General features: G+C 37.1%; 1 protein-coding gene across 4 annotated transcripts; it reads right to left on the reverse strand.

The window, feature by feature from the left end:
* Nucleotides 1–16,200: 16,200 nt before the first annotated feature.
* RDX (radixin) lies at nt 16,201–105,588 on the reverse strand. Of its 4 annotated transcripts, XM_081061911.1 has the most exons (16): nt 104,452–104,622; nt 87,192–87,264; nt 79,723–79,806; nt 75,593–75,688; nt 74,790–75,064; nt 70,010–70,093; nt 69,661–69,807; nt 67,115–67,211; nt 65,835–65,998; nt 58,475–58,605; nt 48,487–48,647; nt 47,498–47,590; nt 43,590–43,832; nt 40,335–40,495; nt 19,319–19,415; nt 16,201–16,818 (listed from the first exon to the last, which is right to left on the reverse strand). In XM_081061911.1, exons 2-15 carry the CDS (start codon nt 87,201–87,203, stop codon nt 19,349–19,351), a joined length of 1,815 nt encoding a protein of 604 aa, XP_080918037.1. In that variant the 5' UTR covers nt 87,204–87,264; nt 104,452–104,622; the 3' UTR covers nt 16,201–16,818; nt 19,319–19,348. The 4 variants fall into 4 exon arrangements, with proteins under 4 accessions (XP_080918037.1, XP_080918039.1, XP_080918038.1 ...); XM_081061913.1 differs by lacking the exon at nt 43,590–43,832; XM_081061912.1 differs by lacking the exon at nt 19,319–19,415.
* Between the last annotated feature and the right edge of the window lie 38,591 nt (nt 105,589–144,179).

Raw genomic sequence — 144,179 nt, forward strand, 5'->3', positions numbered from 1 at the left:
TGTCTGAAAACTTCTCTACCTGGTGAAAGTGACAGCCAAGTCCAGGAAGCACAGGAGTCCCCAGAAATATGAACCCAAAGAGGCAAACACCAAGACAAGATAAGACGGTTAAAAGACAGAAGTAGTAAGAGCATGTGTAAATACAGTGATGAATTAAGAGATGCACACATACACACAAAAAAATATAAAACACAATGTCAAAAACAAGTGGGGGTGAGCAGAAAATGTAATGCTTTAAAAATGGGATCAAACTTAAGTGATGCTTTTAAAATGGGATCAAACTTAAGTGACCATTAACTTAAAACAGACTACTATAAACATAGCTTGTTTTATATGAATCTCATAGTAACCACAAACTAAAAACCTATAATAGATGCACAAAAAATAAAGAAAAGGGAACCTAAACAAATCACTAAAGAAAGTCATCAATGTACAAGAGTAACAGAACAAAGGAACAGAAGACTACAAAAACAACCAGAAAACAATAAAATGGCAATAACTACATTACTATCCATAATTACTGTAAATGTAAACGGACTAAATGCTGCAATCAAAAGACTGAATGGATTAAAAAAACAAGATTCGTTCTAATGCTGCCTATAGGAGATTCACTTCAGATGTAGAAACACTGAAAGTGAAGAGCTGAGAAAAGATATTTTTCATGCAAATGGAAAACAAAATTTGGGTAGCAATACTTATATCAGACAAAATGAACTTTAAAACAAAGACTAACAAAACAAAGAAGGACATTACATAATGTTAAAGGGATCAATCCAACAAGAGCATATAACACTTGTAAATATCTATGCACTGTAAATATCTATGCACCCAACATATTGGCACCTAAATACATAAAGCAAATATTTACAGACATAAAAAGAAAGATGGATAGTAATACAGTAATAGTAGGGATCTTTAACACCCCACTTATATCAATAGATAGTTCATCCAGACAGAATATCAGCAAGGAAACAGTGACCTTAACACATATCAGATGAACATCATAGATATTTACAGAACATTCCACCCAAAAGCAACAGAATACATATTCTTTGCAAGTGCACATAGAACATTTTCTAGGATAAACTTCACATTAGGCTTTAAAACAAGTCCCAGTAAATTTAAGAAGACTGAAATAATATCAAGCATCTTCTCTGTTCACAATGGTATAAAACTAGATATCAATTACAAGGAGAAAAATGGAAAAAACAAACATGGAGTCCAAAAAACATGCTACTAAGCAATCAATGGGTTAACAAAGAAGTCAAGGAGAGAAAAAAAATCTTGAGATAAATGAAAACAGAGAGAATTATTCCAAATCATTGAGACACACCAAAAACAATTCTAAGAAGGAAATTCATAGCAATATAGGCCTACTTCAAGAAACAAGAAAAATCTCAAACAACTTTACATCTAATGGAATTAAAAAAAAAAAAAAAAGGAGAGAACAAACAAAGCCCAAAGCAAGAAGAAGGAAGGAAATCATAACGATCAGAGCAGAAATAAATGAAACAGAGACTAAGAAACCAACAGAAAAGATCAACAAAAACTAAGAGGTGGTTCTTTGATGAGAAAAACAAAATAGAGAAAACTATAGCAAGACTCATCAAGAAAAAAAGAGATGGCTCAAATACAATCAGAAATGAAAAAGGCGAAGTAACATTTGGCACCGAAGAAATACAAAGGATTATAAGAGAATACTATGAACAATTATATGCCAACAAATTGGACAACCTATGAAGAAATGAATAAATTTCTAGAAACATACTCTTCCAAGAATCAGGAAGAAACAGAAAATCTGAACAGACCAATTACTAGAAACAAAATTGAATCAGTATCCAAACAAATCCCAGTAAACTTGAGTTTAAGACCAGACAGCTTCACAGGTGAAGCCTACCAGAAATTTAAAGAATTAATAGCTATCCTTCTAAACTATTAAAAAAACTGAAAATGAGGGAAAGCTTCCAAACTCATTCTACAAAGCCAGCATTACCCTGATATGAAAACCAGAGAAATACACTAAAAAAAAAAAAAGAAAGAAAATTACAGTCCAATATCCCTGATGATCATAGATGCAGAAAACCTCAGCAAAATATTAGCAATACACTCAGCAATACATTAAAAAGATAATACATTGTGATCAAATATCCCAGGGATACAAGGATGACTCAATATTTGCAAATCAATCAACATGATACACATCACAACCGAAATGAAGGATAAAAATAATATGATCATCTCAATAGATGCAGAAAAACCATTTGAAATAAAAACATCCATTTATGATAAAAATAATCAACATCCATTTATTTAAAAAGAAAAAAAAGCTCTCAACAAAGTGGGTAAAGAAGGACCATACCTCAACACAGTAAAGGCTGTATATGACAAACCCACAGCTAGCATCACACTCAAAGGTGAAAAGCAGAAAGCTTTTTCTCTAAGATCAGGAACAGGACAGGGACGCCCACTCTCACCACTCTTATTCAACATAGTATTGGAAGTCCTTGCCAGAGCAAATCTGACAAGAAAAAGAAATAAAAGGCATCCAAATTGGAAAAGAAGAAGTAAAACTGTCACTATTGCAGATGACAAACTATATATAGAAAACAGTAAAATTGTCACCATTGCAGAGGACATGATACTATGTATAGAAAAACCTAAAGATTCCACCAAAAAACTTTCAAACTAATGAATGAATTCAGTAAAGTTTCAAGATAAAAAATTAACATTCAGAAAACTGTTTTATTTTTATATATTAATAAATTATCATAAAGAGAAATTAAGAAAATTCCATTTACAATTAAATAAAAAAGGATAAAATACCTAGGAATAAAGTTAACCAAAAAGGTAAAAGACCTGTACTCTGAAACTGAAAATATTAAAGAAATAAATTGAATAACACACAAATAAATGGAAAGCTATACCATACTCATGGACTGGAAGTTTTAATATTATTAAAATGTACATAATACCCAAAGCAATCTAGGGATTCAATGCAATCTCTGTCAAAATACCAATGGCATTTTTCACAGAACTAGAACAAATAATCCTAAAATTTATATGGAACCACAAAAGACCCCAAGTAGCCAAAGCAATCTTGAGAAAGAACAAAGTTGGAGGTATCATGCTCCCTGATTTCAAATTATGCTCCAAAGCTATAGTAATCAAAACAGTATGGTACTGGCACAAAAACAGACATGTAGATCAATGGAGCAGAATAGGGAGCCTAGATATAAACTCACATATATAATCAATTAATCTACGACAAAGGAGGCAAGAGCGTACAGTGGGGGAAAGACAGTCTCTTTAATAAATGATGGTGGGAAAACTGTACAGAAACATTTAAAAAATGACCACTCTATTACACCATATGTAAAAATAAACAAAATGGATTAAAGACGTAAATGTAAGACCTGAAACCATAAAGAAGAAAACACAGTAGAAAAAAAAAACAGTTTTTTTCTAAAAACAGTAGAAAAAACACAGTAGAAGAAAACATAGTAAACTCTTTGACATTGGTCTTGGCAATATTTTTTGGATATTTTCTCATGCAAAAGCAACACAAGCAAAAAGGCAACATAAGCAAAAGTAAACAAGTGGGACTACAACAAATTAAAAAGCTTTTGCACAGTAAAGGAAACCATCAACAAGACAAAAAGGCAACCTACGGAATGGGAAATAATATTTGCCAAACATATCCAGTAAGAGGTCAATATCCTAAATATATACAGAACTCATACAACTCATACAAAAAAAAATAATCTGATTGAAACATGGGTAGAAGACCTGAATAGACATTTCTCTAAAGAGGACATACAGATGGCCAATAGACATATGAAAAGATGCTCAGTCAGTATCACTAATCATCAGAGAAATGCAAATAAAAACCTCAATGAGATACTCACCTCACTCCTATTAGAATGGCTATCATCAATAAATTAACAAGTGCTTGTGAGGATGTGGAGAAAAGGGAACCATCATGAACTATTGGTGGGATTGCAAATTGGTGCAGCCACTAGGGAAAACAGTATAGAGTTTCCTCAAAAAATTAAAAATAGAACTACCATATGACACAGCAATCCCACTTCTGGGTATTTACATGGAGAAAACGAAACAATAATTCAAAAAGATATATGCACTCCTATGTTCACTGCAGCATTTTTTACAATAGCCAAGATATGGACGCATCCTAGGCGTCTACTGATTGATGATTGCATAAAGAAAATGTGATACATATTATTCACCATAAAAAAGAATGAAAGCTTGCCATTTGCAACAACATGGATGGACCTAGAAGGTATTAACGCTAAGTGAAATAAGTTGGACAGAGAAAGACAAATATAATTTCACTCATATGTGAAATCTAAAAAACAAAACAAATGAACAAAACCAACACAGAAACTAGCTCATGGATACAGAGAATTGATGATTGCCCAAGGGGAATGGGGTAGAGGATGGGCAGAAAAGGGGAAAGGGATTAAGTTCAAACTTCCAGTTATAAAATAGGTTATGGGGATATAAAGTATAGCAATATATACTTTATGTAGTCAATAATGTCATAATAACAATGTAGTGACAGATGGGTACGAGACTTGCTGCACTGATCATTTTATAAGGCATATAAAATTGCTGAATCACTATGTTGAACACCCAAAACACACAATATTGTACCTCAACTATAATTAAAAATAATTTTTTGAAAAAGTTCTTGGTACCCCATTTCCTTGCTACTCCCGTTGTCAGGCCCTTCCTGGCTTAAAAGTTTTCTACATATCATAATAGGGAAATAAATGGAAAAACAAAAACGCTGATAATAAAACCAAAGGTAATCCTTCCAGAATGTCACAGTTCAGTAGTTCATGGACTACATTACTGACCCCATCTGAGCTCTACTTTCATTCCCGAAGATGACACTCAGCAAACCTGTCTGTACCCCTTCCCTGACCTGAGGGAAAGGGAATGACGTCCCGCAGTATAGGAACCTGGGGGCCAATCTGGACAGAGCAGTAGGTGCTCTGGGGCCTCAGGTGACAGTGCACCTTTTTGGGGAGATGTCAGATGAAATTAGGTAACTGGTTTTCTCTTTGAGCATTTCCTCCTAGTTTATCACTGCTGCTCTCAAAGTTGGAGAGACTGGGCTGATGGGGAGACCACTCATGTTTGAGGGTCCAGTACTGTACATAAGTTAAACTAAAATCCTCTGAAATGGGCATTATCCCTATTGTAGAGGCAAATCCCACTCTACATGCTTCCAAAATTCTGTTTTTCCTTTTCACTATGCTGCAAGTACTAGGAATGGGCCCACAATCATCCTTGTGTGGGTTATTCTATAAAAATTTAGGTCTGAAGAATGAGTGTTAGTGATACTGTACCTGGACGTATTTACATGTGCTATGACTGCCCTGGGACAGGGAAAAATATGAATAAGAACTTTGTTTCTGTGCTTCAGTAGACACACACACCTTTACTCTGCTTTCTTTTATAGTCATGACATAGATGTCACTTGTCTTGGAGGGAAAGATTACCCCGTGATTGTCCTGTCCTGAGGCTTATGATGGTGGCCCAGGACCCACAGCTGACCAGGGCTCAGAGCTCGAGGTCTCAGGAAACCCACTGCCTGCAGCCTCTCTGATAAGCAAGACCAGTTGGTAGGTTCTATGCCAAAAGGAAATTAGAGTCTGGACTCATGTCTACAGTCCCTAGTGTCCTTTGTAGTCCTAGAGAGAAAGGCAGCACACTTTCTCAGGTTTCCAGCCATGCACAGAGCCCTTCTCTGGTGTCTTTCAAGAAGCCCCACGTGCAGACTATTGACAATACCCACTGCAAACACAACACATCTCAGATGAAGCAGCTGCCATTTGCGTTTCCCATGCTTTCTATTTGCACAAACGCAGCATGAGGTTAGAAATAGAAAGGTTTAATTAGGTGTGGAACAGATTCTCTTCCCAGTTCCCCCGGAAAGCTCAGCAAGAGACAGAATACCGAAAGAATAGGAAATACAGTGTTGAAATGCACTGCCCATTGGCCAAGTCTCCGGCCTGCCCTGCTCTTGCCCAGAGGCTGTGCTGGTGAGCTCAGTGCTCACCTGCTGATGAGGTCACCCTTAAGCCCCGCAGCTAGACAGCTCTTCTCTCACCCTCTGCTTTCCAAAGATGTAATTATCATTCAAATGACTAATTGTTTCAAATATGCATATGAAAAAAAATAAAGGTGATGGCAAATGCAATTTTGTAACTACATGAAAAGCTCAGGAGGAGATTTAGGGGTTTGCTATGTACATTTCCAAATTATCAAGACCAGGACAAAACACACTGTTAAACACTGCTAATTATAAAGTGAGCAGTGAGTAAAATGCCTGTCGTGTGGGAGACCCTGCTCGCTGCACCATTTGTCATGCAAGGTGGCCTGCGGGGTCTCTGCTCCCGCTCCCCACATAAGAACGCTCCCCACATAAGAACGCAGGATATGGCTAGGCCAAAAAGGAACACCCACGGAGCCATAGGTAGGGCAGTCATACCACTATAGTCTCACTGGAGGCTGGAGCCACACGACCTGCAACCTGCTGTCCGTTTTTCTGCCTGCCAAACGACTGACCAACCAATGCAGCCATGGCAGTTATATCAGTGGCTAATTGGCTAACTAGTAACAGCTGGCGGTCAATTAGCCACAGCTGACGGCCATCTGCTACCTGAGCCCTTCCACGTGAAGCCGAGAGACTGGAAACTGCTTTCTGGGACTCTGTCCCCACTCTCCACCCCTACAGGGTCTTGCCTCACAATCTACGTGGCAAGCGTCTTCCACGAGGGTCCCTGTGCCATAATAGTCTATAGGCACCTACGGACGGAAAGAAACAGTAGACTTAGGAACCAACAAGGGCAAATCCCTTCCATCAGGGAGGATACATGCCAGCTTTTTGTCCTGGGAAAAGAGGGACGCTGCCACTGGCACCTTTCCCAGTTTGTGGTACCAGACTTTTATGGCAGTGCTTGGGGTCCCTTGCGTAGTTTCAACATGTAACAGAACAGGGGACACCATTGTCGTGCAGGGTCTCAGCTCCCGCTCCCTGCCCAAGAACGCAGGACACGGTAAGGCCAAAAAGGAACACCCACGGAGCCATAGATAGGGGTGTCAAACCAATATATTCTCGCTGGCGGCTGGGCTGGAGACACAGGAAGTAGGATCTACATAATCTGCCTAACAGCAGTCCGCGTTTGCCAGCCACCATCTTCTTGCTAGCCCCCATTCCATTCCTTGCTAGCATAGCCACAGCCGTTATATTAGTGGCCAATGGCCTACGGGTTACAGCTGACGGCCAACTAGCCACAGCTGCTGGCCATCTGATCACAGTTGATGGCCATTTACTACCCGAGCCAGCACCTTTCTATGTGAGGCCGAGAGCCTGGAAACTGCTTTTTTGGGGTTTTGTCCCCACACTCCACCCCTACAGGGTCTCGCCTCACAATCTACGCGACAAGCGTCTTCTGCGAGGGTCCCTGTGCGAGGAGCCTGGAGGTGAATGCAATATCCTAGACACAGCCAGGCTCTCTGAGCACAGCCAGGGTTTCTCAGGGCACCACCACAGTACTTCTGGGCACAGCCAGACTTCCTGGGCTTCTTAAGGTACCACCAGTCTCCCCGGGCACAGCCAGGTTTTCTCAGGGCACCACCACAGTACTTCTGGACACAACCAGACTTCCTGGGCTTCTTAGGGTACCACCTGTTTCCCCGGGCACAGCCAGAGTTTCTCAGGGCACCACCACAGTACTTCTGGACACAGCCAGACTTCCTGGACACAGCCAGGGCCTCAGGGCACTGCCACTCTCTCTGGACACAGCCAGACTTTCTGGACACAGCCAGGGCTCTCAGGGCACTGCCACTCTCTCTGGACACAGCCAGACTTCCTGGACACAGCCAGGGCCTCAGGGCACTGCCACTCTCTCTCTGGGCCTCTCGGGGTACCGTGCTGGAACAACAGCGGCTCACATCAAGGTGCTTACATATTATCAATGGCGGCCAGTCAAGACACAAAAGCAAACATTCTCGCCAGTCCCACTACATGGTGGTATGTTCCCAAACAGTCAAGCGTCCATTAAATCAGGGATAGAAGGCAATTCCCCATAGTCCATAGTCATTCACCAGGGCTGTCCTGGGGGTGAGGGATGACCTTGACCTCACCCTCATCTCCCAAGGAGGACTCAGCAAGCGTTTCCTCCTGGGCCTAAAAGTCCTGCATCCGGGCTGCCTCAGCAAGCAGTTCCCAGCCCACAGGGCGGCAACAACCTTCGCTTTCTCCGCTTTCTCCGGCCTCTGCTGGTTGGGGAACCATCCACATCTTCCCACTGCTCCACGGAAATCAAGCTCTCCGGCAGCTGCTCCTCCTGGTCTTCCTCAGACTGAGATTTCATACGCACAAACTGCTCCACTGCCCTTCGGAAAGCTTTGGCCAGCACCGTATCCTGCCGACTACGCCATGTGTGGCGCGGGGTACCCTGCTCGCTGCGCCATTTGTCGTGCAGGGTCTCAGCTCCCACTCCCCGCATAAGAACGCAGGACACGGTAAGGCCAAAAAGGAACACCCACGGAGCCATAGATAGGGGTGTCAAACCAATATATTCTCGCTGGCGGCTGGGCTGGAGACACAGGAAGTAGGATCTACATAATCTGCCTAACAGCAGTCCGCGTTTGCCAGCCACCATCTTCTTGCTAGCCCCCATTCCATTCCTTGCTAGCATAGCCACAGCCGTTATATTAGTGGCCAATGGCCTACGGGTTACAGCTGACGGCCAACTAGCCACAGCTGCTGGCCATCTGATCACAGTTGATGGCCATTTACTACCCGAGCCAGCACCTTTCTATGTGAGGCCGAGAGCCTGGAAACTGCTTTTTTGGGGTTTTGTCCCCACACCATAATAGGCCATAGTGAGAGCACATAGGTTTTCCACATATTAGGGTTGAAAATAGCATGTCTCATACCCGTTTCACGGATGATTTGCGTAAGTTCCGTATATGACTGCCATTGACTCACAGTGTCTGGCAGCTCGCCAGCCTATCCCCGTACTGTGCGTACCGCAGCAGTGAGCCACTCCGTTAGAGAATGGTTGGCCTGGTCGTGGGCCAACCTATGGCAGTTCTGTAACCTTTGTCGCAGGGATGGATACACTGTCATGAAGGCTAGCATTTCCATCTCACCTGGGGAGCAGAGAATGTTGTCTGCCCCCTCATCCCATAAACGTAGTAGCCAAGCCAAGACTGGCTCTCCAGGGCGCTGTGGGTACCGCCTCCCCAGCTCCTGCAACTCAGTGGGAGTGTGAGGGGTGTAGGTTGTGAACTCAGTCACAGCTGGGTTGCCTGCAGCAACGCCCCCGGGGCCCAAAGGTTGCTCACGTTTTACCTTTTGCTTCAAGATTGGCCGGAGTTTGGGGGTTGGGAGCTAAACTGTCTCCACTCGCTTCCTCCGCCTCTACCTCAGAGTCTCCACTGTGGGGCCCCTCCTCCAACAGGTGGACCCGAGCTTCCAACGCTTCCAACCAGGACACCTGGTCCGGCACCTGGGCCATTTCATTAAGCACACTTTCCCTGTTGAGACTCAAGGCCGTGAGGAGCATCCAGCCCACGCGGCCGGCTGTAGCCTTCTCCTCCTCTGGCAACCGCTCAGCCAGAGCCTGCCGGGCCCTCTCCACGCTGGCTGGAGAGCCGTCCATGTCCTGCCAGCCCTCCTTGGGGGTCCAACTCCTGAGAACAGTGGCCACCGGGCATCACACACTGTGTGGGGGCCACCTGTCTTCCTGCCCGGAGTCAGACACCATTCCTACCTGGCTGGAATCTTGCTCGCCACACCAGGCGTCCGAGTGGGTGGAGGTCTCAGTGTAAGATGTCCACAACCTTTGGAGCCTACAGCAGCAGCCCACCAAAAAGCCGGTAATGCCTGCTATAGCCAACAGGGCAGCATGCCATCGGGAGGCTCAAGAGGACCACCACTTCACCGAGGCGTCACGTCTCTCCCAGGCAGACTGAGCTCTCCATCTCTGGCACTACTCCTCATGGGCTTCCCTAGACTGAGTTTTCACACGCACAAACTACTCTACCAATCTTCAGAGAGTTTTGGTCGGCGCCATACCCTACTCGCTGAGCCATTTGTTGGGCGAGAGACCCTGCTTGCTCCACCATTTGTTGTGAGGGGCGGCCTGCGGGGTCTCTGGTCTCGCTCCCCACATAAGAACGCAGGACATGGCTAGGCCAGAAAGGAACACCCACGGAGCCATAGATAGTCTTGCTTGCAGCTGGAGCCACATGACATGCAACCTGCTGTCCGCTTTTCTGCCAACTGACTGACCAACCAATACAGCCTTGGCAGTTATATCAGTGGGGCTCACTGGTTACAGCTGGTGGTCAATTAGCCACAGCTGACGGCCATCTACTACCTGAGCCAGCACCTTTCCACGTGAGGCTGAGAGCCTAGAAACTGTTCTCTGGGGCTCTGTCCCCACAATTCCTGTTCTAGTTCAAGCTCACCGTCATGGACTATGTGGAACTCAGCAGTTGGGAGCAGTGGGAGGGACATGAGTGGCTGCAGGAGGCCACTGGCCAGGGGAGCCTGTCCCCCAGTCCAAGGTTCTTAGAAACCTCAGAGTGGAGCTTCCATCAGGCAGTAGCACCCCAGCTCACACCCCATCTCTTCCTGATCATTAGTTACCAAATTGTCCGTCCCGCACTCCCTCTGTGATGTGCCCCATTTTGTATCTCCTCCACAGCCCTTCTCACCATCCGACACACCACATAATTAGTTTATTGCTCACCTCTGTCAGCTGGAAATGTAAACTCCATGAAGGCAGGGACTTGACTTATTTGGTTGCACAGCCCATATACGATGAATGAATAGACAAAGCTCCTTTGTTGCCACATTCCAGGTAGCACCTTGGAGTGTCTAGCTGTGCCTGAGTGAGCACAGCTTAGGTGGCAGCGGGGCCCCAGCTTACTACTTAACCTGTGGCTCAGGACTGTGGGTTCTAGCCCCCTCTCAGGTCGGGGCCCCTTGGGATTGGCCCCTTCCCAGTGTCTCTCACTGCAGGTCTGGGAGGGCAGGAGTCAGGGCTACAGGTGGTGGAGCCTCAGGGCTTGGCTGGGATGCGGGCAGTGGCCCCTGTGCCCTAGTGTTATGTTGTGTGGATTTGAAGGGTATTCCCAGAGAGAACAAGGGGCTGTGCAGTCCAGAGCAGAGCTACTATTTCCTAACAGAGCAAGGAAAGGGGTCATCCAAGGCCAGTTACCACATACACCAGGGAGAGATTTACTAGGCATAGCCATTTTTAATCAGCTCCACTGTTCCCAGCAGCATCTTTTACTCCCAGACACTGTTAGTCACCTCAGAACCAAGGCCCAGGACACACCCACGAGTCAACTCTTGATGAGCTGGGAATAAGTACTCTGTCATGTGGCCATCCATATACCCTAGAGCCCTCCTTATCCCTCTCAAAGCTTGCGTTGACCTCTCCGGCTGGCCTCAAGACAAGACCTGAGCAGAGAGAAGGTCTACACACAGCAGATAGCTTGCTGTATGAGTAGCTTTCTCAGAGGAAAAAGTTGCAACTTCCAATGTTACCATGAATTATCAGCCTTGCACTCTCCCTTGAATCATCAGCAAGTGAGGACTAATGAACACTGCCAACGCCTTGCCCGGGACCAGCGGAAGCAGGAGATGTGGACGTTCAAGGGGGTAAGAGGCCCTTGCAACCTCTCATTCTGAGAACAGTGCCCAGGACACAGTCGATGGTCCTAAATAGCTTTTGAATGAATGAATGAATGAGTGGTATTCTCTAGAGTAACCCTACTTCTTTAAACTTGTACCAAGGCTCTACATTTCTACCTTTAGAACACCTCCCGGCATGTGACCCCCAGGGCTAAATGAACAGGCTGCCCCAGGATAACAGGACACCTGACTAGCATTGCTGCGTTAAATTAAGATAAAAGGAACTAAAAGTGGGTTCTAAGCACCTATAGACTTTATCTATTTGAGGAGAAAAAAATATATGTTACAGAAATCAATTCATTATTTTATGAGTAGAAATTAAAGTTCAGAGAGGTTAAACAACTGGCCAAAAGTCACACAGCATAAAATGATAGAGTTGGAGTTAGAATGAGTCTCGTTTTCAAACCACAGAGGCTTGTTCACCGTGAGGACAGGGAAGAGCAATGATGTCTCACTCGCTCTAACTTGGGTCGCCTTCACCTTGGGTCAACCACCAAACCAGAAAAAAAAGCAGTGCCAAAAGTATATATGAGGTTCAGGGTGTAAGAGGTCTGTGTGCACCCACTCCCAAGGCCTCCGGTGCCTCTCAGAGGGGGTCCGAGGTGCTGGCCTGTGTGCAGTGAGGGGCCGCCAGGTGAGAAGCTTTGCTCTGCCCCAGAGCTTGCTATCTGCTCTATTTCTGAGGATGGCGAGGAAGCTGGGTATATCGCTCAGGTCCCCTTCTTTCTCAAAGGGTAAAGGGGGACATATTCTGACCTTAAGGCACAGTGGGCGCAGCAGAGACAGTGGTGCTCACCAAGTATCCCCCTACCTCTCCCAGGCCCTGTGTGGGTAACAGTGGCCCCTGACTACTGATCAGTGAAATATGAGCAGAAGAAACCAGTGTAGCTCCTGGGCCGAGCTGGTGGAAAGCCTTGTAGGGTTCTCCAGTCTCTGTGCCCCTGCTGTGGTGCCTGAGAGCCCACATGTTCCACATGGTGCAGGGAAAACCAGGTCCCCAGAACTGTGAGGAGCAAAACATGCCCAATGCACATGAGCAAGGGATGAGCGTGAGGTGTGTGCATTCTCAGGGACCAAGCTAGAGCCTGACCTGTTCTGACTAAAGGAAATCTGATGGGGTGGGAAGGAAGCATTCGAGGTGGGAGGGAGGTCCAGCTGTTGACAGTTAAGGGGGACCTGGCTCTAGGGAACAGCCACACTGTGGAGGGCAGTGGAAAGGCCGGTGCAGCAGGCAGGCACGGCATGCCTCATAACAGAGGCCTGAGAGGTGGGAAGAAGTGGGAAACAAGGCAGACTGGGTGAGAGGGATTTTGAAGAATTCAGGAGTTCGTTGAGTAAAAGAAAACAGACACTAGCGAGGACATGCTGAATGATTGCATTTATATAACGTACCTAAGAGTAAAACATATCTCCCATTAGAATTCAAGTCGTACTTACGGTGGGAGGGAGGATCAGTAACTGAGGAAAGACAGGAAGACTCTTGGGAGGTATATGTTCTCTTCCTGGTCTGGTGCTGATTCCACTGGTGCTTTTAGTTTGTGAAGATTCTTCACTTTGTCCACTAATCTGCAAATGTTTGTGTTGAATATTTCAATTAAAAGCTTTTAAAATGCACTAGCTTTATCATTACTGAAAGGTCCCGGTTAAATGTTTATTTGTGCACAGTGTTCTACATGGTTTTACCAAAAGAGAACTGCACACATCTCTTGGATTCGGTGTTTAAATTGGCATTTCAGGGCAGATTTATGGCTGGCATTGATTCTGCTGCTGTTCTACTTAGAACAGAAACGAGTATAATCCATAACCATTTGTTTCTCCCCAAGGCCGTGGGCTAGGAGAGGATATTGATTTGTAAGAGTTACTTACTCATAACTGGCCAAAGAATGTCTGTCTGCCGCCCTGGTTTCTCAAGGATGCCCAGCTGACTCAGACAGCCTTGAGAACACTGAGTGCCAGAGTCTGAGGGACCAATAAACAGAACTCCTTACCTCAGCCAAGCATTCCCTGGGTCTGTAAGTGTGGCCCCCAGAGCAGCAGCGCAGCCCACAGCCTCAGCTGAGAACTTGACAGAGATGCAAATTCTTGGGCCCACCCGGACTTGTGAATCAGATATCGGTGTTTCAACAAGCCTTCCAGGTGATTCTGACGCACCTTAAAGAGAACCACTGTGCTAAATCAACCGGGAATGAAAGCAAAAGAAGGAGCAGGTGAAGGTCGGAGGGCACCTTGATCACTGATGAAGCCAGTACTGGAGAATGCGGCTTAGACCGTGGCAACTGGCTTCCTAATGTTGAAGCCCAAATTAGGCAGACTCACCCTTCTGTGTGGGAGCCCGGGCCTGCCTCTGTAGAACTAGGCTGTAGAGGAGCAGACTGTAATCTGCTCCTGTAGACAGCCAGCTCCCAGCAGGAAAAGAGGAGGAATAACCGTACAAAGCTCCTCTCCAAACTCACCAGTCAAGCAATTCATCCCACCTGCCTGGCAAGGGATGAGGGCGGGCCAGGAGGGCAGGACTGTCTGCCAAAGTGTTGTGTCTCTGCTGAAGGTGGAAAACGTTCCTCACCGACGCGTTCCTTAAGTGTATGTGTGGATTATTAGTGACTGGAAGTGATCAGCTTTACTCCCTTTCGGGTGGCTGCACCCGTCAGCGTTGCAGGTCTGACCCGGACTGAAGCCCACCAGTTTACAAGGCGCCGCCCCGTGGGTGGGGTGGGCGGTTCAGGAAGAAAAGTGGCTTCTTATTCTGAGGCTTCAGTGTCCCACCCTCCTGTCCCAGCAAGTGTAGACGGCAGTCTTTCTGCCCTCTGCAAAACAGACCCCAAGAAGAAATCCAGCCGATAGGATGTGAAAAGGGAGAGCTGAGTATATTGTTTCCGCAGAAGTGTTTGACCAGGTGGTGCTTTGACTTGTTATCTTCATGCAGTTCTCAGTGTCTGAAAAGAAGTGATCTTCCTAACTCTCTTTTGCCTCTCAATTGCCCATTTTTGCCATCCCATGACCTTGCTTTTTAGCATTAAAAGTATGCTATACTCCCTTCCCTTTCCCAAAGGAAGAGACTCAAAAAACAGAAAGAATCTTAGAAATCACTTAGTCCAAATATCTCTTTTCCCAGCAGATAGATCATAGGCCCAGAGAGTTGAAGTGATGTGTTGTCCCGGGTCTAACCGCTGGCAGAGTCACCACCCACATCCAGGTTTAACATGCACAGGCTGAAAATGCTCAGTAAACAGCTCCACAGCTCCATAAACAAGCTTATAAACTGTTGCTTATATAGCATCTCTAATTGGGCTTATCTTGTATCACACTATAATCAGAAGCAACTGATAATTTATCACGCATCTTTTTAAATAATTTCTCCCTGTATCACCAGTCCTGGCCAGACAAATCTATGTGGAGAAAAGGCGTGTCAAATGGTATCACAGGAACTTGCCGTGGAAGGCTGCAGCCTATACCATGCCTTCTTTATCTTTTGACCCTGAGCCTCAGGTTCTCTGGTGGATCTATTAAAAGGTGAAAGTAAGAACAGACCTGGCACGATTGTTCAGATAGTTATCTGATCAGCGGTTCAAAGGGCTCAACCTGATGACTTCCGCAAACGCTTCCAGTCACCTTGTTTTAATATATAAAAAGTAGGCTTTCAAGTGCTGCCTGTGAACCTCTGCCCTGGGACAGCCAACCTCCCGCTCCTTTGCCTTCCCAGATCTTAAGACCAAGTAGTTTTCCACCAACTTCCGCTTATACAGGAGAAGCCTGAGAGACAGCAATTTGATAAGAAACCACAATAAAGTATGTGGTTATTTTTTAGGGATTAAAAAAAGGCTTGATAACCAAAGATTTCAAATAAATTATGAGACCACTTTGGGAATAAATATTCCTTTGACAGTAGACAAATAGCATGATTTCTGCCAAACAAAAGGTTATTTGCTGATGTGTCCGCTTAAGGAGGACACTGTTTCTAAAACAACTAGACTTAGTCCCCCTGAAAAAAACATCAGGGACAGGTGGAAAATTCAGTGTCATGTTGGCATATTTTGTGTGGTTATCTGAAAAAGGGAAACTTTGTGCCTGGCAGGTAAGTAGCTGCCATATAATCGCAGCACAATACATTCTTAAAGGATGTAAGAGTGATTACTAAAATAGCTGACTCATGTTGCAAACTGTCACCCAATCCTCCAAGCTTCAGTCCCTGGATATTCAAGCCACCTTAGAGTGCCAGGAATAGTGCCACCTAGTGAATTAATAATGCTGCTTCACTCCCAGCTCTGCCACCGTACTCCTCAACCTCCTTTCTCCAAACACTGGCCAACTCTAAACTAACACTTTGTGAAATCAGAGAAGATGAGAACTTGAGATGGGGCAGGCAAGCCCCACCGGTCAGTAGGGCAGTTCCTCGAGAATGTGATAGTCACTGTCTGCCATCACCATGCAGAATCAAGTGGAAAGTAATGCCCCAGGCCGATGTTAGAATATATTTATTGCTACATTTATATACAATTATACAAACAGCCAGGATGGGAAGGAGAATGTTGCATCAATTTCTCCAGATTTCACAGATGCGCACGAGTAAACACAGCTGTACACCGTGAGTCTGCTCTGAGTTCAAAGCCAAAAATAAGTCACACACATTTTTTGAAAAAGTGGAAAATTCTTGGAAATTCTCTCCATATGTCCCTCCTTACAAGCTAGTCATGCAGACAAAAGTGGGCTCTCAGGAGCTGAGGCCTGCAGGCATCTGTTTGGGGGACAGTGCTTTGAAGACGGGACTCAGTGGGTGCTGGCTTGGGACAGTAGGGTGCCTTGCAGGATCCCCAAGTCCTGGCCCGTCTTTCTGAGGTCTGTCCCGGGGAAAGGCAAGCGAGGGGTTTGGAGAGAGACAGGAGAGCAAGAAAGGGAAAACCAACAGTCCACTGAGATGTGGAGAAAACCATCAGCGAGAGCCCTGGATGCGGGAACACGTATCCATCTGGTTCCAGCTGAGATTCTGGACTTTTGGGAATGTACACACTCAGAACATCAGGCATATCTTTGTAGGACCTTATCCTAAAGCTCGCCATGTGGCATATGCCAGGGACCTGCATGAAGACATAGAAAGTGAACAGGAAATTTAGGTAAGAAAGAAGAAAATGAAACTTAAGTATTACCATAATAGGATTGAAATGGACACGACCTTAATTGAAATGCACACATTTCATAAATAACATTTAGCCATGGTTGAGTTTACTGTTGAATTATGAAGGGAGATGGATGCTGAAGAAATGCCATGACATAGAGATTGCACCAACACAAAAGCAGTTCGACCAACTCTACACTCTGAGCTCTGCCCAGCTAGAATTACGTTTGGTCCCCAAGGGAATCTAACAAACTAGTAGATCTTGCAATTCTCAGATCCAGAATTATAATATGGATATGAGATCATGGTACAAACACACTCCCCTTCATATAAACTTTTGTGACGTGAATCACAAGAGAAGTCTTTGAGCAGCTTGTGGGGCATGTATGCCCAAAGGGTGAGCTCACCGTATCTATACCAGCTCCATTTTACCCACCTCAGGCCATTTCCTGACCCAGGGGTCCAGGAGAGAGAGTCTTCATATCAGGTCTAACGTGGCCTCCTAAGCAAAAATCAGCCTAGCCCCTCAGAGAAAGGACAAGGCCTGTAGGCTGAGCGAAAGAAGTTTCTGGGTCTGAATACACCAGACTGCCAGAGGCATTTGGGGCTGATTAGTAATTTGGATATAGCCTGGTACCTGAGATTGTAGGGCGTTCTATCCCTGAAAAACAAAACAACCCCCCCACACCCCAGAACACCCAGCTGTAGCTTGTCCTTGACTATCGATGTTACCTCTAATTCCTCACCACCATAATCCCATAGGCCAAAGGAAGACAAGACGAGCAGAAACCCTAAAGGCAGTGGGAGAAGGATCAGAAAAACCACTCAGAAGTCCCTGTGCTTTTTCTTGGGTTAATAACATTATAATCAACTATGGAAAGGCCCAGCAGATCTTCTGAGGCTGCCAACTATGTGACATTTCAAACTGAAGGATGTGGCGATTGCCAACTCCCTTGATCCTTTAATAAATTAATCTCTGGATGATTAAAAATCTCTGTCATTTGATCTTGACTTTTCTGGTGAGTCATGCAGAAAATTTCTTTTCCTGCTCCTGACAACAATAGCACAGAGTCAAACTCACTCAAAGATTCTGTTCTCAAAAGCATTAACAGGTAAAAGTCAGTGATGGAAAACTGCAAAACACCAGGCAAATTTTAATTTGGGGGATCTTACCAATCAGCAAACAAAATGTTACATTAATTCCTGCATTAGAAGAAATGGATTAAAGATGAAGAGCTAAGAAGAATATTGTTCATGACAATCTATGGAATACTAAGAACATGTTTTAACCAAGGATTTTAGCTCAAATATCAGGAATCAGACTAACTGGATTACATGAATTCACAATCAGCTCTACCTTTTCCACAGTGAGTGAGAGTGAATGGGGATGGATATGCCACAAGCCCTTCACGGGGGTTTGAAACAATGAAGTATTTTGGTGATGTCATGGAATGTCAGAGATTCTTGCATGACCTTCAACCCATTTCGGAGTGATCCAAAATCAAGGCCAAAGAAGCAAATCATTTCTAAAAATTCCCCACCTGAAGTGAACATGCATGACCATGTTTTTTATGTCACATGAAAAACATTTAAAAAATGTTAAAATGGACATTTATTCCACATCTTAAAATATAATCTCAAATATTTTCACATATAGCTAGAGTTAGGTTCCTAGAACTTTGACCGGCTTAATGAGCAGGTTGAGGGAACGCAAGTGAACCCTTCAAGATCTGTAGGATAAACTGCATCGCCGTGGTTTTCTTTAGAAATGGGATGGGTCAAAACGGTCTCTGCCAAATAAATTAAGGAATTTTAAAACAACCTGTCATCATGGGAATTAAGTTGATCAATGATTTTCAAATATTTCAAAACTGAGATCAAGAAATGCATAAAATGAACGAGTTCTATTCAACATACATATTGAATAAAAGAATTCCAATGCAATGGAATATTTTTATTCAATATATATGTATGGCACTTCACTCCTAAGTATATCCGAATGTTTTTTTAATTAAGAAAAGAACCTCACGGCAGCACACAAGTGTCATATGTGTGAGCTTGCCCCGTATTACTCTATACCCAGAGGGTTCTTTCACAAAGATAAGAGAACAGTCTAGAGTAGCATGTCCAAACATTCACCAGGACTACAGGTAAAAGCTCAGTTTAATAAATTCGGACCTCAAAATTATTAAATTGAAAGAAGATGATTTTGACTGGCAAAGAGCCAAAGAGATGTAACTAAATGAGAAGGAACCTGGAGGGGTGGAATTAGCTGCTGTAATGGTAAGGGTTACTCTGGGTCAGCTCCTTTGACTGAGAATCCTCTAGAGTAGATAACGCTCTGGGCCGTGGGTAAAACACTTCAGGTTTTACGGGGTCCTGCCAGCATCTGGGCAGTGAGAGGCATGGCAGGTCTCATGGGAAGGTGGGCTGGCCTGGCCACCGCTGCCAGGTGTACTTACCTCATGTGGTAGGAGCCTCCTTCCTAACTGTTACATTTGCTTTATGCTGTTTTGGCAAGAACGCATCTGGAACAATGCATACAGTTTGGGTCCCCACCTTTCAAAAGAGACATCAAGAGGTTAGAAAGCAGTTAGCAAAAGAACAGACGGAAGCCAAATAGTCCGGAATGCCAGGAGCACAGCCACCTGGGCTGTGTGGGATCTGAGTGACCACAGTGCCCAAATCATCTCCTTAATCGTTCACTTTTCCTCAGTCCCCTTTGGAATCGCCATGATTCCAACATGGAAATAAGAAGCCCTTTAAATCTCCCTTTAAACAGATGCTTATTCCAATAGCTGCCGCAACTCAACACAAACTGAATAGTTTCACAAGAATACAGGATCTCAGAGCTGTACACATCAAAGCTTTGTAATAGAGCAATGCTTAAGATACATTTTATATTTTACTTGAGTTCTCTTTTAATTTAGGCACTGTTAAAATGTCTTTCAGGCACCAACCAGACTTACGGACCCAAAATACTTTGTGGTGCCTACTTTGAGATCAATAGCTGCGATCCTTGAATCAGCAAGTTCTCAATGTACTATAGCTGCAAACAAACAAGCAAACAGTAGAAACCTCTCCTTCAGCCATGCTGGCTCTGCTGTGGTTAGAGAGAAATTTCAGCCCTACTCTCTCTGGTCTGTTTTCTTCAGCTGACTCATCTGCATATCTCAGATACAGTCCTTAGAGATACAGAAAACAAAGTCACAATGCACTCTACAGAGAAACTGCTAAACCAGCCAAGCTTATCCATGTGTCAGTTCTCTGAGTGGGGAGAATATTGTGTACAGTATTTTTTATGCTCGTGGGTTAAGCAATTAGAAATGCAGTTACTGGCAATCTTTATCTAATAAATCGGTTATGTACAAAAAGGGCATCTGTTGTGCACTGTTTCCCATGGAAACCATGTTATAGATGGTAGTTCAGTTTCCAGGCAGCTTACCCATAATGAAACACTGAGTCTTCGCAGTAAAATATAGCAAAAATTCAAATTTGTCAAAGCTAGTAACAAAGGAACATAGAAACATGAAGTTTATTAGAAGTTTTATAATTTTTCTTTAATGTTTGAGCTTAATGTTAAACTGGGCAGAATCAATTAGATGAGTAAGTAGTACTTGAAATTTAAGAAGATTTTAAAGGGAATTTAAAGTATTTTCCAGGACCTGGAAAGTTAGCAGAGTTGACACTTTATTGTATCATGTGTCACTTGAAAATGTATTGCTGTATATTTTTCCTTAGTCATCAGCACTACTCTCACCATGATTAACTGTAAGTGAGATAGATTTATACTCATAAAGGAACAAAAGGAGAAGGAGCAAAGGAAAAGAGAATGGTTTCCATGAGTACACTGAGAAAATATACAAAAGCAAGGAAAAGGAGGATGGAGGAGTGAAGTGGATAAATGTAAGGCACAAGAAAGAAAACAGAATTAATGAGCGGTTACAGTGATAACAGAGGAAACTACGTGCATACATTTCCCTAAGAGAAAAAGAAACCAAGTCAGAAATTTCCAAAGTATGCCACCAGGTGGCAACATGAGATTAAAATAACTTGGTTGAAAACAGCAACTCTGGAGGGGGAATATATGAACAAATCAGAGGGGCTCAGGATTCATGGAGTGCTCAGCCATTGGTTAGGACATATATCACAATTGTCCCAGGAACGCAAACTTGGTTTAACATTAGAAAAATCTATCTAATTCAGTATGCTAACAAATAAACAAAAAGCACACACGCATATTATCTCAATATACACAGAAAATGCATTTGATAAATTTTAAACCTTTTTATTAAAAAAAAAAAAACTCTAGCAAAACAGACATATGTATATAAAAGGAAGTTTCATTAACCCAAAAAAGGACACGTACCAAAACCTTACAGCACACATGTGGTGGCAAATGTGAGAAATGTTAGAAGAATTACTTTTAAATCAGAAATAAGAGGGCACTTACGTTTAAAACTCTATTGGAAGTTTCAGTCAAGTCAGTAAGATAAGAAAAAGAGGTAAATCTTATTTGGATTGAGAAAGACTGAGAACTGTCATTATTTTTAGAAGATGACTATTCATGTAGAAAGCCCAAAAGACATCACAGATTTCAGAAATAATGAGTCAAGCAAGGTCAGCAAACAAAAATTAATTTCATTTCTATACAGCAGCCGCAAAGTTTTAAAATGTAACTCTCAGAAGATAGTAAAAATAAGATGCTTGGTAATAAACCTAACAAAAGAAATATATTACCTTAACGCAAACATTTAAACAACTTTACTGGAAGGTATTAAGGAAGACATCAACAAATGGAGAGAGAAAACATATTCATGACCAGGAATACTTAATGTTATACAGATGTAACTTCTTCCCAAATTAATCTATTAGTACAACTCCAACCAAAAGTGTTTTTTTCCCCCCACGCAATTTAAGGGAATTCTAAAATTTACATAGAAGAACAAAGCGCCAAAATCAGGAATTTATTATTAAAACATGGCGGAGAAACTTTTAAAGAAAGCACCATCCAATATTAAGACTCATCATAAAGCTAAGGGTAGAGGAATTAAGACAGAATGGTTGACACAGAGACAAACTGACCAGTGGAACGGAACAGGCACTATACATGTGCACACTTGATATTGGTAAGAAGTGGCAATGCAATCAGTGGGGGAAGGATGAACTGTCAAACTATCAAGAGACTATCAAGAGTCAATCCAGATAGGGAAAAACAAAACAGCTATATTGTTTGTAAAAACTGGAACAATCCAAATGTCCATCACGAGGGGAATGGATCGATTACAGTGCATTCATAAAATGAATATACTCACAGCCGTGAAAATGAACGAGCCGCTGCTGTATTCATCAACATGGTGTGGGTGAAATGAAACTATATAAAGTTCATATGCATGCAAAACCAGACTATATTGCTTGTGGCTACAAACAGTACAAGTCAAAGAAAAGGATGATGTGATAGAGGAGAAATACTAAAGCCAAAGTTACTGGGAGTATACTATTTTCAAAACTGATACAAGAGTATCTATTATATATGTGTTTTAATAATATATACTATATATAATAATATACATATTCCTTTATTTCTATTTCTATACACCCATCTTTCCCCAACACTGTTGTGAAATAATCTCTAGTTTTTAAGCATTTGTAACAGAAACTGATGGAGGAAAACTACTACAATAAACAGGGAAATTATAAATTTGGTTCCAATTAGCATTGGTCTTTGAACCATTAGAATTTTGACTGTCTCCAAGAAATCATCCAGGTAGAAAAGTCAATAGCTACTCTAAGGACACCGAGGAAAAGAAGCAACCTTGTGATTCCTGCAATGTTGGGCACCCTCATCTCTCATAGTGATTCTCCAGGTGTGGTCCCAGAACAGCATCAGCCTCACATGCTGAAAATGCAAGTTCTTGGGCCCTACATAGATTTACTGAGTCAGAAACTCAAGGAGGGGGCCCTGCAATCTGCATTTTAATGAACTCTCCAGGTGATTCTGATGCAGGATTTTGAAAAACACTGCTGAAAGTTTTTCAAATGCATACGGAAACCTCTTCATTAAAACAAAACAAGATCTCTCCTATGATCAAATCAAAATTATAGCCAGCTGAGAAAACCAGACCACTGGCCTTCGGAAGAACATGACTGTTTTTTAAATCCTTCAATTCAGAGATCAGCAAACTATGGCTTGTGGAACAAATCCAGCCTCCCCCCGACCCCCATTTTTGTAGAGACCATGATTTAAAAGTTTTTACATCAGAAGTCGAATATTTCATAACATGTAGAAATGAAATAAAATTCAGATTTCAGTGTCCAAAAATAAAGTTTTATTGGAAGGCAGCCATGCTCACTTATTTACATATGCCTACAGCTGCTTTTGTACTAGTGTTGTGTAGTTGTGACAGACTATTTCTCCTACAAAGTCAAAAATATTTAATATCTGCACCTTTACAGAAAAGTTTGCCAACTTCTACTTTAATTTGATAATTAGAATGTAACAATCTAAAAGCAAAATATAGGCAACCATAGCGATATTCTCTTAAAAATAGTTTTCATTTGAATCCTACAGGCAAAAATCTAGCAGTTTCATGAATCGTAAGGAAAGTTAAATCAGATCCATTTTTATCTACAAAGTAAATAACCCACACAGAGTATCTGGAAAATATTATGCTGCTTTCTCTCTTCAAATTAAATGACAAAGAACTGACGGTAAATTTTAACGCAGTACTATATATCACATTTAGTTCTGAAAACTAACTTAGCAATCTCCTCCCACCAACATTTACTCAGGTGGTTAGCTTAAGCTGTAGGCCTGTCTGGAATGCTGCACATGACTGTTATTTCTCAGGCCTCACACTGTGGCCACCTTCCTCCCTTCCCCAGGCTGGAACTCCTCAGGCCAGAGCCTCTTTCCTCTGACCTTCAACCTTGAATTTTTTCCAGATCAAGTTCGGTTCATATCACTGAAGACATGCTCACTGAGTTCCTGAAATATTTTATTTATTCAACAACTATTGGGTAGCCGAAGAATCCTATTTTTATCCCTATCCATCTTTACCTCTTGAATTTCATCTTCCTCCAAATTTCTAAGATCCGTTGAGCAGAGAGCCTTCTTTTGATTTCGAGGGCTTTAACACAATAAAAAGAAAAGGGTGCTTTCTCACCAGAGTACTTCCACGCATGTATTTCCACTTAAAATCTTTAAGCTATATTCACTTTATCTTGAAAACGAGAGAACTAAGCTCTTGAGTTTGGTGATACTGGCCCACACAAAATAGTTGAATTAAGTCTGGTCTTCAGTTTGGTGGGCTTTTATACAAGACCGGGTCTTATATTAATTTTTGCTCCAAAAGACGCGTTAGAGCTGATGGTCCGGCTAGGTCTTATTTTCGGGGAAATATGGTATATGCCACCCTTGTTTCTTTCACAGTATCAAGTTGATATAAATTTGCTGCTTTTTATAGGTTAAATATGGCTGAATTTTGGCAGTTTCACATGATTCAATCTAATACAATTCACAACTCTTATTTTGCTTGTGTTTCATCTTTCTATAGAAACTAAATCCTTTAGGATGAGGATCTATTCTTATTCACTATTCTCAGTGACTAAAATGCACACACCACCTGGCAGGCACTAAAATACTTGGATGAATAAATGAAGACACCTTTCACCAAGAAGAGTTCCTTAGCAGCTCCAGAACATACACAAAATCCATTCAACTTATCCTGTGGTCTCTAGAATTAGCCTAAGTTATAAGTGGACTTTCCTAACCCGCAGTCCAAGGCCCTCAGGTTTGGGTTTGATTTGCTAAAAAGAAAAAGGACTAATCATTTATTAGCTGAGGAGAGGAAGACTAAGGCAGGACCAAGTTATGGGGCTGGGATCCTGAGTTTGGTTTGACATAGTAAGTTTGAGGTGCTTATTAGATATCAAAGTGGAAATTTCAGGTAGGTAGTGGATATATAAGTTCAAAGTTCAGAGGAGAGGTTTGGCTGCAGACTTGCAAGTTTTCAGCATACTGATAGAATACTGGATAAGGTCACTAAGAGAGCCGAGTGTAGACAGAAGGCCTGGGCCGTGGGACACTGCAATATTAAGAGGTTGACAAGAGAACCTCACTTATCCATAACACACAAACATAAATTATTTGTCTACCGGGAGTAAACTGTAAACCATTCACTGCTCAGGACAGACCATGTCTCTTTTTATCTCCACATACTTAGCACAGGGCCTGCCACACATGCTAATAAACATAAGCTGAGCAAGACCATCTAAGAGAATAAGTAAAATCTTTAAAAGGCAAACAAAAGACATTTAAAACGAAATCCAAAGGACTTGGGTACAAATACTAATACCCACAATACTGACAGATGACCAAACATCATTATGAAAAACAAAATGACGGAAGTTACTGCTTATTAACACCTTTAATATGCCAGGCTGTAAACAGCGTATCCCATGTATGTTAGTGCAATCAATGCTCACAAGATCAATAGTGTTACTCCCATTTAGCCGATAAGGAAACTTAGGTTCCAAATGACTGAGTGGCTTCCCCAGCTAGTAAGTGGCTGGGCCACTCTAATCCAAATCTAGTCCTCCAAAACCCATGCAATTATCTGTACATTATGCTGCTTCACATCTATCCCAGACACTCTCTGAATACCAATCAGACTATGTATTTAATTTGCCCTGCACTGATAAAACCTGGATCTAGCATTTTCTGTAAAAAAATAAACCTAAACATTTGCTGAAGCAGCAGGAGAATCTGGGAAAGGATCCCTGTAGACTGAAGAGAACCATGAGACACAGAATCTGTAATTTGACTACTGAAATACCCAGAAACACTATGCAGAAACAGATGGCAGGCATCAGCAACACTCACTGGACAGCTGAAAGAGCACATATTACTATTTCAAAAAATTTTAAAACACATACATCACTCTGTAAAAAATAATTTCCTATATTTTAGGAATGCCTAAGATGTATTAGGTTGATGCAAAAGCAGTTGCGGTTTTTGCAATTATTTTTAACCTTTTAAACCGCAACTACTTCTGCACCAACCTAATAATCTTATGTAAACTTACCCGATCCACTGGACTATAACACAATTTCTTAAAGAGGCTAAAACACAAGCAGTGTTTGTGCAAGAATACATCACAGTATTGTTTATAATAGCAAAGGATTGGTAAAAACATAAATATTCATCATAAATTAAGTATTCATATATTTTTATACTGTGGTATTTTTGTACTGATATATAATAATTCCAAAACACATACCGTTCAGTGAAAGAAGTGCAAAACCATGTTTACAGAATGCTATTAACTTACGTAAACATCAAAAAGCACATAGTATATGCATGCTTATGTAGGTAATCTCCAGAGAGAGGCACAAGTTGAAAACAATAGTCACTTCTGGGGAGAGCTACGGACTAGAGGACAGAGAAAAAAGGCTTGTTTTCCCTTCAGTGTTATACTAGTCAATTGATTGAATTTTTTCATGTTTATGTAAGAATTTTAATAATTTTACCAAGTTTTTAAAAATAAGGCTTTGGCCATAAAGTAGCTAAGTATAACCTAATGCACCTTTAGCATTTAGTAACTTCAACACGATACCAGAAGCCAATGAAAAATACACTTTCCTAAAAATATTTGTACTTTAATACCCACTTTTCTAAGTTTTTTTTAAACAATTTTCTTTGAGCACAGGTGTAAAAAATTTTTTAATAAAAAGGAGGGAATTTGGCATTTTAATGCTTAAAAACAATCTCAAAGGAAAAAAATAACTCCCCCCAAATCTTAAATATCCCAGTTTTCTGATGCTTTGCTATGATACAAGCTATTGCTATTATAAACTTACAAAATCAACAATTAACAATTGTTTGAGAAGAAAATACTACCCATACTGTTTGAGGCAACGGATATCCTGATGTTTACTTGAAGTAGAAAAATCATTTGCAGTCAAATGGTTAGCTCAATGGTAAGTCAAATACAGCAGTTAACAAAAAAGGACGTAAGAAAACTTTAATATTAAATTATGTTTCAATACTGGCTATTATACTTTAAACCATTATTAATAAGGTTTCTTATATTCAATAGACTCTATTATATAAGGAAACCAGATACATTTATACTTGGTATTAAAGGATATCAATTCCTTAGTGGCAGAGCACTTAGTTAACAAATCTAAATTACTAGCCAGCCTATCTAGTGATTTATACCTTTTGATGCTAATTAGCACCTACGAAACGACTTCTCATTTCCCTAACTCCTGCACATTTTATATCAATTTTTCTTGTTATTTACTACTTTATTTTCTAGACCTTAGGTTGGGTCCACGGTTCAACTCCCTGCCATAACTACAATTTCCGTGCCACAGTCATAGGGGCTCATCCGTTTCTCACAACTCTCACAGTGCTTTGCAGCCACAGCCATTGCTCTGTAGGTCACGGGAAGAATGAATGGCTATATGAATGTACACGTACGTACGTATTAGTCTTATTACTTTATGGGGAAAAAAATCCATGCCTCCTTGTCTCCCATTCAGCATGACTTTCATAATACTATGAAATTGAAAACCTTGTAAATTTCTAATGTCTAAGAACTAAAGCATAATGGCTCAAAAATAGGAGGAGGTAGAGAACATTTTCTTACCTGTAGACATCATATTAGTAATCTAGAAGACATACTTGCTACTAGTCTGCCTAATGCTTGAGAACATTCCAAAAATATTGTCAATAATGTCCTCTAAAGATGCTAAACTATGAGACTACCCGCCCCCTCCCTACCCTCCCAGAGCTCGCCCCACCCCCACCTGCCCGGAGCTAGAAGCTATAAAGCAGCAGTGTCAGATCAAAAGAACTGAATGTTTGCTGTTTTGAGAACTGTGGACCGCAGACACAGCTTCGCAGCCCAACTAGTTCTGGCAAAGGGGAGGGAGGTGTAGAAGCAGGACCAGCTGTGGTGGTGGTCACGGCCATTGCTCTGGGCCACCTCTCACAACCCATCCCGCCCATGGCCCCACCTATCTGGGCGGATCCCTGCAGGAGTAAACACAACTGCTGAAACATACAGGCTCTGAATCTGGTGCAGAAAGAGCTTTGAAACTTCAAAAGCTCTCCGCACCCTCACAGGGAGTGGTGCCCTATGACCCAGGAAAACTGTTAACAGAGGAGAAGCCCATTTCCCAGGGTATCCCCCCATTGTGTGAGAAGCTGTAATAGTGCAGAGAAAACATAGCACTACTGTGTGAGAGAGAAAAAAAGGCTGCAGTCGGAGAGAAAATAAAACATTCTACCAAGAAGTACTGGAAAACAAAAGAAAGACCTCTTCCTATCAACCTGTTGCAGAAGCCACTCCTGTAGATGTCTAAGAAGAGAAATAATAAATCAGTAATTGCCATGAATAACCAAGGCAACAAGACAGATCTGAAAGAAAGTGAAAAGTCTCCAGAAAAGGAACTTAAAGATATGGAAATATGTGACTTAAATGACACAGAATTCAAGATTAAGTTCTGAAAAAACTCAACGAGATGCAAGAAAACACAGACAGGCAATTTAATGAACTCAGAAATGCAATCAAGAACAACATGAGCATTTTACTAAAGAGATTGAAATTTTAAAAAAGAACCAATTGGAAATTCTGGAGATTAAGAACTCAACAGAAGAAATTAAGAATGAAATAACCAGCTTAGGTAATAAAGTTGACCAGATGGAGGAAAGAATCAGTGACATCAAACATAGAAACCTGGAAATTACACAGATGGAAGAAGAAAGAGGCTTGAGACTTAAAAGAAATGAAAGAAATCTACAAGAACTTTCTGACTCCATCAGAAAGAGCAATATAAGAATAATGGGCATACCAGAAGGAGAAGAGAGAAGGGAACAGAGAATATATTCAAATTGTTGATGAGAAATTCCCAAACTTATGGAGAGAACTGGATCCTCGAATCCAAGAAGCAAATAGAACACCTAATTACCTCAATCCCAAAGACCTTTTCCAAGGCACATTGTATTGAAGCTGTCTAAAATCAATGACAAAGAATCCTCAAGGCAGCCAGGGAAAAGAAGACAGTAACCTACAAAGGAAAGCCCATTAGATTATCATCAGATTTTTCAGCAGAAACTCTACAAGCCAGGAGGGAGTGGAACCAAAAATTCAAACAATTGAAAGAGAGAAATCAGGAGCCAAGAATAATATATCCAGCAAAGATATCCTTTAGATATGAAGGAGGAATAAAGACCTTTCTAGACCTACAGAAGCTGAGGGAATTTTCTAATACACGACCTGCACTATAAGAAATACTAAAGGAGGCTATTCGACTACCATCGACAAGGACAATTTGTGGCAACATAAAAAGGAGGAGAGTAAAGGCTTGAACTGGAATATGGGAATAGAGAAAGTAAGCGTGCTGAAAAAAATGGAATACTCTAAATATCAAACTTTCTTTTACATAAACTTAAGGGTAACCACTCAAAAAAAATCCAGAACTGAAATACATACTGTAATAAAAGTAGAAACAGAGGGAAACATCATAGAATATCACCACACAGAAATAATAGACAACAAAAAGGCAAAGAAACAATGGAGACACAGCATTACCCGAAAACTAAAGATAGAATGATAGGAAATCCTCATGTATCAATAATCACCCTAAATGTAAACGGACTGAACTCACCAATAAAAAGGCACAGAGTAGCAGATTGGATCAAAAAACTAAACCCAGCCATATGCTGTCTCCAAGAGACACATCTCAGCTACAAGGACAAGCATAGACTCAAAGTGAAAGGGTGGAAATTGACACTCCAAGCAAATGGTACCCAGAAAAAATCAGGTGTAGCCATAATGATATCAGATGAAACAGACTTCAGGTGAAAAAGATAACAAGAGACAAAGATAAACATTTCATAATGGTAAAGGGGACTATACAACATGAAGACATAACAGTCATCAACATTTATGCCCCCAACCAGGGAGCACCGAAATATACCAAGCAACTACTAGCAGAACTAAAGGGAGAAATTGACCAAAACACAATTATACTAGGGGACTTAAATACATCATTGACAGCTGTCCCCTATCACCTCTGCTTTTCAACATAGTGTTGGAAGTCCCTGCCAGAGCAATCAGGCAAGAGAAAGAAATAAAAGGCATCCAAATTGGGAATGAAGAAATTAAATTATCACTCTTTGCAGATGACATGATGCTATATATAGAAAACCCTAAAGACTCCACCAAAAAGCTATTAGAAACAATCAACGAATACAATAAAGTTGCTGGCTACAAAATCAACGTACAAAAGTCCATTGCATTCCTATATACTAACAATGAAATCTCAAAAAAAGAAATACAAAAAGCAATTCCTTTTGCAATTGCAGCAAAAAGAATAAAATACCTAGGAATAAACAACCAAGGATGTGAAGGACCTATATGCTGAAAACTATAAGACATTTCTGAAAGAAATTGAAGAAGACACAAAGAAATGGAAAGACATTCCGTGCTCACGGATTGGAAGAATCAACATAGTTAAAATGGCCATATTACCCAAAGCAATATACAGATTTAATGCAATCCCCATCAAAATCCCAATGGCATTTTTTAAAGAAATAGAACTAAAAATCATCAGATTTGTTTGGAACCACAAAAGACCCCGAATAGCCAAAGCAATCTTAAGGAAAAAGAACAATACTGGAGGTATCACACTCCCTGATTTTAGTTTGTACTACAGGGCTACAATAATCAAAACAGCATGGTATTGGCAGAAAAACAGACATATAGACCAAAAGAATAGAATTGAGAACCCAGAAATAAAACCACATAAATATGAACAGATAATTTTTGACAAAGAAGCTAAAAACATACAATGGAGGAAAGACAACTTCCTCAAATAATGGTACTGGGAGAATTGGATAGCCACGTGCAAAAGAATGAAACTGGACTGTTATCTGTCGTCATGTACCAAAATTAATTCAAAATGGATCAAATATTTAAGCATAAGACCTGACACAATAAATGGCACAGAAGAAAACATAGGTACTAAACTTATGGACCTTGGGTTCAAAGAGCATTTTATGAATTTGACTCCAAAGGCAATGGAAGTAAAAGCTAAAATAAACAAATGGGACTATATGAAATTTAAAAGCTTCTGCACAGCAAAAGAAACCATCGACAAAATAAAGAGGCAATCAACTGAATGGGAGAAGGGTTTTGCAAACAGTGCCTCCGATAGGGGCTAATATCCAAAATATACAAGGAACTTATGCAACTCAACAACAAAAAAAACAAACAACCCCACTGAAAAATGGGCCAACGACCTGAAGAGACATTTCTCCAAAGAGGACATACAAATGACAAATAAACATATGAAAAAATGCTCAACATCACTAATCATCCGAGAAATGCAAATAAAAACCACAATGAGATATCACCTCACCCCAGTCAGAATGGCTATCATCAACAAGACAGTTAGAAACATGTGTGGGATAGGCTGTGGAGAAAAAGGAACCCTCATACACTGTTGGTGGGAATGTAGACTGGTGCAGTCGTTATGGAAGGCAGTGTGGAGGTTTCTCAATAAATTACGAATAGAATTACCGTATGACCCAGCAATCCCTCTCCTGGGTATCTACCCAAAAAATCTGAAAACATTTTTCCCTAGAGACACGTGTGCTCCAATGTTCATTGCAGCTTTGTTTACGGTGCCCAAGACATGGAAACAACCAAAATGTCCCTCAATAGATGAATGGATAAAGAAGTTGTGGTATATATACACAATGGTATACTATTCGGCGGTAAGAAAAGATGATATAGGAACACTTGTGACAACATGGATGGATCTTGAGAGTATAATGGTAAGTGAAGTCAGGCAGAAAAAGCAGAGAACCATATGATCTCACTGATATGTGGTATATAAACCAAAAACAATAAAAGAACAAGACAAACAAATCAGAAACAAAAAGGCATAGACTCAGACAATAGTTTAGTGGTTACCAGAGGGTAACGGGGGTGGGGGTAGAAGATGAGGGTAAGAGGGATCAAATATATGGTGATGGAAGGAGAACTGACTCTGGGTGGTGAACACACAATGGGATTTATAGATGATGTCATACAGAATTGTACACCTGAAATCTATGTAATTTTACTAACAAATGTCACCCCAATAAATTAAAAAAGAAAAAAAATTGACATTAAAAAAAGATGCTAAACTACTTTTCCAATGAATACACTGTCTATACATTTTGATGCAAAGCCTTTGATACAGCCCATGTCCCTCCAACTCATTATAAATATCCCTAAAATATCAGCTTATACCAGAATGTAATGTGGCCCGGTACATGAAACTCTAATATAAACTATACAGATGATTACGTTCTGGGTTCTAATTTTAGGTTTTATATTGCTTGGTACTCTAGTTTTTACAAAATAGAGGTATTCTCAGGATATTTTAAGAATGCATATAAACTAACAATGACTTTATTTTGTACCTACCAAAAAATATTTTTTCATACTTATGATCAACTACTTTTAAAAGATGGTAGTATTTCTAGGAGAAAAAAATGACAATCAATGTAAAGTTTCTAAGAAACTAAAATGAGCTACTATTAAGGACTATCTACATATTAGCAGTTGTTATATTTTACAAAATTATTAGGAAGGAAAATCATCCACTTGTAACTTTGATTACCAAAAGATTGTATTTACCTATATTCAAAAACTTTTATGGCCTAAAAACTGAGAAAAATACTGTTTAAGGGATTGTAAGGAGGAAATAAACAAAAAGAAGATGGGAAAAACCCCTAACATATCATTTGGGCATAAGTATGATTCGTCATACCTCTAGCGAAAGCTAAGTAGATGAAGCAGAATCAAATATGATCAACTTTTAAAATCTATAGGTTTTCCAAAGTAACTTATTCAAGGCTGTCACAGCCACTTAATAATTGTGTGTGTGTATTCTGAGATAATCTTCACTGAGTTGTGTTTTGGTGAATATAATCCTATCGTAACGATCTTTGAAGAACTATTTTTCTAACTCCTTAAAAACTTGTTTTCAAAAAACCTTTCATGTTTCTTCCAGTCACGTTAGGATCATCTGGGAGCAAAAGGATATTAATAGAACTGCTATTAGCACACTCTGCAGTAAGTTTGTAAAGTATAAACAAGTATTAATAATTCAAAGTACATGAATATTAACCCTTGGTCAGGCATTACATTTTGGGGAAGACAATACATCTGGAATCTGAGTCTAAATCTGATTCTAGAGAAATGCTCTGAGACAGACAACCTAATACAGAACTATGAAATTGCTTATAAAAACAAGAGTATAAGAGAATGTAAGATCTGGAATAAGAACTCAGTATCCACTGAAGAACCCATCCACCAAAGGTCAGATTAAATACAAAACAGGCCTTAACTCACAAAAGAGGTCATTTGGAAAATAAGCAGAAGAAAAAACATTACTACACATAGCAAACATGAGAGCAAATCACATCTAGATATTTCCTTTAAATTCGCAGAACGTAGTGAATGTAGTTCTTTCCCAGGACCACAGCCTTTCTTCAAGCTCATTACAGAATATGTAGTTCTACTAAGCTCTCTTTATTCTCTGCACTTTCTAGTATACCTTAAACAGCAGCATAAATTTTCCTTTAAAGTTTATTGTTCCCTTCTGTAACTGCATTCCCAAAGGCACCAGACATCTTCTCAAACTAAACCACCTCAGTACAGGATTTAAAGGTCCATAAATTTCTGACCCAACCTACTTTAGTTTTACCAGCCTAGAGTCAGTGGACAGTGAATCACATTTTCTATTCCAGTCAAGGCAGTCTACTTTTCATCTCTTGACTCTAACCACTGTACACAATACCCTTCCTGGTCTGCCTCTTTTCAGTAATACCTTCTTCATCAAAAATTATTTTTTCTCTTTAAAACACATGAAGACTAAAAGCACAGGCAATAAAAGAAAAAAATAGATGAACTGGACTTCATCAAAATTAAAAATTTTAGTACATCAAAAACGAGTGAAAAGGCATTCAACAGAATGGGAGAATATTTGCAACTCATACATCTGATAAAGGATTATTTGCAATTCATACATTTGATATGGAATTAATATTCAGAAAATATGAAGAACTACAACTCAATAACAAAAAACAAACTCAATTAAAAAATGGACAAAACATGAATAAAAACTTTGGCAAAGGAGATATACATATGGTCAATAAGCACAAGATATTCAACATCACAGAGAAATGTATCATAGGGAAATGCAAATCAAAACCACAATGACATAGCACTTCATCCATTAGGACTGCTATTATCAAAAACAAACGAACAAAAAAACAATTGTTGGTGAGGATGTGGAGAAACTGGAACCCTTATGCACTGGTGGTGGGAAATGTAAAATGGTACAGCTGCTATGAAAGACAGTATGGCAGTTCCTCAAGAACTTAAAAGACAGAATGACTACATGATTCAGCAATTTCATCTGTGGGTATGTACCCAAAAGAACTGCAAGCAGGGGCTTGAACAGGTATTTGTACACCAATGTACATAGGAGCATTGTTCACAATTGTCAAAATGTGGAAACAATCCAAATATCCATTGACTGATGAAAGGATAAACTGTAGTACATATATAACGGTGGATTATTATTCAGCCTTAAAAAATAAAATTCTGATACATGCTATAACATGGATGAACCTTGGAAACATTATGCTAAGTGAAATATGTTAGACACAAAAGGACAAATGAGTCCACTTATGTGAGGTACCTAGAACAGTCAAATTCAAAGAGACAGAAGTAAGACAGTGGTTAGCAGACTAAGAGGGAGGAATGGGGAATTAGGAAGTAGTTAATGCATACAGAGATTCTGTTTAAGATGATGAAAAAGTTCTAGAGATGGATAATGGTGACGGTTGCACATGTATTAATGTACTAATGAATGTATTAATATTAGTAAACTATACACTTCAAAATGGTTAAAATGGTAAACTTTATATTTTAACACAATAAAAAAATGAAGATTCAACCGAAAACAGCTAATGCCATTAAATTTCTCAACATTTAATACAGATTATTACTAATTATGATACTTGAATGGTTTATCAGTTGGGTATAAAACTGTCTTCCAATATAAAGTTAGAATTTTTTAAATTAGGCAATTTTTTAAAGGATATCTTAAATACTGACCAGAGTTTAAAATCTGACTTATGAAATGAAAATTAAGTAATTTATCAGAGAACAGCATACTTGAGAAACTATACTGTGCATTCTTATTCTCTCCATCACTAACTTTGTTATGGTGCAGTAGTTTCCTACTTTATGGTGCAGTAGTTTCCTTCATCACACAAGTGTATATTTTATCCAAAATAGCTAAAATTTTAAAGTACATAAGTTTTTAAATCGAATGATGGCATATAAGATTCAAATGCTAGACTTGAATCACAGACTTTTCAGTATAAACAGCAGGAACGGGAGGACAGATGTATTGCCTTATGAGTCTAAGACATACATGCCTTTCTAGGTCTAACACAGAAGATAAAACATCATAATTTAACTTGTAAAAAACTAAAAGGGGAATTATGGCATATATTATAAAAGTGTAAGAACTTCATATAATAAATTCATGTTTTATCAAAAGGAACTCTTCCAAGGATAGTCACATAAATCTCAGACATTCTGATCCCCATAGTATTGCCACTAGGAAGATGGACATTAGGCTATATAAACTTAATAAACTAAAACCAGTACCACTATTTTTAGGAGCAAACTAAATGACATGCATAAATATCAAAGTATATTTAACTTTTGAAATGATCATTAAATGTGAACAATTAGAACAGAATAATAAAAATAATAAATTACATGGATGGAAGCAACTGACTATACAAGTATGGAGGAACTTGGGCATACAAATAACATGAATCAACAAAATGGTATTTCCATTTCAAAAGAAATCTGGTATTGTAACAGATACCTGTTTCCCTGAAAACAAGATCTAGCCAGACAATCAGCTTAATGCATCTTTTGGAGCAAAAATTAATGTAAGACCCAGTCTTATGTAAGACCTAGTATTATATATTATACCCAGTATTATATTATGTTATAAGACCCGATCTTATAGTAAAATTTAAGACCGGGTCTTATATTAATTTTTGCTCCAAAAGACGCATTACAGCTGATAGGCCGGCTAGGTCTTATTTTCAGGGAAACATGGTAAATGCAAATGATGTAAGAGTTAAGACAAATCAAGATTTGAAGTTCCACATGTTAAGATAGGCCGTAACAAAGGGTTACAGTCATTCTGATCCTGCTTATATATCCCAGAACATAGCTGGTACTTAATAAAAATGTATTGGCTATCTGAAGATCATTAAATAAGAACCTGGAACCATTTAGTAGCTAGGGAAGTCCAGAGCCAAACATAACTGAGTTTAAAAGATGTGCGATAGGGTAATTATCTCAGTCCTGATCTATAACCTTAAAATTCTGTGGAAAAGATGGCTACTTCAACTCCTAAAGCAGTGTATGTAACCTGAAATCAGAAAACTCTTTTATCATAGAGCTTAAGGGAGCTGTCAAAACACAGAGGCAACAAAGTCAAGAGTTATGATCTTTCCAGAGGTAAAATGGCAGCTCTTGAAAATAGTGAAAGATAGGCATATTAAGAAGGTCTACCAGGAAAAAAATGGGAGTTAAGGTTTAATTGGACAAGTCAAGGATGGGAAGGTGACAAATAAGCTTTGACATATGACACACTATTGTTAGCCAGGTTTTCCTGGTTACCAGTGTAGAACTGTGAGGAACCCGACTGCCTTGACATTTTAGGAAGCTATCAAAACATCTGCAGAATTCACTGAGCTTTTGAAATGTCCTAGAATACTGTCATTCGACATGATAAACCACATCAGAATATTTGATATATACGTCTTCTAGTTAAAAAATACAGAATAAGAAAATACTGAAATTCTGTTCACTTAGAACAAACTCAAGAGAGAAACTTGTCTACCAGTGTAACTCCATACTTACATGTTTTCCCTTATTCTTATTTAGGATATCTAAGTTTTGGTTTACTAATCAATTCAGCAAATTTAATTCCTTATACTTCAGTTTTAAGCTTTAGATTAAAAAAATGAATTGTTTTATCATGCATACATAGAATAGGATGCTTTGGGATCTAAAAAGTTTTTATCTTATCTTCACTTCTAAAAACATCACAATCAACAAGGTAATCGAGACTGAGACAGTAAGTGGTAGGCATTTATTTTTAATCAGAATACTAACACTGAAACTCCTTTCTAATGATAATCAGGAGTGAGAGTTCCAATACAGTTTAAGAGAACTTTTTAAGTAATTCTAGTTCTTTCAGAAAAACTTTGATTAGATATAAAGCAAAATCTTCTGAAATTCCCTTTTCTTTTCTGACTCGATCAGGATAAAGAAATCACTACCCGCCTTTGATTATGGAAATGACAAAGTGAGTTAAATATTGCTATAAACTGAGAAGACAACTGGCTTTTCCCATTCTTAGATTTATCACTTGTTTATTTAAGAAGAATAATCTTAATGTTAAAAATTAGTAGGAAGCTTTTAAAAAGACAACTTTTAGATTTATGGTAACTGCTCTGTAATATTGCTTTAAAGTAAGAATATATATTTAGAATATATTAAGAATATAATAATAATATATATATATATATTTAACTAAATGCATTTAGTATACAGTTCTTTAAAAAACATTCACCTTTTAATAGATTAATCAATGACAATGAAAGTAGCTTCCTTAGGAAAAAGAAACTAAACAATAAAGGCAATGGCTGAAAATCCTAAATCATTTCTGTTATCAAGAGAGTTGATTTAATTTAATGATTGAACTTTTCCACAGAATTAACAATCACTATTACTTGCATTCAAAAGAGGTATAATTTGAGGGAAAGAGTAAGTCTGTGAGGATTTTGAAATTTTTCCTAACCACTTATCATTTTTAAGATGTGATGATTCATGGGTCTAACAGAGATTGTAATTTTCAGGAAATATACCAAAAAATCCATGTTAAATAACAACAGTGGACCTTAAAGGCATGAGCTTTTGTCACTTTATTGTTAACCAATGAATGAATGTTATCCAAAATTATAGATGTAATTGTAACTTAATTGTACAACACAAAATTATACTAACGGTAAAAGCCTGGTGGAATTTACCAAATACTCATTAATATGTTTTTACATTGCTATATGAACATGTGTTCTCAACTGCTAATAATAAAAGTTATAATTGGTTTAATCACTATGAAAACCCATATTGCAAATAGTTGTTCCTGTTTAGAAAAATTCACACAGCTTTAAAAATGGATTAAATCCATTTTAATCCTAATCTACAAACAGATTATAAACAGCAAATATAACTGGTAATTTTTCAACACTGATATCGAACTGATGTAGCAATGGTAGTGCACACAATTCAAAATGATGAAAATAAAAATCCAGTGGTAGTCCAAGTTTTCACCTGTTGTGGCAACTGCTTTAATGTTTTGGAAAAGTGAACACGTGCTTTAAACCATGAATAGTAGGGTTCACCACCTATTCCTCTAATGTGCTGCAAATAGAAACCTGGTCTTCCACAGGGATTTGAAGGATGTGCACAACCCCTGTACAACAGTCGCTTCAAGGCTAACCAGTTATCTCTTGTCCTACAAAGTCCAACAAATATATATTAAATGCCACCTTTCCTTTTCATAATGTCTGCCCAGATTAATCCGTTTAAAGTCAACAAAATCAAAAAAGCACAAGGGATATTTTCAGACACAACTTGAACCTACTGTGTATGAAAAATGACCTAACAAAATGGCAATTTTAATAGATAAATGTAAATTTGAATGCATAATACCAAATGGAAAGTAGCTGAACCACACAGAGAAAACAAGGCTTTCCTTATCTCCAAATCCAGATGTTTTACAATAAAGAAAATGTTAGAACATGTGACTATTAGAACATCTTTCACACTGGAAAGATTTCTTCGTAAGATATAATTGAACTTAATATAATCTAAAAATCATAATTTCTAAAATAGGATTAACAAACCAAATTTAAGTACTCTTAGAGACTGAAAAAAAAATAAGCACAATGATTTAGGAACCAAATATGCTAAAATGATTATGTAACAATTATATCAAGAAATGAAGGTATAGACACACTTCATTATACTACAAGGGCAACATCTCTGTTACACACACACACACACACACGGGCAACATCTCTGTTTGACACTGACATACACACACACACACACACACCTTCCTTAGACATACAACACCCCTCCAGAAAGATAGTATACCAGTGAGAGCTTATAATTTTAATACAAATAAGAGTCCCACAATTCAACTCAACAAAAAGGCAGTTAAAAATTTAGCACTCTAAGATATTCTGAAGGAAAAGGAAATCTCAAAAATATCCCTTCATGACTGAAAGCATCACTATGTATTATAAAACATATAGCTTACACACTCCATTGTGTTTAAACAACCAGTCATCGCAGGTGTAGTAGTGAGGTAGTATTACTGTCCCCTCATGGGACTGATGTTTTCATATGCCACCCTTCCAGGAAGGTCCAGGGTTTTTTTTAATGGTTATAATCAATTACCAACAAATGCGTATTTTCTTTTATTAAATGTCTGTTTGTCTAAATTAATCTATGAAAGAGGAAAACCTTTTCAATCTTTCAGAGACAACTGTTATCTGCAGGTAGTGTTTCATCAGTAAAATTTCCTAGGAGCTACTACCTGCTGTGTAAAGGAAAACAGAAGATGAAACGCCAATCAATTCAACTGTCAAAGATGACTGTAATCAAGTAAAAAAATACCAAACATACAATAATGTAATAAAATTGGGATTTATACTTTTCATGATTCACAGCTATCTTCTTCTACATAATAATCAAAGACTGTCCACCTGTGTGACGTGCCCTCACCTTGAACACTGCCAATGATCTGTCTGGTGGCTGAATTATGGCTATGGGCATGGCAAGATATGGGAAGGGCACACTGAGAAAATATAATGAGAGAGAATGTGGAAATACATGCAGGTGTAATATGGAAGGGGCAAGGGAAAACAACCCAAACACTCATCAAGTCACCATCATCCTTTAAAATGTACAAAGTGCTTAAATCACACATACACATTTGTCAGACATGATCATTAGTATTAATCTTCAACAGAAAAAAAAAATGGAAAATGCAAAATGTGAAAGGAAGTGATGGAACACTGTTCTCCGTTCCCTGGCCCAAAAGAAAACCAGCATGATATCACACTGCCTTTATGTTGAAGAGCTCCCCTTAAATATGTCTTTCAGCCACGACAGTCAAACTGGTATAAGTGCTTTGGCAAGGTGGGATGCATTCCATCACATCTGCAAAGGCCTGCTTTTCTCTGTTGGTGGTTCAGCTTATGAAGAACATGTATGCAAAAATAACAGTTCTCACATTGCTTCAAACTCATCAATACGTTGCTTTGTGTTGCCTTGTCGGATCTGTCGCAGAGTCTTGTATTTATCGCGGCCTGCTTTAACATTCTCAGCATGAAGAACATCATTTTGTGTTTTCTTGCTTTCATCTCTGGCCTGGGCTAATTCCGAACTTAATGCCTATGTTTGAAAAATAAAAATGTATGACAATTATTTTTTTCTTACAAAAATACACATATAAGAAATCTGCTTTTTGGTACATTAAAGAAAAAGATTTCAAAATGGAATTTTTAAAGTGTGTAAGTTTGTTTTACTTTTAGTTAATGGTGGGGATAGGAATTAGGGAGGAATACCCATGGCTTTTCATTTCTATACCCACCAACCATGGTGATTTTGTGTATTATTCTAAATTTCCTTAACTTTCTCACAATACTTGAAATGACTTAACAAAAGATTCAATGTAGCTGTTACAGAATAATGTTACTGTAAAATCTAAAATCTACACCATGAGAGAAGCTTTCTTCAAAAGTCTTAATATATTTATTACAACTATCACCTCATTTTCTTGTCTTTATTAATATCTAAAGATTTCACCTATTAAAAAATTAGGGAACTTATCTGGAAAAGTCTAATATTAATTTCTCATTTTGATATAATTATATAATTAGATCAATAAATAATTCAGATTATGTAATGTCATACAGGTAGTCTGTTAAATTACCATTGTTTTTTAACGTATACTTTACTGTTTAAAACCTAAATTCATTTGTTTTCTTTAAACAAAGCATTAAAATATTTTCGCTTTTTATTTTTCAGATGTGCAAAACAGTGATTAGATATTTATAAACCTCACGTGATAACCCCAATAAGTCTATTACCCATCTGACACTGTACATAGTTATTACAATATTATTGACCATATTCTCTATGCTGTACTAGATATCCCCATGACTATTTTTTTTTTAATTATACTTGACATTCAACATTATATTAGTTTCAGGTATATAACATAGTGGTTAGACGTTTGTATAATTTATGAAGTGGTATCCCCAGTAAGTCTAGTACCTATTTGATACCATACATAGCTTTTACAAGATTATTGACTACATTCCCCATATTGTACTTTACATCCCTGTCTATTTTGTAACTAACAATTTGTACCTCTTAATCCCTTCTTTTCCTTCACCCATCACCCAATCCCACTCCCATCTCCCAACCATCAAAACATTTTCTGTATTTATGAGTTTATTTCGTTCTTTAGATTCCACATATACGTGAGATGATATGGTTATTTGTCTTTATCAGTCCGACTTATTTCACTTAGCATACCCTGTAGGTCCACCATGTTGTCACAAATGGTAAGATTTCATTCTTTTTATGGCACAGTAATATTCCATGGTATGTGTGTATCACAATTTCTTTATCCAATTGTCTATTGATGGGCACTCAGGTTGCTTCCATATCTAGGCTATTGTAAATAACGCTGTAGTGAACATAGAGGTCCATATGTCTTTTTGAATTAGTGTTTAGGATTTTTCTGGATAAATACCCAGGAGTATAATTGCTGAGTCGTAAGGTAGTTCCACCTTTAATTTTTTAAAGAATCTCCAAACTGTTTTCCACAGTGACTGCACCAATTTGAAATCCCACCAACAGTGCACCAGAGTTTCCTTTACTCCACATCCCCACCAACACTTGTTGTTTGTTGATTTAATGATAATAGCCATTCTGACAGGTGTGAGGTGGTATCTCATTGTGGTTTTGATTTGCGTTTCCCTGATTAGTGACATTGAGCATCTTTTCATATGTTTATTGGCCATCTGTATACCCTCCTTGGAGAAATGTCTATTTAGGTCCTCTGTCCATTTGTTAACTGGATTATTTGGGGTTTTTTTTGGTGTTGAGTTGTATGAGCTTTTTGTAAATTTTGGATATTAACCCCTTATCAGATCATTGACGAATATCTTCTCCCATTCAGTAGAAAGTCTTTTCGTTTTGTTGATGGTTTCCTTTGCTGTGCAAAAGTTTTTTACTTTGATGTAGTTCTATTTGTTTATTTTTCCTTTTGTTTCCCTTGCCCGAGGAGATATATCAGTAAAAATATTATGGTTAATGTCTGAGAGTTTACTGCTATATTTTCTTCTAGTTTAATGGTTTCAGGTATTACATTTCAGTCTTTTATCCATTTTGAGTTTATTCTTTCATGTGGCGTAAGGTGGTCCAGTTTCATTTGCTTTACATGTATCTATCCAGTTTTACCAGCACCATTTATTAAATAGACTGTGTGTACTCGAGTGTATATTCTTGCCTCCTTGGCATCCTCGGCATCCCTTGCAGTAAGTATAGGGATGGATTTATTTCAGGACTCTCTATTCTGTTCCATTGATCTATGTGTCTGTTTTTATGCCAGTACCATCCTATTTTGATTACTATGGCCTTGTAGTACAGTTTGGTATCAGGTAGTGTGATACCTCCAGCTTTGTTCTTTCTTAGGATTGCTGTGGCTATTTGGGATCTTTTATGGTTTGATATAAATTTTAGCACTATTCGTTCTAGTTTTGTGAAAAATGCCATTGGTATTTTGATAGGTATTACATTGAATCTATACATTGCTTTGGGTCGTATGGACATTTTAACTACATTATTCTATCTTTGAGCATGGTATATACTTCCATTTACTTGTATCTTCTTTGATTTTTTTCAATATCTTATAATTTTCTGAGTACAGGTCTTTTACTTCCTTGGTTAAATTTATTCCTAGGTATTTTTTTGTTTTTGATGCAATTGTAAATGGGATTGGCTTCTTAATTTCTCTTTTCGACCATTCATTATTGATGCATAAAAATGCAACTGATTTCTGAATTTTGTATCTTGCTACTGTACTAAATTCATTTATCAGTTCTAATGGCTTTTTAGTAGAATCTTTGGGGTTCTCTCTATATAGTATCATGTCATCCGCAAATAATGACAGTTTTACTTCTTCCTTTCCAATAAAATACTTTTAATCTTTTAACATGAATCAAGCTATCATTAAAGAATAAATTACTGGTTAAGGCCTGATTACAAGAGGCTTCTAAACATTTGCTAAGGGGGACATACAACGGAAGAAATGAAATGATGTGCCTGTAGGCCAAGCACTCACAAACCAATCACAAGGCCAGCTAGTGTTAAAGCTTCCAAAAATCAAATGTTCCTTTTTAATAAGTCTGTCTTGATAAATGGGGAAAATGCAAGCTATATTTTAAATATGCATATAACTGCAAGTTTTAAATACCTGGAGTTGCTTCTTAACACGCTCATTTTTCTGTGTTTCTGTTACACGTTCTTCCTCACTTCTGTGGTTCATTACCCCGTCATTTGATAATTCAGCACTAGCCTCAGCATTATTCTCATCATGTTCATCGTGCTCATTTTCTGTTGGAGGAATTACTGGTGGTGGTGGAAGTGGAGGGGGGGAAGACATCACAGTTTTTAACTCTTCTTTGGTCTTTTCCAAATCTTCCTGGGCTGCAAAAGCCTGAACATTAAAAATAAGTTTATCAGCAACTTACTTCAAAAACTGGTAATTAAAAGAATCAAGTTATCCTTCCTTCCTAATAAAAGCTATATTGCAGGGTAATGAAAATAAGCCCGACTGATGAAAGCTCTGTTTTTACAGAAGAATGTCAGCAGGTAGCAGTGATAGAATTAAAAAACATTACTCTGGAAACCCTAAGAAAATGATTAATTCTGGCAAGGTTTATCAATTGCTGCTAAAACTGTTCTGCGAATGGTTGATGAGAAATGGATATTAGTATAATGCCAAAGGATGCCATACCTAATAGATTACATTTTAGTCACAAGAGGGAAAATGTAACCAAGACAATTAAGGAATGAGACTGTAATTACTCTAATCCGATAGTCAATTAAAATCACTAATGATGAGTTCACTAGATATTAAGTGTCTTCTGATATGCTAAAATAGTAAGAATTCAACATCCCCAATTATTAGGGTGATCACATTGTGCTGGTTTGCCTGGAAAGTTCTGCTTTATACTCTTGTTCTGGTGTAATTATTAATAACACCCACTTTCACTTTCAAAAATACTCCAATTTGAATGATCAATTATATGGAAGTCTCACCTATGAGGTGTTGTAGCCAAAAACTTCTAACTTGAATCCTTCAAGCTTTTATGTCTAATTTTCACTTTACAGGAAATACTGATGATAAAAAGACAAGCTGAATAAGACCATAGAAAAGCAACTAGACAAATACAGGAGGAAGGAAAATCTTCAAGTCCTTTCAATAAATCAATATCATAAAAAGAACTGTCCTACCTTAAAATAGACTTAGAGCAAACTGACCTAGCAAATTAGCTATAAAAGACTTTTGGGGTCAACTTTGAATACAGTCTGCTCAGAAATAAACCCACACATATATGTTCAATTAATTTATGACAAAGCTGCCAAGAATACACAATGGAGAAATGACAGTCCTTCAACAAATGGTGTTGTAAAAACTGGACAGCTATGTGCAAAAGAAAAAACTAGACCACTATGTTATACCATACACAAAACCATAAAACTCCTAGAAGAAATCATGGGCAGTAAGCTCACTGACATTGGTCTTGGCAATGATTTTTCGGATTTGACACCAAAAGCAAAAATAAACAAGTGGGAGTACATCAAACTAAAAAGCTTCTGCACAGCAAAGGAAACCATCAACAAAATTAAAAGGCAACCTACTGAATGGGAGAAAATATTTGTAAATCATATATCTGATAAGGGGTTAATAATATAAAAAACTCATACAATTCAATAGTTAAAAATAAATAAACAATCCAATTAAAAATGGGTGGAGGATCTCAACAGATATTTTTCCAAAGAAAATATACAAATGGCCAGCAGGTACATGAAAAGGTGCCCAACATCACTGACCATTAGGAAAATGAAAATCATAACCCAATGAGACATCATCTCACATCTGTCTGAATGGCTATTATCAAAAAGATAACAAATAACAAGTGTTGGTGAGGATGTGAGGAAGAAAGAACCCTTATGAACTGTTGGTGGGTGTGTAAATTTGTGCAGCCACTATGAAAAGCTGTATGGAGACTCCTCAAAAAATTAAGTAGAATTATCATATGATTCAGCAATTCTACTTCTGGATATTTATCCGAAGGACACAAAAACACTAACTTGAAAAGATATGTGTATCCTATGTGCACTGTAGCATTATTTATAATAGCCAAGATATGAAGACAACCTAAATGTCCACTGATGAATGGATAAAGAAAACATGCTCTGTGTATAGATCTGCGCGCACACACACACACACACACACACACACACACACACGAGAATATTATTCAGCCACAAAAAGGAGGAAATCTTGACTTTTGTAACAACATTGATGGACCTTGTTGAGGGCATTATGCTAAGTGAAATAAGTCAGACAGAGAAAGACCAATACCATGATATCACATATATGTGGAATGTAAAAACAAACAAAAACACTGAGCTTATGGAGAGTGAGAACAGGCGGGGGTGGGTAAAATTCGAAAAACGGGTTAATAAGTACAAACTCTCCGCTATAAAATAAGTCATGTGGATGTAATGTACAGCATGATGACTACAGTTAATAATACTGCATTGCGTATCTGAAAGTTTCTAAGAGAGTAAATCTTAAAAGTTTTCATCACAAGGAAAAAATTTATGGCTATGTATGGTGACTAATTATGGTGATCATTTTGCAACAGACACAAATACGGAATTATATTGTACACCTGAAATTAATGATATATGTCAATTATTTACAAATTTTTAAAAATTCTGAATATAGTCTAATGTTAGATGAGATGAAAATTGACTAAAATGAGATAGTATGTACAATATGTAACATTTTTATGTGTACGAAACACATATGCAAACAGGAAAAGATCCTGATAGGACATGCACTAAGGTGTTAAAACAGCAATCCTAGTTTGTGGGAATGTGACTCTGTCAATTTCCTAATCTCTACAATTCATAGGATTTGCCCCTGTGATACATTATTTTTAAAAGCTTATGTGCTTTGGGGCGGCCAATGGCTCAGTTGGTTAGAGCGTGAGCTCTTAACAACAGGGTTGTTGGTTCCATTCCCATATGGGCCCGTGAGCTGCGCTCTCCACAGCTAGACTGAAGACAACAAGCTGCCGGAGGCGTGGCTGGATGGCTCAGTTGGTTACAGTGCAAGCTCTTAACAACAAGGTTGCAACTATACACACCTTTGGGTGTATGTAAAAAGTTTAATTTCAGAATTCATGTTATTTAAAGTTGAATTAAACTCTCATTATCTAATATTCCCCACTTCTCCAATTAAAGTCTGATTTTTCACTTGCTTGCTTGCTATTCCAGACAATAGCAGTTTCATCTACTTAGGAACTCATATTAGAAATCTCAGTGTCATCTTCACCGGATCCCTCTAATTCATCCTTATATCCAATCATTTGGTTGCCATACCCCTTTGAGTCTGCCATAAACTGTCCCTCAACAATTCATGTTCTCTTGTCCTCAGTTTGGGTCTTTAGCTTTTCAGTAATCTTACCCACTATCCCAATCCATCCTTCACAATGATTGTTATTTTTATAAAACCATACCGATCATATTACAATCCCATTTTGAAATCTTCAGAGCTCAGTGTCTACAGATACTCCCCATCACCTTGCCTGAGCAGGGCTTTTATTTTAAAGCCTTTCGCAATTTAATTTCCCCTCTAACTTTCCAGACTCATCTCCCAAAATGTCTCAACCTATACTCTAAGCTTTGCTTGTCTAGTGGCTGTTCTCAAATCTGTCATGTACTTTCATGCTTATTATACTCATTTAGTGCCCTCTGTCGGGAATGACTTCCTTTAGTCTCTAACAACTCCCAATCTTCTCTACCCCCAAACTGAATTTATTATTTAAGACCCAGCTAAACACATAAAGGTTTTCCCAACACCTGCCTCATTTCCACAGAAATTAATCACCTTTCCTGTGTTCCCAAAGTACTTAGTTTACATCAATATATTAACACTTACTACAATATACACACATTTATATACACAGACATCTTTCCCTTCTAAATTTGTAACAGTATCCTATATTCAGCTCTATAAATCCAGCATAAAGTTGGGTACAAAATAGGTATTCAATAAATGATAGCGAAGGAATAAAGGATTACTTTATGTTGCCACTCAGCAGCTTCCTCTTCCTTTTTCTTCTTAGCTTCTTCTAGAAGTGCAATCCTGGCAGTGAATTCAGCAAGTTCTGCTGCCTAAAATAAATAATTACCAATACTAAAAATCAATGTATTTTCAATAATTTATATTAAGTCACCAAAGTTTTAATGTACATACTTGGGTTGTTTTATGCTTTTCTGAGATACTCTTCCATTTTTAAAAAAAGGAAATATTTCTGTAAGATCATAAATATCTTATTCACAGTAGGTCTAATGAGCTAATAATGAGGTAATAAGGAGAAAAAGTGAAAGAATTATTATTCAATTGACAAGAAGTTATTCATGCTTCAGTAGCAGTAACTTGAAAATGTGCAACTCAGGAGCTATTTTTAAACTTTTATCAGTAAAGTATTTGCTAAAGCCTACAAAAAAAATTGTATTTATATAATGCTTTATAGCTAAAGAGCACTTTTCAAACAATCTCATTTGATTTCCCAATAATCCTATTAGGTGGTATTCCTTTTTCAAAGAGAGGGATCTGAGGCTCAGAAAGACCCAAAGACACATACATAGCAAGGAAATGCCTGAACCAATATTGAAATGCAGGATCTTCAAAGTGACATGACTACCCATCATTTACAAATCCACTAAACAAACAAAAATCCCAATCAATTATGGTCTACAGTTTTCTTATAGGAATTAGACTACATTCTCAGTTTACCATGTTAAAGCAAAAAATGGCTTATGCAAAGTTTTTGTTAATCAGAATCTTTTGTTAGCAATAGGCTCCATTTATCTTTTATTGTGTCATTTTTAGGTGTTTTTTTGTTTGTTTTTAAGGCAGAAATAAAATTTTTAGGTGTATTTCCACCTTTGTTATTTAGTGACTTGTATCTTTGGTTTGCTTCCCAGAGGTATAATATAGTTTTACAAGGTTCACGCCATGGTTTTGTCTACATTTTTCTTTTTCTCTTAGAACTAAGGTGCCTTACTAGCTGTTCCTGAGTCTTCAACTGGTCAGCAGCTTGTTTTGCTATAGCTGCCCTGGCCTCTTCAGCAGCTTGACGCTCCTTCTCAAGTCTTTCTGCTTCTTCTTTTGCTCGTTTTCGTTCCTGGTCCAGTTCTAGAGCTTTTCGAGTCTGTTCTTCTAGTTCTGTCAAATATATGTATGTCACCCCCCAACAATGATTAATTTCAATTATTCTCATTATTAAAAGAAGCCAAAATAGTTGCAAGGAATCTAATCTCTATAGTTTCTAAAACTTAGCACATCTACAAATGAATATATACCTCATTTTTAACTTGGCGAAAGCCTAATAATTTTTTTAAAATCTATTTCACAATTTAAAAATGCAAAAAAAGAAAATACTTTGTAATTCAAGTTATGTCATAAAATTAGAAGCACATCCTTTTTAAAACAATAAACTCTACAAAGCTTTGACCTAAACAATTTGTCATGTTTTAAAAATTTATAACGCACTATAAAACTTACCTAAATTTTTACTCATTTAATTATAAGTAAATCCAAGACATTAAGATTAAAAATAATACTTACTGATTTAAAACAAGAATTTTGATGTGAATTATATGAATTATTGAAAATTCTGAGTTATTGGTACATATTCATTCCTCAGGCATGGAGACAATATTTGGGGCTGAATGACATGAACTTTAATCATTAAGTGTACAGATCATAAAGTTAATTTTCTCTTTTCTTATTCCAATGTGTTGAATGAAAAAGAAAATATTACTAGCACAAAGCCAAAAATATTTCGTGAATTAAAAAGTACTAATTTTAAATATTATTCTGACAATTCCTTGTTAATAACAAGAACATTTTGTGACAAAAGACTATAGAAGGCCACCTATTAGTATGCAATATCCTACAAAGAATGAGTAACTCTCCATTCTGTACACTTTAGAAAAGAAAAATTGAAAATCCATGTTATGACGTTTGTATTGTAATTTACACGCTTCTCTTGACTGTTCTTAATTTTGTTGCTTTTGGTCAGAACTAATTTAAGTAATTGCAGTTAAGACTTGGGAGGTTTTCAGAGGGTTAGGAAGAAAAATGACTCCAGTTAGGCTTTAAATTCTTGACAAAATAATGTAAAAATTCTATGTGGCTATCTAGCTATAAAGATTAAATATATATAATGTTGAATGTTACCATAGCTAAATTCTAAGATTATTCATTTTAGACTTTGCCCTCTAAAACTTGGACATCTCTTATGATCGTTCTTTCCATCTGGTTGACTGGTATATAAAATAAAAGTCCACAAAGCATATGGCTTGATCATTCATTCATGTAAACAAGCAAACAAATAACTAATAAAAAAACAATGCTTCATTGCAAATAAAAACAATGCTTCATTTTCTCTCAAAATAAAAATTCTTTCTGTACCATGAGACAAAAAATAAAAATAAGTTTGGGTTAGAAGGTTAAATTTTAAAATAAATATTCCCCAATATTCATTATTTCCTATCAGTTTTTCTGTAATAATAGCAATTTAAAAAATGATAGACAAGGCAAAAGTTGTTTTGTGATATATTAAGGATTATACAAAAGTCTAATTTTTATTAAATGCTGTAAATGAACTAAATACTTCAAATCTGACTCTAGTCTCTTCTAGAAAGGAAGGTTTTGAATAGCCATATATTCCATAAATGACTTCTTTTGTTTCTTTCCTCTCCAGTTAACTGAGTTAGAACAAAGACTGGCTAACTATGGCCCACTGACCAAACCCAACCCAATGACTTGTTTTTGTATGTAACAATTTATTGGAACATACACCCTCATTCAATGAGGGTACACAATATTCTTATGCATTTAGGTATTGTATATGACTGCTTTCATGCTGCAATGGCAGAGTTGATAGCTGCAACACAGACCTGGGGCCTGCAAAGCCTAAAATCTTTACTATCTGGCCCTTTACAGAAAGTTCGTAAACACACAAATTAGAGTCTTTCTATGACACAAATATCCCTCCAGACCTTGCATCCAGTTAGAACCCATGCAGAGAAAGATTCAAAAAGAAAAGTGAATGGTATCAATGTTTTACCTATCTGCTTCATAAAAATCTTAAACCTACAATTTTTGAAGTCTGGCATGGCACGTGAGAAAAGGAATCTGGCTTCTTTTAGACTTATCATTTTTTTAAGGACGAAGGTTAACAGTTGCAAGAATAAACTGCTTCTCTCATTAATAGCATTATATTGATGTAGATGGTTATGATGTTTAATTGGGAGTACACCAGGGAAGTTATCCCAAGTTCAAGCTAATAAAATTTGTGAAAGCTTCTCTTTCTTAATCAGGCATTACTTGATTTTGAGAGGTCTAAGATTTTGCAAGCCAAATGATATCTTATGTTACTCTGAGGGCAAACTTTAGAAGCTATAGAACTGCAATAGTATTAGTAAAAGTATTAAAATAAAATATCCCAAAAAGATTATAGATTTTTCTTCCTCTTTCCAGTCTACGAGAATAGTTTATTAAATTCCACATTTTTTTTGCCCAGGGAAACGAACTAATACTACTCTAAAAACACACAAAAAAATTCCATAATCAAAATTCTTAGAAATCACAGAAGAATGTGATTACAAATTACTCACTGAAAAAGCAATTTTAAAATATCTGTACTACATCTAAGCAATGGAGTATTATGTCACCATAAAAAAAAAAGAGTTCTATGATTACATATGTAATGGCTTTCAAGATTAATTGAAAACAGCAATGTGCAAAAGGATATATGTAATATACTGCCTTCTGTGTAAGAAAGAAACGGAAACAAGAATATATTTTTCTGTGTGTATTGTGTATTTGCTTGTTTTGTGTGTGGGGGATGCCAAGGCATCCAAGGCTTGAGAGACCAAGATCCTGAAGAGGGGTGAATAGAAAAGTTAGCCCTAAAATCTGCATGCTATTTCCCCTCAAGATGCGCAATTCATGTACACATATGGGGTTAGTAAACAAGCACAAAACAGCTATAAGAGACTAAGGAGCTGAACAGAGAGGTCAATACTCTCTTGCAGCTGGGGAGTCAAAGGTTGGAGTTCAGAGCCCTCTGAGATAGAAGGGCCCTCGTAAATATGCAGTCTTTCAGATGACACCCCCAAAGGGCTATAGCCCAGCGGTGAGGGAAAACTAGAAAGAGACCAACCTTAACAAAGCCCGAAACCCAGTTCAACACCATCAAGGTGATCTGCACATATTCTGCCTGTCAAAAGAAAATTAAATCCTCTCTAAAGGAAAATAACATTATTCAAAGCCTCTGTAACTTTTCATATACAATGTTAGGCATTCAACCAAAATTACGGGGCAAACCAGGAGATGGGACCAAATGACCCCCTCCAAATCCACCCTTCCAAAAAAAGAAAAGCAGACTAGAGAATAGGTCCAGAGGTTATCCAGTGTAATGGATTATACTGGAGTTGGCAAACAATGTCATTAAAGTAACTATGATGACTGCTTATCTAGGAGAGCTGGGAAAAAAAGCAAAGTATGAGGAAAGACTCAAAGTCTAGAGGAACACTGACAATCAGTGTAGGAACTGATCTTTAGGCATCATACAAATTCTCTGCAAAGATGCCAAGGGCCAGAGTCCCCTTTATAATAAAAAAGTTCAATTTATCAGTCTATACCCAAGGGTTATTAACTTGTTCTCTTTTGCTATCTTCTAGAACCTTCATTTTACCTTTAACATTTAAGGTCCACAATCCAAAGCCCCTCCACAGAGAAATGGCTGCTAAAAATTCAGGAGATCTTAGAGACCCAGACATTCTATTAATTTTATTTCAGCAAAACAGTGAGCCACTAGAACCATGCATTGAAACAAAAGCACCCCCCCAAAGATAATACATAACCGCCAAAAAATTAGCAAAAATGCAAATGTGGAGTGCATGGGAAGTTCCTCCTATAGCTGAGAATGAAAGGTTTAAGAAAGAACATCTGAAAAGGCCAGACTTGGAGGGGGGGGGAACCCAGAAGAAAAGCCACATTCAGAAACAAGTTATGACATCTTCAACCCACAGAAATTTGTGGCCAAGTCATCCCAATAACTGATCTTCCTCTCTTGGACTTTCCAGCTCCAGAACTTCCTCTTCAGAAGCTCTCTATTCAGAAAAGGATTATGAATAACTACAGTGGGGCGCTATAGAAGATGGGAGGAAAAGAGATGTATAGTTTATACACCCAGCAATACCACAGGAGAAGAGGGCACACGCTGTAAAACATGCAGAACATCCCAACTGTTGACTCAAACCAAGGAGTCCAGTCTTGGCAGATATTAAACTCTTCTGGAGATTTAGTATGTCCTGTTATAAACTAAATGGCTTCCTATAATACTTCTTTCAAGTAATTATTTTCCTTTTCTCAATTTCAGGTTTATAATTTATAAAAGTATGTAGTGTGTTAACAGTAATTAGTGAATAAAGGGAAATGTAAAATCTAAGTCATAGGTAAGCCCAAGAGTTGTCTTTGAAACACGCTTCCTACTGTGTAATGATTCCATGTATTTTGTTGTACACCTATCAGTTACAAATCTTGCTAGATACAGCTGGTAACTGAACAGCATGGCATTGGCAATAGCATAAATTACGTAAACGGAACAGAACAGAGTCTAGAAACAGACCCATACATATACAGTCTTTTGGATTTGTGACAAAGGTGATGCTGCAATACAATGGGGAAAGAACAATCATTGCAATAAGAGTCTGTGTCAATTGGAAATACATGTGGAAAAAAAGAAACCTTGATCTTTACAAAAATGTTACATATAAACAGTGGATCTAAATGTGAAAGGTAAAACAAAGTTTCTAGAAGGTAGTACAGAATAACATTCACAACAATAAGGAAAAGAGTTTGATAAATGGAATTAAAATTAAGAACTTCTCTTCATTAAAAGACACCATTGAGGGGCTGGCCCGGTGGCTCAGGCGGTTAGAGCTCCATGCTCCTAACTCCAAGGGCTGTCCGTTGGATTCCCACGTGGGACAGTGGGCTCTCAACCACAAGGTTGCCAGTTCAACTCCTCCAGTCCCTCAAGGCATGGTGGGCGGCGCCCCCTGCACTAAAATTGAACATGGCACCTTGAGCTGACCTGCTGCTGAGCTCCAGGATGGTTCAGTTGGTTGGAGACCGTGCTCTCAACCACAAGGTTGCCGGTTTCGACTCCCACAAGGGATGGTGGCCTTGCCCCCTGCATCTAGCAAGGGCAACTGGACCTGGAGCTGAGCTGCGCCCTCCACAACTAAGACTGAAAGGACAACAACTTGAAGCTGATCGGCACCCTCCACAAATAAGATTGAAAGGACAACTTGAGTTGGAAAAAAGTCCTGGAAGTACACACTGTTCCCCAATAAAGTCCTGTACCCCTTCCCCAATAAAAAAAAGAAAAGAAAAGAAAAGAAAAGACACCATTAAGAGTAAAAAGGTAAACCATGGAGAGAAGGTTTTTTACAACACATGTAAAGAACTCCCACCACTCAATCAGAAAAAGAAGAAAATTCAGTATTTTTAAGTGGATAAAAGATGTGAAAAGGCACTTGACAGATCGTTACAAGTACTTGCAAAGGTGCTCACCATCGTACTGTGCTCATCATCAATGTACTGTAGTCACTGTACTCACTAGGATGACTAAACAAACAAAACAAAAAAGAAACTGACAATAATACGGGGTGGGAGTAATGGTGAAGATATAGAGCAAACAAACTCTCATTCACTATTGGTAGGAATGAAAACTGATACAATCACTTTGGGAAAATGGCAGCACTATCTACTATTGCTGAGTATACCTATTATTTAGCAATCCCACTCCTAGGGTACACCTCCCCAAAATTAAAACATGTTCTATGGTGGTGGACGGGTGGCTCAGTTGGTTAGAGCGCCAGCTCTGGGCAGTGGGGCTGCCAGTTCAAGTCCCACATGGGCCAGAGAGCTGCGCCCTCTGCAACTAGAATGAGGTCAATGAGCTGCCGCTGAGCTCCCGGGTGGCCAGATGGCTCAGTTGGTTGGAGCATTTGTCAGTTGCCGGTTGGACTCCAGCAAGGGATGGTGGGCTGCGCCCCCTGCAACTAGCAATGGCAACTGGACCTGGAGCTGAGCTGCGCCCTCCACAACTAGATTGAAGGACAATGACTTGACTTGGAGCTGATGGGTTCTGGAGAAACACACTGTTCCCCAATAAAATTAAAAAAAAAACAAAACAAAAAACAAAAAACAGGCAAGACTAATCTTAGGCATGACACCAAAAGGACAAGCAACAAAAGAAAAAAACAAACTGGACTCCATCCAAATTTAATAGCATTGGGCTTCAAAGAACAGCATCAACACAGTGAAAAGACAACCATGGAATGGGATAAAATATTTGTAAATCATGTATCTGATATCTGATCAGGGACTTGTATCCACATATATAAAACACTCTTAAGACTCAACATCAAAAAGACAAATAATTGAAAAATGGGCAGGAAATTTGAAAAGTTTTTCCAAAAAAGATACATAAATGGCCAATAAGCATATGGAAAAATGTTGAATATCATTAACCAGTATACAAATCAAAACCACTTCACACCCATTAGAATATCTATTATATAATCCAAAACACAATCATTACCAAGTGTTTGTGAGGATGTGGAGAAATCATACATTGCTGGTGGGAATGTAAAATGGTACAGTGGCTTTAGAAACCAGTTTAGCAATTCCTCAAAAAGTTAAACGTAGAGTTACCATGTAACCCAGCAATACCACTCCCTGGTTTGTACCCAAAAGAAATGGACACACGAATGAATGTGTACAATTACTAGTACACATACCAGCATATTTATAATAGACAAACAGTGGAAACAACCCGAATGTCATCAAACACTGATGAATAAGAAAAATTTAAATCCATAGCATATTACTCAGCAACAAAAAAGAATGCCGTGCTTGGTGTGCTACAACATGGATGAATCCTGAAAGAATGCTCAGTTCATAGAAAAAAACAATCACAAAAGACCACATTTTTCATGATTCCATTAATATGAAATGTCTAGAACAAGTGAGTCTATGGAGATAGAAAGTAGATTAGTAGTGGCCTAGGGCTGGGGGAGAGAAGATTGGGAAGAAATGGGAGTGACTACTAAAGGGTATGGGATTTCTTTTTGGGGTGATGAAATTGTTCTAAAATTGTGCTGGTTACACAATTCTAAGAATATACTAAAAACCATTAAATTGAACACTTTAAATGGTTGTGTGGTACATGAATTATATCTCAACAAAGATACTAGAAAAAAAATAGGTAAGACTAAACTCTATGATGATATAAATCAGAGTAACATAAGACACATTTGGGGTGAAAACATGACTGGAAAGGGATACAGGGAAGTTCCTTGAGTACAGGGAATGTTCTGTCTCTTGTTTTGGGTAGTCACAGAAATAAATTTGCTTTGTAAAAATTCATAGAGCCTTACACTTAAAAGGTATGCACGTCACTAGACCTATGCTATACTTCAATGAAAAACAAATTTTTTTAACCTATCTATAACTTTGAAAAAAATCTCAGAAAACTAAGTTAGAGATTATTATTTTAGCAATAGGAATGGAAGGAAACTGAGAAGTTAAAATGACTTGCTGATGGTCATATTCTAATCTAATGACAGAATTAGAGCGTGGCTCCTATTTGTAAACAATGTATACCTAAAATGGACAACCCCCTCCTCCCACAACGACCGTTACTACTTTCATCACATCAACATGCTTACTTCCCTCACTGCACTTAAAACTACATAGTAAAATGATTTTTATTATCTGTTAAGAACAGTGGCTAGTACACACTAGGTACTTAGTAAGTATCCAGAATGAAATCACTATACCCCAACTATTTCTCATGGTTTGTCTTTTTGAAGGTGGGAATTCATTTTGTTACTTGTTATAACAGTGACTGAATGCACGTCTGGCTGTATTATATCTCAAATATAGTCATTAATAGATCTTATAGTGGTTAAAAAATGATAATTTAACAATGATGAATTAGAGAAATGTAAAATGGCGGAATGGTTCTATTTGATGTGACATTTTAAATAATTACTTCAATAATTTATTTTTTAGAAATGACAATAAGTTTCTTCTCAAATGAAAAAATATAAGTTTATTTACTAAATATCACAACTTAGATATATAGTCAGAGTTACTGCCTTTAAATGAGAATTTAGCATAATTACAAGACAATCATGCAGTTAGGACAGCCTGGGAAAGCTTTATTGTTAGGGGAAAAAAACAAAAAACAAATTAGATGTCCTTTGTTTGTCTTAAGAGGACTGATTTGAAATTGTCTTGATAGGGATATTGTATATTCTTTTTTTGTGTTCTATCTTCCTTATATTCTTTAGCACTTCTTTACTTGAGTAGTTTTCTGTGTGTAAATCACTAATATTTTTATTATACATCCTAAATAAATGAGATTGAAAATTTAGTAAGTAGCTTTTCTCTCAGAAAAGGTATTATGTAAATGAAAAAGTGCTATCATTCAATTTTTTCTTTAAGATCAGATCACGATCATAAATTCTTTAAGCTTTTTTTTAAAACATACTTTAGTACATTTCAGGGTTGTTATTTTTTCCCACATTCTTCCACTAAAACTATTGCTTATACTATTCACATCGCACTTAGTACACATTATCTCACTTTATTAATATTTTTGTGTATATATCTTATTTCTGCCAACCACACAGACATCACTCTCATTCATGCTATGTATTTGTATTCCTAAAATGCAGCACAAAATAGGTACTTCATGAATGTCTGTTTTAATTAATGAAAGGCAACTAGAGTGGTAGAAAGAGCATCAAGCTGGAAGTCAGGAAACAAGTTCTGTCTGTCTGCCCTTACGTTGTGGCCTGTGAACAAGTCTCTGCTACCTCTGCGTTTTGAACTAAAAAGTTTCTAAGTCTTTTCTAGCTCTGAGAAGTGAGGCTTCTAATGAATCCAACATATTAAAATTCAGGTTTCTTTTCTATTTCTGCCCTTAGAAATATTATTTCCAGTCCTCTTGGAATTGGAATGATCAACCAGTTTGTGGATTTATAGCAATTTCTGTGACATCCTCCTCATTTGCAAATTATTCTACCCACTGCTCAAGAGCATCGCCCCACCACAGCAAGCTGGTATAAGGAATAAAAACAAACCTTAAGAAAGGTTATTATTTAATAAACTTTAAAGAGAATAACCTTATTCTATTTCCAACAGAACTCATGACTGGTTCTAGTATTTGTCAGGAAAGCAGTTATTAGTTCTAGTTTTAAAAATAGTGCAGATTTTATTGTAACCCCGAGATCCTGCTTCTTAGGAAGGAGGAAAACATCTTCTTTTGCTCAATACCTTTCTTCTACCCACTACTGTTGTCTGAAAGTAGTATATCCTCGAGTGACTTAATATAAACCACGCTCTCTAAATCCAATGTATCCTTTCCACACACTGGAACATTTTCATACTGCCTAAGAATTAGGTTCTTCACAACACTTCTATGTGTTGTGTATTTTTTAACATACTGAAATCAAATTTAGAGACTGAGTTCCAAAACAGTTTATATAGTGAGAAGAGCTTAAAATGCCTTAAACTACTTAGATGCTTTGAAGTACTTAACTATCCATAAAGCAATGCATAAATGCTTTTGTTTAACGCATTTTCAATACAAAGTATTAAAAATGTGTTTTTGTTTATGGACTCCTAAACAAGAGGAAGAAATTAATATATTTAATCACTTACAATATATAAAAATACAAATGAAAATATGTAGTAAATGAAAGAAAGAATACATGAACGTTGCATAGTTCAATGTGCCTTAGTTAAACATGGTCATGATGTGATTCAACTAAGTTTAACTTGGTTAATTAAATTAATTGTTCTCTATATGACAAATGAGATTTAATAGTAGTAAGGAAACACTACTATCTGATAACAGAGCAACAATTTTGAATCCAGTGTCAAAAAGAAACTTTTACCTTTCTGGGCTTTCAATGTCTGTTCTTCAATTTGCCTTAGACGTTCCATTAGCTCTTCCTTTTCACGTTCTATTCTTTCCTTTTCCTTTTCTGCTATTTCTCTTTTCTTCTTTTCATTCTCTAATTGTGCCCTTAAAAGGAATTTCAATTGCTTTGTTAGAAAATAACTAGAAATATTCACACGAAACCTAAGTACTGTGAATCAACTGAGAAAAAACTGCAGCACAAAATATGTCAACAATTCATTCTATTCAGCTGTGTTCAAAAATAAAAATCACACAGTTAAAAATATAGGACTACCCTGTTACATACACACATACTGGATTACAATATGTTTCTTATTGTGGAGTCACACAAATATAGTGAATGACTATTTTTAAAAAATATTAAGTCATTTTAGGAAGCTACTCAAAGGACAAATTTTCAAACTGCTAGGAAAGTAAAACTGTCAAATACATCTCTTGGTTGCAAAGCAGACTTCTTAATGCAGACTAGTGTGGAGGACAAAAATTAAATTTATCACTTGCATACTCAACAAGAATGCTATGAACTTTGACAACAAATTATAGGTCAGCACAAAGGATTTAATTTTTGGAGTTGCCACATCCAAGAAAGTAACTTCTGTAGATTAGCAGGGACCCTCCATTGGGGGAAATAACAAAAACTTGAAGGGAGTGCACAAGGCTGTTTTATTAAAAATGGTAAAATAACCTGGGAGGGCAACAATTTTCCATCATTAACAACAAACACAAATTTAATTTCCAAGGTAGTACAAATTTATGCTTAGATACAAGATGGCAAGTCAGTTTTATCTCCTGACAATTCCATTAGAATGACAGTAGGTATCTAATGCTATTTTAAAAGATCATCATGAGATCTTGGTGGGAAAGACTGCCTCCATCATTTAGCATTTGCCATGGCCTGAGACTGTTTCTTTTAAATATAGCCAAATTCACTCATCAAACACCTACCAAGAGCCTACCATGGGTCTGACGCTATACTGAGGGCCAGAAATATAAAGATAAATAAGAGATAGGATACTATGTTGATTATCAGATCATATCTGTTTAATAAGCTTAATCAATATTCAACATTCCCACTACTTTAATGGGAATAATTTTCTAGTTAACAAATTTATTATATTTTCATCTCTATAAATAATTCTATTTATAGCAAATTTATTATATTTTCATCTCTGAAACTTATCTGAATACATTTTGTTCCCCCAAAAAACATCACTGCTATTGGTGCAAATTCTGAATGTCAGGCACAAAACCATATAGTTTCTCAACTTCCAGTCTTTGATAAACTTATCAGCAAAGTTTTGCCAAATTTTTTTTTCCCTTATTCTCTAAAAAACAAGTTTAAAATTCTTGCAGCTCCTAGATACCTATCTGCCCCCAACATAGAAAGAGAATAAAGCTTTGGGGCAAACAGAGTTGTGGGAAGTCAGCAAGAAGTAAGACAGGTAACTGATGGAGACCTAGTGCACTAAACCAAAACATGAAATCTAAGGGTCACCAGACCTCCCCAATGGGCTTTAATGAATCCTCGCAGTATTTCAGATTCTAGGGCTTGGCATTCATTCATTCGAGGGGAGCTCCACCTCTGTTCTGAAGTCCCCTTACGAGGTACTTTCTCAGCATCCAGGGGGAAGAGTCAACAACTAGCCCCCACTCTCCCAACTTGGTCTCACTCGTAGCACATTCACCTTTTTCTTCTTATCCTACTTAAATCTATAGAGTATATACAAGTACATTCAGGCAAAGAGATTTAAGGACTTGGAAGCCCTCACCCCCTAGAAGACATGAGTGAAAGAGGCTTAAAGGGATGCTTGAGTTTCTCAAGTTCCTTGAGCAAAAGAAGGGACTGGTGGCCCCGCCCCAGAGGCTGTTTGCCCTTTCTGTATTCTTTAGAAAGCTGAAAACACAGGCTGTCCCTGAAAGCAAAGGCAAAGTACCTTTCAAGTAATTGCTAATATGGCCAACCGCTACTCTTTTTTCAAGTCAGGCTGCCTGCCGCCCTAGGAGGTTGATTAGTCTCCCGGCCTTTGCTGAATCACATCCAGTGATGCCATAGTCCCCAAAGACAGGTACCGTCCTCCCTGCCTCTCTGAGGCCCTAACATTCACACCAGTAACCAGATCTCAAGACCCAAAGCCTTGACAGTAATATTCCATGAATGCAGAACTTTGCAGGCCCAGCTCTGGCACATATATGGCCCCTTGTGGAGATGCATGCTGATTTTATTTAATTTGTCCCTATTGATGTTTTGTTCTTCTTCAAGGATGGAGGTAAGGAGATACGCAAACAGAAAAAAAGACTGAATGAAGGTATGTAACCTGGCCACAAGCAAGTTGGCGGGGGAAAAGTTTAGTCTTCGTAGTGAAAAATGGAATAAATGTACAGCAGATATTTAACTTGATTATAATATTTTAAACATTTTACAAAGTTTACTCTGCTACACTCTTATGAAGCTTGTGTGTCACATCCTATAAGAATTCTCCCCTGACTACAGCCATCACCAACTAATACTCCATTCAATTAATACAAATGCCTTTGGCTCTCCCCATCCTCAGTGAGACCTCTTTTGCAGACATGTCTTGTCTCCCTTATGAAACTGGAAGAACTTGCTTCTCCCCTAAGCATTGTTCAATTGGGAGGACTAACCTGTCTATTCACTGACCCCTAGGTAAGCTGTGCATATTCTTAACTCTATACTTTTGCTTATGTTGGCTTCGTCTTCTAAGTCTCAAGCCTATTTCTAACTTTCAAGCCTTAGTAAAGATCCATTTCCCCATGAAGCCTCTTGCGTAATGATTACTCTAAACCAGGGGTGTCCAAACTGTGGCCCGCGGGCCAACTGCAGCCCACAATCCATTTTTTATTGGCCTGCAGCAAATTCCAAAAATACATTTAGTTTACTTAAATAAACCAGGTGAGGCAATACATACTTCACCTCGAGTGAGTGGCCCGGCTGTTTGTGTATCTTACCGCATATGGCCCTTCGTGAAAAAAGTTGAAAAAAGTTTGGATTCCCCTGCTCTAAACCATAGATATAAATATTTTTATTTTGAGTTTGGGTTTGGAAACACTCATTTGACCAAGTTGTTCTATTTCAAAAACATAAATAACATATTAATAAACTATCAATTCTCTGTACCAGCCTTCAAAAAATAAAATATTTTAGAATACCTTCTTTCTAAAGACTATCAGAGAGGCCCAATTGCATTTTTCTAAACTGAAGATTAAAAACTTATTTTCAACTTCTAGTCAAACTACGTATTAATAATATTAAGAATTGTAATAGCTACTATTTATTAAGTACCAGGTACACCGCTAAATGTTTGTATACCACTGTCATTACATGTCACAAAAACACTTGAAAGTAGGACTATTATTTTCACATTAAATGTTAAGAGGACATTGGCTCAGAAATTTTGCTCAACAAGCGTTAAAAGAGGATTCAAACCCAGACTGACCTAGTTCCAAAGCCTGTATTCTTTGTCTGACAGCAGCTGTACCAGGCAGCTAGCCATAACATAGAGTATCCCATTGCTAACCTACAATTGGCACATGGCTATCTGACAATAAATTGTAAATTCGAGGCTCTCAGTTTTTAAATTTGGTAACAATTTTAGCCATACAAAGAATGTTCAGAATTACAGAATGAATCATCCTTCAATTTGGATGTAAAGAACTTCAGAGCACAGACTATAGAGATCAACAATCCACGCTATATGACATCATTTACACTGAGAAAAACCCAGTTATGTGAGTTATGGGTAAAGAATATAGTTTGGAGAGAGGCTTCCTTGCTGCCCCTTCTCAACTACTGTTCTTGTCCCGGAGAGTGCAGCAGCACGGACAGCGTACCTCTGAACATTCCCCCAAGAATGTCTGCTGGCTATTTTGCCAATGGGCTTAACAAAAATTGATCCCACATACACAGTTGTCACTTTTCTCTCTCTGACCTGTAAAGCAGGGAATAAATGAAGACCTGGCATGCCGTTTCTGAAAGACATGCCAAATCCCTATGTGGCTAGAATAATATAAAACATCCTCTTGTCATTCAAATGAATTAAAAGTTATGAATTCCTACTGTGTACAAGGGAGTCAATAATGCTAACGAAAGGCAGTCAAGTTTATCCAAGACAGGAACTACAGATTTGTTATTGTGTCAAAAAAGAAACCTAAAGTCTTCCACTTTCATCTAGGCCTTAGAGTAACTAAAAAGTAGCACCATCACCAAATGGTGCTTATAATCATACTACATATACTAGAAGCCATAGAACACTCTTCCCTGTGTCCTTTACTTGTGTAAAGGACAAGTAAACGAACATACTTAAGGTAAGAATATAAATAACATCAACATTAAAGACAAGCAGAACAGTTAGGACATACTATGGAGTGATAAGTTTGACATAATATAGTTTGCCCTCTGTATCCACCAGTTCCTCATTTCTGGATTCAACCAACTATGAATCAAGCATATTTGAAAAAAATGTTATGTTGTTGCTGACGTGTACTATGTAGTTAAGCCTACAATGGCCCTATCTGTACTGAACCTGTACAGACTTTGTCATTATTCCCTAAACAATACTGTATAAGACTTATAGAGCATTTATGAGGTGATCAAACAATACAGTGAATGCTTAAATTTTAAAAAATGTATTATAGTAAAAGACACATTTCCATTAATCCCTCTCAAAATACTCCCAATCGCTTCGAACACATTTATCTCATCGTTCTTGCCACTTTCTGAAGCAGTCCTAGAAGTCGTCTTTCATGAGTGTCTTCCGTTGCGTTATTGTGGCTGCCTTGATGTCCTGAATTGATTCAAAACGTTTTCCTATCATGGCCATTCTGACTTTGGGGAGGAACCAGAAGTCGCACGGTGCCAGATCCGGTGAACAAGGTGGATGAGGACACACTGTAATGTTTATAATTGACAGAAATTGCCGTACCAGAAGCTATGTGTCACATGGAGCCTTTCAGTTTTGATCACAAAACATGGTGAATGCCACTGCCGAGTGCCATGCGATGGAAAGGCAGGATCTTCAATACGGGAAGCAATGCATCGAACCTTAGTGTGTGACAAGTTTCAACTTGTTCAATGCAGTCAGTCGGGTGTGAACTACGGTTGAGAGGTGTGTTTTAAAGTGTGTTGTAAATCATCTTCCATTATGACAATGCTCCGTATCACATCGCTTCTAGTATACGGCAATTTCTGTCAAAAACATTACAGGGGCGGACGGGTGGCTCTGTTGGTTAGAGCACAAGTTCTGGGCAACAGGGCTGCCAGTTTGATTCCCACATGGGTCAGCAAGCTGTACCCCAACCACAAGGTTGCCAGTTCGACTCCCGCAAGAGATGGTGGACTGTGCTCCCTGCAACTAAGACTGAACACAGCACCTTGAGCTGAGCTGTCGCCAAACTCCTGGATGGCTAAGTTGGTTGGAGCGCAGGCTCTCAACCACAAGGTTGCCAGTTCGACTCCCACAAGGGATGGTGGGCTGTGCTCCCTGCAACTAACAACGGCAACTGGACCTGGAGCTGAGCTGTGCCCTCCACAACTAAGATTGAAAGAACAACCTGACTTGGATAGAGCTGATGAGTCCTGGAAAAAAACACACTACTGTTCCCCAATAAAAAAAAAAAAGTAATTGAAATACACACTGTTCCCCAATAAAGTCCTGCTCCCTTTCCCCAATAAAATCTTAAAAAAAGAATCTATTACAGTATGTCCTCGTCCACCTTATTCACTGGATCTGGCACTGTGTGAATTCTGGTTCTTCCCCAAAGTCAAAATGATTCAGGACATCGAGGCAGCCACGACAGAGCAACTAAAGACACTCATGAAAGAGGACTTCCAGAGCTGCTTCAGAAAGTGACAAGAACAATGGGATAAGTGTGTTCGAAGTGAGGGGGAGTATTTTGAAGGGGATTAATGGCATTTTGTCTTTTGCCGTAATTTTTTAAATTTAACCATTCACCGTATTGTTTGATCACACCCTGCAACTCATAATAGAAAATCTTAGAGACTGGATGGGATGGGATGGGAGAGAGAGGGGAGGATAGGAGATGGAGTGGGGAGGAAAGAGCATAGAAGGAAAGGGAAGGGATAATGAAAGTAAGGATCACGGAGGGACGGAGGGAAGGAGGGATGGACAGAAAGTTTTGTCCTTGAGAGAGATAGAGGGAAAGGCTATGATGGGTAAGAATACATAGAAAGCAAAGCCCAATAAAAAACTACTTTAAAAGCATGTAAGACTAGAACCACAATGTAATCCTGAGCCACATCAGAGTAGTAAAAACTGTCAGCCCTGTTGAAGTAACAATCCAACTCAGTATCTTTAATGGTGGGTCAGGAATTACTGTCAAATTTCATGCCTACATAAAAAATGTTTTGTGATACAGTGAACTTCTCTATGGAAGACAAGTTGAGGGAAGCAATATGAATTAATAAAATATCTGAATTACATAATAACATTTAAAAAAAGTTACATCATTAAATACAAACACTAAAAGTATAGGTAGCAAAAGGCCTATTTAATTATTAAATTCAAATCATGTAATTTCCAATACGCTCGAAATATATAAATTTATGTTTACGGCTCCTATTAATCTACAAAGATTTCCTCAATAAAGGTTAACTTAGTTTGGTGTCTAAATTTTTTCAAATAAAGGATAAAGTATACGTTAATGTAGAATCAGATTTGGAAATTTTGTTGCTAGATCCAGTAATCTGCTTCCAGGGTCGACAAGGATTTTGTTCAGTATCTTTCCATTTCAAAAACTCTCAATTTAATATATTTAACAGCATTTTTTTTTTCTTCAGAAGTCTAAGTGAGCCATGGTTAAAAGATCAGTGTTGTTTGGAAGAGAGTACTGGTCTTGCTGTACCCTATACAGTGACTTTTCACTTGAGTTCTACAATGTCAATGATACTGTTTCAATGAAAACCATTCAGCACATTCTTACCGTGAAAAATTAAGAAATCTAAGTCACAAGAAAAACAAACATGAAAATTTCAAACTGCTATATCCAAACCAATGTCTGTCAGTGAGAAGCAAGCACACACACACACACACACACACACACACACACACACACACAAAGCACGTCTATGAAATCATGAAAAGCTATTTTCTCAAAAATATCTGTCAAAGATTTCTAACTTTAAAATTATACATACTCATTTTAAAAGAGCATGGTGACAATACTGTCATTCAATTTTTAATACAATGAAAATAATGTAAAAACGTAAATGCTGAGTATGTTAATGAACAGATGAACACTCTTAAATTTTAGATAGCCTACTCCTATCAACCAAGAATAAAAGGCTATAAATTCCATACCTTTCTAACTGCTTCTGATGCTTCTCCTCCCTAGCCTGGGCCTTCATCTGTTGTACTTCAATAGTATCAGGCTTCCTTCTTCGCATGTATAGTTCATGGTTTCCCATACACAAGGCCAAAATCCGCTTATTGATTCTCAGACGAGGTGCATAGAAAACAAAATCCTAAACATAAAGTATTCTGAATTTAAAATCTTCCTGAAAAATAGTCTCTCTCACAATAATCTGTACTAAATTTCAGTACGTGGTATAAATTCTAATGTCACATTCCCTATTGTTTAGAAATCATAACATTTCCTAACTCCTAATGAGTATGCCCTACTTTCACGTATCTGGTTCCACATCTTTTCATCCCCACCACTTTTGTAGGGAGGCTAACTTTATCCTCTCAATACATTAAATGTCATTTCATATTTTTTTCTTCTCCAAAGTAACTATGAGCATCTGTTCTTTCACCACAAGAGGGTTTTTTTGTTTTACCTTCCATCATAATTGTATTAAAACTGGTCTTTGTTTAGGGCGGTCAAGTTTTTTAACCTAGAAATGTTCTCCTTTTATCTTTTTGTCTTTTCAGTGACTCACAGAGAGAATGCAAGAGTATACTTGACACTAGAGGAATCAAAGAATCTATTTAAATTAAGATGTCTTAAGTTTAAGGATTCAAGTTATAAAAATACAAAGTTCATAATGCAAAACTCCATAAACAAAATTACTGTAGAAAAGGGCTACCTCTGCTACATTCTAGCCACAAAAAAACACTTTTTTTATTAATTTACTGGGATGACATTAATGAAATTACATAGGTTCAAGTATACAATATATATCATCTGTACATTACATTATGTGTTCACCACACAAAGTCAAATCTTCCGTCACCATTTATTTCACCCCCTTTACCTTTTTCTACTTCCCTCCCGCCTCCCTTTCCCTGTGGTAACCACTAAACTGTTGTCTGTGTCTATGAGTTTTTGTTTAAACAAATAAGTTTTTAATTGCTTCTTAGGAATGGTGACTGTTTTCAACCACCTCCTAATACCTTATAGTTGAATCTCAGTTAAAGTAAAACTCTAACATACCAATATATATATGTTGTAAAAAAATTGAAATTTTGTATTTTTAGGAACATTTATTATCTCATCGTGAGGAAAATTAAACTATGAAAAGAGAACGTTCCTCAGGAGTAATTCAATAAATAAACAATGCCATTCTTCAAGTAATATCATAGCAAGAAGGCAGAAATTTAAAGTTAATATATAAAACATATAAAAGAATTTTACTTACAGGTGCCTTTTTGTCGATCGGCTTTATAACAAATTTTTTATCATTAAATGAAATATTTCTGATTTCACTCCAGGGAAAACCAATTTTAGGTGTTAACCTTAAAAAAATGACAGCATTCCTTTAGTAAAAAGCAGGAAACAATGGACAAAATTCCTATCAACTTTTTGGGGCCGATTTAACTGAATGACCAGTCTCAAGAGCTCTAGACTTTCAAAATGTATTACCTTACTCAGAACATATTGTTGACATTATCTTTTAAGGGGAAATTTGATCAATTAAATCATATAAAACAAAGAATAACTCTCCAAAGATTTCTTAAATGTGTCAGGAACCTTGATTTTCCTAAAATACCTAGAAAAAAACTATCTAGTTTTGGAGTATAGAACTGAGCTTCTTGGGGTTTGCACTAGCTCTATTTAGACTCAAGCTACTTCAACTATTAATTTTAAATGAAGAGGGGGAAAAAAGGATAGCCTTTATAGCTTTTCATGTGAATCATGGAGATAAGTTGCTAAATATTAAAAAAAATTATTTCCTTTTTCTGTTTAATTTTAAAATCTTTTCAGTATTTGTGACTATACTAAAAACACTAAATTTTCAGTAACTTTAAAAGGATTAATTTTATAGTATGTGACTCATATCCCATTAAAATAAATTTAAACACTCACATACACAAATGTTTAGGTACATAGTAGAGCTGAAAATCTTACTCTATCACTATACAACAGTTGCCTCCATTTACCACCCTACAACAAAGATTTAGGGAAACAGATTGGAACAAGTAATTTTGTTTCTGCTTTTCACATATTTGACGGTTTCAGACTACCCAGCAAACATGTCACTGTTGTCCAGTAATAACAAGAATGTGAAATGACTGTGACATCTATGTTAGCCAAAAGGCATCTTTTAGTCAGTGTTCTGACAACAGAGTATGAATTCCTACCTATTCATAGTCCTTTTAACTTTTAAGCAGACTAGGAACTGTAGCACGGCAAATAATTTTTTCTACAAAAAACACTCTTTACTCTATACGCACTCATTGTATTGCCCTCTAATGGCCATGGAGATAAGTCAAATTACCTACTTAAAAGGGAGGCTGTTAGAACACAGTCTTTTTAAGGTAATATTATATTTATATGTTACTTTAAAAAAATTCTAAAGCAATTTCCTCATATAATTCTCACAATAATCTTGTGAGGTGAGCCTGGCAGTTACACGTATTTCAGAGAGTTAATAACCTGACCAGGGTCACCAAAGTAAATATTAGGTTGATGAAAAGTAATTGTAGTTTTTCCAATTATTTTAACCGTTTAAACTGCAATTACTTTTGAACCAACCTAGTAACAGAGCTAGTAAAAGAACTCAACTAATCTTTTAAAGTTGTACCCTACTTTTTAAAAAAAATTGGAAATATAAGTAATAGCTGAATACATTCTCATTATAAAAAGTGGATCATTACAGATAAAAGTCCCATTTGTTCACAATCCTCAATCCCAGTCCCTCCCACCCTGAACTAAATCCCTCTTTTCCATATTCCCCATCTTTATCTGTACCCATACGTATAATGATTACTATAATAGAACTAATTCAATAATTTTTAATTTAAAATAAACAAAAAACAAGATTTGGTCTATAATAATTAGTCTTGAAGTCATTTTTGCTTTCCAAAAGTTTCAAAATTTTCTCTTCTGAATGATATATATAGCATTTTACTTTGCTGTGTAATATAAAGGAAAAAAATGTATCAGTAAAATTAATAAAATGCTCTCTTCTGGAGTCATTATATATGCTCAGAAATGTGTATTTATTAGTTACCTGTAATAATGAAACTAAAATTCTGGAGCCAACCCCGAATAAAGAGAAATGCCTTAGGAGAAGGTGTTACGGCACAGCCTTGGATGCTTACTTGGGATGGGAAATAAATTAAAGAATGGTATGAAGCAACTGTAGCTATCATTCCTGAAAAGTGCTGTCAGAGCCTGATGTATTTTACATTAATATGAAAGACAATACATGGTCAATTTCAAGATAAAATTACACTGTTCACTACACTTAATTCAGGGATATTCTACCTTATTGATGTCCAAAAGTATTCAAAACAAGTCCTATGAAAAATGTTCAGAAAAAGTCATATACCTATTAATTTCACTTTTCTCATTGCTCCTTATTTCTTATATATGGCAATTTCAACCTATATGCCAGGTGTAACATTTAAAGAATTATTTTTCACCTATTGAGGGAAAAAATTTTAATTAAGTTATTAGACATAACTCACAAGAGATCAAGAAGCATACTTCAAATAAAAGTGAATCATCCCATTTGATAAACACACTGAAAAGTAGAACTATGAAACCATAAGACATTGAGAAAATGAAAATATGATATCTGAAAGCCTACATGGCATTAACCAATCTTTGAATTTGAAAAAAAACAAAACAAACAAAACCAGTAAGGGTAATCAAGCCAACAAAGAACTAATTACAAACAGAACGTAAGATTGAAGCCAGATAGACCACTGATTAATGACTAGTTTGCTATTTACTTACTTGTCATCATGCTCATAAATATTCAGGCCCAAAGCATCAACACCTAGCCACAATTCAGTTCCTTTTTTATTTTTTATTTCAAAATAGTTGACTCCATACATTTCTAGATCCTGTGCAATCTTCAGGTATTCCATCATAGAATCTTCCCTGTTGAAATAAAGCTTATTGTAATATATTTAAGTAAGAGTATCTAATACCAAACTATTTACAAAAATCCTTTGGACTGAAATTTAGTGCTTCATATTTATTCATACAAGTCAAATTGTTTTTTGAGATATGATGTAATAATAAATGTTATCAAATAAAAATACTTTGAGGAGAAACACTAAGAAAATAGCCATCCAAATACCTTAGCATTCCTCTATGTTCTTCATGCCAGTTCTGTATTCTTTCTTCCCACTGTTCTTTTGTCAGTTTGTGTTGTTCCAAAACACTATAAAGAAAAAAATCTATGAAAATACCTCTGTGATTCAAAATCACTATTCTTTTAAAAATCTACAATGATACCTTGACTGTGGTGGTTGTCATACAAATCTATACATGATAAAATTGCACAGAATTAACAAATACACACACACACACACACACAAATGACAGCATGTAAAACTGATGAAATCTGAACATGGTAAATGGATTGCATCAATGTCAATATTTTGATTGTAATATTGTACTAAAGTTATGCAAGATGTTACCAAAAGGGAGGGCTGGGAGAAGGATACAGAGGATCTCTTATTATTTTTTAAAATTGCATATTAATCTATTATTATCTCAAAATAAAAAGTTTCTAGGATCCTGAAATTATTTTAAATAACATGTTTAAAAAATAGTTATTATACAGATAGATTATAAGAATTCAATTGTTTCAAATGAGTAATATATTGGACAAAAAAGGAAAATGACTTCCTCATTAGTAATAGAAAAATTACAGAACAGACTGAAAATCAGAATTCTTGAGACTTATTTCTTCTTTTACTCTGTGTATTTGTTTGCTGCTAAATTTAATTTTATTTTCTATAGGGAATACTTTATATAAAAGTATACAAGTATAACTCATACTTTTTTCACCACCCTTTGCCCTCAAAATAACTTACTAGTTTCTTCTGTATCTTTCCAGTGTTCCTTACTCTAATGTAAGCAAACACAAACGTTATCTTCTACTACTATATTTTAACACCAAATCAGCAAGTCAAACATGCATATAATTTACCTACGCTGTAGACTATAGACTATGTGTTTCTATTCTCTTTGGGTTATACAATGATAATTATTTATCTTTCTTTATTGGTGAATCCTCAGATCCTACTTCACTGATAACAAAAGCGATGGTGTTAAAATATTATTGTTTTGTTATATAAAAATTTTTACATAAAACCCAGTAATTTCTTGGCAGTATAAAGGAATCTTAGGATGCAATCTTCCCTTGAATAAGCTACTATTTAGAGTAGATATTCCTTACTGGGGTCTCAGACAGACCATTATGTTCTTACTACAAACTGCTCCTTTCTCAATGTATCCTCTTGTAAGCTCTTGCTTTTGGGGAGAAGAGTTTTGTCTTCCTCCTTAGAACACTTAAGTTTCCACATTTTTCTTGCCTGTATACTCCCTCTATCATTGTCTGGTCTGTGCTCACCAAGAGGAATGCAATCAGCCTTGAGGGCACAATCAGGTCAGCCGATTGCTGGTAGCAGGATGTTAACTTTATCTGAAGCTATGGGTTTATTACATTTGATGGCACTAAGATTTATGCTGTAGCTTTTTATATCTTGCATTTCAAATCTCATTTATTTGCATTTCACTTAATGTATCTGTATTATTAACATGAATGACTGATTTGCAGGTATCCAAAACCTCCTTTTTTTTCTTCTGTCCGGAACAACGGAGCCCCTTTTCATGCCTAAAGTCAATCTGTCCAACTTGACTTTTAATCTGTCTATCTGGGCCTTTAAATGACTTCTCCCTCCACTTTCTCAGGATCTTCACTCCACTATTTTTCACTGGGGACATATTTATTGTCCCCTGCCAATATATATTGTCATCAATACTCATCTGTGTTTCAGAGGGCAAAGATCACATTAATGTTGCTCACTACTACACGCCCAGTGCCAGCACCAAAGAGTACTCAAAAATTTGTAGTGAATAAAGGAATTAAATCAATTCTTTCCCATCTTTTACAGAACGTGTCTATAAACCTATGCTTCCCTACTCCTAGTTTTTTTCTTCTTTTAAACAGCAAACTTCATTCAAGAACTCTCCATATTCACTATCCTTTATTTCCATACTGCACATCTACTGCACAACTCCCAAACCACCACAATCTGGCTTCAGTCCCCAACACTCTACTAAAGCTGCTCTTTCCAAGGGCACTACAATCTCATTGTTAAACCCAACAGACACGTTAGTTCTCTTCATACTCGACCTTGCTGTACTATTTGACACTGCTGACCAGTCTCTCCTTAAAGCATGCTTTTACCTTGGCTTCCATGATGTAACACTCCTTTGCTATTATTCTTGATTCTCTGGCCATTTTTATTTCCTCAGTATACTTTACAGGAGCCTCTTTCTCTGTATTTAAAACTTAAGTTCCAGTGAGGTCTGCCCTAGGACTTTTTCTCATTACATATGTACTTCCAGGTCCATCTCCTTTACTCTTATGAGTTGTCATCTATTTACTAATTACTCCCAAAACTCTATCTAGAGCTCAAATTGCTCTCCAAGATCTGACCCCACATCTACAAATGGGTACTAATGGCTCTCTTGGTTATATTGTAGATATTTCAAACTCAACAGGTTTAAAACCAAAATCTTCCTCCTGCAAAATGCATGCCTTTCCTCCACATCTTGGCAAAAAGGTATTACTACCCACCCAGATGCCCAAATCAGAAACCTGGCATGTAAAAATTTGTGTATCAAGCTCTAAATTTTTAAAGGAGAGAGTTACTATCTGGTGGAGTTGATTGTCCATTATTACCAGAAAACTAAACTTTACCATGGGAGAACAGATGCTTCTCTGCATTTCTCAACACAAGAATTAAAAGCATCTGTCAAAATCATCAAATTACTTTGTCTGATTTTTGATCACCAAATAAACTTCTGATTACTAATTCCCCATCCCCCAGGTACTTAAATAGTGAGAAAAAAAGTGTGCTATATACAGTAAATGGAATAAGTTAATCATTGTGAACATATTTCTTCATTCTAAACCAAAAAATTAGTACTCTGACATTATGAGTAAGTCTCTTTTAAGCTTAGATAGCTGGAATTAGCACTTCAGAGACTATCAACTTGACAAACACCTATCTGGACCTCCAGTGTTAAAGACTGAAATCTTAAATACATGCTATCTTCCTTCTTTTTAAATAGAATGGGTTAAAATACACATGCATTTAAAATAAAGGAATTAATTGTACTTAAGTGTGATTCCAATGTTTAAAAGACTTTTTAAAAATCACATCACTATTAAATGTAAACCAATTGTTTCATCTGGTGTGCAACCAAACATCAATCTGATTTAACACTGAAAGAACAACTTTCTATGTTATAGTTGTTGAGATAAAATTGTTTATTTTTTAATGAACAAAAAAAAATTTAGGGGTAATTTTCATCATACATAATACTTTATGAGCTAACTTAAAACTTAACTTGCTGTGTATTTTACTATATATAAATTGTACCTCAACTAATAATAAAAATGAATCCTTATCTGAAATTCTACTGTGCCAGTAATCAATTGCTCAATTCAGTGCTTAAAAAAATCTGAGACAAAGAATTTTGGGTTAGAATAATAATCAAAATCAGATAAACATACAGACTAACAGATATCTTGTATTCTTATTTTTTTCGTGAACATGCATTATTTTACCTTCTAAGATAATTATTACTGCAATAATATTAAAGGGGAAAACAATGTAACTTTAATAATCAAATATTATTGTTATGTTATAAAGCGTATGTCCACAGAGCACAGTTTGTTAGGTGAAAATAAATGCTAATGCTTATAACCATAGGAAATAATTAAAAGTGGACAGGAAGTAATTTAGTCTTTCTTCATATTTAGTACTTATGAAAAAGAAATTACATCTAAGAGCTTAAATACTATGAGGCAGTGGTACAGAACTGAAATTTTAGGTTAAAAATATATAGTTTTGCATTTAAATAGTATTTTTAAAATGTGAGAATTTGGACTAAGGACAGTAACAATTTCTCTCCAGGTTCTAAAAGAAAGATCTCCACGTACATTCTAATATCAGGGATATGTGTGTTACAATTAAGAACTGAGATACTTAAAAGTAACATTTGATGCTGTACTTTCCTTTCTTATATTTTTTTTGAGGGCACGGCTCACAGTGGCCCATGCGGCGATCGAACCGGCAACCTTGGTGCTACCAGCACTATGCTCTAACCAGCTGAGCTAACCGGCCACCCTGATGTTGTACTTCCTAAATTTCGTAAGTAATACTACCAACTAACACTTATATCACACTTTACAGTTGAAAATGTAAACCATGCCATCCATGAATAATCATAAACTGTAAGGTACACAGAGTAGAATTATTATCCCCATTTTGCAGATTCAGATATCAAGGCTCAGAGATCTTAGTTTATGCACCCAAGGTCACATAACTAGAAAAGGTAGAATTGGTACTCAAAATCCAGGTCTTGTAACGATTGTTTCTCGTGTCATGCTGCTTTAAAATAACTTAGTGACAGCAGTATACTGCAGATGAGAACAGAGCACTAGACTTGTAGTCTGGAAAATGAGTTTAAAATGTCTTTTAAAAAGTTAGAAACTTAAAATTTTAATTCTATGGAGGAAACAGGCTGGTACTTATTATTCTCAAAAGCATTTATCAAGCACCTATCGGCCAGTGTGAGAATTTTTACCAAGCAGCAACAGTCACATCTTCCCCCAAACCCAATCTCCATTTATTGTTTATCTCGTGGAAATGAGAAGAGGCAGAGTTTTAGGTAATTACAGACTATACAAATCTTTGTAGCTACTGAGTCATGATTTTTAAAACGATACTCTCTGATTCAGCTAACAACTTAAAAATCTTAAACAAAAAATCTATTTACAAACTTCTGAAATATAATTTTTCAGAGAACGTAACATAAAAGCATGTTTCACTTACCGCTGGGGTAGGAGTCTATCATTAGCCAGGTAGCCTTGTTTGTGAATCTCTTTGTTATAATCTCCATACTTGGCTTGGACAGCATAGGAAGCCAAAAGGACTGCAGTTTCTGGTGGGCAATATATCTCATCATTTAAGATAGCTTCTTTAACTTGCAAGAAGAAAAGTCTTTGAGTTATTTCTTGAATTAATTCCTCAGAAACATCTTCAGGAAAGAATTTAGCTCTAAATTTGAACTGTAAAGGATTCTCTTTTTTAACATCTTGCTGTGTCACCTGGAACAGTAATTTCAAGTATAATCAAAAAAAAGTCTTTTAAGTTCACCATAACTGAACCTAGTCACATCAAATTCTTTTTGGAAGAAAGTAGGATGTGAAACATCAGTAAGATTCTAAACTTATAAATAAAATTGGAGGTGTGTAAGATTCTAAACCTGTAAAAAACGTGAGAGAAAAAGATTCTGTGCTCATGAATGTGACCTATAACTCATGGATCCTATCTAGTAACCAAACTGAAACTTCTCGAGAAGATTATCCTGCACATGTTTAAATCAAAGTACTAAGTTACAGCTAGTAATATTTCTTATGTGTTAAGTTTTCAAATAGGAAAAGTGAACATTTCTTTTTCTAAGATGATTAAATTGATGGTATCTTACTGAATTAAAAGACACCACACCTTTAATAATTCAGAGGTAACTACAAAAAGAGGCCTGAAATCAGTCATACCCTGAGCCTTTCTGCTATAAATTCATGATCACAACTTCAAAATAACTTATTAGCTGAATGTTATTATGCATACTTTACCTTTTTATTTAGTTTAAGCCACGTAGAATAACCTTTGCTGTCCACATATTGCAGCCCAAAAAACCAGACCTCACGCAAACCAACTGTTTTCACCACCTTAAAAAAAAAAGTCAATTTCAATTCAACATTCACATTATAACTAGATGGCACTATACTTCAAAACAAAACCACATAGGCATTATAGATATATTCTTTTGTTACAAAGAAACTCTTTCCTAAATTTAACATATTAATTAAAGGAACATTGCTGAAAATTTAAATTCAGGTTTTGTATATTAAATTTTGTAGTGTCATTTCAATCTTATTTGATCCACCTTTTTATACCTACTTTTCCTTCTCATCTCCCATCACAACCCCAACAAACATGAAGACTCTGGGAAATAGAGACAGAGCTGTCATTATCCCACTTTCCTGTTTCAATTTATCCCCACAACGACACTATTGGTTAGTCAAGGCAAATAGTATTGTGGTGATCAGAGTCTCAGAGGACATTTAAATGCCATGCCCTAGGTTATCCAGCTGGTGATTTTACCCCCACTCCCTCTTCCCTTCACTCACCATCAAATATTCTATGTTCTTCCCTAACTGAGCAAGAAACTATTCTTAGAACATGCCATGAATTTTACACTTCCACAGCTTGGCTCATGCTTTTGCCCTCTGCCTAGAATGTTTCTTCTGTACCTTACCACCTGTTGAATAATTTATTCCTCAAGGCCCAGCTCAACTAACATGCATTCTGTGAATGAAGCTGTCCTATCATCTAGATAAAAATAATCACTTGTTCCTTGATGTTCCCACAGTACTTTATCTAAACTGCTATTAGAACATTTACTCTATCATATCATTAACTATATTAAAAGTGAGTCTATTTACTCTCCTTGACTGTTTAAAACTAAGGACAGATTGTTTGCCTTATTCATTTTAATATCCATATCATCTCAAAGAATAATTAGCCTCTGGTAGGCGCTTAAAAGTATTAGAGTAAATTAAGTGGTAAGCTAGGACACACACTCAGGATTGCACCAACACTTAACAGTATATTTAAAATTCTATATTTAAAATGAAGGAATTGAGCCAGAGGAAGTGTTAAGTTTATTAACATTTTATAAGAAAGATTTTAATATTTTACAGAAAGATCCAACATTAGTTCCTAAGTGATAAATATTTTTGGTACATTTTTTTAATCTAAAAACATGCCAGGCTTTTAGTTTCAAAATAGCAAACTGAACCATTCAGTTTACTTTCCCTCTCTTGAAAACTATCACTGAAAATCATTTCACAAAAAATTTAAAAACATTTAGCTGTACTAGGAAAGGTTACCATCAAAAAACCAAAACTGAGAAATTTCTGGATCATATGGGCTATAAAAACTCATACCGATATAAAAGCTGATCAATGCCAAACAACTAAATCTTTAATGTGGACAAAGAAGGTCCCAGATAATTTAACTTTGGCAAAAGATAGGCTGTCCCAACAGTGACAAAAAACATTCCAGCTCAGAGTGGCAGGGATAGGAAATTTACACAGGTCAAGGGCTGCAACAGACAGAAGTGTAGCTGGTCAGCTTTTGTCTCCAGACTTCGTGTGACTCACAATTCTGGCCAAGTAGAAAGGGGGTTTGCCACCATGGGCACAAAGGACAGCACCTGAACTAACTTCAGGCTTTCACAACGAACACCAGGAAGAGCAAGAGAGCTCAGCTGTGAAATTCCTTAAGGGGCACTATCTCCTCAGTGGCCCTTTATCAACTTCTGGAAGTGTTCTTGAAACTTTCAAACACATACTTCTATAAGTTAAAAAAATGCCTGGGCACATACCTACAATATATTTATTTATAAATTATGCATATGCTATCACATTAATACATTATAAAGCATCTATTTTTAAAATAATTTGAAAGAGGAAAAGACAAAAATGTAGAGAAATATTGTAGTATTTTTTCTTGTATCCTAACAGATCCTATTAAGCACTCTCCTTGGAGGTATGAATACTGTCTTCTTTAATCCCATAGGTAGAAGCTAGAAGATGAGGCTAGTGAAGGAAGAGTCAGCAGAGAGCACACAAAGGACCTCAAGCATTCAAGTAGAGACTCCTACACAGCAGCTGGCCTCAATCTAACATCATAATCAGAAGTAAGGCTTTGCTACAGGTGGACTCGTGTAGCTATGTACCCTCATTTGAGAGGACCCCTCTATCTAGGTAGGTTCTTGGCCTGACCCTGAACCTACCTACTTGCCAGCTTACCCCATATGTTCACTACACCCAAGGGAAAGCCTGCTTTTCGATCCTTGCATTCAGGCTCAAAAGAATTTGTGGAGAAACAGAACTGTGATATTAGAAATAACTGCAGAGAGAGCCCATTAACAGATAATAATACTCCTTAATCTAGACTTGCATTCACAATATGAAATCTACATATATGTGTTGTATGTGTCAACTACATATGACACATACATGTTTGATGTACTTTACATGGATTCTCAATTCTCACAACAACCTTCTAAGGGAGTAATGTTATCATCATCCTAACTGTACAAATGAGAAAAATAAGGCAGAGAGAGTAATTCGTCCAAAGTCAGTTATCGCTGAGACTCTACTGCAAGCAAATGTGGCTCTACACATTATTGCGCTATAATAAATGTGGTTTCATTTTCCCTGGTATCCAAAGTAAAACAATTATACCTAATAAAAAACAAGTATTTTCTCAGTATCTCACAACAACCAGTATCTCACAAATATCTCACAAGTATCAGTATCTCAGTATCTCACAAGTATCTAATATCAAAAAGGCCCACTTGCTAATTAATTTTTGATGACTACAAATATTTCACTCACTATAAGTAACATTTCAACTTGCTATGAAGTACAATAAATGCTAATTCTATTCACATTTTTTATTCATATAAGATAGGTTATATATTTACAAGCAGGAAGCCTAGAAGAATCAATAGAAGTGGATATTAGTTCACAAGGTAAAATATCTACAATGTGTGGTACATGCAGCTGCTTATAATTTTGTTTTAAAAATCTGCTCACACACAAAAAAAACCTTTTGGCTTCCAAAAAGACTTACCAGGGCTTTCAAGATAATTAATTACCAATCAGGGGATTAAGTATATCACTTTGTCAAGAAAAGAAACAACTTTCCAGGAATTTTAAAATTTTATTTCATTAGAGTTTGGATCAGCATGTGATAGGACACCTAATAAAAGAAAGAGATCTAATAGGTCATTTCGTGCTGCAATGCCAGAACGGCTCTGTCCTGTTCTCTAAGGTCAAGTTAGCCTGACCACAGACTATTGCACTCCTGCTCATACATAAAAGTTTATGTAAGTTATCTTCCTCTAAGTTTCATGTCATGCAAGATATATCACGTTCCTCCTTTGTGCAATCATCAATTCACCTTCTTAATTACTTGACCTCTGGGCACCAATCCCTATATCCTCCTTTTCTCATTAAAACTTGATTACTTACAACATTAATAAAACTTGATTATTTATAACATTAAGCTCCTCAGTATCACCTGAAGAGCTTAAATAAAAAATACTAACGGTTTAGAGTAGACCCCAGACAATTAAATTGGAATTGCTGGATGTGGTTTCCAAGCACTGACTTTTTTTTTTAAGTGCCACAGGTGACTCAAGTGTTCACTCAAGAGTGAGAAAAAAAAGACATGATTAGTAACCAAAGTTCTTTAACATGCCATCCGTGTTCTAACCCCAGGCTAACGCGTTATGAGTCTATGAGACCACACTGCTGTTAGGTGCCTACTCATAGCCTGTGATTCCCTATGCTTTTGCTCCTGCTGTCACCTCTATCTAGATCTCCACCTATTCCACTACACAGGATATCTGAGTTCCTTTTAGTAGTCATTACAATGATTTGCACAGCAAATATCAAATAAATACCTGCTGGTAGTATTTTTTAAAAGTCCTATCCCTCAAATCTAGGAATGAGAAAGAATAACAATATTGCTATAGCTGTTCAAGATATCTGAATAGGTATTGTGAAAATTTTCAGTGCTACAGTGCTGCATTATCCATAAAGGTATACAAAAACACAGAAAGACGCTACAATAACATCCATACTGTGGTGTCAGAAGTTGCATACTTTCTGTGGTTAAATGATACCTGGTCAAAAAGTTGTTTGCCGGTTGTATTGGGCTGGATGGCAAATTCCAGCTCAGCATCCATTGTGGTTACTCTTACATTGATCTACAATAAAAACAAAAAGGATAATCAATGGGAAAGAGAATGCACATATTAAGTATTAGGCATGAGAAAATACTTTTATCTGATTTCTAAAATAAAGTGATACAACATGCAGGCAGTAAAGAGCAACTTCATAATTATACCTAATAGTTTCTTTATTAGATAGTGGTAAAGTTTGATTTTAATCACAGGAAATCGTAAAACTATTTGAAAAACAAAGACCTTATGAAGTCCTCTTTTAAAAACATTGAATACTTCACATTTATTAGGCAGTATGCTATGAGTTTTCCTATTTTCATTTATCCCCTACAATACTAGGAGATAGGCTCATTTCTATAAAAATGGAAAGAATTCTCATTACTTGCCCAATGATACATCAATATCAAATGCAGAGCAAGTATTTAAATTGAGGTATAACTCGGAATCATTTCAATGTCATTCATTATCCCATATTTCAACACAAAATCAGATAGTTGTATTCATACTACAAATGTATTCACTTTACAAAAAGCATTCATCCATTGCCCTTTGTTAGATTCTATTCTAAATTCTAATTTTTGTGTGTAAATACCTTTCCAGTTGGATATCTCACCAAAAACTTAATTAACACGCCTTAACCAAAGTTTTAATTCCAGAGTGGCATCTTTACCTAGTACCACCATGATGTGATATAAATATTTTTAACTTTTACTCAACTCTTTTCATGTTTTATTCATTCTACAATAACAACTACACATGTAGATCTTATACCTTCCCTAATCAACTAAATCTTATAAATTATTCATTCTTCAAAATACTATCTATTAGGAACTACTGATACACATAAAACAACACATGCAATATACGTAAACAATGAAACATAATAAAATGAAAACTACTGTGATATAAGAAATATGTATTTGGTCTTCATGCTGGTTCCTATCAGAGCCCCTAAAATCCTTGGAGTTTTCTAACGATAGATCTGAGGAGCATCCTTTGTTATTCATAATAAGCCTTTCTTCCACACCAGAGTTTATGCTGATGAGTGACTCTAGATGGACCCCTAGAGAGCTTCAGGATGAGGTCTGGTAGCCAGAGAAACCAACTAAGTGATTAAAGAAACCCACCCCAATCTCCAGGGAGGAGAGAGAAGCTGGGAATTTAATTCATTGGCCATTGATTATGAACTAATCAATCATGCCGACATAATGGAACTTTCAATAAAAACTTTAAAGGAAGGGGTTTCAGAGAGCTCCTGAGTTGGTGAACGCATCCACTTGCAAAGAGGATGGTGCACCCAAATTCTTTAAGGACAGAAGCTCCAGTGCTCAGGACGCTTCTGGACTTCTACCTTCTGTACCTCCTTCCTCTTATGTGTAGCCTTTATAGTAACCAGTAATAGTAAGGAAAGTATTTCCCTGAACTCTGTGAGCTGTTTCAACAAATTATAGAAACTGAGGAGGGGATCATGGGAACCCTCAATCTGTAGCAAAATTAGACAGAAGTGTGGGTAACCTTGGGACCCACTACTTGTAATTTGTGTCCAAAGGGAGGGGGCAGTCTTGTGGGACTGAGACATTAACCTGTGGGGTCTGTGCTAAACTCCAGGTAGGTGATGTCAGAATAAATTAAACTGCAGGACACACAATTGGTATCCACACAGAATCGGAAAATTGATTGGTGTTAAAAATCCACACATTTTGTGTCAGAAACTTTGTGAGTAAAGAAAAAGTTTTCATTTATTCACAAATCTACAATCCAACTTAACTAAAAATGACAAATAATTTTGCATATACCAGTGTATTTCTTCTTTGCGAATTACCCTGTCCCCAATCTTCCACAGGTAAACACTAACCTAAATTTTGTGTTTGTCATTCCCCTGCTTTTTTAAAAAAGAACAGTGCTATCACAAATGTAGGTACCTATATGCAAAATATTTAGTTTTTCTTGATTTTTAACTATGTTAAAATTGTACAGTACTTATTAATAAAGTCTTCTTTCTTGATGTAGGCAATGGTTACATGGGTATATTTTATGAAAATTCATCAACTATACACTTATGATATGTTTGATATATTTGATAAGTTTAAACAAAAGTTATACTACACTGTAGTTTGCTCTTTCACAATTATATATCTAAGATCCACCAATATTACTGTGAGTAGTTACAATTCATTTTTATTGCTATACAAAATCTACATTAGACAATTTACCCATTTCCTGTCAGTGGACATTAAATTGTTTCCAATTTTTGGCTATTAAGATTAATACTGTATGAACATTCTTACACATAAGTGTACACATGTCTGAGTTTCTCTGGAAGCATATATACTCAGAAGAATTCCTGGGTGATAAAGCATGAATATCTTCAACTTTACCATTTAACGCTAAATTGTCTTCCAACATGACAGTATCAATTTAAACTCTCATCAGTAGTGCATAAGAATTCCTGCTGATCTGTATTTTCACCAACAGTGAGTATTATCAGATTTTTTAATGTCTGACAATGTAGTAGATGTAAAATACCTCAATGTGGTCTTAACGGGCAAATCCCTGAATCCTAATGAGGCTGAAAACATTTTCCGATGTGTAGTATGAAGAATTCTAAGATAGTCCCATGATCTCCATCTCGTGTCACCCTCATGATGACCATATTTTGCCATGTATAATGCGCACTTTTTTTGCCCAAATTTGTGAGGGAAAAATAAGGATGCGCATTATACATGGGTAGTACTAATTTCGTATCTATAGAAATGTTTTTAATTCTTTTATTTACGCTTATGAGTTAAAAGTATAACTTTAGAAATCAATAACAATATCCATATGCAAAATAATAACCTAGAATATAATCGGTTTTATTGCACTTATGACAAACTTGCAAGAACAAAGAAGAGGTGTTGGCCTTCTATGATGCGTAAAAATGGTAAATTTGTTACCGGTACATAAAATTTCTTGTACCTTGTATCTGTTCTTGTATTTTGTAATTATTTGTTACATACAATTTCTTGTACCATATGTTAAAAAATAGACATTAAAATTCCTTTATAATACAAGAAAACAAGTACCTAAATGTAAACAAATAAAAATCTGAATTAAAAAATTAAAATGAAAGTTTTTTTTTCCCTGAAAGTTTGGGCCAAAAATGTGGGTGTGCATTATATACAGAAGCGCATTATACACAGCAAAATACAGTATGTTATATTACTTGACAAAAGGGATTTTGCAGGTGTACTAGGATGTTAATCAGTTGATCTTAAAATAGGAAGACTATGTGGGTGGGCCTAAGCCAATCACATGAATCCTTTAAAAGCAAAGCCTTTTCTCTGAATGGCTGCAGAAATAGTCAGAGATTCAAATTGTGGTGATGAATTTGACACAAAAAGAGGTTCTCCAATGCTGAATTGGAGGGGCCATGAGGCAAGGACATAACACCAGCTTCTAGGAGCTAAGAGTGACCCCTAGTCAATAGCTAGAAAATGGGAGCTTCATCTTCCAGTGAAAAAAAGGATGGATCATTCTACAAGGAAATCAATGTGCCAATAAAAGGAATGATCTTGGAAGAGAACCCCAAGCTTCAGATGAGGAGAATGCAGCTGAGCTAAACCTTGATTTCAGGCTAGTGAGACCCTGAACAGAGAACCCAGTCACATCATCCCATATTTCTAACCTATAAAACTGTGGGCTAATAAATTAAAGTTGTTTTAAGCTACTAAATTTGCAGTAATTTGTTACAGAGCAACACAGAATACATTTACTAACTACTGAGTCTCATCTTTGAAATGTCTGTTCATGTCTATTGCTTATTTTCCTAATTGGGTTATTTGCTTTTTTCTTACTCCTATGTAGGAAATCTTTATACATCCTAGATATTAATAATTTGTTATTTGTGTTATAAAAAAATCATTTCCCAGTTTATACTTTGTCATTCTACCTTGTGAAGTGCCCTTCTTTATAATAAACACATCCTTAATTTTAATATTGAATTTATCAATGTTTACATACAGGTATCCTTTTTTGTGTGTCATATTTAAGAAAACTTTCCCTATTCTGGAGACATGAAGATATTCCTGTATTTCCTACTAAAGTTTTTCTTTTTTTTCATAATTTGTCTTCAGTGATTTTTGCTTATGATTTGAGGTAGCAGTCCAATTTCATTTTTTAATCCCCATAAGAATAAAGATATGGGGATTTAAAATATCCAAACAATATAAACTGATTAGTTAATTCATTCCCCAAAGACTACGCTGTCAGAAATCAAATGTCTAAGTATGGGTCTGATTCTGTGCTAATTCTGTTGCTTTGGTCAATTTAACTCTTCTGCCAATACCATTATTGTCTTAACTACTATATCTTTAAATAAGTATTGATACCTGACAGAGCAAATCTCCCCTCTTTGTCTTCAGAACTGTTTTGGCTTTGGTTGGCTCTTTCTTCTTGATCTTGGCTTCATATAAAATTGTTTATTTTTCATAATGAATCATAATCAATAGCCCATTATGATTAAAACTGGAACATTAAACTTATTAATAAAATAAATTATCTTGGGGGTGAAAAATGACATCTTTTCAGTATTGACTTTCTATCCATGACTATGGTTCTCTCCGTACATTAATTTAGATTTTGAATATCTTCCAGTGTTTATAATTTTCTCCATAAAAATCATATTAATCATTTGTTAAATATCTTTCCCGTAGGTCATTATGGTTTTGCAGCTATTATAAATACAGGTCCTCAATCCCTTGACATCCTAAAAATATTGAAAACTGAAGTTTTTTAGCTAATTTCTAGCAAAAATTTCACACGAAGTGATGTGAGACTAATTTGTAAATTAATTCACCCACTTCAAACGACTATTCACACATTGATCTACAAAAGTATTAATGTTTTTGAGGTAATACAACATACCTTGAAAGAAGTTTCATGATATGATGACATGTGCATATAATATATGGTCTAGTCATTCACCTTTCTAAAATAAAAAAAATCCCAAATACTGAAACTCACCTAGCTTAAAGGGTTTCAAATACAGGATTGTGAATCTGATGAAATCTCTTTCCAAATTTTTTTCTGGTTTTGCTTCTGTAGAAATACTATTGACTGCTATATCGATCCTTTTATCAGTCCCTTGCCAATTGTTACAATGAGCCTGTAACTCTTTGTGCTTATATAAACCAGGGGCCGGAAAACTTTTTTTCTGTAAGGGGCCAAATAGTAAATATTTTAGGTTTAGCAGACCATCCAGTCTGCTGCATCTACTCAACTATGCTACTATATCAACAAAGCATTTATAGAAAATAGAGCATAGTATGTTCCAATAAAACTTTAGACACCAAAATTTGAATTTCTTACAATTTTCATTTCAATGTGAAACAACATTCTTTTGATTTTTTTCAACCATTGAAAATGCAAAACCATTCTTAGTTTATAGGCTGTACAAAAAAACAGGTGGTGAGCTCGATTTGGCCTATGGACCATAATTTGCCGACCCCTGATATAAACAAAGAGCCTTAACTTCTTCAAACAGTGTTTCTTCCTTTGTAGTCCTTGAGCTTTGATCCCTTTTTCTATACAGGTGTCTGTTCAGTGATGAATAGCGGCAATGATAGTGTATATCTTTTGTCTTGTCCTTGATTTTAAAAGAAATGCTTCCACTGTTAACACATTAAGAACAGCTTTTTCTGTAGCTTTTCTTCTACACCTAGCTTAAGAGGTGTTGGTTTTTGTTTTTTAAACCATGAATACTTGTGCAATTTTAGCAACTTCTCCCTCTAAATTATATGATTTTTCTCCTTTAAAGTAACCATGTTAATTGTGGCAGAGACTGCTTGTTGTTTGACCACCAAAATTTAATACAATTATAGTTGGACATATGACTACTGAGCTACGGAACATCTCTCAATGTCTGTTGCAATTAAGTACGGTTCTCACCCACTTCTGGCCTATAAGCATAAAATAGTGAACATGCTTCCTTATGCTTTTTGCTCCCTTCCTGCTGGCTGGAACTCAGCAGTAACTCACCTTCAACAATAAATGACAATAGTAACACCCTAGACCAGAAGTTCTCAAACTTCTTGAGCTCAGTCAGGATCTCTTTACACTCTTAAAATTACTAAGCATCCCCAAATACTTTTATGTCGGTTGTCTATCAACATTTACCATATTAGAAATTAAAACTGAAAAAATTTTAAGATACTAACTCATTTAAATGTAACAAGAATAAATGTATTAGATGTTAACATAAATAACATTATGAACAATATAAATATTACTTATCAATATCTTTAACAAAAGGAACAATCAGGCAACTTTTAAAGCCTTTTCATTTCATGTCCTCTGCAAATAGAAAATTTTACTGCCTTTCTGATGATTATGACTTTTATTTCTTTTTATTCTTCTCTTCCTCCAACAATGTACACTTTGTTAATTGAGTCTTGAAAGTAATTCCAAAGTAATAACCATGTCAGAAAATTCCAATAACTATAACCAATGATTTTCTTAACTAGTAACTGGCCAAAAGAAAATTATTGAAAAAAGACCCCAATTCTGTTAGATGAACATTTATCTTATGACAAAATAAAACTCAGTCAAGAACTATATGATTATAAAACTAAGTAAAATGATCACATCTATCCCCTTACATAAAAATATCTAAGACTATACAATGTCGGCATTGGTATCACTAGCATCAAAGCCAGAATTATGAGAAAATTAATAATGCATGAACCTCCCATTACTTTTTCCTGAGCATTGAATGTGTACAAAGTTCTTCTAATTCTCACCATTGCCTTGAGTAAGTAACTAATTGTATCTCCATTTTATATATGAGAAAATTAAGAATTGGGGAGACTGAACTAATCTAACAAAAGTCACTCAAATTGGTGGTCGTTCCGGTGGCTCAGGTGGTTGGAGCTCCATGCTAACTCCGAAGGCTGCCGGTGCGATTCCCACATGGGCCAGTGGGCTCTCAACCACAGGTTGCCAATTCGATTTCTCGACTCCAGCAAGGGAGGTGAATGACACCCTCCACAACTAAGATTGACAGGACATCAACTTGACTTGGAAAAAAGTCCTGGAAGTACACACTGTTCCCCAAAATAAAGTCCTGTTCCCCTTCCCTCAATTAAATAAATAAATAAATAAATAAATAAGTCACTCAAATTAAGTGACAGAGCCAGGATAAGAACTAAGATAGTTTGACCCCAGAACCTATGAATTTTAACCTTAATTACAGGGTTTCCTAAACCTCTTCTTCACTGGCCCACATAATACTGCACTCTAAAACAAATAACAGTAATATCCATGCCTTTTTCTTCCCAATAACTACCATAATACTTTGCCTTGTTACAAAAGGAACTTAATGCTATTGGTATTTTATTAAGTAAGTAGTGGCAAAAGTAAAATACACTTACTGGTTTCGGCATTTTCCTTCTGTTTTTGTTACCTTCTTTAGAACTTCACTTTTATGAATTCTGTTGTCACCTTCTGTTAAAGAAAAAGCATAATCGATCTATTATCTTTACAATATAATGCTTTTAACATAATGTTTATAGAATAAAATAAAAATTAAAACATTTTAAAATGTTGATTTAAAGTAACAGAGCTCTCGTACTGAAATTTTCAATGTTTTCTATTATCATTTCTCTAACCCTTTCACTGCATTCATTGATTTCAATTTTTCTTTAAAATGTGTCAGAAATCCACAAAAAACCCAAAAAGTTGACATTTTGACTATTTTATGCATTTAATAATAATTTGAGCTGCTTTGTATATAAATGACATTTTAATGTATAAAAATTTCCTATTGTTATTCATTCTTGAAAAACACAAAAATATAGAAAAATGTATATCTGCTTTCCTAAACTTCCTTTCTGGAAGTTTCCATCTGCAATTAGCGGATGGAAATATCTATTTGGATATATCCAACCATCGCAGCAAAGGAGCTAAACATATTTATAACTGTGATTTAAAATAGCATATATCACAAATGACATAATAAAAGCATACTGGTCAACTAAAACTTTAATTAGAGACAATAGGGAGCAAGGAAACAAGATTGCTAAGGGCCCAAATGCTGTCTCTGAGTCAGGTTCACCCCTAAACTTAGCCTGGTAGAGAGAGGGATAGTAAAGGTTAGGATAAATGGAATTCTGAGTCTATAGAGATGAACTCAAGAACAGTTTTCAACCTTTTTTCTGTATTGCCAAAAGATAAAAGGATATTCTGATTAATGTAAATTATAAAAAGATAATTTTTTAATGAAAATTATTTTTCCTTCTTGAAAGTTCAAAAACACAAGTAGAAAAGCATATATATATATATGAGTAGCTTATTCATCTGAGGTGTACAAAACAGCCACAGTCTGCACACTAGCAATTTGCATGCTCCTTACTCACCAGCAAGCTAGGAATTGTCCTTAAAACCAATGTTAAATTCTGCCTTCCCACCGAAAGCAACAGAACTGAATCCTAATCCACGAAAACCATCATGCTGTCTTAGGGTAAATATTTTTATAAACATCCAACAAAATCGGTTTTCCCGCTACAAATCTACCAAAAGACCGAACATTTTTAATCACTGTCCAGAAAAAAAGGATTATCACTCCAGTTTGAAAACCTATAGTGAAAAGTACATAAATTATTACTTGAAGATCGGCTTATATTGGTAATATCTATGCCAAGAAACTTTATTCATTATTCTAGTTTCAACTGAATTAATATACAACTAGTTTTGTTTTAAAACTATATCATCAATTGCTTTTTAAGGGACTATATTTAAATAAAACTGAAAATTCTCCCAATTGAAACAAAACTAAAGCATCAAAGGTTATTTCCCTAAACTTAATTTTTTCACATGCCAATAAACCTCTCTACGGTGGTAACTTCCTCCTGAGATATTTATCTTATACACTAGGCTACGAATTTCAGTTGGAAGTATTAAAATCAATTCCTAACTCTTATCATTTCCTTAACACTTAGCTAGGAAATGATATGTATCCCATTCCTACAGTCACCTACTTTCGTGAACCTAAGTGTACAGTTCTATCTTCTAATTCTATATCCTCTTTTTGTCCCACTGTCATTATCTTGGTTCAGGTCCTCATTGTCTCAGGTCTTAAAACAGCCTGCAAACTGACCTGCTTTCCTTATCACTTACAAGCTAGTAACTCCCAAATCTGTACATATCTCCAGAAATTGTGTGGCTAACTTGGTTTCCTCAACATCTAAAGATTACCTCAAACATAACATGGTCAAAACACGTAAATCCCTGCCCCACAGCTAAATTTGTTTTTCTATAGTTATTCATAGTATTTGCTCGTGATTTTTTTTATATCTCTACTACATCTGCAGTTATAAGCCTGTTTTCATTCCTAACATTGTTAATTTTTGTCTTCCCTTTTGTTTGATTAATTTTGCCAGAAGTTTGTTTCATTTATTGGTCTAAAAGTCAGCTTTCAATTTTGATCTTCTGTTTCTTGTATTTTCCTCTTTTGTTAATTTCTGTCCTTCTCCTCATCATTTTTCTTCTCACTAGCTGGCTTTATTCCATGGTTCATTTTCTAACCCTTAAAATTTAAAGTTTACATTAAGTAATTTCTAATCTTTTCTTTCTTTTCTAATACATGCATTAAGGTCATAAACCAAGTATGTCCAATCAGATGCAAATACAAAGTGATGCCCCTATTTTGCCAGTGAGAAAATTTTACAATAATATCATCTGAATATGTACAATAGTCAAATATGTATTTATATTTATTAGTATACTTAAATATTAAAACACATGATCTATAGACTATTCAGAATATTGCTTGCTTATCTCATTTCATAAAACAATCTTCCTCAAATTTCTTACACGAGAAATGAGTGTCTCTATGAAAATTTTTTGAATCACAGTAAATTTTCCAGATTACATTAGAATTCTGAATCAGTATATTATCACTAAAATTTTATCCCAAGCCACAACTATCAATTTATATAAAACATTAGGACTTTTTTCCTATTTGTACTGTTAGAATATAAATATTTTAATATCTACAGTATAGTCACTGTATTACTTTTTAAGTGATTTTTTTAAACACCAGATCTGTTCTAGATTTGCCTCTTATCAGATGAGCTCTGTGAGCTTTCCAAACTCACATGTACTAAAGGCACTTCAGGTCAACGTGCATCTTGAACAGTACTTTCATGCTCAAGAGAAAGAGAACATGAGACTTGCAATGAGAGAGATCCTAACAACACAAATATAAATATCCTTTCCTGGGAAATGTATTTTGAGGACAGTATCTTGCCTTCTATTTGAAACCACAGCATTTTGTTAAGTATCACTTTAGGATTTCCCACACAAGTTTTTATATGCAGGTTTTTCATTGTTGTTTAGCTCTAAATGTTTCATTTTCCAATTATGATTTCTAATCACTACCAAGAAAAACTTCAAGATTTCAAATTGAATTGTTGGTGGCCTGGAGGCACAGTGCTTTTTATGATTTATTTCTAAGGTTACTACACTACAGTCAAAGAATTCATTAAAAATTCCTGTATGTTTAATACTTGGTCAGTTTATTTTTTTTTGACTGTTCTATATATAAATCAAAATAATGTATTTTCTGCATTTGATAAGTTAGACCAAGCTAAACCAAGTATTTAATATTTTGTTTATAGTCTCTAGGATTATTCATTTTAGTCTACTTAATCAATTTGAGGAAAATATGTATTAAATTTTCTCAAGTATGATTGTGGATGTTAATTTCTTTTTGTAAACTTTTTGTTTGTTTGTTTTTTGTTTTTGTTTTATTATTGGGAAATACGGGGGAACAATGTTTCTCCAGGACCCATAGCTCCAAGTCATTGTCCTTCAATCTAGTTGTGGAGGGCGCAATTCAGCTCCAAGTCCACTCGCCGATTTCAGTCTTTAGTTGCAGAGGGCGCAGCACACCAGCCCAAGCGGGAATTGAATCGGCAACCTTGTTGTTGAGAGCTCGCGCTCTAACCAGCTGAGCCATCCGGCCGCCCCTCCAGTAGCTCGGTGGCAGCTCACTGTCTTCAATCTAGTTGTGGAGGGCGCAGCTCACTGGCGCATGTGGGAATCGAACTGGCAACCCTGTTGTTCAGAGCTCACACTCTAACCAACTGAGCCTTCCGGCCACCTCTAAACTGCCATTTTTATTTTATTTTATTTTATTAAAAGATTTTATTGGGAAAGGGAACAGGACTTCATTGGGGAACAGTGTGTACTTCCAGGACTTTTTCCAAGTCAAGTTGTTGTCCTTTCAATCTTAGTTGTGGAGGGCACCGATCAGCTCCAGGTCCAGTTGCCGTTGTTAGTTGCACGGGGTGCAGCCCAACATCCCTTGCGGGAGTCGAACCAGCAACCCTGTGGTTGGGAGGACGTGCTCCAACCAACTGATGATTGGGGAGCTCAGCAGCAGCTCAGCTCAAGGTGCCGGTGTTCAATCTTAGTTGCGGGAGGCAGACCCCACCATCCTTTGTGGGAGTCGAGGAGTCGAACCGGCAATCTTGTGGTTGAGAGCCCGCGCTCCAACCAACTGAGCCATCTGGAGCTGAGCGGCAGCTCACTGACTTCATTCTAGATGTGGAGGGCACAGCTCGCTGACCCATGTGGGAATCGAACCGGCAGCCCCGTTGCCCAGAGCTTGCACTCTAACCAACTGAGCCACCCATCCGCCCCTAAACTTCTATTTTAAAATTTATATTCTTTCAGGCTATGTTATTAGGTGAGCACAGTTTTACAATTGTTGTATCTTTCCAGTGAATACTTCCTTTTTTCATTAAGTAATAATTTAATTGCATATAGAATCCTAAACTGTTATCCCAATATTTCGAAGATACTATTTTTCTGGGATTTGTTACTGCTGATGAGAAGTTGGCTGTCAATCTCACTCATTCCTTTCAGATAATACGCCTTTTCTCTCTGCTTTAAAGGTTTGTTTTATTTTTTGGTTGGGGGGGGAGTTGTCTTCAGATTTACTTTTACTTGGTCTAACAATTAAGTTCGCGAACTTGCCCGTGCGCTTACATTGGCAGCACTGTACAAACAGCTCGGTAAGGTTTCCAAGGTTTCATAACGTTGGTATATCAGTGTCTCACAGCTGTGTTCGTGTCTTGCTGAATGGCATTCATTATTGTTGCGTGTATTTGTGTGCCATCCCCAGAATGTCTGAGCTTGAATTAGAGCAATGAACAAACATTAAATTTCTTAAACTTGGCAAGAGTGGAAGTGAAATCAGGGACATGTTAGTCCAAGTTTATGGGGATAATGTCATGAAGAAAACGGCAGTATACAACATCGGAGTAAACATTTCTCTGAGGGGAGAGAATGCGTTACTGATGAAGAGAGGTCAGGGTAGCCAGTAATGAGCACAAATGATGAAAACATTGCAAAAATTCATAGAATTGTGCATCTGTGAGAAGCACAGCAGAGCAAATAAACATCGATAGAGAAACAGGAAAATCTTAACTGAAAATCTTGGCATGACTACTGTGTAAAAATGGTCCCGAAGGAGCTCTTGCATCACGACAATGCACCAGCTCACACAGCACTGTCTGTAAGCGGGTTTTTAGCCAGTAAACAAATAACTGTACTGGAACACCCTCCCTACTCACCTGATCCGGTCCCCAATGACTTCTTTCTTTACCCGAAGACAAAGGAAATATTGAAAGGAAGACATTTTGATGACATTTAGGACATGAAGGGTAATACAACAGCTCTGATGGCCATTCCAGAAAAAGAGTTCCAAAATTGCTCTGAAGGGTGGACTAGGCGCTTGTGTCAGTGCACAGCTTCCTAAGGGGAGTACTTCGAAGGTGACCATAGTGATATTCAGCAGTGAGGTATGTAGCAGTTTTCTAAGATGAGAGAACTTAATTGTCAGACCTCGTATTTATCTTGTGCAAGATTTGGTAAGCTTCCTTGTTCTGAAGACTCATGCTTTTCTTAAGTTCCTGAAAGTTATTATCCATTGTCTCTTTCCCATTCTCTCTCTTCATTCAGTAATTGTGTTTAGATACGTACTGGACATCTTATTCTCTAATCCATGCCTGCTTATTCATATTTTCCATCTCTTTATTTCTTGGTGCAACATTCCCCGAATCACTAATTCTCTCTAGTTGTTTTTAATGTTTTGCCTGTCCATGGGTTTAAAATTTCAGTGACTATACATTTTTATTTCCAGTAATTCCTTTTTTTGGCTTTTTAAAAAATGTTTTTCAGTAATGCTACACTATTTTATAATTTGTTTTGAATCCTCATTTTATCCCTACTAATGTTTATTTTATGTTACTATATTATTATTATTCTACTATTTTCAGTTCATTATGCATTATTTCTTAATAGAGTTTGTAACTGTGGACAGAAGACTCATGTCTCTTACATACTCCCCAATGTGGGAGTCCTACAAGCCCTGAGTTGCACATGTATCCCTACAAAGGTATTTCAGGTTACTCCTACCACACTTGATCTTAGCCAAAAGGCCGAGAAGCAATGGGTTTGCTCCTACCAGAGTACAAGAAATTTTAATAGTCCTAGACCAATTTTTATATTCCATTTAGCATTCCATTATCGTATCAGACCCAATGGCCACAGCTTGGAAAAGTTTGCAGAGACTCAAGAGTCATGTACAATGTGCGATCTCTCATCATTAAGGAAGATGAAAGGAAAGAGAGTATTAATGAATGATATACCAGGCTATAAACAAAGTTAAAGCTCTCAAATTATAGAGAAAAGCATTTATCAATACAGGGTCAGTTAAGCAGGCAAATAAATACCAAGTATGTGGATTTGCAGAATTATACATCAATAAGTTATACGATGATGTAAGGTATAAGGTATAAGATGAAGTTATACATCAATAAAATACTCAAACTAAATAAATATAGGGATTTTTTCTTTTCAGAAATAATTTATCCGAGTCTTCAATAACAAAATTATTTCAAGTTGTACTCTTTAGAAAAGGACCTTTAGAGCAAAATACTCCATTATTAAAGTTTTAGGTTCAATACGAGAACCCTGGGAAACTAATAAAAAAATTAAAAAGAAAGAGAACTCTGCTGACATAAAAGAATATATCACAGATTAGTACACACAAACCAGGTTTTTACACAAGCTAATTAAGTTTTAAAAATCTCCAAAAGCCTAACTGAGCTAAATGAACTGTGGGACAAGGAAGGCCTAACCAAAGCCTTTGCAAATAAAGACACGGTTGCCTTCTAAAAGAAGATTCTAAAACTGTGTATTTTCAGACCAGTGTTCTTGCTTACAAATAAAGTTAGTCTTCACCTTGTTTTATTTCAGTTAATTATAAATTGTCTGAAAAGAATAATAATGCTTTACCTGCTTATTTACCAATTGAACATAAAGTGATTACTTAACAATAACACCTTGTATTTATAGAATACTTCATAGATGCAGGTTCTTATACATCACTTCATTTTTCTACTAACAAAATACTTAGGAGACAAACAAGACAGGTTACATTATGAACACTTTATAGTTGAAGAAACAAGGTCCACTGCATAAAAGTGGTTTTTATGCTAGAAAAAAACCTAAGTCACATGCATAATAAATGGCCAAATGGTCTTTTGATACCCAGTCCAGAGCTCTACCATATACCAACCTGTCTTCCGTCTTTGGTATTAAAAAGTGGGAAATAATTTCATTTTGTGGATATTTACCCAAATAACAAATGGGCAAATGGTATAATTACAAAGATTATATAGTTCTACTTACAAAAGTATATGTATGCACCCCTATTTTTACCACAGTGCTATTCACAATAGCCAAGATACAGAAACAACCAAAATGTCCATCAATAGACGACTGGATAAAGAAATTGCAGTCCATATATACAATGGAGTATTACTCTACCATAAAAAAAGAATGAAATCTTACCATTTACAACATGGATGAACCTAGAGGGTATTATGCTGCTAAGTAAAACAAGTCAGACTGAGAAAGACAAATACCTTATGATCTCACTTATATGTGGAATCTAAACAAAACAGAAATAGACTCATGGATACAGAGAAAACACTGATGGTTGCTAGATGGGAGGGAGCTCGGGGGGGGGCGGGGAAGGGTGAGAAAGGTGAAGGAGTTAGGAAGCACAAATTGATAGTTACAAAATAGTCATGGGGATGTGAAATACAGTCCGGGGAATAGTCAATAATACTGTAAAAACTATGTATAGTGCCAGGTGGGTACAAGACTTATGGGTGGGGGGGTAAATTATACAAATGCCTAACCACTATGCTGTACATCTGAAACTAATATAAAATAATATTGAATGTCAACTATAATTTTTAAAAAGATATATACTCATGGAGTATAAAGTACAGCATAGGGAATACAGTCAATGGTATTGTAATAGCTATGTACAGTATTAGAGGGGTAGTAGACTTGGGAGGGTTATCACTTTGTGAGGTGTGTAAATGTCTAATCATTATCTTGTTTTATACACCTGAAACTAATAATAAAAAAAAGTATAGGTAATACTGAGAGGTTAAGTGAATCATATCTATAGGCTCTACTAGACCACAATACAGCCAATCAAAATGTTATAGAAAAATAATAAATGACATGGCAAAATATTCACAAACTACAAAGGCAGATTATAAAACCATATATACGATACCATCACATTTGTTTTAAAAAGTATGAGAGGGAAGAGACCAGAATGATTATATTCCAAAATACTGAGTCTCTAAGGAATTAGAATTAATCTATAAATTTCTAAAATAAAAATGTAGAGCTTCTGTAATAAGGAAAACAAACTCCTTAAAATGAAAGAACAAACTTATTCTAATAAACTGAAGTTGGAACTATAACTTCATAACGCTTAATAAAATCTAAGTAGGTTATTCTTTTTTCAAAAAGAGACATAAAAAAAACCAATTCTTGCTTTGGAGGAAAAATATGACTAAGGAACACACATAGGTTATGATGAAAACAAACATTTTATTTAAAATCCCTACGTAGGTAGAATAAAATAAACACCAAAATTATAGTAATAGAACAGAAAAATATGCAACAGCAGAAGCAAAAAGTGATCATGGAAAATAAAAAATAATTAAACATCTAAAGATATCATTCAAACCCCACTCAGTAAATGGTTAAATAAGAAACTCTTGACCAACAAATACTATGTTAAAACACACACACACACACACACACACACACACAGCACTGCCGGGTGGCTCAGTTGGTTAGAGCGGGAGCTCTCAACAACAAATTTGCTGGTTCAATTCCTGCATGGGATGGTGGGCTGCGCCCCCTGCAACTAAAGATTGGAAACAGCGACTGGAGTTGGAGCTGAGCTGCGCCCTCCACAACTGGATTGAAGGACAACAAGGTGGAGCTGATTGGTCCTGGAGAAACACACTATTCTCCAATAAAAAATTAAAACACACACACACAAACACAACTGTGTTACAGATTAAAACTAAAAATCTAAATGGCTTTAAGGTATTACTGATTATTATATACTCACTAAACTAGCAAAACAATTATTAATTATACAAGCCAGTACTGATGAGACCGTGTTGGTAAGCAAGTAGATATATATTGCTGGTAGTACCATAAATTGGCTTCACATTTCTAGAAAGTTGTCAATATATAACAAAAGCTACAAAGCTTTTCTGAACAAGAAATTCTGTTTCTGGAATATAGCTCAAAGAAATAAACAACTACAGAAAAGGTAATCTGTACCAAGATATTCTCAGTAGCACTTGTTATAACAGCCAATGACTAAAACCACAATTAAAATAACGTTGAAACTATGTCACATGACAAACTACAGGTTTTTGTGGTTTTTTGGTATATTATGACAAACAATGTCAACATTTACATGAGGAAAAGTGAAAGACAGAAATATACCACCCATTATACCAGGTAAAAACACAGATATTCTTACAAATATTTGCATATACAGAACTGAGAACTTAATTCTTTTTTTTTTTTCATAAATTTATTTATTTATTAGTTTCAGGTGTACAAAAAAATATGGAACGCTTCACGAATTTGCGTGTCATCCTTGCGCAGGGGCCATGCTAATCTTCTCTGTATCGTTCCAATTTTAGTATATGTGCTGCCGAAGCGAGCACGAGAACTTAATTCTAATCAGGGTCTTTTGTTAAGTTCCTAATTTTAAAAATCAGATGAAAATTTAAAAAACACATTTCACTGAAGTGCTTATATATGTTTATTAGCTTACATAATATGATATACATAAGAATTCTGCCTTAAATTTTTTAGGATGAGGCTGTATATAAATAATTAAAACTTAAGTTTTTAGCCAATCGATTATTGAAAAATATTTATATCATGATAATAGTATTGAACCTCAATCATAATTTCTAGTCCTTCTATGATTGTATATTTTTTCTTGAAACTGGCACGTTAGCAGCAGAGCGGATGATTAAATAAAATGTTACCTAAAAGCCATACCTAGATACATGTCCTGGGGTTCTACCTCTGATTCAGCTTGAAAATTAACTTTTCTTTCAGTGTCATCCTTTCTTTCCTCTCTAAAAAATGGTAATATGTAACCATCTAAACCACTGTATATCACAGATACATAATAAAAATCAACTCTTCTCTGTCCTCATAATACCTAATTATTGAGAAAAAAATTTACTTCCTCCTCCCTACTCTTATTTCTTAGTGGTCTTATCTGACCTCTTTTCCACACTACTCCCTCGAAGCAACAAAGTGCAATCATGGCAACAACATACCCAACAATTAATGTTAAGAGATGCTGGCAGCATACACAGCTCCCATTTCCAGAAAATTTCAAATATGAATATGTATCCAAACCTGGTGTCACATATTAGAGACCAAATCTTCATATAAAATATTCTCTTCTTTGACCTTTAACTCTAAGGATAACCCTAAAACAGCCTCCTCTCTCCCTCACACAATGGAAAAACAGCCTCATGCTTAACACCCTGAGCTCTATTAAGTAAGCAGCACAACAGACTCTTCCCACCTGTCAGGTGGTAAAACAGGTGTTAAGTCTAGTCCATACTGGGCCTACACTGAAGCTTCAATAATTTATACCAGGCTGCCTAATTTTACGCTTAAGAAATTATTTTCCCCAAGCCTGGTTGTAATTTTTTTCTGTCTTTTGAGACACAGAATAAATCTCTGAATACAATTGTGGTCTCTCCACAGACTAAAAAAATTACAAAAGAATTCCTCAGCCAATTTACTGGGGGATTGGGAAGCAATATAACAAAGAGAAATATAAACTGAATTAATGAGATAACTCTGGCAGTCAAATCCACACAATAACAGCGTCTACAAAAAAGCTCCTAATCTTTTCTTTCTCCCTGCATGGGCCCCTCTGCTGAAGCCGATGAACATCTTCCTAGAAAAGTGTTTTGAAAATGCACACAATACATAAAATTATATTAAAATCCAATTATATTGAAATACAATCATCAAAATATAAAAAGCACAAATTTATAGATATGTGCTTCTTTATTAATCTTCAAATAACAGTATCTACTAGTGGATCTAATAATTAAACTTCTAAGTAATGATGAATATAAATGTCTTTTTAAAATACCTGCAACAGTAATGGGTTATGAAAATATCTGCAATTTCTACTGGTCATAGTCTCTGCTATTAATCGCCAGTGCTGCCCACATTCACAATGGAGGAAAACATGTAAAGATGTACTTTTCCCCCTATCCAACTTCACACACCCACTGGCTTAAAACCTCTAACATACACAGAACTACGCTTACTACATATTTAGCTCAGTGTTAATACTGAATAGCAATAATGAACTTTTACCTTTATAACAGTGATTCCCCAAGTGAAACACAGAGGACAAGAATTTTTAGCTCTATTTTGCCAATAAAGACGTAGGGCCAAAAGCAAGGGCAAGGGCAGTGAATAGAGTATTTGTAGAATGCTCACTCTTCAGCCACTTTAGCTACATTATCTAATCTTCATAACTGCCCTTCCTCCTCCTGCCCAAGATTGGTATCACAATCCCTCAATCTTCTAATAAGTAAATTACGAATCAGATAAGTGACTTGCCCAAAGTAATAAGGCTAGTTAACAAAGCCAGAGGTCCTCCTATATCCTTGTTCTGAGGTCTTCTGGTTATCTCTGCCTTTTTCTGACATCGGTCTAGATAAGCTCATTCCAAACACCTACTAGAGCTTTTCAAAAAGTTAAAGCTCTTTCCTCTGTTGTTTTCAAATCAAAATACTACCTCTAAAGATGTACATTAATGCTGGTATAATCACCTCTGTAAATGGATTTCCTATAAGGGTGACATGCAGATCTAAATGAGATATGAAGTACTTACTAATGTAGGAACTGATTTTTGTTGAAGGATATTTTCAAGGAAATAAAATATTTCACATTTTGAGCAAAATATACATGTCACTGAAAATACAAAGCAATTGCTAGAACTTAAATATAAAGCAGAACTGCAATATTTTAAAAAAGTTTTACATTGAATTTACACTCCATTCTAAAAGAATTTTATAAATTTAAAAGAAACACCGTATCTGTATTGTTCCCAAGTGGGTAGAAAGACAAATACACTACCATTTGCAGTGATTAATTTTAAATGCTAAAAGGTAAGAAAGCTAAATCCAGCCCAATTTCTTCATTTTACATTTATGGAAATAAAGAATTCACATAACAAATGTTTAAAATGGAAAAACAAAGATAGGTTCAATGCTGTTGCACTGAATATTAACTCCAGTTTACATACACAAGAGCACTTAACACACTCTGATGTATTATACAATATGGTACAACTATATTCCCGTTAAGTGTGACCTTCTCAGTATCTTACACATCAAATACAAAAAGAATTTGGCATATGATTATGTCTGAATGTATGAAAGAAACCTTAAAACAGGGGTTGCAAAACTTCCTGTAAAGGACCAGATAAATAAACTTTAGGTTTTGTGGGCGTTATGGTCTCTATTGCAATTACTCCTGCTGCTGTAGCATGAAAGTTGTTATAGATAATATGTAAACGAGCTATGATGTGTTCCAATAAACCTTGATTTACAAAAACAAGCAGGAGGCTGGATTTGACTCAAGGGTCAGTTTGTCAACCCCTGCCTTAAGTATCTTAAGCAGGAAATCAACACTGTTCATTCCATAATTTAAACAAATTTCGTACCCATTAAAATATGAACTCACACCTTCATGCTATACTATGTATGACAGATCAATCTCAGATCTGATTTTGGGTGGGGTAAGAAAGAACCCAAGACATCTGGTATATGAATAATGAAAATAATCTAATGGGAACGGAGTTAGAAGAAAGGGCAATTCCATTATCCTTGCCAGTGACTGGCTAGGTATGGAATGTGTTCCAATCTTGGCCAATAAGACTACGATATCTGCAGGGGGGGTTCTGGAAAAGAGACAGTCCTTCTCATTCCTTTGGATATTATTATGTCTGGATGGGATGCTAGTCCTGCTGTAGCCAAACTGGGACCACGGGAAAGCAGTCTTATTATGAAACTAATGGTAAGACCAAAGGGCAGAAAACTGGAAAGAGAATGAGTCCTTGATGTGATCATTGAGTTATTCTTGAGCCTCTGCACTTTATTATATAAGATAGTAAATTTCCTCATTATTGAAGCCAGTTTCAGAATTTTCTGTTATTGTAGCCAAAGCATCTTAGATGATATAAGGGCTTGAAACTGAAGATTGCTCATTTCCCAATTGCACCTGCAGCCAGTCCTCTTAATTTCAACAAATAACATTTGTTAATTTTCACAAATAAACATTTAAGGTCCTGAAAGCCCATAGAAACTACCTACAACTCAGAAAAAAATATCTGTATCAGTTACTTATATTGACTCATAACTTTATAAATTCTATGACCTTGGAGAAAAAACAATGCAGTACCACCTTTTTTGATTCTGTATCTAAAACATTCTTTCAACAGGATATTTTTTTCTCTAAACCAAGGGTTGGCAAACTTTTTCTATAAAGGGCCAGAGCGTATATACTTTAGGTGTTGCAAAAAATACAGGCTCTGCCACCATAGCTCTTTTAAAAGCAAGCCAATATGTAAACAAATGGGCATCTCTGCATTCCAATAAACCTTTATTTACAAAAACTTGCAAACAGGCTGGATTTCGCCTTGCAGATCAGTTTGCGGACTTCTTCTCTAAATGATTAACAGTAAAGAGAATATCTTTCTCAAACAAATCAACTTTACTAGAACTTAATAAGTAGTTAACTTAAAATGTATATAAATTATGTAGAAAAGTAACAAGCATTTCTTGAGCATACTATTCATAGGGATTAAATCACTTGATGTAAAAAGTCTTGCTACCTTATTTATATATAACTTCCATAAAATGTAATTTAGAATTCTACTATTAAAATGTAAAGTATATTACAATAGAAAATATAAAACTTATTCATATATAAATTTATATCTACCGAAGAAATAAAACTATTTAAAATTAGTGAATTTGCAAGGATTGACTATTCAAAGAAAAAAAAATCCATATATCTAACCTGAATGAAGCCCTCTCTTCCAGAAAGCTAAAACTAGAGTTCACAATGAAATGAATAAAGAAGTGAATCATATGGACCATATTTCCTGCCCAAACAGTTGCCCATTACAAAGATACACATACTATATGGATATTTCACTATCCCAAATCATAAGCCCTTTATCAAAGGACACCATTTTTCACTATGATTTATATACCATATTCTAGGAAGAAAAAGTGAACATCGCCTTCAATCATGAGCAAAGAAAATTTGCACGCGTACATAAACACACTTGAGAATTATTAAATTCCATTGTGTTATTTCACTCAAATGATGAAAAATCTGAGGAACATCAAGTAATGTGATTAACACAATAATAAACATCCTTTCAATGTCTGCTACAAAATAACCTTATTTTAACACTTTAAAATCACAAATAAGATAAAAAGTATATGTTTATCCTTTCATAAATATTGACATTTCCTATACACAAGGAATTGCTAATTGTAATTACCTATGGAAAACAGGACTGGGAAAAAGAGGTTGGGGGGTTCCAGGAAGTGAGGAGGACTTTTACCTTTTCCTTTATATCTTTCTGGGTTTTTTCACTTTCTCCTAAAATGAATTATTTTTTAGTCTTTAAATACGGTTTAAAATACATGTTCAATATAAATTAATATTGAAAAATATACCAAGAACTAAAATGAATAGGAAAGGCAGTATTTCTCTGAAAGAGGCTAGAAATTGAGGAGCTCTCAAGGGTCAGAATAGCCACTTGTACCACAGTAAGAGGTGAGCATATACTGGCTGCAGATGCCAGGGAAGTTCCGCAACAGCCTTTAGCCCTCAGTAACACTCTGGGGTTTAAAATAACCTTGTAAGGAAGGGTGGAGTCTACAGCAACTCAATCCAGTTCCACTGATCCAGTATCCCAAGTATCAGGGTAGGTAAGAAGTGCCCACTAGTTCCTGGTCCGCAGGAGGTCCAAGACATCCAACAAAGGGTGACTTCCTCGACTTTCCAGAGTCACGGCAGTAGCATAAAATTCTATTAGCTATACCCAATCAGGTATGCTCCACCAGAATAGCTCAGGCTTTAAAACCTTAGTAGAACATGTTTTTTTAGGCTTTGGTCTTTGGGAGATATTGGTTTAAAATTGCCACTTTTAATGGCATAAGTTAAAAATGCAGTAAGTTAAAAATGGATGAAAAAACTAGACTCTCACTATCATCCAACACTTCAGACTCTATTAGACTATGCATAGTAGATTAAAAGATTGAGACTGAAATGAAAACATAAAGACTTTGAACAGCCTGCATAAGATAAAAATGAATAATAAAATCCAATTCTGCTCTGTGAACGATGAAGCAATAAACAATCCTTGTTCCCCCTCCCTGAGACTACTGGAAAGTTAAGGAGAAAGAACAGTAGTCTGTTGTTTCTTACCACAAGAAAAACAGTGAATTTGATTTCCTATTAAGTAATAACAAGGTCCAAAACAAAGGGCAGACGCAACATACTTTCCCCACACCTAAATTAATCACATTTATTCTACAAATATTTCTGAGCCATCCTAGTGCTCTCTCATGTGTGGGAATAAAGGAGTTAAACAAAACAGTGTATATTCCACAAGGGCAAGAATTTAATAATTTCTAAATGTCATAATCAAATTGTCCAAGTTAAATAAAACTGTAAAGAATTCCAACTTATATCTATGTATTCCTTACTGGTAATATATTAACTGTTTACTGAATTCCATCCTATATAAAAGTGATTAAACCAAGAAACAAAGTCAGTGAAATCCTTTTTACAGCATACTATTAACTTCAAAAGAAGTGTTACCTTGTCATATTTAAGGTACGTTATTATTAGTCTCTCTGGAAGGAAGATAAAGCACACTCGTGAAAGCAATGGAATTCTAAAAATAAAAGAAAAATGCAAGTCTGAAGATTAGTCTCTCTTCTCAAATCTACTAATGCTGTTTTGGCAAATGGATTAAGCCATTATTTATCCAGCAAAATGAACAGGGCAATTGTTCATTCAGAACTCCGTCAGAAATATAAAAGAGTATTTAGTGTCCTAAAAAAAAAAAAAAAAAAAAAGTACGCTCTGCAAACAACAGATTGTAATGTCTGTGTCCAAGTACCCGTTTATCAAACAAATCCTTAGTATCTTAGGCTTTTGCATTTACACACCAGTCTTAGTGCCAAAGACTCATTAAGATGTTTGTCGGAAAGTTTCAACTGTATTTTAAATACATCTTTGGTGAAGTTGACTTTTACATTTCCAACCTCGAGATGAGAAAACAAAAAGCAAATATTGGGGGTTAAAGAACCACGACCTATCTGGATAGGGGATGTGCTTTTTCTAAACCGAATTAGTGTCGTGCGCCCCCACCACCCGCCCCCTTCAGTTAGTCCGGGAATTGAGTTTAGCGCCCTTCAAAGGAAAGGGGGACGGTGCTGCACCCAACTTTTCTAGTGGGGTCTAAGAGACTGAATCGGATAGCCTCAGGGCCCGGAAAGTCAGGCTCCAAAGCCGCCGCCGCCGCAGGTGGAGCGGGGCCCAGGACGCGCGGCCCGCGGGGGCCCGGCGGTGGCTCCGCGCCCCAAACCCGTCACGCAGCATCCGCGGTGCCACTAGGGCCGGGCGCTCGCTCTCTAGTCATTCAACACCCTTACTTTCAAACTGGAGGCTAAGTTCTAATAAATCCCGAACCTACAGTGCAAATTATAATTCTACCTACGCTTGGTAACTGTATTTTCAAAGTACCCCGAAGCGACGCGCCAGGCCGAGCCCGCGGCCGCGCCCAGGCGGCGGGAACGCGCCAGTGCCCGGGGCGGGGAGACGCGTGGGGGTTCCCAGGCCGACACCTCGGGAGCACCCCACGCCCGCCGGGAGGAGGATCGCCCCGCGGCGTCTTCGGGCCTCGGCTGGGTCACGACTCGGGCTGGGCCTCGAGGCTCCCGCCGGCCCGGGGGAGCGGCGGGCCGGGAGGGCCGTTGGGGTGGCGGCGCCGCGGCCTGCGGGGCGCGAACCCAAGCGCCGGAGGCCCCAGCAGCGCGGCCGCCGGGCAGCGCGGGGCCCCGCAACTTCTCGCGGCCACCTCAGCGTCTGCGGGCGAGCCGGGCAGAGGGAGTGGGGGAAGGGAGCGCGCCGGCGGCTTACCCCCACGGCCGGCGGGTCCTCCCGCTCCGAGTGCGGCTGGGGCGCTGCGCGGCGGCGCCGGCTGTCGCGGCTGCGAGGGAGAGGCGACGGTGGGAGCGCGGGGCCGCTGGAGAGGACAGGCGCCGCCGCCGCCGCAGACAGCTCCGCAATATGGCCGCCCGGCGGCTCCTCGGGGAGAGGCGGGGCTGCCCTGCGCCCCCCGCCTCCCCCTGCCGGCCAGCCGGCCTCGCGCGCCGGCCGGGGAGCCCACGTTGCCGCCGCCCGCCCGCCCCGCCCCTCGGGCCCTCCGCCGCCCGCCGCCTGGGGCGTCGCTGGGGGTCGCCGTCCGGGGCCGCACGGGCCGCGGGCGCCGGAGCCCCGAAGGAACCGGGGCGAGTGCGTGGAAGGGGGACTCCCGGGGAGAACGGGGCTCGAAGAAGCGGGCTAGGGGAAGCGGAGCCGCCCAACCCGGGTCCGGGGTGCGCCCGCCGCCTCCCCCGCGAGTGGAAACTTGAAACGCCCGCCGGGGCCAGAAAACACCTCGCCCCCAAGGAGGAATCCTTCCCAGAGGGAATCCAGACCGAAGCGACCGTGTTACTCGGCTGTTCAGCCTGAAAGTCTTGCATCGGGAGAGAGAAAGGGGGCTTACCTCGGGGGAATTCCTATTTGCGACGAAGAACGTTTACATTAGGTTGGCAGGTTTTACCCAACCAGAAAAACTTGCTTTTTCAGGGGCAATTTTCTTAGACTTCTCCAAAACCTCGATGGATAGGGCCCCAATCGAGAGTGCAGATTTTTATCCAGGCAAAGATGTTTGATAATTTTTTTAATTATCACCGACATTCTTGGGCAGTTAGAAGGAGTCGATGAAAAAGAAAAAGTTGCAACCAATCCTAAATATTCTAAATTTAGAGACAGTTAGACATTTGATTACTGTCTAACTCTAGCCTACTCACTTTAGTGCTGGGACTAGATAGACTTCTGGCCAGTATTGTGTCATCTATTCCATGCTCCCTCTCCTCGGTATTTTCTGCTGGGATTTAAAGAGCAAAACTTGGTATAAGGATGCAAACAGCAAGTGCACAAAATCAGGTTAGCCAAGCTTGCCCTGTTTGCAATGCTCAATGTAGTTTACCTTTTATAAACAAACTTTGGTTCAAATAAAACCTCGCGAGTGTACTTAACTTATAAGGAACAGTACTTCCTATCCTTCCTTCCTTGGCATTTGTCTTCCTAGAGACCGTAGCGTTTCCGGGAATTCTCCCCAGGTCACTTTCACTAGGCTTGCTCTTTAGTGAACTTCCATCATTGCCTTTTGAGACCTCTCTGAGCAATAAAAAGCCCCAAGAGTGAAATTCAAAAGCCTTTAGATTGCAAATTCCCCAAGGATGGAAACTAGGTTTCTGCTTTTTTTTTTTTTTTTTTTTTTTTAACTAAAAGATTACTCCCTGACCTCCCTGGGGTGGAAGAATTATCCAGGTAATTGTACAGCCTTCCATATCAAGTTGGGTGTATAAAGAAAGTCAAAGTATTTTGTAAATTCCTAGCTAGTACACTAATTAAACAAAAATATATATTAATAATATACTTTTGCAAGGGGAAATGAAGGATTCACTGTTGTTTGTTGTGCTTTTACACGACTATCTCTTTTAATAATTACAACAAACCTGTGCTTGGTGAAAATATTATGACCTAAAAAACACACAAAACACAACAATAAGTGAAGAGAACCTCAAAGGAGTTAAGTAATTTGCTCAGTGTAACACAGCTGGGAAGTGGCAGCACTACAACCAAATCAGCTATATTTGACTCCAGAGCCTTGATTTTTATTCCATACTGTGCAACAGCAAACAGAACAGAAATTGTAACATTTCAGTTGGCTATCATATTAGTAAATATTTAAGTAAAAAATAATATTCAAGGATGATGAGATAAAAGGGTACTTGCAGGCGTTTTGAGTGGGAGTGTAAACTGAAACAACCTGTTTAAAAAACAATTTGGCACTGTGATTCAACTAATAAAAATGTTCATACTTTTGGAACCAGTCGTCCTTTATCTGGGATTCTTTCTGAATGAAATAATCTGAAACAGCAAAAGCTTTCTTCATAAACTCTACATCACAGTATTATTTATAGGATGCAAAAATAAAAATATGGAAACTAAATGTCTTTAAAGTATGTCTATCCCGTAGCATTTTAGATAACAATTGTAAATGTATATAACATCATGGCAAGTGTTTTCTTATAGTATTAAGTGGAAAAACAAATTATGAAACTATCTGTGCAGTATGATTACATCTATGTTTAAAAAAAAACACCTATGAGGTGCTAGGAAAAAGAAAAGATTGAAACCCAGATTTGTCTCTGAATAGTGTTTCTATGGGCATTTTTCTTTTATTCTGTTCTTCAGTATTTTCTATATTTTGTGGTGTAAAAAAATAAAACTAAGTTGAGTTTTACTACAATATGGGTTGTCAATTACAAAACCAGCAAAGCCACTGTTTCCTAAGTGCGACGTTCTTCTGTGAAGAATATCATGAACTAAGTTGACAGAATTTTATAGTTAGGGGGCAGATTTACTATTGATTGTAAATGTAATCTAAACACACCATTGTTTGATCTTGTTCCTTACATCAAATATATGCACTTTTAAATGAAATATTAGAGACTTAATTGAAAATTTTCTGTCTCGGTTTAATTCCAACATTTTAGATTTCGACTGGGAAAAAAAATCGCAACATTTGCTGAAAGTACTTTTTTTCAAAATAAAAATCTGATTTTATCAGTAGTTACAAAAAAAATTTATATATAGCATGTAATATACATAAAAAAGAAAGTCCAAAACCAGTCTATTACAGTCTGCTACTAAGTCTTCTATGCTACAATCTTACTCTACTCCACCACAATATGATGGCTAATTCTGAATTCTAGAATTCCAGTGATTGTTACAAAGCATTTGTCTCACTAGTACATGTGAAAGATTTTCTTGAAAATGAAGAAAATTCATTTTTGCAATTATAGTTTATTGGGAAGTTTTCCCATCTAGGAAAAACATTGAGTTCCAACCCTTTGCTAGTTTGAATAACACTTGGTCCCTGCCCTCTAGATTCAGTAATGAGAAAAGCAAACAAACAATGCTGTGCAATATGAGCTGTAATAAAGATAGACATGGTGTGGATGCAGACAGAAAAGAAGGCAATTAACTCTGCCTAGAAAAGAAAAGGCCACAGAGGAGGGGAGAGTTAAAGAGATGGGGGTTGGGGGCAGCGAGGGAAAGGCAATCAGCTTTGAAGACCAAGTAGCAACATGGGGTTGATATTTAGATAGGTATTTAAAACCAGAGGTTTCAGAAAGGTAAATTGAGATCTCTTTGGAAAGTTCAGAATTTGCCCTCCCTCCTTGAGGAGAAATAGGAATCCAGAAGAGGTGTTAAGAACAGGAATAATATGATATGATTTATGTTAGTAAGTAACTGGTAGCCATGTGGATTGCTTGGGACAGAGGTTCAGTGTCAGTGAAAGTGGATGGTGAGATCATCAGGGATTCCTTGGACAGACTTTTGCTGTAAAAGCCCAGGCACTAGAGTGAGGGACTGAATTTGGGAGTTTATGAGGATGAAGAAAAGGAAATATATGGAATCTTTAAAAAGCTTTGAGGAGTAAGACAAAAGATATGAAAATGATTTTAGGGTTTCCAACGAGTACCATTGAGATAAATGAGTATAAAAGAAATAGAACTGAGAGACCAAAAGAATTAGGCAGGTTAGGAAGATACTAACTTCTAAATGTCTACGGGCAATCTAGGAACAAATGTATATTCAGTAACTGGAAATATATAGACTGTAAGAACTATGGCAAGTGAGACATCCAATAAATAGTTGTTAAATAAATGAATGTACAGCGATAACGTGATAAAATAGGCCTTTCATTTCCAACTATTTCTTTGGAAAATATAGTTTTGTTTAAGACAAGGATTTTACTACTGTGTTAGATATTAATCTGAAGCCTCATACTAAAATATTTTTCCTTCAAAAATTTGATTTACTATTTTTAAAAGCTTTAAGAATGAAAAATCACAATTATTTGTAAAACTTTTACATTGAAAGAAATACAAAAGAGAAATTTCTATTATAAACAATGATATAGTATTCACACTATCTTGCATATTTAAGTACATAGTCACAATTTGTTCTCCAATATAAACGCCCTTAGTAAAAATAAACAAGTAAAACTATCTTATCATTTGCTTTGTATGCCTAGTAAGCCATACAAATGTAATTGCTGATATAAGCTATAAAATTTCAGTACAGTCAATAGAAGTTTGATGGTTAATGTACCTAACCTAAAAGTCAAGGAACTGTGGACCAATTTCTACCTTTATTCTCTCCCTATATAAGATCAAATTACATAAGTACACAATTCATAATGTGTTCACAGATATGAGCATTTTAATCTCCAACAAAGACAAGGTAAAAGTTATTACTCAATCCTCCCTTGTTTATATAATAAAACCAATTTAGTTTGTGATAAACAGCAATAAAATTTCAGAGGTAATAAACAGAGTGGAAAGAGTCCAAATGAGGGAATCTATAACTGGCTTTATTCCCAATTTCTACAAACAAGTTGCTTAAGGGACCTTGAAAGATCCAACGTACTAGTGTGTAACTTACTTGCAAACAATGTTAAAAAAAAGGCAGTATTTTACACCTATTCTGCCTTTTCCAGAGATTGTTTTCAGACATCATAGATTTTCAGGACTAGAAGAGGACCTCAAAGAGCATTAAATCCCCTGTCCAAGGGTATTATGAAACAGCCATCCCATCAACAGCAGCTTTCAGCCACTAACTGAGAGCTCTAGAAAAATCTTTTTTTTTTAATGGACTCAGTTTTCTCATCTATTAAGGGAGCTGGATTAGACAGACTATCGGTAAACTTTCTTCAAGCTCTAAAATACTTCAACTCTGACTCCAATTCACATATAAAATATTTTATTCATATACATAACAATGTGCAATTTCTAGAATTCAGTATGTATTTTATAACATGCAGAAAGCATTTATGTATAGATAATCACTTACCATGATATTTCATAATTTTTAACCCAAATATCCATTCATTTATGACTCAGTAAGACTCAATAATACAAAGATATAAATACTCGTATATATAAATGATACTCACCCTGAACTTTAGTACTGAGCATCCTAGGCAGCTGTTTTCTAATTTATAACACTTTAGTTTTATTTTAATTTAACTGAGTCTATACAACAGTGTTATTTACTATAGAGGAATGGTGCCCAGCACTTCGTGAAATGTCAGATGTAGAGGATGTAAACTTTACTGTGGCAATTTTAAAATATATCCACAAATTATTTGATACTCCTTCCTGTAAGAGACGGAATTCCCCTCCCCGTGAGTGTGGGCTGGACAGAGTAACATGCTTCTAACAAATAACGTTGAAATGATGTTATGTGACTTCTGAGACTAGATCATAAAAGACACTGCCCCTTGCTCCTTGTTGGTTCTCTCTGGGGTCACTGGCTTTGGGGCAAGCCAGATGACATGTCATGAGGACACTCAAGCAGCCTATGGAGAAGCCCAGATAGTGAGTAATGGAGGCCTATTGCCAGAAGCTAGTGAGGAGCTGAGGCCACTAACCCCCATGTGAGTGAGCCACTGTGGAAGCAGATGAGCATTCCAGCTGCAGTCAAGCCTTCAGGTGACTGTAGCCCTGCCAGCATCCTGAATGCCACCACCTGAGAGACCCTGAGCCAGACCACCCAGAATACCTGATCCACAGAAACTGTAAGATAATAAATATTTGTTGGTTTAAGTCACAAAGGTTTGGGGTAACTTTTTATGTAACAAATGATATAACTAATGCATTTATCTATAGAGAATTTCTATTCTAGTTAAGCTACTCCTTATTTTCAAAAAATGATTGAATTATATATACAAACATGCGATTTTAGAACTCGATAAGACTTCAAAGAAAAGGTTGCCTCTTATTTCCCAGAAACAGAATTAAGATCTGCAGTCTGTCTTGCTCAAATTTGGTATACTTCCATTGTTCCTATCTCAGCTAGAAACATAGGAGCCATCCTTAACACTTCGCTTTCCTTCACCTCCTTCCTATCCAGTCTATTACTTAATCCTATTACTTTTACCTCTTCTTGCTTCTCTCCACTTTTTTATATCAGACCATTCACAGCCAGGCAGGTCATAGCAGTTATCTCTTCTAGACTCCAAGCAATAGCCTCCCAGCCAGTCATCTCATGTGAGTTTTTGACCCCTACAATCAGTTCTCATCACTGAATCCAGAGTTCATTTGTTGAAATACAATTATGATTATCTCTCATCTCCTTTTCATCTCCTCCCCACAACCGCAAGACCCATTTGTTGACTTCCTATTGCTGGTCATTGGTTTGCACTTTTCTTCAAGCTCAAGCCATTCTGGTCTGTCATTCCTAGAACAGGCCTGCTATCCCATCCAGGCCACTGAGACTTGGCGTAGGAAGTTCCCTCTGTTTTACTCACCTAGTTGACTCCTAACCATCCTTTAAATACCATTCTTTAAATCTCAATCATAATCAAGCCTGTACTGACCACCCTACTTAACAGCAGTTGTATTATGTTTTAAAATTATTTTATTGGGGGATAGTGTGTTTCTGCAGGGCCCATCAGCTCCAAGTAGTTTTTCTTCAATCTAGTTATGGATGGCGCAGCTCAGCTCCAAGTCCAGGCACCATTTTCAATCTTAGTTGCAGAGGACGCAGCCCACCATTCCATGAGTGAATTCAAACAGCAACCTTGTTGTTGAGAGCTCCCGCTCTAATCAACTGAGCCATCCAGCCGCCTCTCTGGAAGCTCAGTGGCAGCTTGTTGTCTTCAATCTAGTCGTGGAGGGCGTAGCTCACTGGCCCTTGTGGGAATCGAACTGGCAACCCTGTTGTTCAGAGCTTGCGCTCTAACCAACTGAGCCATCCAGCTGCCCCGACAGCAGTTGCATTATTAACAACTAGATTTTTTTTTGAATTGACATTTGTCCTCTCTATTAGACTACAAATGTAGAGACAATGTCGATTTCTTTGTACTCTTATGCTCAGCATTTAGCACAGTAGCCAGAACATTATAAGGTATTCTATAAATATTTGTGTAATGAATTAATGAAATCACCCAAGAAGTTAATGTGAAACTAAAATTTAGGTTTCCTGACTCCAAATTTAATGTTATTTACAACCCACCTGCTGCTCTTAATTCGGTGTACTCAATTATGAGTTTCAACACAATACATTTAACAAATGCAAAGAAAATCATTGATATTCCTCAAATATTGTTTTTGGTAACACTAATGGTTTATAATATCTAGGCATAGCAACCGTATTAAAATGATAAAGTTGTCTTGTGGGCTTATTTATTTTGTGACTTTGCCACTTATTTCCCAAAGTACAACTGTGATGGCTAATATTATATATCAACTTGACTGGTTTATGGGATGCCCAGATGGTAAAAAATTATTTCTGGGTATGTCTGTGAGGGTGTTTCTGGAAGAGGTTAGCTTTTGATTCAGTAGACTGAGTGAAGAGATCTGCCTTCACCGATGTGGCTGAGTCATCCAATCCATTGGGGGCCGTAATGGAACACAAAGGGCAGGGAAAGGCAAATTCTCTTTCTTTTTGAACTGGGACATCCACCTTCTCCTGCCCTCAGACATCAGCGCTCCTGGTTCTTGGGCTTTCAGACTCTGGGACATAGACTGCCGTGCCCTGGTTTTCAGGCTTTTGACCTTAAAATGGGAGTTACACCATCAGCCCCCCTGGTTCTTGGGCCTTTAGACTCACACTGAATTATACCACCAGCTTCCTGGTCCTCCAGCTTCCATCTGCACAATGATACTGTGCAGACTGTGGGACTTCTGGGCTTCCATAACCGTATAAGCCAATTGCTATAATAAATCTCCATATATAAGGATATATATGTATATATATATATATACCCTTTTGGTCTGTTTCTCTGGAGAGCCCTGACTGATACAACAATCATTACTGAAAACAATTCAAAAGCAACTTGAGTTATAAATTCTTACAAAATATGAGATTTAATAAGTTAGTAACTGAATGTATGAATGCTTTTTACTCAAGAAGTTAGCATATAAGTATAACGATTGTACGTTATAAGAAAAGTTGGAGGGACTGTGTGAATCACAGTTGGCTGTTAGTGAGAAATACTTACCTGTAACTGATAACCATTTGTGAAGCAAGGAGGCAAACTCTAGGCCCTTTGCAAATTTACTTGGCTCCTTGATCTAGTCTTATTATTAGTCTCTGGAGTCTTTTTCAAGTCATTGGGCTGTGCCTCTGTTCCCTTCCTCAAGACTCCTCCTTTAGACATTGTGACCTGATGCCAAAAGTGGGTGACTAGGGTGGCACTGAAGCATTGAGGTAGTGACCTCCCAATGTTCTGACCTGCTTTCAGTTGTGTGGCAGACATGATGGCTGCCAGGAGGCATGTGCAGGGCACTATGGTAAGTTCTTTAGGGGAAAAAGAAAAGAATGACATTCCCAACAAGTGAAGGGCTTTTTGGTGTAAAGCTATAGTACATGCTACTTTGGAATGTGAAAGGTGTTTTTTATTTATTTCCTGTGGAAATGATTTTGAGGAGTGGTTCAATTCTGAGGTTTAGCCTGCAGAAGTTTATTGGAACATCATACAGCTAGACCAATGATACCGTGCAACCAAACTGTTCGTGATCCTGTTTCCATTGGAATATACATTGGGATTTCAATTTGAGATGACAAGAATATGTTCCTTTTTAGACTGATTGCAGTTCATTCATTCATTCACTCATTTAATCTGTCATTCAATCACCAAACAAAATTTATTGAGCACTCACTGTGTTGCAGTCCCTGATCTAGGTGCTGGGAACACAAGATTAATGAGACTACTTCTCCTCCAAGAAACTCAGTCTACTGAGAGGACCAGTGTCACAAACAGAAAATTACCAAATTGTTTGAAAAGTGCTCTAGCTAAGCTCTCTTTCCTGAGTTCCAGGCTCATATATTCATCTCCTGCGTAGCATCTCTACTTGGTGCCCAGGAATATCTCAAACTCAGCATCCCCACAACTGAACCCATTATCTCCTCCACTAAAACTCCTCCTTTTTTTCCTTCCCCTTCCTCCTCCATTTCCTCCTACTGTATATGTTCCACCTCAATTTGTGAAACAATCTTCTAACCAGACATCCATCCTACAAATTTGAGAATAATCCTGAACTCATTCAGCCTCCACTTTCCATCAGTGACCAAATCCTACTAATATTATCTCTTAGAGAGTCTTTCAGCCCACCCGCTTCTCTCTAACTGCCACCTACCACTGTCTTAGACAATCTAGGTTCCCAAGAAAGCAGAGCCTGAGGCAAAAGTTTATGTGCTTCTTTACCAGGAAATAAAAAAGCCAGGGAAGCAGGAGTGAGAAGAGGGGAAGAGCGGTAGGGAAGCAAGGAGAACAAATGAAAGGATATTTACTGAGCTGGCCATCACTTGGTATCAAGCACAGCTGACTGCTTGATTTTATAGGACAGTTCTCAAAGAGGAGTGTGAATGACTGCATCTCAAAACAGTATGTCCAGGCAAGATAGGAGGAAAAATTCAACCACTGATTCCTATTGGTTGAGATTCACCACATCTGGCATTAACTTCCTTGCAATTCCAGGTATTTGCATGGGAATTGAACAGGTCCCATGACATCTCTTGCTTTGGCATCAATAGGCATGTGACATGGGCATGAGGGGAGTCACCATCACATGGCATTTGCATGAAGTCAGAGTATAGGCAGAGCTGGGACTGCAGCAGCAACTGGGCCCAAACAAGAGTCTGAAGCCTTGGAGACAGATGAGTCTGAAAGATCTCAAGTGGCACCTAAGAGATGTCTGATACAATTAACATCCAGCAGTCTCTGCCATATTACTCTAAATTTGGATTAACCTTTCAGTGACAAAGCCAGTGAGCCTCTGGCTACTCTATGCCCAATAATGAGATACTTGCACAACTGAATCTGTAGCAACAAAAACAATAGCATATAGCAACTACCTGCTCTAGGCTGATAGTCTGCTAAGAACTTTTCAGGTACTCTTTAATTGAATCTTTACAACAAAGCCAGACTGAAGGTACTATTTTTTTGGTTTGTTTTTAATTTTATGAGGAATTTAATTTTATGAGGAAACAAATGGATACATTAACAAAGCTGATAATCAGTAAGACCAGAATTTACACTCAGGAAATCACACACAGCTTGCATGCTCCATGCTGCAGGGCATTAGTAATGAGAAACTTGCAAAATATTTTATATAATTTTAAAGTTTGACTATTCCAGGTACTTTGCATTTTCATACGAATTTTAGAATCAATTTATGAATTACTACAGATAAAAAGAATGTTAAGATTTTGATGGGGATTTCACTGAACTATCGATCAATTTTGGAAGAATTGACATTTTAACAACACCAAGTTTTCTAATTTGTGAACATGCTGCATGTCTCCACTAATTTGTCTTTTCTAATTTCTCTCAGCAATGTTTTGTGGTTTTCAATGCATAGATCTGAACATGTTTGATCAAATTTATCCCTAAATACTTTATATTTTTTGATGCTATTGTAACTGATATTGCTATTTTAAAGTTGAAATTGTTCTTCACTAGTATGTAGAAATATAATTGATTTTTATATATTGATCTTGTGTCCTGCAACATTGATAAACTCAATCGTTAGTTTTAGTAGCCTTTTTGTAATTTCATAGGACTTTCTGTAGGGGATCATGTTGCCGGCAAATAAAGACAGCTTTACTTCTTTCTTTTCAATTTGTGTACCCTTTGTTTCCTTTTCTTGTTTTATTTTACAACCTAAGACCTCCAATACAATCTTAAACAGAAGTAGATACCCTTGCCTCATTCCCAGTGTTGAGGAAAGCATTCAGTCTTTACCATTAAGTATGATGCTAGCTGTAAGTTTTTGATAGTTACCCTTTATGAAATTGAGGGAGTTTCTTCTTATTCATATTTTGCTAAGAATTTTTGTTAATGGATTTTGGATATTTGAACATTTTGAGAATTAATTGAAGTTTGAGCAATTATTTTAACATCATTTTAAAATTTGCACCAAATTCGTACAAGGGTGAGTCATGTTTTACTTTTATTTGTAAAAATTTCAGTGGATTTATAGTATCTCTAGTGAATTAAAATGAAGAATTTTCTTATTAATATTAAAAAAACAAGTATTTGACTTCCTTATGGCAGCTTCAATAAAAAACAGAATCTTAAGTGATTTGAGATTGAGGACTATTTTCACAACCAACAATTTAAAATTTAAGTTTTGATATACAGAGGGTGCCAAAAAACTGTATGCACATTTTAAGAAAGGAAAAAACTGTATTAAAATGTAATACTTTATACCGATAATAAAAAATGAATACAAGTCACATTTGACTTCTGCAATTACAAGAGGTGCTCAAAGTGATTACCATCAGCATCCAGACTCTTCTGATGATGGCAAACTACTGCTTGAGCAATGTTGACCAAAGTGTCCACTTGTATACATTTTTTTGGCACTCCCGGTATTGTGACAACTAGGAAAGTTATTTAAACAACAATTACTGCAGTGTGCTAATAAATACAGATACTGGGTTTCAAAGACATATGTGTGTGAAGCCCTTGAGTTATATGTTGTAGTTGACATTTGGGTAGCAGTGCTGTCTCTGCTCTGCTCTACTCTTTGATTGAGTAGCGGCCAGGCTGCCATATAAGCAAAGTGCCTCTCCTTATTTATTGTAATGGGGCATGACAAAGCTCATATTTTAAGGGAATTGGACTACGGTAAAGTCAACCTTCACATACAGACCAACAAAGTGAAGAGAGAACCATTGAAAATAAAATTCCTCAAACACCCAGATTCAAAAAGCTGATACCAAAGACCCATTGTTTCTTATCATAGGTGCATAATGTACCATTTTATGAAAATATACAAAGATATTATCATAACTTCTAGACAGATTGTCAGGAAATCCTTTTTTTTTTTTAAAAAAAAAAAAGAAAAGAGCCACACCTAATTTACTGTTGTTTGGAAAAATCCATTGGTTTGTGTGATAGTGATAAGTACTAAAATAGACTGATTATACATCTGACTAGGTGCCAAGCCATTCTTCTGTGAACTCTAAGATAATGGACTTTCATTGTTCTGTTTGTTATCATTGTCAATTCCTGTCAGATTGGTCCTCAGCAGTTATGTGGGCTTTTGCCATTTATCAAAAGCCTGAGGCTTAAAAGTCCTCTCTCTACTTGTCTAAAACAACAATTCATTTGTTTAATAAACATACATTTGATAAAATTGCAAAGTTCACATGTGATTGGTAAACTTCCACTACTTGTAAATAGAAGAAATGCGTAAAACCACATTGCCTTAGGAAAAATTATAAAATCAGATACATTTATCTTGGGTAGAGACATCTTATCCATTCTTTGATTTGACAATAAATCATTTTTAATTTCACTAAAATAAGAATTTTTTATTATATAAAAGAAATCATATCTGGCAAAATATGAGAAAACAAACTCCACACAGAATTAGTGATAGTGTTACAAAATTATGTAAACTTAAAGCAAAAAGGGACCTGATTTCACTTAGGAATAAATTCTCATAGCATTCCTATGCTGGCTTTGATCTTCTAAAGATGAAGATTTCACTGTGTCTGTCCTTTGGTCTTCTTTCCACCATTTAAATTCATACTACCAGAATAATAAAATTCTTTTGCTGAAATTTCTTTTTGCATTTCAATCACAAAATCCTCCAGTTTCGCCCTTTTTAGGAATAGGAACTGTTTTATCAGCTAGACTCTAAACCTGTGAAACTTCGTTTTTACACATCTGTAAACGTAGGTTTATAAAACGATAATAACATCAGCTCAGAAACTACCCTATATAAACTTATAATGGTGTTTTGGTTTGGGTGCATGAGGATATTATAGACTAGGCTGCAAAGAAGAACAATAAAAATAAGAAAACAAAAACATGAGTTCCTAAATTCACTTTGGAACAAGCTATTTTGAAAAGTGAGTATTAAACTAGAACATAAAGAAGAGACAGGAAGCAGGATTGTAAATTATTTACATATTAGTAACAGAAAAATAATGAATTTTGGTTAATGTCATACTTTATTAGCTTAGATTATACAGAGAGATTAAAGAAAGGTACTGTATAAAAATCTTTACACAAAGGAGAGGAATGTATTTTTTTAAAAACTAAGACTAGACCCTTTTTTAAAGTCCCTCAATATCTGGGAAATTTCAGAATTGTGAAAGCAGTTGTGTGCCCCACTAGAGTATCCAGATACTCTGTGAGAAAGACAGAGTAAACTGGAAGGCAAGGTGTGTTACATCCACTTTTTCTGGCTTCCTCAAAGCTCTTAACCACACTAGGAGTCCGCAGCAATATTTGTCAGAGTCCCATTTCCCATCTCTGAGATTGAGCCCTGATGCTCTATTCAAAAATATAGCCTCCAAAATCCCGTTCCCTGAGAAGGGAGGAGGGGGAAAGGACAAGGCAGGAACCTGGGTTGTAATCAGGTAAGAGGGTTTAATTTCATGTTCATGTTAACCACCTGCGCAGTTATGGAGGTTGCTTTTGAACTTAGCCACTACCCCTGGAAGGGTGCCCACAGACAGGTCAGTTAATCTTTCTTTGCTTCTGTTTTTTCCTTATATTAAAGGCACTAATCTTATTATGTTAATCATTTTGCAATATATCCATATGTCAAATCATCACATTGTACTCCTTAAACTTACACAATGTTATATGTCAATTACATCTCCATAAAGCTGGAAAAAAATAAATAAAAGCACTAAAGACTATTTTAGGGGCCAGTCTAAGATAAGATGACGATTTCCCTGTGAGAGAAGACAAATGCTTTTCTTTAGGATAATAAACATTCCACAATTCCACAGAGGCAATCCTTCGTTAGTTCTTCCTGTCCTGACAACGGGAAGTCCCAAGGCCTTTTTCACCTTACATTTGAGGCCACTGTGCAAGCACAAACCAAGGTAAAGCACTAAGTAAAGGTGCAATTCCCTAGGAAGGAAGGTATTGGTATGTCCTGCTGTTCAGAACTCTTCCCCATTCTACTTCCTCACTTTTCTCTCCTCCTGATTGCCTGGCTCTACTGCCACCGCCTCTGGAGCATTTCCATTATTTATCCAGATAAGTGTGGGAAATCAGCTTTCCTCTAGGTTCAGCTGGGACTTGGTTGGAATTTAAAAAACAAAACAAAACAAACAAGCAAAAAAAACCAAACTTTAAAACAAAAGGAAAAGAAAGCAAATATGAGAGAGGAGAAATTGATAGGTTTACAAAACCCAGATTTTTTATCCTAATCTCACTGAGGTCCAGCTATAGCCTGGTTAGATTGGCAGAGTTTGTGGAGTATACCCAGCTCCAATTCTTTTTCCTGGCCTCCACACTGTCTGGTCCGATAGGGTGGAGGTTAGACTGAGCTCCTCAGATTTCTGGCCCAACATTATTTTGGAACAAATGATCTCTGGTGGAATCTCAGTTAGAATTTTTCACTCCTTCTGGAACTTGCTTCTGTGTCTGTTCTCTGGGATCAGCCCTCTGATTGTTAGTTCCAGATTGGGGCTCAACTGATATTCCTTCATATAGTCCCCTGACTCTTTTGGCTCAGTTTTATTTCTCCGTTCTTCTAAGTAGCAAAAACATTTCCCTCCTTGATCTACAAGGATTCTGCTCCTGACCTTTAGGCATTCATATTTATCACTGGCACTCCAGTTAGTCTTTATGCCTCTGGCCTATGGAGATTCTACTTTTGCTCTAATCCTTGCCTTTCTGCTTGGTTGGTTAGTCTCAAGTGTGTTTTTAGGACTGGATTTACTGTTTGGGCATAACATAATATCGTTTGTTCATTTTACTATAAACCAACATCTGGGCTTGTCTCATATAGCTTGGGTGGCCACTGTCCCCTAGAGCTTGTCTCCCTCAAATGATGTCTCCTTCTCTATTCCTGTTTGAAAACACACACCCTCATTTGGAAAATCCAGAACTTTACAGTTCAGTTACGGTTAACACTAATTTTCACCAGATTCTCTGAGGCAACTTGTCACTCAGGGACGTGCCCCCTTCATGGGAGCAGGCTTGCTGGGTCTCACTGTTATAGTTGTATAGCTTAAAAACAAACAGATACACAAATATACAGTCCTACTCACCATCAATGAAAGAAGAGGGATGTTTTGTCACAATTTCTAGTTTTTTCAACTCTAAGCTTCTTTTCTGCAAAGGTTTAAAACCCCTGAACAAATTCTGGGGCTCTGGCTATACTATTACATCAAACAGTTTCTAGAGGCTGGATTACAGAGATGTCAAGTACACACTTGGCTCTGGAATCAGGTTATTGGACTTGAATCCTAGCTTTGCTGCTTACTGGCTAATTAACTATTGACAACTTATCCACTTTGTACCTTAGTTTCCCCATCTGCAATATGGGGAAAATGTTTTTAATAAAACATTGAATAAAATATTTAAATAAATTTGATACCATTTCTGATTTCTGAAAGCAAAGTATACTCTATTCCCTTATGTGTTATAAACAAGAGGGAAGGAACAATGTTCAATAAATGATGAATCTTTGGCTAGCTTTAGTACAGAGTGAGATTCAACTTATATTCTCATCTCCTTTCACATACCAAAATAAATATTTGATAGACTAAAGATGAAATTTTAAAAAGTAAAGTACAGGAAAAAAATAACAAGGATTTTGGTTGAGTATGAAAGACTGAACAAAAGAAAAGACTTCTCTCTTTTCTCCTCAAAACTCACTAGAATCACCTAAGTGCCTATGGGGAGAAGATAAGAAGTGAAATCATTACTGCCCTTAAGTTCCAGAAAGATTCAGGCATGTAGTCTTCAGCAACCTTTGAATGCAAGGGTATAGGTTTGGGCTAGAAACAGGAGGTTTGGTTGAAAGGAGCAGTTAGTACACCCAGACCTCCTCCTGTACCATAGGAACCTTTCTTTACCTCTGCAGAAACTGGAGAAAAATTCACTCTGGAGAAATTGAACCAGAGATGCTTTGAACTCTGAAATATTAGGCACAGATGAAAATGGGGGTGAGCCACCACCACATTGAAAAAGGCAGATTTGAGGGGTGTCAAATTAAAGTCATAATAATAATTAATGGGATTTCCTGGAATTCTGAGAAGCAAGCTTATATTATACTCTTTAGGCCAGAAATTGGAGGATTTCTTTCTTGTGAAACTGACTAGCCCCAGACAAGGGACTTCTACATGCTGATATATGGAGGAGGTTGCTCAAAGAAACAGTCACACTGTACTCAAGTAATTCATTTTGAAGTCCATCCATTGACAGGTCTTGCCCCTACGTGAAAGTTTCCAATGAACTATTTCTTTTCATTCATTCTTTTTTTTTTTCCAGCCGAGCTTTAGAAATTATTCCTTTAAGATTAAGATTCTTCTAAGGTTAAGTCTTTAAAATTTAAAGCAAAAGATTATTCATTTTAGTGATGACTAAATCCTGGGCCCTCGGGAGTTGCTCAGCCTCTTTCACCCATTTGAAATGGTTTAGTGAAGAAACATCATTTACCAAGAATGGGTCTAGGGCAGCCCAATGTTGGCAGATCCATACTTCCAACGTTACACAGGTTGAAACTTTGTTAGCTGAAAAGAGCCAGTGCTTCAAAAGAATATAATAGATAACTTGATTTTGCAGTATAGATCATTTTTGTCAGAATTATTATTCCAAGATGCCTGTTTGTGATCTAAGAGTTTTCAGTATATAATTGACTTGTATTAAATAATCTGTTCCCTATGTGGAAATGTAATCAACCAGTAGAAGAAAAATCCTTAAACTTGAACAGCTTAATTTTCCTCTTGAAAAACGGACATAGAGGTCATTCTATTATTGGGAGGAAAAACAGGCAACAGAGAGTGAAGGCCATGGACCTGACAGTACAGGCTGACGACAGGCCAGCAGAAGGCAGGGGCTGAGGAGATGGTAGCAGAAAAGATGGTGACCGAGGAAATGACAACTGAGGAGATAGTAGCAGATGTGATCACAGTAGACTCAATGATTCTGAGGCAAGAATGATAGAGACAGCAGCAGCTTCGGTCACGTGGTGATATGGTATCTCCTCATGGTAAATCCAATGGCAACAGCAGCCAAGGTGGCTATATCCCAAAGACAACAGGCCTTATTGGTGATAGGAAAGGCAGCAGCTGTTGATAAGGAAGAGATGATGACAAAGTTGCTGTGACCAGAGGAACTGGAGATAGGAGATAAAATTTTTACAATAAACAATGAGATCTTCCCCTTACATCCCAAGGGCAACATAGCTGCAAGTAGAAAGAAAGGCCACTGCAGGCATAGCTGTTTCTCGTGGCTGTAAGTTGGACTCTTCACAAACTTCAATGTAAATAGTCTGGTCACCTTTAAGGTGTGTATATGTGAATGGCCTCTTCTGTGGCTCAGGGAAACTAAAAAAATAAACAGGAACTGGAAATTAGAAAATGAGCGAGAGCTAGAAACTATTTGTTAGAAACAAGAACCACAGGTCTATAGAGGACCTCAACATCAGAGCTCCAGCCTTTGAATTCCCTTTCCTGGCTACTATGGAGGGCAGTTCCTCATTGTGAACTCCCATGGGTGTAATTGGAATTGCTGGGCACTTGGGGGTAGGCATAAAGATAACTAGAAAGACTGTTGATGGGGGTAAAGACTCTGAGCAGGGGCTACAGGCTCAGAAGAGGCTGGCTTCTTCCACATTCTCTAATACCTTGACATTCTTTTCTCTGTGTCACTGACCAATTCCTTAGTGAATGGAAGTGAATCAGGTCTAGTCAGACACAATCTTGTTGTACAATCACCCAAGACTCCAACTCTTCAGAACGTATTCTCTGGATCATGCCATATATTGTGCCAATCACCCACACACACGTGTGCAACCACCGTATTTTGACCCCAGAATAACTGGTTAACTCCAATCCTAATCCTTCTTATACATGAGTTAGTCTCAGCTGGGGCATTCAGAACAGGGTCACCTAGTCCTGATCTTGAAAATGAAACTTTTAAAGTTGGGAATACAAATCAAGTTTATATATTAAACAGGCATATATACATATTTATTTACAATGACCAGTGGAGGCAGGAGATAGTGATGGAGATTTGCATTCAATTAGCTAATGGTCTATGCGGAATTTTTGACCTAGGATAAAATCAGGAGAGGGGAAATAATAAAGGCTGTTAGAAAATAATGTTGCCACAGTGAGCCAGACTGGGGGGAGGGGGGGCTGGGCTGGTGACATTCAGGATCTTCAGGGGGAAAAAAGAGTCAATGTCCAGGCAGCTGATATCTCTGGGAAATTATTATACTTTAGAGCCATCCACAATCCAGACAATGCTATAGATAAACCTTGATGCTCCCCTCTCTCAGGAATAGATACCACTTTCTTCCTTTCTTTTCTACTCTCCTCCAGAGACTGCCATTCCTCTCCCACTGCACATCAAGAAACTAAGTCCCAGAATTAATGTTAAGGGCTTATGAGTGAGATGTTGCCTCCAGACACCAACCAACACCAACTTGCTAACCTTGAGGGTCAGTCACCTTGAAGTCCCCATCAGCATTCAGATGGCTGAAGCTCCTAATTTAATCTTGTGAAAGTTAGGGCGTTGATTGGGACATTATGGCACCCTGAAACTTGGGATGAGAACATTTAGTTGGACTCAGACCCCTGAGACACTCTAAGCTTTCCTTTCCAGTACAATTAGCTTTCTTGCTTATGTCTGAGATAACTGGCCTTGATATCATAATCTCACTTCAGGTGTATATATATATATATATATATATATATATATATATATATATATATATATATATATGCCTTGCAAGGGGAGGTTCTTTCTTGTCAAGACCCACCACACTCACCCTCTATTTTCATTAGACCCATGACTATGATCAAATCTCACCATACTTCAGAGGGCCAAAACAACTATGGAAAATAACAGATTACACACAAAAAGCATCGCAAGATTTTGTGATTATATATAACCCAAAACTGGGGAATATGTATGGAAATGGATTTTAGAGGTGTTGGACGAAGGAGGGTAGAATATAAAAATGGGCGAATGAATTGATATGAGTGGACTTACTTAAGAGTCCAGATTTAATGTGTTAGCTCATGCACCTGTAGGTGCCTCTAGTGGCTCACTTGATGGATTTACTGAAACTTGGATTGATTGTGGCCTATGACAGTGATATTGAGACTCCAGAGTTTCCCTGGCATGATGTGGAGGATGGAACCCAAAGGTTTAGGGAGGTAGGAAGGTTGGAGTGGATTTATTATGTGTGACTTGAACACTTACTCTTCAACTACAGTACCTTATAAGTATTGGCACACTGATATAGAGAGTATTTCAAGAGACTTGGCACTAAAGGGAAGAAATAAGATAGTAACTCAAGAAGAATGCAAAGTCAAGAGAGTTTTGTTGTTGTTTCTCTAACCCAAACAGAGTTAAGTATGTTAAAGAGGCGAACATGGCAGAGTAATACCTCCAGGAATGAACCTGTGGCTTTCTGGTTTCTTTCCCCCTTTCCTTCCATTCTCTCAGTGGTACTGTGAGGACACTGTTTCTCTTCCCCAGAGCACTATGATAGCCATGAGTTACCCACTTTGTGAGCAGAAATCAAAGCTCAAAGAAGGAAACTGTGGAAGCTTTATCTCCTGGGGCCTACACAAGACATCATTGCTTGGGAAAAGCAGGGGAAAGAGTATATAATGTTTGGAAAAATGAGGAAAGAGAACACTTTCAGCCCGTGAAAGCGGACTGAATGCAGAACTGCTTGCCACTAACCACACAGGCTCTAACATCCTCCCCAGTCCTCCCCTTGCCTGCTCCCTGCCTGTGGTCTGGTATCATTCTCATACATGAGTGAGCCTCCTCATTTGGACAGCCATGGTAGAGGTGGTGTACCCCCCTCCCAAAGTGGGATGAAAAGAACCAACTGGAAATTTTCCCATGCATTGGGCTACAGTGGACATGTACCCCAGTTATTTGTATAGGTCATAGCTATTTGTTGGACAGTGTTATGGCGCTGTTTATCTTTGTTACACAAAAACAGGTTACTTGCCTCCTGAGCTCCTATCTGTAGGTTTTCAGTTTTTGTTGTTATGGACTGAATGTTTGTGTTGTCCAGAATTCATAAATTGAAACACTATCCCTGAGGTGATGGTATTACGAGGTGGGAAAGTAACTAGAATTAGGCCTTGGGGAAGTAACTAGAATTAGGTGAGGTCATGAGGGTAGAGCCCTCTTGAATGGGATTAGTGCCTGACAAGTGTCATGGAGAGCTTGCTTCTTCTCTCTGTTCTCTCATGACACAGTGAGAAGGCAGCTAGCTGTCTACAACCCAAAAGAGGGCTCTCAGCAGAAACCAACCATGCTGGAACCCTGATCTTAGACTTCTAGCCTCCAGAACTGGGAGAAATAAATTTCTGTTATTTATAAGCCATCCACTCTATGGTTTTCTGTTACAGCAGCCTGAACTGACTAAGACATTTTTAGAAGTAAGATTGAATAAGACTGGTGACTAGGCTCAGAGGTAAAACTTGGAACATGGATTTATGAGTATTACATGTATGAGTTTGGCCTCGTTGACACATATCCTCCTAAATGGAAATGACACAACAAAAAGAAACACTTAAATCTTGGCAGCTTATAGGGCCATTAATTCAGGATGAATATTTAAAATCACATAAATACATTTTCTGATATATTTTATCTTTGAAGTAAAACTCATGAGCTATCTGGAGACATAACAAAAGCAACAGAAAAACAAAGAAACAAATGCCAAAGAATGTGAATTATGTATTTACAAATATTACACCATTATAAATAAAGTCTGTAAGGAACTGTTTACTTTCCATTTCAAATATATTCCAAGGAAATTAATTTGACATCTGCCAGAGAATTGAGGAACACAGAGGCTGATTATGATATACCTTTGGGTTTCCTTTAGAAGCACTGCTGCATTTTTTCATATTGTATTTTCTGGTAGCTGTTCAAAAAACAAGTGCCATAAATTTGGAAATAATATGGAAATATGTCTAATAGTAGATCCCAGGCTTTCAGGACACTTAAAACTCTTCTGCCAGGGCAGCTGGACGGCTCAGTGGCTCAGCTGGTTAGAGCTCGAACTCTGAATAACAGGGTTGCTGCCAGTGAGCTGCGCCCTCCACAACTAGATTGAAGACAAGGAGCTGCCGCTGAGCATGGGTTGGTGGGCTGTGCCCCCTGCAATCACAGATTGAAAACGGCCACTAGACTTGGAGCTGAGCTTGCGCCCTCCACAACTAGACTGAAGGACGACAACTCCCTGGAGAAACACACTGTCCCCTAATATCCCCCAATAAAATTTATTACAAAAAAATGCTTCTGCCCTGTTTAACTGACTTTTAGTTTAACACATAGGCTATTTTTATGGAATTAGGTACCAATATGTAAATAGGCCAGAAATGAAGATCTAATCGATACAGTTAAAATACACTTTTTGAATAATTTTATATACAGTTAGTGGTAGTAAGGATGACATACAGTCCAAAAGAATTTTAAGGCTTGAACTTTATATAAATACTTGAATATAAATGTCATGATTATATATAGAAATATGAAAATACAAAAAAAAGTTTTCCCAAAGAAGAAAAATAGTCAACTACATTTTGAGCCATTTAATTGAATCACATTGAAAAAGAGAAACTTTGGTATCAATTCTTATCTTATGGACCTCGACAAACAGTCTCTTGGATCATGTAATGGTTTTCCTTAGACAGCTTTAGGAAAATATGTTCATTAACTTTAGAAAGAAATATAATTGTACTTGGATCTGCGAAAAGAAATGAAGAGCTCTGGCATAAATGAAGGTAAATATAAAATTCTTTTTTTCCTTATTTTTAACTGCTCTAAAAGATAATTGATTATCTAAAACAAAAATCAGTTCTATCAATATATTTTATTTTTATAACACATGTAAAAGTATAATATATGATAACCACAGTGCAAAGGATGGAAGAGTGGAATTGGAAATATACTGTTGTGAGGCCCTTATCAACATGTGAAGTACTACAATGTTATCTGAAGGTGAACTGTGATTAAATAAAGATGTATATTTTAAACCCTAGTGTAAGCACTAATATTTTTTGAAAATGAAGTATAAAAAGTAACCCAATAGTGAAAATAAAATAAAGTAAAAAATACTCAAACAATTTAAAAGAAGGCAGAAAGAGATGGAATGAACAAAACAGTTACAAGATGGTAGATTTTAATCCAACCATATAGATAATTATGTTAAATGAAAAGAGTCTAAACACACCAATGAATGACGAAATTGTTGTTTGGATAAAATGATAAGATCAGGTAAAGAAAATAATACTCAAGAATATACTATCTACAAGAAACTCACTTTAAATCTGAAGATATAAATTAAAAATTAAATCTAGCTTAATCCTCTATTAAGGTAGACAAAAAGTTCAGTATCAAGCATTATTGCCATCTCTTCTCTACTCACAATTAAGTTGCACAAAAATATCAGAACCTGTGGATAAACAGAAAGCCTGGTCCATTGTTTATAAAGAGTTACATTTGTTCCTTCTACTACTACCTGATGCCGTTTTCAATAGCTTCTCAGTTGTCTCCAAGCCTTGGGCAAGAGAAATACCCTTTACACAGGACCCTACCTCTGCTTTCAGAGCTGCAGCCCTTGGTGACACAGGAAGAACCCATCTGAAGTCCTACTCCTCAGAGTCACTGTGTGAGAGCCACTCGAGTCCCCATTGTTTGTAGTCTCTAACAGTTTCCCATCCCCCCCAGTCTCTCTCTCTTCTCCCAGATTGGATACCTCCTTTGTCTTGAAGAATTCATCTCTATTCTCCAATTAGCTTAGTTTAAAAAATAAAACCATCTTAGCTCTTCATGGCGACCAAGAAGTCCTAGCCTTCAGCTTATAAAGCTCTGGATTCTCTCTCTAAAGGGGGCCTTGGTGTGGAAGTACCTGTCTATCAGTTAGACTTGAATTCGCCTGCAAATAATAAACCTATAGTTGCCCAAACAGATACAGGTTTATTTTTCTCACTTAATAAGAAATTAAGTGCTGGCCTAGGGTCTCCAAGTTGGTGATATCAGGGTTGATGTATCTGTGGTTCTCTTGCTCTTTTTCTCATGGTTACAATCTGGCACTGCAGATCCAGCCATCAACTTCACATTCAAGAAAGGAAGAAGTGGGTAGAGGGGAAAGGCAATACCAGCCTCATGTGTTTTCTTTTTTCAGAAAAACAGACTCTTTCTCAGAACCTCCTGTCTCTTGACCAGCAGGCCCCAGTTATGTCTCATGGGTCAGAAGTGATTCCTAGGGCCGTCTCTAAATGCAAGGAAAGATGGAAAAGCAAGTATTCTGCTTTTCGGGCTTATACTATAGTGGAAGGCATAAATGGAAAAGAAGTTGGGAATAGTTTTTAGTAGCCATTTAACATCTTCCATAACCCCTCATTCTTTCCTGAGGAGTAGGAAACAAGGAGAGTTAATTTCTCAAAAACAATACATTGGCTCTTGCGTCATAGTAGGTTATTACGTAAATGTGATGTCCAGACATACAGATAAGAACCACTGTACTTCAGTAGGTAACATAAAGAAAGAACAAAGAGCACTGTGCATCAGAAATGTGGAAAAGTGGCCAGAGGACATGTGTTTGAGTAGTTGGGAGTGAAATAGTTGGGAGTTATGTCCATGGATGATATCTTATTGTCCCCTATAATCACAGAGAACTTGACACAAGAAGCATACAGAAAGCAACAGCCTGAGGGCCCAGTACCCACAAAGCCCATGTCAGGAGCAGATGGGAAGAAATGTCAGATACTATGTTGTAGCCACGGATATCACGTTTGTGAGCACATCATAGAACACTGTGGACTGCCTACACCTAGTGGGATGGGATTAAGAAATTCTAAGGGCCAAGTCAAATTGATATTCTTTGTTACTGTTGTTTCGATTTTACCATATGCCTGGACTGGAGTGGGAAAACATAAGTTACATAATTAAATCTGATTTAGCAATGAAGTGGTACTCGACAGATATAGTTGGTGTATAATTTTGAAGAAAAGTTACTTGGACATAAATAAAAACTGTCTAGTAGTTGAGAGGTCATTGAGAGTAAAAACACAGAATGCAGAGAAATGCAGATAAAATTCTTAATTGAATTCCATAAATTAGAATTCTTTTTATGCTAGCAGTTAAAGTCCTGTTCTTCACATACCGAGGTCGGACAAGTAAGTTCACGAACTCATCCTAGAAAAAGTGCTACATACCTCATTGCTGAACATCACTGCAGTCACCTTTGAAGTACTCCCATTGGGAAGCTCGGCACTGACGCCAGCGCCTAGTCCACCCTTCAAAGAGATTGCGGAACTCTTTTTCTGGAATGGCCATCAGAGCTGTCGTCGTATTACCCTTGATGTCCTGAATGTCATCAAAATGTCTTCCTTTCAATATTTCTTTTATCTTCGGGTAAAGAAAGAAGTCACTGGGGGCCAGATCAGGTGAGTAGGGAGGGTGTTCCAATACAGTTATTTGTTTACTGATTACAAACTCCCTCACAGACAGTGCCCGTGTGAGCTGGTGCATTGTCGTGATGCAAGAGCCATGAATTGTTGGTGAAAAGTTCAGGTCATGTAACTTTTTCACACAGACGTTTTAGCACTTCCAAATAGTAAATTTGGTTAACTGTTTATTCAGTTGGTACAAATTCATAATGAATAATCCCTCTGATATCAAAAAAATGTTAGCATCAAGTTCACAAACTTAATTGTTAGAACTTGTAGACCCAAATCATTAAGAATTGTACTCGTGTATGTGTGCATGTGAAAGCATACACAAAACAAAACCTTTTCTCTTAGCAATTAATTTATCCATTCAACAAATATTTATGGAGCACCAACCCTTTTCTATTTCCTACACTGCAGACCTTAAAGGAGTCATGATGGGAATTATAGGTGGTGGTTTGGGTTGAGAAGTTATAAAAGAAAACATACCCACTCTGGATAGATATGCAGAAACTTCTTTTTTTTTTACTCCTATCTCAAGTCCTGGAAGCAGAGATTAGTAATAAGTTAGGTGGATCAATTACATGTTTAGCTCTACGACTATCATGCTGGTTATGTCACAAGACTTCTCTGTGTTTCATTGCCTTTTAACTAAGACAAAACTGGTATTATTCCTTTCTTTTCCCTTCTCCTTTCATCTCTCTTGTCCAACTACCTAACAGATCTGTTACACAGATAAATGAGATATTCCCGGTCACATTTCTCTGGGAACAAGTAAAACCAAACTATACATGAAAAACATTTTTCTTCAATAGAGCTTTTATGCTTGCCACCAATGGCTCAACTCAGACAGAGGGTTGTGCTACTGAATTGAGAGTGTTAGGGAATGGCTGATCACATTTGTGTGGTTGCCTTTTCTATTTCTAGATGCTAACCAGAATGTATATGTACTTTCTTCACCATCTTCACAGCTACCCCAATCTAAGCTATGTCCATGTATGATATCTTATCATCCCCTATAATTTCCCTTTATTACTATCATCACATTCATTTATGCAACCTATATTTGACGAGTACCTACAATGTACCAGGCACTCATTTTTCTCAGCATCGGGGATACAAGAGTGAATGAGACAAAAGTTTCCATCCTCTTGAGTCATACATTTTAATAGGAGAGACATACATTAAACAAATAAACATACACACAGACACACACCCATACAAAATGTCAGAGGGTGATAAGAACTAGAAAGAAAAATAAAGCAGATCAAGAAAGTAAAGAGAAAGAGGTGGAGAGGAAGTGCTGTTTTAGTAGTTTAGTAGTTTAATTTAGTCATAAGGGAAGTCCTCTCTGAAAAGCTGACATTTGAACAGAGACATGTAAGAATGGAAGAGAGCCATCATAAAATGTAGGGGAACAACATTCTAGGCAAAAGGACACAAATGCCAAGGCCCCAAAGTGGGAATATGCAGAGCAAACCCAAGGAATAGCAAGAAGAGCAGGAGGAAAGGTAAGCAGAGAGGCAGACATAGACTAGATCATGTAAGAGCCCTATGTGTTATGGTAAGGATTTTACTCTAAATGATGGGAAGCCATTGAAAGGATATACACAAGGAAATGACATAATTAGACTTACGTTTTTAAATACTCTTCCTGACTGCTGTATAGAGAATAGAACACGAGTAGAATCAAAGAGATCAGTTGGGAATCTACTGGAATGATAGACATGATAGAAAATGGTGTCTTGAACTAAAATAATAGTTACAAAGGTGGTGGGAAATGGTAAAATTGTGATATAGGTTGAAAGTTAATCCATCAGGATTTTCTGATAAGTTAAATGAGGAGTGTGAAAGAAGGAAAAGTTATGGATAATTCCAAGATTTTTGGCCTGATCAACTAAATGAATAGAGGTTCTATTTAATAAAAAAGTGAACACTAGTGGAGAAGTGGTTGTGTGGAATGGAGAAGGGAATTTATAGCTAAGTTTGGAACAGTTTAGTTTGAGATGCGATTAGATATCTAAGAGGGGATGTTGAGTATGCAGAAATTAGAAAAATGGCTGGGGTTGAAAACATGAATTTAGGAGTCACAAATAAATTTAGGAGTCATAAATTTAGAGGTCAGACCATAGAATTGGAAATCAATGGAAGAAATGTTTAGAAAAAGAGGGTGTGAAATTATATCAAATGCTTTTGAGAGGCTAAGATGGAAAATTGTTAGATTGAGACATGTGAATGTTAGTGGTGACCTTATTAGAATGGATTCAGTATTGTATTAAGATCAAAATACTCAGAGTTTTTATTAGACATTTATTACTGAAGACATGTTATATCAATCTCCTCAGCTAGATGGTAAATTTCATGGAAGCAAGGATGATGACTCTTTCAGTCACTATTTTATTTTCATTGTTAGGCTGAGTACCTGGCACATAGTAAATGCTCCATAAATGTTTGTGGAATGTTCCATTCTGCTCAGATTATTTCAAAAAATTGACTGTCAGGAATTTCCTTGAGGTTGTAGGGTTTGGGGATTTAGTGTGATTACAATGGAGTGGGAATGGGTAATTAATAGTCATAAAAGAACTACTCTTTTATTTTGATAAATATTAACTTTCTAAGTTTAAAATGTGCGTGTGTTTCAAGACTACAGTGTAAACATATACATGATATGCGTAATATTAGGTAACCTGGGATTTAAAAATGCATGTATGTTTTAACTATTACTTGGTGTATAAAGTACAGAATTAACTTTAAGGGACAAAGTAAGGGAGGGAGAAACAGAATTTCTCCTACGGTTATTTTTCTGAGAGAGGAAAATAAAGTATTTCGGTGTTCAGAGAGCCAGGCCTGTATCTTTAAGCACCTTTCCTATATATGCTCACTCAATTAGGCCATAGTATTGATTTTAGGATAGGTAAGATCTAAGATTAGCCATTTGTTCATATTAGCTCAGATCCTCCCTCTGCTTAACTTCCTAAAAACCAAATTAAATACCCTGAAAAATTCAGCAATTTTTTTCCCCAGATCATTAAGGAACATTTGGTAAATTATTGCTTTAGTGCATAAAATAGTATCTACTATCCCAAAAGCTTTAATGTAGCTTCCCAATGGTACCTAATTTGCTCTGAGTGTGTGGATCTGGTTCAATGAGTAACTACACAGAGCAGAAAGCTGGGTGTGAGTAGCCTTATGCCCAGTGAAATCATAATTAAAATTAGACAGGCCAACCAGATACAAAGATGACTGAAATATCCTCAGGAGGAAACAGGGACCATTTGGAGAGGTGATAAGACTCCTGTCATATTAAATATACTTCTGACAATGACGGTGGATAAAAATGGGCCTTTTGGAACAAGTGTCTTTGAGAAAAAAAGAAGGGAAATGGAAATTTTCCAGAATTTCACATGCTATTAATATAGTGTATTTACCAAAAAAAAAATTATCACACCGAGGGAAAAAGTTATGGAAGGGAAGAACTCAGCCAGTGAGTGGCTGGTCTGTAACAAAAATGCAAATTGCAACATACAGCAATGGTACTAAACTCCTCCAAACTTTAACACTGGAGTTTCCCAACCTGAAAAATGCACTAAAGACTACTGAGGTATGCTTAGGCAACTTCCTCTTGCCTTTTGAATGGAAAACAGAGAGAAGAGTCATAGCACCAGGGCCAAAGCTGATTAGTTGTTATGATTTTTTGGGATCTTCCTGTCTGGAAGCTTATCTATCTAACCTTTCCCCCTTAAATACTAGGTCTGAAAAATAGTTTTATTTTATATGTTCTACAGGACAAAATTAATTCTGCCTCTTTCTAAGTACTTGTGGATATACGCTTTAGTTATTTAGGTGGAGTAAACCTAGCGGAATATTTGTTTCATTTAAAGTCTATGGCTGAAAGTCTGTTCATTCTCACCCTTCTTCTAACACTAGTGATTCATCAGTTTAGTCCGCATGCATTACTGTGCACCTTCTATGTGCTGTCCTCGGTGCCAAGCCCTGGGGTTTTAAAAGTAAATCTGGTAAACAGAGACAGACATGTAAACCTATAACGCCAATAAGATATTATAGATACTCCTACAGAAGTAAGGGGGAAGTGGTCAGTTCTGTTGGGTATATACTCGTGAGGCTTCAGAGAGGACTTTTAGGCTGGATAATTAAATGGCAGTAGGTGAGCAGTCAGGGAAGGAGGGGGAGAAAGAGCATAAGGTGCGAATAATGGCAGTGGGAAATAGCCTGGTGAATTGAGGGCCTATGGATAGCGAAGTATCATAGCGCAGAAAAAGAGAGAGTTGGAGAGAGTTCCAAGGGCCAGGAGGTAGAAGAGAGAGCACAATAAAAAATGGTAGATGACGTAAACTTCCTCTGCACAACTATTGGTAAGCAAGAAGATGTATCTTCCTCTTTGAATCTTGAACAGACTTTGTGCTTCAAATGGGGATATACTGACATTTTAAAGTTAGTCAGTCTGCTTCCTGGGATTCATAAGGTAAAATATGTTGGTAGTATCTTGAAAGGACAAAACTGATGCTTGGCCTTCCACTTGATCTTTCGCTACTTGGAGTTCTTTGCTTGTTGTGATGACCTAAGCTTTTATTTCCAAGGGATCTGAGCCCTTAGTGGCCCTGCTGTTGTGGTGTTACTAGCATCCCCGGCAGATTTTTAACATTGGCCATGGAGTGTGAGGAGATGTATCTGGGGGGTCACCTCTCTGCCCCTATTACGCTACAATAAATCTCTTTCCTTTTATAGTCAGAATTAATCTCCCAGGCTACACTTGAACTTTCTTTCCTGTTTGCCAAGACATGGCAAGGTAGGAGTTTCCTTTTCCAATTCAGTGGAATCTTTAATGTGTCCTTTGACTGAAACCTTTTTTCCTTGGATTGTAAACCCTAAGACCATTGCACCTTCCAGAAAGGTGGGCAATGAGATGTACTACTTAGAGTTCTAACCCTAGGAAGATGTTCCTTCCCAGTAATCCTTCAGGGCCACCGCTAAGTGGGCAGAACTTGCAACAGTAGTCCTAATTGTACTAATATATATGTACTAATTGTACTAATATATATGTATATATATGTGTATATATATATGTACATATATACTAGTATATATATACATATATACATATATATACTAGTATATATATACATATATACATATATATGTGTACTAGTACACACATACACACACACATATATATATGTATATATATATATATATATATATATATATATATATATATATATATATATATATATATATATTAGGAAGAGCCATTTGAAAACCAGTCTTGAACACTTTCTTTTTTAGTCAGCAAGCCATAGGGTGTTTCCCACAGGCCATATGTGTGGGCAGGAGGAAGACTGAGCTCCTCTAGCTCTCAAAGTCAGAGGCAGGGTTCTCTGTCACACCAAGACCACTCACAGACTCACAGTGGAGAATTTCTCCCTTGGCAGGATTCAAGCCATCACTTATAGTCATCTAAAAGTTTTTAGTATTTTATGATTTTTTAAAAAATTAAATCTTTATTCCATCTGGAAGTTGAAGGTAGGAATTCAACTTTCTCTTTTTTCCAAAGGACAAGCCAGTTGTTTGAATAACTCATTTCTTTTCACCACTTTATTATATAATCAAGTCCCATTCATATTAGGATCGATGTTTTGTTTTATTCATCATCTGTGTAATCCTGCAATAGTGGTCAGCAGTAAATATTGCAGTTTATGTAACTGGCCAAGTCCTCTCTAAGATTTTTCTGTATTAGGATCTTCCTGGCTATTCTTGCATATTTTTATTCTTCCAAATTTTAAAATTATTTTTCCAAGTCCCAAAAGAAATGTCATTAGAATTTAATTGAACTATAACAAATTTATAGGTTGGTTTTAGGAGAGACTGACATCTTCATAATGTGTGCCTTCCAACCCAAAATAATGACATATTTCTTTATTTATGTCAGTGTTCTTTTCCACTGGAAACTGATTTTCAGTGATATGAACAATGTCTTCTCGAGAGACTTTTTTTTTTTTGTGGGGAGGGGGGTTGCCAATTCTACTGTAAAAACCAAGATCAACAAAACATAATAATTTCATGTTGGATCACCAATTACTCTTGACAGTTAGCCTAAATACATGGATGTATTGTTGAAAACTGTGTTGTGATGATTAACTCTTCAAGATTACAGGTTTGGATGTTTTTGAGCTGAATATAGAGGAATGGCCAGTTGGGGGGAAAAATGCTTGGAAAATGCAAAACATCCAATGTATATTTTTGTTATTTGTCTGAAGGATGTCTTCTATTGAAAAATTGTGTCATTATTCCAGAGCAGGAATGGAAGCTGTAATGTTGTCTTGGCCACATATTTGTGCCACATCTGAGAATTGTTTGCTTAAATGCACTGGCTAGAAGCCACATCTACTGGTCTAATATTGACAAGACAATAAAGAAGAATGGTTCATGCCAAGTTATTTAACAAAGCTTGCCAAGAAAGTTGCCATGCCTGCTTTCTTTTTTCATTGTGTACCTAGGAGCGCCCAGCACAATGCCTGGTATATAGTTGGTGCCTAACTACTATTTGAAGGAATGAATGGCATCTTCAATAAGGATTTATGTGTATGCTTTTTAAGGTAAAAACATGAAAAGTATAATTTGTTGCCAGCCTGGCTGACCCTTCTTCCCCCACCACCATGGCAAAACCAACAACTTCTGAACTGGTAGCTGAGACTGTTAAGACCTCATGTGTTTGCCTCACCTAATAACCTTCTCCAGGGCATGCCTTTGCAGTTTGGTCAGTCTACTATCATTCCAGTGATGGATGTGCCCAAAAAGTTGGCTTTTCTGTTTTGCTCCCCACCAGGCTTCTGTTGCCAAAGATCCTTCATGCCTCATACTCAACCAAGTCATAAAACCTTGAACAACTACATTGACATTTGTTGTTGGCACTGGAATCAGAGAATAGAGCGATGTTACAATTTGAGTTTTGGAACGACACTTTAATCGCAGACTTTTCCTGGTCTCCTTTGCATGATGACTAGCCTGGTGGGCTAGAATGAGTCAATCATAGTCAGGATGGGGCAATGAAAATAGTTTTTACCAACAGTTGCAAATATGAGGGGCTTATATATAAGCATAATGTTAGGTCAAAGGAAATGGAGCGTGAAAGAGAAGTATTAATATGTCCACCTAGGTAATCAAAGCCGGGAGACTCTGCGACTGGTGTTAGGAGCTAGAATAGAGAGCCAAGGGACTGGGCCAGAGAATATGGAAGGATATACCCAAGATTGCAGCAGCCAAAAGCTGAGATTTTACGTACTCTCAGAGATTCATGGAATGGGCAGTCTGAATTTATTTAAATGTCCTAGAATGGAACAGACATAATGGAGAATGATTGTTAAAGAGATAGGCATAAGTGTTAGGAGGCTATTGCATCTAAGCAAGAATTATTAAAAGACCAGGAGAGTCACAGTGGGAACTCTAGAGAGGCCAGAAACAGATTCTAAAGCCATTTCAGAAAGAGAATTATTTCTGTGGGAACGAATGGCTGTCTAGCCAAAAGTCATGAATTCTAGCAGTATTAATCAAGGCAGGGAAGAAAGTACAAATAGAAAAACTCAAATGATCAATAGGCATTATGAAAATTCAGATAGTGCAATAATCACTTTCATTGGTCCTTTCAAAACTGACTATTTAAAACGCATTATCACTGTCGTCTATGACAGTTCAGTAAGAGTGACACCCTTAAAAATTACTTCCATTTTAACAGTTCTGAGAGTGTAACTTACCCTAGGTTACACAGCAGCTTGGAGGCACGACTGTAAAAAGAATTTAGGGCTTTTAATCTCCATTCCTATTTGCAGTTCAACTTTCACACTCCCAGTCCAACTCAGAAATACACACACACACACACACACACACACACACACACAAAATCTTCTAAATTTTAAATGTGCTTTCTGAGACTAAAATTGAAGTGATTTCTATATTATCAATATTTTCAGATATAGATAAGTAGATAAATAGATAAATAAATGTATAAATATTGTTAAATGATTTGGGAGTTAAGGAGGTGATCTCATTGTTACACGTTTCTGGCATTCTAGAATGACAAGTACGACCATCGGTTCCTCCCGCTCTCCTTTTTTCTCCCTCTCATCACTCTTTTCTTCTTTCTTCCTTCCAGAAAACATTTATGGAGTGTTAATAATGTGTCAGCTCGTACTGGGCTCTGAGAGGTACAAAAATAAGCAGATAAGGTCCCCTAACCTCTAGGCTAGGGGAAGTCAAATACACACGAGGCCCCTTAGAGAAAAATCAAGAGGACTTGAGGGGAATATGAATGCTGAAGGGCCAGCACTCAGATACCAGGATGAAATAAGGATAAAGTCCTTCCTAATCCTGGCAGGAGAAGCTTGAGATGTGGGAAGGGAGTGAAGAGCATGTGCCTTCCTCATGGGACACAAGATCAGGGCCAGTAAAGAGGGATAAGAGTACAATAGAGTGTTGTGTGACACAGATAGGTGGCCATCCCCCATACCCCTCGCCAGCACATGGGGGCTCTGAATTTGAAAGACTCAAGTGACTCCCTTTGACAGGCCAAAAGAGATGCAACTTCTTAGAGGCCAGATCATTCGAAATTGGCTGAAAGAGCTGTCCTACTTAGGAAGAAAATCTCTATTTTGGTCATGGAAAAAGCTGGAGCTTTTAGCAAAGCTGGGCAATGGGGAGAGGTAGGGGAAGGATTTTTCACATGAAGATGAGTTAATGAAGTTCTGGGTAGGGAGGTTGTGCAGAGAGGTGGAAAGAACAGAGTCGGGAGACAAATAGGTTTTAATTTTTTCTCTACCACTTGCAAGCTGAGAAATCTTGAGCAAATAATTGCTATGAGCTCTAGTTTTCTCTGTAAAAATCCCAAGTGATAATAAGTAGTCCTGTTTATTGGGTATTCTAAATTACTTTTTAATCCTTACAGCAACCCTATGAAATAATTGTTATTACTACTCCCATAATACAGATGAGGAAACTGAGGCTTAGAGAGGTTGAGTACATTTTCAAAATTTACACATCTAATAAATGGCAGAGCTGGAATTTGAACTCATGTCTTGACTTAAAACGCTGTGTTCCTAACTATTTACACTCTTCCACCTCTCTTCCAAGGGTTTGCATGAAGGACTAAATGAGATCAAGTTTCACTGAAATGTTGGTAATTAATTTGACTATTAAATGCCTAATTGTTCCGATACTAAAAATCTTAGTCTAACTGTTTTGATACTTAAAATCTTAATTCTATTTAGAGAATAGGTTTGAGTCTGTGTATGCACATTATTTTTTCAAGCATAATTACTTTTTTCTGTTTTTATTAACAATTTTTTTCTTTCAGTTTTACATTTTATTTTGTCACATAATTGCTTTTTGAGGAAAGAAAAATCTTTTGAACATTACAAAAGTGGTTAGAAATAATTAACATATTCTTATCAGGACAGTATATACTTTTATTAACTGTGATTATCTATACATGGGCATTCTTTCCTTGCTGCAGCTGTGACATGAAAAAACATTGTGCGACTGGGAGTCTGGGGACCCGGGTTCTAATCCAAGATCTGAGTTCATTGTCCTGTGTTTATCTTAGGTCAGTCACCCTGATTGGGTGTTATTGCTTCATGTTTAAAACAAGGGGCTTAGAAGAGACAATTGGAAAAACCCCTTGCAGCATCAATATGATTCCTTGTAATTCTAGAAGAGGACATAGTTCAGAAGTAAATAATTTTAAATCAATTTCTATTGTAAGACTACTACTAATAATATATAGAGTGGCTCTAACCAAGTAATAGAAAAGAGAAAGAAATTGAATTAAAGAAATTTGACTAGATAATTTCTAAGTTCTTTCCAACTTTGAAATTCTATCATCCAAATAATACTACATTGTAATCATAGCACTTTGTAATATTTCAAAGGATTTTCATTTGATTTATCCTTTCTGATCCTCACAGGAACAATATGAAATAGTGAGGAGAGTGATTTTATCCATACTCTGCAAAGGAAGGAACTCAAGATTAAGTGGTAGCCTCAGGTCACTAGGTTAGTTGGGGACAGAGCTGGGGCAGAGAGGCTTTCTGACCCGTGCTCTGTCCACTATGCCACAGCATTCCCTGGCTCAACAAATATTAACTGTGAAAGAAGGTTGCTTAATACAAGCTGCATTTTATTCTGGTTTGACAGATGAGTAATCCTCAGTGATGAATTCCTATTTCAAAAAGTCCAAAGTCTTTAGTTCATCAGTTTTCGAGTCATTTGTAGGGTCAACAAGGTTAGGACACAACTTTGCAACTCCTCCAAATTCGAAACCAGAAAAGCTGGAGAGTGTATCTTACTTTTTCTTTTTAACTTAAAAAAAGTCAAGTAGGGGTGGCTGGTTAGCTCAGTTGGTTAGAGCACGGTGCTCTTAACAACAAGGTTGCCGGTTCGATCCCCGCATGGGCCACTGTGAGTTGCGCCCTCTACAACTAGATTGAAACAACTACTACTTGACTTAGAGCTAATGAGTCCTGGAAAAACACACTTAAATAATAAAAGTTTGTGTTTTTTTTTTTAAAGTCAAGTAAATAATATGCCAAATTATCTGACTTAAGATACTTTTCCTAAAAACCATGAGCCTTTGAGGATATTTAGCAACTATAATTAAGTAACTCATCTTTCCATTACATACACCTATGTTAAACACTCTTGTTATGTTTGTGGAAAAGGAATTAATTTAGCATGTTTTCACTCTTTAAAAAATTAATGAACTTATTATTGTTGAAGTAGTTTATCATTATTATTTTATAGCAGTTTTACATACACATAGTAAGAAACATTTTTATCAGTACAGAAGTGTATAAAATGAATATGGTTTCCACTCCATTTCAGCCCAGGCCCACTCTTTGAAACCAAACCCTGTTAATAGCTACTGTTGTTAGATTGTATAGACGTTACCATTATAATTTAAAATAATATCATTCCAGCTCTATTTCTCAACTTATCAGCTTTAGAAAGTACCTACTGACTTCCATCTATGAAAGATGAGGAATTTCTTTGTTTATATTTCCTCCCAACTTCTCTGTTCCTCTCCATCTCCTAATTTGTGTTAGTTATATTACGTATAATGCAATTATATTTTTAATTTTTCTAAAAATTACATTTAAAATTATTTTTTATAACTTTAGCTAATGAATCTTCTATTTCCGGATGTATTTATATGTAATCTTTTGATTCCCAGTTATGTGGGAGAGTCCACCTCTCAATTTTTTTTTACATGTCTATACATGGTCAGTCTACTATATTTACATTTGGCTAGAGGGGTTCAAAAAACTTCATCCCAAGATGTACAGCTGTGGTATGTGGATTATTCTGATCTAAAGGCAACTGACACTCTGAGGGCTCAAAAGAAACTGCTGTCGGGGTTCAGTTGGTTAGAGCATGGTACTAGTAACACCAAGGTTGCTGGTTCAATCGCCGCATGGGCCGCTGTGAGCTGTGCTCTCCTCAAAAAAGAAAAAAAGAAAAAAAAGAAACTGCTGCCTCCCTCAACCCACCCCTTAACTATTTGAATTTGAATTTGAATTAGGGGCCTTGCCCATAATGAGAGATTATCATACATAACATTTTTTGACCTATCAATAGGACAGGGTAAACTTCTAATTACTGGACACTTGCTCTTCTAACCATCCTGCAATAACCCTCTGAAGGTCTGAGATGCCTTACCTCATCCTTAGCTCAGACTGTCATGTACACACCTCCTTTTCCCTTTCTGTCTCTGAACCTCTCACATAGGGATCTCTGACTAGGTAATGTATGTGGAGTTCCCATACATGCATATGTAATTAAATGTGGTTATTTTCTTTTGTTAATCTGTTTCATGTAGATTTCATTATTAGATCAGTCAAAAGAATCTTGTAGGGAAGAAGAAAGTTTCTTGTCCCCACACTGCTCTGTAATTACAATTAAGCCTTCCGAGGATTAAAAAAGGTAATCCATATAAAGCACACAGCACAGAGCCAGCCACATAGGTCATCTATAACTGCCAACTGTTATCAACTGAGTCAAATGAATGAACCCCCCCTTGAGAAGGAAATTTGATCTTGTTTAACTAAAATTTTGTTGCTTAAATGAGATAAGCTTCGAGGTCTAATAGAGCCTTCCTTCCTTCCTTCCTTCCTTCCTTCCTTCCTTCCTTCCTTCCTTCCTTCCTTCCTTCCTTTCCTTTCCTTTTTCCTTCTCTTTTTCTTGCTTTCTTCACTTCTCCTGGGTCATACTCAGATGGCATCACTTCTTGTTTTCTTTCTTGGATTACAATTTGTTGGATTACTTCTTCTAGTTTTTGTTTTGTAGGGAATAAGCTCACTGAATTCTTGAATGCCTAAAAATGTCTTCTTTTAGCCTTCACATTTATTTGATTGATAGTTTGGCCAGGTTTAGAATTCCAAGATCCGTGTTTTTCCCTCAGAACTTTGAAGATATTCTGCTAATAGAATGTCATCTCCACCAGGGCAGGATTTTGGTTTGTTTGCTTAATTGATATAACCCAAGGACTTATAACAATGTCTAACACACAGTACGCACTCAAAACATATTAGTTTTATCAATGACTATTGCTCCCTTTTATTCTCTCCACCCCCTCCACTTTTGGAAGCTTTTAGGATTTTCTTTTTGTTCTTTGAATTCTAAAATTTCACTAGGGTATCTAGATATGCTTTTGTTTGTTTTTCCTGTTCTGTGATTGGTGGACTTTGTCAATCTAAAAACTCTTTAGTGGTAGGAAATTTCATTATTTTCTCAACTATTTCTTTTTCTCCATAGTACTTTCTAGAATCACATTTATATAAACCTTAGATTTCCTAGTGCTAACTTCTCTGTCTTAAATTTTTCTCATATTTTCTGTTATTTTACTGCCTTTACTTCCATCTTCCAGGTAATAAACTTGATCTTCTATTGTGTCTATATTATTATTTAGCAATTCCATTGAAATTTTTATTTTTAGTTTCCAAGAACTCTTTCGTGGAAACTAAGAGTTTCTTAATCACAGTTTTTAATGAAAAGTAATTTTTCATTATAAACTGAGATTAAGAAAGAGGTGGTTATAAATTCCTCTGATGATACTAACTAGCATTTTTATTGCTCTTACTGAAATTGTTATAAATACTAATTTTCTTAATTGGCTAATATAGGTGTTAGGAATCTGATTGATTTGTGCGTGTGTTGATAAGGTGTTTTTTCTTTAATCCCTTTAACTGCTTGGATTATCTTTTTCTTTCAGCCTCGGTTATGTAATTTATTTTTCTAAGGCTTTCCTTTTCGTATTGTTTTTCTTACAAGTTTGTTGTTCTCTGTTGTCTATATGAATGAATTAAGAACTAATCAAACACCTTAATTTAGTATAGGCAGCTTGTGTGGGTTTCCTCTTTAATTGTTTAGGTTTGCTTCTCCAAAGAGTCGCCCCCCCCCTTGCCCCAGGTGGATGAAGTGACTGATGGTAGTTTTTGTGTAAATAAGTAGGGCTTGTGGACAGGAAACCTTCCCTGTAGGGTTTCCTGTGGGCAAAGAACAAGCAAGCAGGCAGGGGAACCCAGAGGTTTCCAGGTGAAGGGGGTGGAGGTACATTTTAAGTTAATTATTTTTCCTCTGAATTTATTGTAGAGATTCAGAAGTTCTTCAATTTCTTCTCCTCTTAGGCCACAAAATTCTTACCAGGAACCCTCTCTGAGGTGATGGCTTGCTTTCTGGAGGGCTGTGCTCTGGCTTTAGCTTGAGGACAAAAGACTCAGTGGCTAAGCTCTGTTTAGGAAGGTCAGAGGAAAGGGGCCCAGCTATCCCTAGGCACTGAATCCCATTCTTTAATGAGGCCACTGAAGATTGTCCATGATTGTATTATTGAGTATAAGCTCCCTTCTGGGGACCCCTTGGGAAAACACATGCTCATTTCTTGTGCCTGCAATTTTCAATACACTTTCTTATAAGTCCGTCCATCTGCTTTCTTTCTTTCAGAAATTTCTCAAAACTTCTGGTCTGCTGATGACTCTCTTTCTTGTTTCCTTTTGCTGTTATAATCTCAATCTCTTTAAGAATCTTTTTTGGTCACTTTGATGAAAATACGGGAGGAAGTAGAGGTAGCATGTGCTTAACTCGTGTGTGTGAATACACACATTTGAAAAGCGAATACGATACTGCATCCAGTTAATCCTTTGAAAAAAGGAGTCTTATAAACGAACAGAATACAATTTCTGAATTTCTAAGTTGGTTTCAATGTTTTGCCCAGTGTATCCTTATTTTAAAACATTAATGCTGAACAATGTGTAAGGCATTAAAGTCTGAAAATAAAAAAGTCCTAGAGTGACATTTTAGAATAATTTTACAGAATTATTTGTACCTAAAAAGGAAAATTAGTTATTTTTCCTTTTTCAGTCCCTTTACCTCTGGATTTAGACTTGAGTACCCCAACTCCACAGTAAATATAAGGGGCCGCTTGCCAAAGCATTGTCTTAGGCACAGTTTTGTAAGCAATGCTGTTCAGTTATATCTTCTGGGCATAACAATGTCATTTGGATTCTCCTGATTCAGATTCCTTTCCTTAGAAATTCTTTAAATGGGTGTTCAAGACAAAGACAACCAAACATTTTTTTTATTGTAAAAAACAAAACCCAAACTTTGCAATGAGCAATATGCTCAACAGCTAGTAAATCTAAGATTAAATGTGGACTCTACCATTCATTAATCCTGCACCCTGGTCAAAGGATTTCAACTTTCTAAGCCTCACTTTTCTGAATTTGAAAATGACCATATAAAAGTGCCTATCTCATAGCATGGTTTTGAGAATAAGATAACATATATAAATGCCTTAGCACAGTCCCAGACACACATTAAGGGCCTTGTTAGATGTTAGTAATTACTACCATGTTTCCCCGAAAATAAGACCTAGCCGGATAATCAGCTCTAATGCATCTTTTGGAGCAAAAATTAATATGAGACCTGGTCTTATTTTACTATATTTTACTATATTTACTTATTTTACTGTAATATAAGACCGTAATTTTACTGTAATATAAGTCTCATATTAATTTTTGCTCCAAAAGATGCATTAG

The sequence above is a fragment of the Rhinolophus hipposideros genome (assembly GCF_964194185.1).
Source record: "Rhinolophus hipposideros genome assembly, chromosome: 10".
Lineage (NCBI taxonomy): Eukaryota > Metazoa > Chordata > Mammalia > Chiroptera > Rhinolophidae > Rhinolophus > Rhinolophus hipposideros.

Excerpts from the sequence above, each read along its gene's own strand:
- RDX (XM_081061911.1), bottom strand. Across the intron at positions 70,094-74,789 it reads GATAGACTCCTACCCCAGCG|TGTTTTGGAACAACACAAAC; the intron begins GTAAGTGAAACA and ends TTTTCTTTATAG. Across the intron at positions 43,833-47,497 it reads CTGCTGAGTGGCAACATAAA|GCTTTTGCAGCCCAGGAAGA; the intron begins GTAATCCTTTAT and ends TTTAATGTTCAG.